This window comes from Mastigoproctus giganteus, chromosome 3 (assembly GCF_048544385.1).
Source record: "Mastigoproctus giganteus isolate SK-2022 chromosome 3, ASM4854438v1, whole genome shotgun sequence".
Lineage (NCBI taxonomy): Eukaryota > Metazoa > Arthropoda > Arachnida > Uropygi > Thelyphonidae > Mastigoproctus > Mastigoproctus giganteus.
The window spans coordinates 194,432,211-194,576,389 of record NC_143577.1 but is presented as its reverse complement, the minus strand read 5'-3'; the positions used below and the strand labels follow the sequence as shown (position 1 = coordinate 194,576,389).

Genomic DNA, 144,179 nt, shown 5'->3' with positions numbered 1-144,179 from the left:
GTTAAGGTAAGATAATCCAATCCCACTCTTCAGAATACAAAGTATATTTATAAATATCAATAATGACTGCGAATGCTATTCAAATAGGGTGATATAATTTTGATTACAGTGAGAGGGTGACCCGGAAGTATGCTGGGATTAATATCGACATGTGCTGTCCAACGCGATTGCCTCTGTTATTCAACTTGCGATACACAAACACATGATCAATTCTGATCGGATGTCTATTTGAATAACTGGAATATTTGATGCTGAATGGTAAGCATTTAGTTATGTTTCTGGAATCAACATTGTGCCTTGTAAAGGGTATTATTAGATATCCTTTGGTGTTTGATCGCAGAATTAGAAGCGCTCGCCTCTTCACGTTGTATAAGACGAATTATACTTTCCTCAAATTGAAAAGAAATAATTGCTCAGCTCCGCGGAAAAATTTAAAACCTACCTGTATAATTTTAAATTATTGCAAATTTTAATTCAGGTATGTTCCATTCCAACGGCGAAGAAATTTATAATTATGACAGAGCACGAATGCTATTCAAGAGGGCGAAAAATCCTGAAACCAACCAAGTGAAGATATCAATTATCTCGAGTGCTTACTCGTATTTGTGAGTGTATCAAATGCTTACTTCTATAAAACTTCTAACCTGTTTCCCCAAAAAGAGACACTTGAATTTCCTCTGTTGGTGAGACATTCAGTATCATGCAATATACTTTGTCTAGGATTTTGTTTAGCTTTCAAGAAATTTGAACTGTTATGTGCTTTTCATCCAGAAAAATTATGTAAATCATAAGAGTTTCATGAAATTTACAGAAAAAAATATTGGCACGCCATGGTCTTAGTTGCCTCGGCGCAAACTCAAATCAACTAATTTATTTATGGAATGAAAAACCCTATCAATTTAGGTTTTTCACTCAATAAAACACAGGAAATGGGCCATAGAATACTGACGCCTTATGGGCTTATTTGTTAGATAAAAAGTCCTGAACTAGCTGTCCCAATGTATGACTGTATGAAATGTATCAATTTAATTTGTTCATGAAGTTATAATCAAAACGTAGACTGGATGGCAAAAGAGAAATTGGTTAAGATCAAAAAGTAATTTTAAGATGTACTGGTAAAATATTCCAGGACAAGGCTCATTCTATCTTCCACCAATATTCTACTCCCCTAGTTTCAATGTATGCGCATATTTGCTTTAAAATCTATTTAGCACCTCGTTTAGATTCAAACTGAAATTCTATTAGCGCATCTAAGCCCCATTAATCCTTTATAAGTGAGCGTGTACAATTAATGACCGAAGACCCTTTAGTTTATAATTTTCTTACAGGAGAACTTTACGCTTCTTAGGTCAATTATTTTTCAAATTAGCGCTTCACAGTAGCTGCATAAATTTTGCTAATTAAAATTCACCTATCTGATGGATCACTTTCTCTTTTATTTGCAAATAAAGATGACAGATGGCGCCACAACGTAATTGAATTACTCGCTTGTGTGTTATAAATCATTTTCCAAAAATTCTCTGATAAAATGAGCTGCTAAACCATGAATGCAAATTACTTTTTTTGCTACAAGTTTTAACCTTCAAGAAGAGTGAAGGCCATACAAAATGTGACCCGTGACTCTATTCTCGTGCGTAAGATTCTGAAGAAAAAGTTAACAAAATAATTATACTGAATATTTAATATTATTCAAAATGTTTTTTTTTTTTTTTTGTGTGTATATTCTATTCTTTTTAATCGATACTGTCATTAATTGAAATGTTATAAATGTTTGATTCACGTTCTGCTATAAAATATTTGGCAGGATTTACTTTTTCATACAGGATTTACTTTTTCTAGCTATGATCATTAATCCATCGCGACCTTTATCTTTTGTTGTGGCGTATAGTGCTCAAGGGTATATGTATCAACATGAAAGTTTTTTCCCTACTGTAAAAATACCTCTGAGAAGGGCAGGATTTGGCTACTCCTTGCTTTCTCTATCCATGGCATCCTTAGACCATATGGAGTACTTAATCTATTACTATAGCCTGTTTTATGTGAGTTTCTCTGATTCATTAGATGAGCTTTTACTCGTATTCACGAGTCACACGTACATTTTATGGTTTAATAGTTCTTCATAATTAACTGAACTTCATAGTTAAGTGCCAAATAATGTGACATATGTTCAGTTTCTCACTGGTAATTTTTCTAAGAACTGGAAAGCCGAACTAGGAATACAAGATTTTTACCATTCCACAACTAGAAATCTGGAGCTAGTATAGATTTGGTGAAACTCGCAATTTATTTTAATGATCAGGTTTGAGGTTTTACTTTATTTTTAAATTGTCTCATTTGTACGTTGGTCTAATTAAATTAATGAATAAATTTACTTTTTAATTTATAGTTTTATTTGCGTATAAGAGATGCTCCAACAACAAAATAGGTAATGTTGTTTAGCATAAAAAAGATAACGAGTAAATAGGAAACTTGGGAAACCGTAAATTATTTAAATGAATAATCATAACCGAATGTTAAGAATAACCAAAACCCAATTTCTATCGCAGATTACTCAAAAATTCTTGTCCATGTTGTGAATTCATTTGATGTAAATCTGGTCATTTTCTACGGTATGTTTCTTCCACTGCTAGAAAACTTAAAATTTCCATTTCCTTATATGTAGGGCGATTCGACCAATTCTTTATCTTTTTCACCAGTTGGTGTTACTCATTATGAATTCCCGCACTTCTTTGGACTTCGATTTCTATTTGTGACGCCTCCGGCATTTGTCTTTATCGTAAACGTGCCGAACCGTGAATCTACCTGGGAGACAAGACGAATACAATTCTAACTCCATTCTCTACATGCACTTCTTTTATTGTTTATCTGAAGCACACAGTACCGCTGGTTTCAGAGTCTCTTGGGAAATTAGCAGCCGGTGCAGGTCCACTTATTTATCTACGGACTCGGTACAAGCCGTCGGCCAAGATGTGATGTGACCACAAGGAGTTCAGCTGAATAACGACAGCTGTTCCAATAGTGGAAAAAATAAACAAACTTGAAGAAAGTTGCGCAATTCTTTATACACACACACAAGTATACAGTTACACTAAAATCTGAATCTTAGAGATCAAAACATGGTTAGTTTCACAGCAATCTGCTATATGGCACACAATATCCTGTGATAACATTACAGGGTATTGTGTTTCACATTCTCAAGTGACTTCTAAACGTTTTGCTACACTTAATTTGGATACCGGACAAAAAATTAGTCACCTCTGGTATGTGGGGCATATAACATATTGAACATCTGTATCTTCTACGCTTGGCTGTTTGCAACACTGAAATTTGAGTATAATGTTAACCCATTTCCGCTGTTAACAGTTAACTTGAAAGTTAAACTATTATATTAGGGTCGCCTGGAATGCTAATTCACCTACCCATGTGTAGTTGCATGTGTTCTCTGGTCCATTTGCTGCTCTGCTGGACGAAAAACCCCAGTATTCCAGGGGGAGAACCTTGCTGTCTACTCCTGAGACCGAATAATTCAGCCACGGAGTGAAAAAAGCCCATAAAACGTACTCGCTCATCGACGGGGATTCAAACCCGGGGCTTTTTCCACTCAGTGTTGGGGAGGACATAACGAAATCACTGTGCTACCCCCGCAGACTATATTAACAGTTGACAATGCTTTCGAGATGTTGAAGTGTGCGGCCACACATTTATATTAAAAGTTATAGCATCTATAGCTGAAGAAATAAGGGTCTCCACCACAAAAGATGGGACATAGATCCGGCAGTGCTATGTCCCATCTTTTCTGGTGCACAGTTTAGTATAATCGCCGTTCTTCCCAAATCGGGTGGAAAAGCTCTGAATTCAAATCATTCAATGACGCGAGGAATTTTTATTGGCTTAGTTAGTCTGTGTCATGTGTGGGTAGCATGGTTTTTCTCCCGGAAACCGGGTGTTTCTTCCATAAAACAGCAAATTTAGGCAAGGTGCCAACACAAGGTAAATTATCAGATGAGGTGTAAAGAGAAAGGAATTTTAGAACACACGCAGTTTAAAACAACTTACATACGGCACAATATGGCTTAAGTTACTGATGCGCCTAAAACCCTACAACAACCAACCGATGGAGTGCAGAAAAGATGCTAGTGAGCGCCAAACAGGAATGATAGTAATTGGCAGGTCTAAAGGACATCGCAGTAAAGAAGTAGCCGGATTTTATGGTGTGTCAGAAAGAACAGGAATAAGAGGTTTTAAGGAATGGTGTAAGTCGAAATCAATCAAAAAACAGCGGCAGAATTGTGATCGATAGTCTTTGCTGAGTAATCATGATCGGCAACGAATATCACATCTAGTAAATGAAAAACGATTTCAAACAAGACAAAAACTGCTGAAAACAGTTGACTAACGACCTCAGCAGCCAATTTCCGAGAGCACACCCTGAAGAGAATTGCATGACATTGATATCTGGAGAAGGCTCCCTTCTGCACAGAAATAGACCAAATTTAAAATTTTTATGTATTTTTCTTATTTTATTGGAAAAATTTACATAAAATTTGAATACTGGCATTTAAAAAATGGAGAAGTGTGATATGGTCTGACGAATCCAAATTTTACCTATACTCTAGTGATGCAAGGCACCAAGTTCATAAGAGAAGCTATAAGGCATTTCATTCAGACTGTGTTCAAGGATACATGCTGTTCGTGGGTTAGGGATGTATTGGGGATGTTTTAACTATTATGAACTGGTTTTCCTGCTTGAAATACCAGCTGTGATTTCTATACTCCTGTATTCCAGTGTAGCAGTTGCCCAGTTCACAGGGCCTCTACTGTTTTAAATTACCAAGTGGACATCCTGTAGAAGGATGTCCTAGTGATAATTTAAAACAACAGATCATTATGACCATGAGGAAATGGAAATGCATTTAAATTAGTCAGCAAAGTTACACATTTAAATCATATAGAGAACGTATAGAACCATCTTCCATACGTAAAGTGAAAACACAATAATAACAGCAGCAACCACGAAATCTGATTGAATTATGGTCTCAATTGTTTTAAAAATGACATAATATTGTTCTAAAGTATTTAAGAGGTGTAGTTGAATCCTTTCCAATGAGAATTCATGAAGTGATTCTTTATTAATTGAAAAATTACACAGGTGACTAATTATCTGTCTGGAGTGCTTACGTAATCAGTGGCACCTATTGCCTATTTTTATGGTATTTAAAAAGAAGATTATCGCTGGCCTGTACACAATGGGTGTAGGGGGAAATGTTTCATCTTTAACGATCGGATTGATATGAAATTGTGTAATTCAAATAAAAGGTAAATAAAATTAATAAATGCCGACTTTCAATTTTTGTGATCCCTACAATTTTGGGATCATAAAAATTTAAAGTCGGCAAAATGATATTTAATAAATAGTTTTTGGTCCTCGGTTGTAAATAGCTCTATGCACAATAAATACTATCGAACTTGAACCTCCATCCATATACACATTCTCACAGCACGTGTAAATTGACTTGTGAGGCAATCCACTGATAATGCGTGTACTTGTGCATAAAACAGTGATAGAGTTACAATACTATAAAATACCGTCATGGAAATTTGAAGTAATGCTACTATGGAAGTCAGCGTGTCAAGAACTGAGTTTACTGTGTTAAAAGCTCCGAGATGGAAAAGGAAGCTGTCTCCAGAACTAGGTACACAAAGATGGTCTGCAGACTGGGTCCCTTTAAGTATCTTTAAACAGTCTGATGTACATCAAATATTTGTCCGAATCATTTTTCAATATTTACAAAGAATGAGAAAAAAGCACCCCCGAACTTTTCAGTGTAGTTGAACTCTTCAAGAAATGATTACTGGTGTTAAGACGTGGGTAAGCCATTTTTAAATCGAAACAGAGTGACAGTGAATAGAAGAGGCATCACGGTTTAAGAATGAATTAATCAAATGATAGCAGTCCCGGTGTATAAAGAGAAAATTTATTTTATTTAATACGTTTATTTTTGTAATCACGCTGGTAAAAGTTAACCTGCTTTGCGTGCAAAAAAGGGAGAGGACTAATGGAGAAGTGAATTGAAATGGAGTGGCTACGGTTAAAAACATTCCTCGTGTTAAGAATTATTTGTAAATTTTTGTTTCATTCACCATCAGGAATATTATTTGTGATGCTCACGATTGCATGAATTGGAGAATTGTTATTGTGAAGGAAGAAAAACACCGGAAGAATATATTAAAAGAAAGGAACGAAACTCTTTTAACCTACGCGAGATACAGATATTCGTTTTCTTCCAGCTGTAAATTATATACAGATGGAAACCAGATGTTTTGTGGTATGTATCGTCACTTCATCAGTGACTACACGATACAATGTTTTCTTGACAGACAAAGTCATCAGAGGGAATCGCTATGAACCAGTTAATGGGACAAGCAAGCTGGGTATCAGTGATGAATCTATTTACATCATCATCCACAGCAGATCAGTACAAACTCAAATTATTATTTTAACGGCGCCAGAACGATGCTTATATCCGCTTCGTGTACTTATCTGTTCCCGGACCGATGTGAATGTTTTGAGGCCTGATAAAGACGGAATAACTGGGGCGGAGGGGGGGGGAATCCTACTCTGTTCGCCTGAGATCGACTAATTGCAGTCTCGAGTGAAGAGTAATTTAGAAATTCATGCAGTCGTCGGCGAGAATGGAACCCAGACCTCTCCAAACTAACGGCATGGCACTCAGCGATGTATCGTGCCTACTAAGCTGAAACGGAGGGTTTCAGATTTAATTACAGGATGGTCTGCACGAAGTAGTTTCCCAAGGATCTCAAAGATGGGGGAAATTTTGAGAATGGGATTGAGTTTGCAATGCCTAACGCGATATGAATTGTTTCTTTCAATCTATCTGTCTTCGCGGGTAGTGGAGCAGTCATAATTACCAAACTCCCTACTCCCGTTGGAAATACCCAGATTTGAATCCCGTCAGCGAGGCAAGGAACCTTAATTTTTCTTTTTTTTTTACTCTGTTTGGCTTGAGGCAAGGATAGCAGAGTTCTCTTTCTTCCCTTCCCTGGAAACCCGGATTTTTTGTCCACCAAAACAGGCATGTCGACTAGAGAACACACGCAATTTATGGACATAATCTACACTCGTACATGAGATAATTCTCGGATGGTCCTAATATGACAGTTTCTTTCAATTTAAACGCAATGTATGGTAAATTGAGCAGATCTGAAATTTCTGCGTATTTTGTGTCCTCTGGCAACAAATTTTAAAAAGTGGAGAAACGGAAAGAAATGACTTCCTGGACCGCAGAGCAACTCTGAAGGAGACGTGGTGCAGGCACTTTCAATCAGAGAACAAGCAACGCAGCATGCAGTGAAGCATCAATCATCCGTGGCTGAAGAACTTCAAGACTTTTGAAAGCACTGGGAAAGTTATGCTGGTCTTCGACTCACATTGGGCTGCTGCGCCATTTCATGTGTAGAGATGAAAAAAAAAAAAAAAAACTATTATGGTAGGACCATCCGAGAATTACCTCATCTAATTATGTCTGTAAATTGCGTGTTTTTTCTGGTCGGGATTCGAAGATGGGCTTTTTCCACTCTGTGTGGATCATAACCACTGTAATATCCGCGAAGACTGTAGAGATGGAACAGTCAACTTACAAAATTACGCGCAGGTGCTTAGTTTACGTACGACGTGCAGATGAACGTGACAATGTTTTGTTTCACGACAATGCGCGACCACACAACACGGTAACTATCTGAAAATCGTACAGAGAAATGATTGAAAATACTTCATGCAGCTGGACTTGTCGTCACCTTATGATTTTCACGTTCATACAAGGGGAGTATCAAAAAGTTCGTACCCTTACCTAGAAATAATAGCCCTAGAAAGGTGAAACTTCACAGGAACCTTAATCCTTTCTGTGCACTCTCCATGTATAGTAACACATTTCTCCAATTTATGGATCAGTTGTTTAATGCCTTGATCATAGCAGTCCGCACTTTCTGCCTGAAACCACGATTCCATTCCATTGATGACTTCCTGAGACGAACCACAGCGGGGTCCACACAATGGTTCTTCATTGCACACACCCAGCATTCGTCATTTGTCACTAACCGATCAAAAAAGTTCTCAATATCCGCATTACATAAATCCAACAGTTGGCAAGAACAATGCATTCGACAATCTTGGAATCCATCGTGCGGAGACCTTAGACATGTGCAGATGGTCATGTAAAATGCTGTGGGCAGACCAATAACTAATTCCCACTGCATTTGCGATGAAATGAATTGTCACACGTCTGTCACTCAGCAGCAGTTGCTCAACCTTGGCAACCGTCTCGCTGTATGTGGATGTTGATGGCCTTTCTTCTCTTGGCTGGTCGAAGACACTTCTATGACCGCACTGGAACTCCTGTTTCTACTTTTTATAGTCATAGGATGGACAATTCTGCTCATACAGAGCTTTAATTTCTTCGTCAATTTCCTGAGCTTTCTTGCCCTGCAAATGCAGGAACTTGATCTGCTCGATACTCCACTTTGTCAATCATGGCATCCTTCCTCAGATTCCGGGCTCCACCTCTGGTGTACGATCACGTACGGGAATGAAATTTCACATGTTAGTTACTGAATATGTAGACAACTTATATTAAAAACGGCATCTTCTTACCAATGTTTCACTTGGTCAGGGTACGAATTTTTTGATACCCCCCCCTCTTAGAAGATTAAAAAATTATCTGGCAGGACTTCGATTCCCTTCATATGATTAAGTGACAGTACCGATAAGGAGCAGAGCCAACAACAACCAAAATGCTTTTATGATAAGGATATAAAAAGTAGGGTACAGATGGAATAAGTGCGTAAACTGTGGTGGAGATTTGTTTGAAGAATAAGTTCCAGCCATTGGTAAAAAAAAAATTTCGTTTTCATTTGACTTGCCCTTGTACTTTTCTGCTCCGTACAAGAAGAAATTTAAGCCCAATACTGAAAAGGAAATTACAGAAGAATCCCGAAAAATCACGTAAAATCAAATTCAACTGAAATGAATGTTTTCAGAAATTTTTAAGGGATGTTTTAAACTTCGTGGTATAACACCAGCTTACATTAACCCCTCCCCCTCCCTCCTCCATATTTACTCATTGTTCACTACATTCCCTTAAATTCCAACTGAAACTCATTTAGTATTTAATAAAAAAATCATGGAATGTACTTCGGATTCATATTGTGGGGGATTCTTTTGTTTTTGCTTTTTTAATTTTCTTGTTTGATGGATTTGATTGGGATTTTGACCTCCACCTTACTGAAGTCTCAAACAGCCCACAAAACGTAAATCTAACTGCAATTCACAGAAAATTCTAGATCCAGGGTGTGTAAAGCGGGCGTTACCATCTTAGTCATCCCTCTTTACTCATGAGGTTCCTGTTTTAATAAAATTCCTTTCTCTTTACACCTCTCTGATAATTTATCTTGTGTTGGCACCTTGCCTGAATTAATGATATAGGTTAGCATATCCTTACAGTGCTCCCCCTATAAATATAATTTCTTTACTGTTACTTTCCCTTTATTTACCCCTGTATCCCTCTTTCGTTACCCATGAGCAATAACATTTATTACCATTTATCTTAACTTCAGTAACTTCTGTTGCCTAATACAATAGGAACGTTCTTTTTTAAAAGGACTATCATTGAATTCCTTACAGAGCTAGATAATGAATCTTTGAGTTCAGGATTTCAGAAAAATAAAAAGAAGGAACAGACACGTTCCGGATTTGCTGCCATTTCCACATTCCTTGTGCTTGGATTCCTTCGGGCAGACAAGCTTTCTTCCATTTCTTGGGCACTCTGGTTTTTCTTCGAGGCTGATGGGCATAGTTCACTTCTGGAGGAATTGACATGACTCACCTTCCTGTGAATATATATTCACAGGTGTAGATATTTGGCTCATTCTCTGCGGTCAGAACTAGAACCCATGAGCAGTTCCTTCGCGAATTTCCCTTCAGACTCTTTACAAGGGCCTACATTACTAAGCTCTCCTATCTAACTCTGCCCCCCCTCACTAAAAAACCACAATCCACTCTCTCCCAGGTATCTTCAAGAACCCTCTCTCCCACACACACTTAACTTTCCTTTTCGAACCTTTTCTTCTCTGAAGTTTGGAACGCCTCCTCAGGACTCGCAACCAATCCTCTTACTCTGCTTAATTTTCCATTCCTTTCTATTTGCTAAAACATCGGACCACAGCCGTCTCCCTAGCGCACAAATCAACCTGCTCTAGAAATTTCTTATTTTTTTCACACGGCAGTATGGCCCTTTCATGTGTGCCAGTCAAAACTCCAAAGCACCCAGTTTCGTGTTCACGCCTTCTCTGCTAAATATGCCTAACTTACCAAAATATCAGCCACCCTGTCGCCGTTTTCTTTTTACGCGAACACTGGACGTCCACTCATTTCCTGTTTACTTCCTAACGATGGCTTAGACCAAAAGAGACGCTTCATAATCCAGTTGCACGGTCCTATTGTTCTTTCCCTCAGCAACCCTTTTCTCGCCTGTTCGCAAATGGCACCCCCTCCCTATTCCTGGCTCCTGTATTTGAAATTACTTGTTTCCATTTAGCCCCAATTTTAACATGTACGTCTATAACTTTCCCATCCCGAAATCCAATATTTCTTCAAACATTAACCTTATTTACATTAAAACTAAATATCAAATCTTAATAGTTACTATCTTTAAATGAATGCTCCCTTTCCATTGTCCTTCCTGGATTTATTTTAGCAAAACAAATATTTCTATTTTATTTGTAAGATTTAGGTCTTACAATATTTTATGAAAGTTTGCGTCACTAAACTCTTATTTGATACTAATTACCCTAACCTTTCAACGCCTTTTTGTGATCTATTCAAACGCACGTGTCTTTATTTCGCTCTTTCTTTTCGTTCTATTATGGGCCTGTCTTAATTTCCCTCTCTTTTGTGTCGCGCAGTGTTCCGTTTACCTTTGATACGTCGACTACATTCACTCACGACAAGCAACATTCACAAAGTGTGACGTAATGTACACGGAGTAGTCATCGAACCACAATGCCACTCCGCTTCTGCTTCCGAAAATGCAACGACAGAGGCGGAGTAGAAGAAAAAGAAGTCGGCGAGCAATAGGCTTCCTTCTTCTCCTCTCGGCCTGAAGGAGAATTAACGCAGGGCGGAGGTTACTGATGTGCTCCAAAAGAAATCTCGCTCCACTCGTAGCTCGGCACATTATTCCGCACCCAGAGAGTCGACTTTGAAATGACGCTTCTTTTGTGTTACGACCCGTGCTGTCGATATGTACCCGACACCCCACTGAGCATGAATGGAGTGGAGGCAAGAGTGCTTTAGGATGTGGTTTCGGGTGATTGATGATGTTGGCTTTGGACAGACGTGTTTCTCTTATACTGCGTCTACCAGAATGGCTTTTAACTTCAGTCAATGTTTGTTCTCTGAGAGAGAAAAACAAAAAGGGAAAATTTTCCACACCATCTTGCTATGGTCGAAGGAGACAGCATAATGTGGAGAATTGCACAAACGCTCTGTCTCTCGTCCACCTCGTGAGTGTCCAAATGATACGATTGGATCGAGGATCTGGCCTTACAGGAAACATATTTGAAATGTTTCCTTAAACATATTTTTAATGCCAGTTTTACCATTTCCAGAAGTAAAAAAATACTTGATGTGAAGGACATGTCAGTGTACTAAACGAGAAACCCGAGTTTCTGGGAGATGCAACCCTCGCCTGAGACCACTAACTCAGTCACGTTGTGAAGAAAGCCTATAAGAATTTCTAGCGTCATTGAAAGGATTCGAATGTTTCCACTTGGTGAATAATGAAATGACCCCATCGAAGGTTATCACTAAATGCTATTAAGACTAAATGTACAAATTTCAAACGCTAAGATGAATTCTGCAAATGGTCTCTCTCTTCCACTCCAATAAACAACTTTTCACGTGTTCAAACTTTCACTTATTGTAAAAATTCCAAGCTGATGTAAGTTAACATTGGAGATATGTGATAAATAAACCAATAAACCAATTACATAAACGTGTTGTTTGTTTATAAAATAACTATATGAAAAGTGCAATGTACCTTAAGTTGAAATACATTTTAAAAACAATCGAAAGTTTGCCTTTCTTTGTTATATTGGGGTTCTGTTCATATTCCAAAATTTAAATTAAAACACTTATTTAGAAAAATGTTTCTTCTGGCTTCCCAACCCCTCAACCAAACCATGTTACTAAAATAGCATGTGGCTTCACAACTTTCACAGTGATCATCTTAATTTCATTTCCTTTCTTCTGTGCCCATTATCTTCTTCAACTTCTCAATCCTCAACCAATCCATGCTGTTAGAAACAACTGTTTAACTATTCAAACTAAAGGGGGAAGAACTATAGACCGATACGCCATTATTATTTCGTATATGACTCAGCGTTAAGGAGGATAATGGAAAAAATTCATTGACAGTAAAATTGGATCCAAAATTAAACAAAATCTTCAAATAATATCCACGCGCACAGGAAAGGGAAAACCTCTATTGGAGTTGTGCCTCTAAACCACTGTGCTGTTTGGTAAATGGTCTGGTCTATTATCAGTTCAACTAGTGAGAAACTCTGACACGATCTCTAAGAATTTTTTTTTAAAATTCCATCAGCTTCCTGCTTATCTCTGGGTAGTTTCAGAAAGGAAGTTCCAAGGATACAAGAGATTGAATAAGAGCGACTGCTGGTGACATTCCATTTTCGTTTACATCAGTGGCCTGTATGAGGATGTATTTCCCTGACAGGAAGGATGTATTTAGATGTAATGTGTGTCGTGCACGCCCCTTATAGACTGCACACTGTCCGAATACTGAAAAAAGAAAAAAAAACCTGGAGATGAAAGAGGATTTCACGCACAGAAGAACCGATTGCCTGGTGACAGGTGAGATGGCCTTATCGGAAGTAAGATACGAAGAAAGATTACGGAGTCGCACGTGCTGCTACGAAGACAAGTCAGAACGCTGTTTGAATATTAACGTGTGATTCGACTGGTGGTGCTTTGGACTCTGCGAATTTTGGCACAACGAACGAATGATAATAGCTGCACTGCAGAAACAGTAAGAACAAAGAAGCCGGAGGAGAGAAACAAAGAAGGTGAGACTGGAAAATGGGAGAGTTGAAACAGATCAGCGAACTATAGTAGAGCAATAGAATATTAAAGAAGATTCAAGATAACAACTTGCGTCTTCTCATCTCGAACTTCTCTAGAAACTGATGGGTAGAAATAAATGTATGTACTACTGGTCAAAAGAAGAGAAGGATGAATAGAAAATACGGCTCTGTCTATCAATATTAACATGCCATCGTCAAGAACGAATGCAATCACTACCATTCTGAGGAGACCCGCAGTGTTCTTTTAGGACTCATCGTAAAATAAAATGAAAAAACAAAAAATAAAATATATGTCGCGGAGAATTTTTTTGTTTAATGTTTAACCTGTTTTTAATGTCTTCCTTTTATTTTACGAGAGTCTTTGGGTATATTCGTGTCTCCTCTCGAGAATAGTGATCGTACTCTCCTTAATCTTCGTCTGGTTTTTAAATAAAATTTTATTTCCTATTTTTAAGTTTTTATACTATCGTTAATCTTGTGGTCTTATTAGTATTAACTAAAAGACAGCCCTTTCTTTTTCTTTAAAGTGCCTCTAATTAATATTTATTTTCGAAGATAGGTATTTCGGATTTCCAAAGGGAAAAAATTATCATTATTTATAGGGTTATTATTATTATTTTTTTGTTTGTATTCTGGGACGACCACTAACATCAGAAGAGTTCAAGATAGAGAGAGAGAACACGAGAACATCGCCGCATTTAGTAGTGAAGCGGCTTGGATCACGGTCATTCAAGCGCGTGGGCGTCTATCTTCGCGTTTTACCACTTGAAGGTACTGACGCGCACGCTATTGAGAGATCGTGGTTCAAGCACGCTTAACTGCTAAATGCACTGTTCTTGTATTCTCTGTATCTTGTGAACTCGTTTGAACTTATGTGATGGTTGATGAATTTACAGAAAACGAAGATATTCCAAAAATTTAGTGATATGCCCGATCTGCAGACCTGTACCCTAGACCATGCTGCTTTTAGGGAGGCAAATTTCAATCACTGTCTTCATCCAAGAACCCTAGTGAACTAAAATCTGCCCTCAAAGAGGATTATATTTTCTTACCTCTTCAATAACATTGTTGGCAGCATGAAGATTCAGAGTGAGAGTTGCGCAGTAGTGCACGGTGATCAGCATCCTTATGTAACCTTTACTTATGACATGAAATGTTCATAACTTTCTTGAGTTGATGACTATTCTTCCATGATAGGCACGTTCATTGTATTTTTAGTGAGGTTTATGGGCAATTCATAGATGACTACACGTTTCTTTAAATATCGACAGGTAGTAAAAAGATATTTCTAAATGTACGTGACTTCTTTGACTTTTAGCTGCTTTCGCGGATAGCACAGCGGTTATAATCAATGTCCTTCCACACCAGGTGGAAAGGGCTTGAGTTTGAATCCGGTCAGTAGCACGAGCAATTTTAATGGATTTTTTTCGCAACGTAATTGAGTTAGTCGATTTCAAGCGAGATTTGCGTGGATGTTTTCTCCAAGAAATTTGTTTTTCGTCCAGCAAACCGAAAGAATGCACACAGTACAGACAAAGTATGCTGGCGCCTCATAGCCTTAGTTACTTTGATTCACACCTGACTGACTAACTGTAACTTTTGCGTATGAACGTACTTTAGCAAGGTGAACCCACCTATTTGCGAAATTTTCCACCAGTAGTTGGTATTCTTGGTTTCAGCTTACAAAGCATTACTTGTAATTTTACACGATACATTTGTAAATTTTAAAGGCAGCAAAAGGAATACTTGAGCGCTACTGGTGTTCGTTTCTTTCAAATAATTTGCCATTATATTGATATACCGTTTCAAGCATTGTTGAGGGACATTGAAACATAGTGGGGAACATTCGTCTTTAGCTTTGTTACGGCCGTTTGAGTTTGCTTAAATTCAGCAACCATCTTCATTACTCCTTTGTGCAATGCTTTAAAAAAGTTCTGAGAAGACAAATCCGAAGGAAAAGAGGATATAACAAAACGGTGATCCACTTTTCTCTGTAAAAAGAACTCTTCGTTGGACACTGGTGTCCAACGAAGAGTGATACTATGGCGCGTTATTATGCATGAGAGACTTTCCCGGTTGCACATTGGTTTATAAACATTTTCCTGACATCGGGTGATAAAGACCCGCGTCCGAATCCCATCAATGACGAGAGGAACTTTTATGAGCTTTTGTAATAAAATACCATCGCATTGGTTGTCGGATACATGTGCTATTGTCAACTATTTTTCAACCGAAGGAAAATAAATATGTATTTTCTAAAACGCCAGCTGGGAACGTCATGAATTTTTCATCAAACTGAAGGTCATGCAATGTACTGCGAATAAACAGGTAACATTTATTATTATGGTTGTAAAAATGCTTTTTTTATGTAAGGTAAAAATGAACAAGATAGTGGATGGATGAAATGGAGATACTCTACCTGTTAGCCATGTACGCCATATGATTTAAGACAACACATTGGAGTACTCCCTCCATCGGAAGATACTAGTGTGCTGTCTTGAATCCCATGGTGGACATGAAAATGAAGGTCAAGATGTGAGTAGCTATTTCTTGGTCTGAAACAGAACAATAGACAAGAAAGGATGTATAGAAGTTTCTTTTATAAGAAATTTTTCGAAGAATTGCTCTATTGGAGACCACTGAAATGAGTCGATCGTGAGGGATAATATTATTTTATTGGTTGTAGTCAGTAACACAACAAAGGAGATAGAACGACATAAAATCTTTATTGAATTCAATCTGTTTTATGATTCATTACTCAGAACGTTTCATTAAATTAGAAGGATTGAAAGGATCTGAAATTGCCAATTGTAACTTGTCTACGATATATATTTTTCTTATTCTTATATTGCCGAAATTCTTCTGTGGTCTAATCGCGATAGTCATCTCCTTTTTTGATCTCCTTCCAACTCTTTTTGCCCCGTTCTTTCATTTTATTCTAGCAAATATTGAGCCTACAAAATATGACAGAAAATAGAAACGCTACAAAGGAGAGTAAAAGAATGATTTAAAGAATGATATCCCGAGATCTGCTGTAAGAGAACGAATGTTACAAACACCTGGCGCCTCTATTATAGGAAATTATGTTTTGTTTGTTTTGATACTTTCCCTCCCAAACATTCTTTTTATATGCTGTACAGTGGATTACCACTGGAAGCTTTGCCGTTTTCCCTGTCTTGGAACACATTATTTCTGAATTACTAGTAAATCAAGCTGAGAAGATGGATTTTTTTGTGCTCTCACTATCATTGAAGTACGAAAATAGGAAGTCTAGATTAAACATCGCAAGGTCACCTTTAAACGTCTTATGCAGAGAAGGAGTTGTTAGAATCATAAAGCATCATTGTAGTCCAGCTGTAATTTGCATATATCTGTAACAGTAATTCTTGTTTTACTAGAAATAAATACAATAAGGCTATGTTCAACCTTTGTGCATTATAAATACGACTTAAGGTTTAAAAGATCTAAAGAAATAACCTGTTTTAGGAAAGAAAGAGAAGGCGCCATCGCCATCTTACGGAGAAAAAAAAAAGATCTGCAGTCGTTAAGCTAATTATGAATAAACTTAAAGATTGTTTTATTTCAAATTATTTATTTAAATAGTTCAACTAATAAGAAGAAACTTATTCAAACACCTTTTTGATTTTTTAGATACAACTGCAAGCAGTGCTGTAACTATTTTAGGTTCATCAGTTTTACTAAATGACAGCTATGTACGAGACACAGATGTTGAAAACGGGATAGCGCCATTTTCTCTCCTGTCTTCCTTGGGAGACTGTCTCCGACTTTTAGAACCGACCCCTCTGCCTGAACGCGAATGACTTTATCCTGCATCACACGCAATGTAGTGCGTTCATTATTTTTCTGCAACATCTGCGGAGATGGACAATTTTAGCTTCGGCTTTGCGTCCAGTGGTGGGTGTTAGTTCTTGGGAGCGATACCAAGTGGTGCCACTCTCTACCACAGCCGTAACTTCGACCTTGGGGAGGTAGTGTGTGCATAGTGTTGGGGGAAAGGCGCCTCCGGTGGTTTCCCCACATCTGCGCCATATAAACTCTGTGGAGACAAACAGTATCACTGTGAAAGCCAGAAAGTGTTGTGTTGTAAATGAAGTATTGTGCTGGGTTCTATTTTGTGTCCTGGCTTTTGGCCGCAGGGCCCCGTTGCCCGCACACACACCACTAGGAGGTAGCCAGTCTGCCCATAATTCTCTGGCTAGTCTCCTCCAGGTCTCCTGAGCTTCCTGGAAAGAGACCAAGTAAAAAAAAAAAAAAAAAGATATAGAGTAAGGGAGTACAGGATGTACCGGAGAGAATAAAGGAAAGGAGGTATAGACAGAGCGACGGAGGATGTAAGGGACGGCATCTTCTGCAAGTTGGGTGGGATTTTTCCCACCTAAGCGGAAAGTGGAAGAAGAGGGCCCTCGAGAGGGTAGGAAGACAGTCACGTATCAAGAGAGACATGGATGAAACAATTCAAGCGACCTGACGTCAAGTCCAGTAGGTAGAAGTGGTCACAATCTAGGTGAAGTGTTCACAGTCCGGTTAAGACAGTCGAATCTGGACGAATCTGAGTTGGAGATGCTCAGTGTGTGACAAAAGGGTGTCGATCAATGTACATAGTTCCAGGACTCTGTACTAGCGATCTTCTTCTGGTGAAGAGATCATGGGCGAAGGCAGAGAAAGAGTGGTACTTGTCTTCCTCATTGATCAGAAAATATTCATTTCCTCGAGGCAAGGCATGTATTTTTGTTACGAGCAAAACATAGAATAGGTGATCGTTTTCACCAAAAAGACAGCGAGGGTTATCCACGATGTTCATGGAGGCAAGTTTTGTGATTTATGGATCCATGGCCTGTAATTAGGAAAGTGGTGTATAAACCTGGGCTGTACCATGCTGGAGTTTTAGGGTAGATCTGGTCTATTTGAGGTAAGAATTTTTTAGTGATGGAGCCTTTGGGGGTGGTATTCCATCTGTTTTGCCAGGCGTTAAGAAGGTGGACTGCAAAGCACTTTTTTTCTTCTTTGATGGTGTTTGCTGGGCTTGTAGTGAAATCCAGGATGGTGGTAGGAGTCCCTTTGCGAGTCGATAATGCACGCCTTTGCGAATTACCTGTAGGTCTAGAGGGAGAACTCCTGCCAAGACTTGGAGCGCTGGGTTGTTTACCGTGCAGCAGGCACGGGTGATAGTGAGAAGGATATTACGCTGAATGGAGGTGAGCTTCCTTTGGTTATGAACAATGAGTGCACGATGATACCAGACACCTGCAGAGTAGGTTACAGTGGGAATAAATACAGTTTTGTATAGCATTTGCAGTGAGCGCCGATTTAGGCCCCAGTCAGACCTGCTGATCCTCGCTACCATTGCAGTGTAGTTCCTGGCTTTGCGATGAAAGTAGTCTAGATGCGAGTAAAATGTGAGCTTGGGGTCGAGAATTACCCCAAGGTACTTCATCTCAGCTGCCAGTTTGATGGTTCTACCAGTAATTTTAATCTAATTGTAACATTTCTCTTGTGCAGATAGTCCTGTATGCAGCTGAAAAGATTTGCTGGAACGCTAGCTTCTCTGAGTCTTCGTAGTATACTTGGCCACCAGAGCAAGTCAAAGGCCCCGGCGAAATCCACCGATATTACTAAGAAGTATTTGGTGGCGGAATTTTTCACAGAATCCATGAACTGTCGAAGGGCTTCTTCTGCTGAACGGCCTGGCCGAAAGCCGAACTGGTTTGGGGACTGGAGATTTGCATTTTCATAGTGTTTTTCCAATCTGGATAACAGAAGACGTTCAAATATTTTGTTAAAACGGGAGGGAGTGCTGTGGGTCTGTATGACCTTGGCTGCACCGGTGGCTTACTTGGGTTCTTCAAAATGAGGCGTAGATTAGCCCCTTTCCAGTCATCCGGGAAAAGTCCAACTTCCAGGCAATGATTGTACAGAAGGAGATTGCTGAGAAGGAGATTCGATGAAGCGACCGATGAAGCGACTTTTGCGATTTTATTATTGTTATATTATTATTATGCCGGTCTCCCAGCGTGGTGGACACACGTTCGCTCTCGCCAAGGTGGGATTCGAACGCAATTACATCAAGCAGGCAGTCCAGTGTCGTAACACTTGGCTATCGTGCTCCTTTCTTCTTATTTGTAAAGCTAGCACGTCCACAACCACAATATCTAGAGAGATTTTACTGTTCTTATTAACAAAATAAGAGTATTCCAATCTCTTCATTGCGGTGCAAGGAATGTACAGTATTACTTTCTAAATATTTATAAAACCTCTAAGATGACAGAAAATTTAATTTCACTTATAAACCACAAATTCACTTCTCAATGTTTTGCCAATCATGGGAAATATTCGAGAAACATTCAGAATCATTAATAAATCAACTAACAGTTCTTAAAAATACTTTTTATTAGGAATATAATAAAATTTTCATATTCTATTAGACAAATAAGGATGGCATACCTTTGCATGTCTAGAACCCATACCGCAATATTTCGTTTTTCCCTACTCGCACTGACATACGAAATGCTTTCATAATGCGGTTGCAATTCCCTGTAGTCCCTTAGGTACAGAAAAGGTCATTGCGAATATCTTTTATACATTTGATGCGCTTCCTTGTTTTATTTAAGTACTTATGTATTTATAATATTCATTGAAAAACGGTGGTATCTCGAAAAATGCACCTGCCTTGGAACGAAGTCTTAAGATGTGCTTTTGATTTCCAAAATAAAAATGTTTCTTCTACTTAGCTGAGCAGATAAACACGCACTTTTAACAGGAATTATCCTAAGAGTGATTAGGAGCACATTATTTACTCTACATGTAATTTTAAGAAGTTTGTTCTTTCTTAATGTTTGGGAGCTAAAAACAAAAGTGTAATCATCATTAAAGTTCGATAATGTGTTGCTTGCAAATATCCAGTGGGGTTTATTAGAAGCACTCGGATAGTTTTAGAGCCGTTCATTTTTATGGGCGTAATGGTGGTCGAAAGACATTGCAAAATCTGTAGATGGACTTTATTTCTTTCACCTGAATAAAGTAAGCGAAAAGTCTTTTCGATTTCTTATGGTTTTTGCATAAATTCATGTTGTTCGGAATTCATGCACGATTGCATTTCGGGACTATAAGAAAGGAACATTATCGCTTGGGTATTGTACTCAACTTCCGTGACTATAAGGTGCATAGTGTGCAAGGGCCTGAAATGGAAGCCCTCATAAGAAAATATTAAAGATCGTCTAGAGAAACGGCGTAAACTCTTCAAATATAGAAAATGGCTGCAATCCTTCAAATACAGAAGGGCTGTAAACAACTAAAACAGCAGGAAATACAATTCTGTTTTATTTACCTAAGAAAATTGAAAACGTTTTCTTATTATGAAATATTTACTTCGCTGGTAGGATACTGGGGATCGCTTTTCTTTAATGTTTTTCATTTCTACGAAAGTCAGATATGATGTTAGTGATGGAAATTCATAACACTTTAAGCAACCATAGTAAATGTTGTTAATAACACCAATAATGTAGTCACTGTGGTTTTGTATAAATAAAGCAGTAGCTGCATCTGGATTATTCTTAATCCTGGACAGTTACTGGGAGGATTATTTAGAGTTTGGGCTCATGCAGCTAATGCCGAGAGACATCAAGATGTCTCGTCTGCAAATTGAGTGCGTTTTATGGTCGATTTTCTCTGTTACGGGATGAAAAACCGGACTTTCCACAAGGGAAAAACAATGCAATCTTTGTCTAGCATTAGCTGCTGTACATCGCAGTAGTTATTCAGACATTAGTAGCATTTTGGCCCCAACCTTTTAACCGTAATAGCTGCTTCAAGGCTTTCTACTAATTTCTGCTAAAAAGCTGTTGGTATCATGCTCCATTACTTCAAAAATGGAATGAGTCATTAGATGCAACATAGTAGATGCTGGATCCAATGATTTTCGTTCCTTGAATTGCAAGGAAAATTTTCTTATCGGAGCAAACGCAACGTGGTTTAGTTGTGAGAAGTAGAGGTATGCAGAAACAATTTATTTTTTTAATGGGCTTATTCATTAATGAAAGCCTTTGTGGAAGGCTTTCTACCTATTTCTGATAGACAGTCGTTGGTGTCGTGCTTCCTTCTTTAAAGCGTATTTCCAACCGTCTCTTTTTGGAGTAGTAATTTTGTTACCTGGTTTTGAATAATCCTCTTAAAATTCCATCATCTGTTGCATCCTTAAGATTCGAGTTTAAGAATTTGCATCTTTCTTTCAGAGGGCGCCTAATTCACATTTGTCAGTTGCCTTTCCCACAAATATAGTTTAAATTTTAAAGCCTGCATATGGGCAAACATGATTTACTGAATGATTTTTACAATGCAGTTGCAATTTAAATTTGCCCGTTTGCCTTGTCATATAAAATCTAAAACTCAGACCTTCCTGTACCTGTCATGTGTAAGGTAAACGCTCGGGGAAAAGCAACAGCGAAATTTATTTATCGGGGGTCCAGAGCACATAATAAAAACTAGCCCATAAATGTTAAAAAATTCTCCCAGAGCGTATATAACAACCCAGCATAACCTTGTCCCATCTTGGCATTTTCGTTTTTACCCTTCCTTGAGTCACATACAAGAAACCTAACTATTAATCACTTACGTTGATGAGTGGAAGAGTTTTACGAAAAGAACCTAACTGTGCGATAAGAAAAAACTCGACACTTTAATGATACTCTTTACAACTTTACCCAATACTTAACTGTTCGAAATAACTTTCACTCTTAAACAAATCGACAATTGGAAAATAAAAAAGAGTGAACCACTTCGGTGATCTAAGCTAACGTGCTCCCAAAAACTAATGTTTAAAGTACATCCAGTTTACAAATCACAGTAATCAAAAGGCTTTGTAATTACAGAAAGATATTTGAAAAATGGATATCTTACATTAGTCCTGCTTTGCTCTATGGTTCCTCGAGATGAGTCACAATGGCACCTATCTAGGAGGTAATCCTTCTAATTGGGAGGGATGGGGACGAGTTAGATTCTATAAATCATGAATCATCAACAATTTTGGATATTTTAGCATAAAATCGCATGCAGCAAGATCTCTCCACAATTATCTACAAATTCAAATTATTATTTAAAGTCAGTACAGCTTGTCTTTGGAAAGAAATTTTCTGCAGAATTTGTCTATAGAAGTGTGTGACAAGGACCGATTTGCATTTTGTGCGGATTAAAGAAAAAAAAAGGAAAAACTCAGAAAAATTTATACTCCTTTTTTTCCTATTTTGTCAGCTCTTTTTTAGTCACAAAGTTTTTTTTTTTTTTTTTGCAATTTATTTATTCAAAACATCAGTATTAAGATCCACAGCTACATCTAATACATTAGCTTATTTGAAGGTCTTTGAAAGTTCAACTGTCTGTTCTGTAATATTGGTTCCATACGATGTTTGAGTCTGCTTCTGCTCTACACTACTCGAGAAAATTAACAGAACAAAGTGTTTTTCGTATTGTGAACAGTGTCGCCGAAGGCGAATATTTGATATAATAGGCTCCTGGCATACTAATCCCGAGTATCCAATAGAAATCGATCTACCACCTTACAGAGCCGCACATCATGCAAATTATTCATGCCTATTAAAACACGGGTTGGCGGGCCGTTGGGCGACTTGAAGCCAGGCAGTCGCAGGCGGAAGTGGCACGTTCGCTTAATGTGTCACGCAGTGTCGTCTCGCCACTATGGACACAGTTTCAGGAGACAGGAACCATTACAAGAAGAGCTGGTCAAAGTCGCCTGATTGCTACGTCAACCACAACAGATAGCTATGTGGCTCTAACAGCGTGACGGAACACTACGATATCCTGTCATCAACTGTTTCTTGAGGTTGCTGCAGCCCCAGGTGAAAACACTTCCAACCGGACTGTGTTAAGAAGGCTGAATTCAAATGGACTCTATGAAAGAAAGCCAGTGGTTTGTATTCCATTAACCCCAAACCCCGCAGAGCTCGTCGAAACTAATGCCATGAACATGTGACTTTGAGCCCTGACAAATGGGGAACGGTTCTGATCTCTGATTAGTCCCATTTTAGCCTATAAAGAGATCGCAGATGTTATTTCATCGGGAGACAAGGAGGAATGTGGCACCTTTCCTCCAACGTCAGAGAGAGGGACACTTACGGTGGAGGCAGTATTCTCATGCGGGGCGGAATAGTGATCAATCGCTACACCCCTCTTCATGTTTTTGATAGGGGTACTGTAATTGCGCAGAGGTACCGATAACTGATCTTCGAACCCTATATGCAACTTTTAGGGATGCGGTTGGCCCATATTTTCTTTTCATGTACGACAATGCCACTGCACATAGAGCTGAAGCGGTGGAAGAATATCTTGAAACTGAAGGTATCCAACGACTTGTGGCCAGCACAATCACCAGACTTAAATCCGATTGAACATGCGTGTGACGCCCTTGGGCTTCGCATTGCACGCCGACAGATAACTCCTCGGTCACTTGGTGAGCCGAGGACTGCGCTGCAAAAAGAATGGTATTTGTTGCCACAGAATCTTATAGATACCTTTATATGGAGATTTGTTCTCGGCTGTCAGGCTTGTTTAGCGGTTGGAGGGGGATCATACCCGTACTGATATCATATGACCATATTTTCGAGCACCTTTTTTGGTAATTCTTATACAACCTATAAATGTCCTTTATAAATATCCGAAGTTTCTCGCTGTCCCCTCATTTCATCGTTATTCTTTAGTACACCCCATACCAAATTTTGTCCAGCTTCATCACAAGCTTCACGAGTTATACCACGTTTTCTTCTTGTTCTGTTAATTTTGTCGAGCAGTGTAGTTTTATTACCCTTTACGATATCTTAATATCTTATTTCTCAATGCTTTCATTCCCCTTCCCCCCAAAAAAAGAATCATTTCGGCATTAACTTTTCCAATGAAGCATTATCTACAGTTTTAGTTTTAATTTCCCAAAAGACCTGACCTGAGACAGTTTATTACAGAATAAATATAATAAATATTGTTATTATTTATAAACTACAAATTGCATATTGAGTTTCATTAAAAAGTTAAAATTAGTGGTATGATTGCTAAAGAAGTTAATTAACATAACCCTGTCAGTTTTTATTACGCCCTTAGGTCGTGGTAGTTGCAATCTTAGTCAAAATAAAAATCAAAAAAGCAAGAATATTTCGCAGTAAATGACATCCATTTAATATAATGGTTATAGCGACATTTATAATGCAAAACCGTGTTTATTCATTTAACAAATGACCAGTTGGATAGAAATATTAAATCTTAGTGCATTAATATGTACACTCTCCTATTAGAAGTTTCTCTAGCATTAAATTGCAGCTGGATTCATAATCTTAAACGTCATTCTACTCTTACTGTGCAATGCCCAGAAGACAAAAGTAGAAGGTTAAAAGAGAAAATGGCACTTAGAACAATTAATATTATTTCTTATTTTGTTTCCTGGCTGGAAGCCAAGCGAGTCACGTGTCTATAATGAGCGCACTTGGTGGATGCAGAATTCGACATAAAATCTACTGTAACCTTTTTCAACAACAACCATTTCTTTGGTGCATTGTCCGGGATCATTAAAAGTTGATCTCTGAAAGTCGAAAGCAAATAATTTAGGTTATCTGATACAGATGTTTTCGAGTAGCCTCGATTTAATTGGTGCTTTCTCTAGTTGGAAATAGGTGAGCACAAAAAGATATTTCAAACTCCCTAAAATGAACGTAATTTATTTTTAAGATTACAGCAGACTATAAACGCAGTATATAGATAAAAGCACACTGGTATTTTATCTACTATGACTATACTGTATTTTCTTTAATAGTTTGAATTGGAAAAAAATTTGGAGAGTTTTGTTGATGCCGTTCGTATTGGTATCAACGATATCATTGAAGTGGCATTAGCTAAGGTAACTGATCATATACGAGTACATTGCGTGGAGAAGACTATCCTTTCAGGAATGCGCGGCTTTCATAAATATCCCGGCAACAGTGAATTTCGCTTGTCCATCACAGCGAAATTCCTAGCGTTGTTACAAGCTAGCAACTGGTATCAGGGTTTTAGATAGGCGAGGCTCATTTTATCTCCATAAACAGGACAACAATTGAGTAGCTGCAAAGCTATTCTGTGACCCATAAACTGCACTTCGTGTAATAGCTAACGTTGTAACGTTAAGTGGACATACACTGTGCTGCCACTTTATTAGGTACACCCCTGCTGTGCACAAATACGGCTTGTTCCACAACGTTGCAAGTCACATCGCCACAATTGTGGATATGAATGCAGCAGAACAACCTTTCTGGTATCAGTAAGCGTACAATCCGTAGCAAGAATGGGGAAAAAGAGTGATCTAACGGACTTCGAACGTGGCATGGTTGGAGATGCAAGACGTGCTGGACAAAGCATCTCTGAAAGGGCAGTTCTCCTGAACTTTTCACGTACCCCAGTTTCATGGGTGTATCGGGAATGGTGCAACGAACAGAAAACATCCTCTCAACGGCACTTCTGTGGAAGAAAATCGCTTGTTGATGAGAGAGGTCAGAGGAGGATGGCTAGAACTGTGCAAGCAAACAGACGGGACACAATGTTGCACATCACGTCAGAATACAACCTTGGTGCGCAGAACAAAATATCGCAACGGATCACTAGTCGCACTTTGTCGCGAATGGGCTACAACATCTGCCAACAGTTTTCTTGGCAGATGTTGAGTCCATTGATACCCATAGATTCACGTCTGAATGCTACATTGTACCTAAACATCGTTGCTGACAAAGTGTATTCGTTCATGTTGACAGTTTATCCTCAGTCAGACGGTTACTTCCAGCAGGATAATGCGCCTGGCGCCTCCGTAGCCAGGTGGGCAGGAGCAGCAGTGCGTAGCACACGCTTCTTGTTTAGACCGGGATTCCAGCCCGTGACCACCAAATACGGAGGATGCGGAAAGGTCAGGGAATGACCACCGCATATCCCCGGAGCAATATGGCCTTAGTTGCTAATGCTCCTAAAAACCTAAATAACAAATAACAACAGCACAATGCTCCGGTACACAAAGCCCGAATCACTATAGAATGGTTCCAGGAACATGACAATGACTTTTCTTTGCCGCAGTGGCCTGCTCAGTCCAGGGATCTCAATCCTATTGAATATCTTTGGGATGAGCTGGAAAGGGCTGTTCGCTGCAGGCCTACACCTCCGTCGGATCTCAAGGAAGTGCGTGACACACTCATGTCTGCATGGTACTCCATTCCTGCACAACGTTTTCAACATCTTGTTCAATCCATGCCTAGACGAATTCAGGCTGTTTTGAAAGCTAAAGGAGGCTACACGCGCTATAGGTAGGTGTACCTAATAAAGTGGCAGCACAGTGTACAGTCCTTAATGGGTCTCCAATGTTATAGCGAAATAATGTTAAAATAAAAAACTTTAAACGAGAACTGATTGTACACAGCCTTTGAGTTTTTGTTATAATCTTATACATCTTCATGTGGCTTATTAATTGAAATCGTAACGCTTCTGCATGCTTCTTTCAGAAGCATGCAGATTTCGACAAATCCCAACTTAGACCAGCAGCAATCACCTTGTTGGTAATTTTTCACTAAATATTTAAACTTAAAAATTAAAATATCTATAAAAGTGAATTTCAGTGAAAAGTTTTGTATTTCTTCATTATGGGTTTGACTTTCGACTTGCATTACTGATTGTATTAGAAATGAAGTGTGGCAATAATAAAATCAATCTTTTCCCATTGGTGAACAAAATTCACCAATTGACCGCTGGTGAATCACATTGGTTCTTGTAAATCATTGTGGTCAATTATCCATTGCAAGCCAACGCATGCTTGCAATGGATAACATGATGCTTTCTATTCGCTTAGGTATTTTTGGAAGGTAATTTGATTTAAATAAATAAATTCAGGAGTGGATATAACATTCAGCGAGGGTTGGAAAACGTTTTAAGACGTTTTTGTTAAAAGAAAATACTGAAATGCGAAATTAAATCTTACGAATAGTGAGGTCATCAACCCCTAACATATTTTGTTTATGTTTTTCGATAGTGACCCCTGTCCTTTAGGGGATTTAATGTCGTATAGGTCACCACCAATGAGATTGCTGTTTTTATAGCGTCCCAAGTGTGTACTTTCGGAAACTCATAATGTTTCCATGGATACAAATCCCATCACGAAGACATTATACGCCTAGTTTTACGTTTGCAAGTCTTTCACTTTAGGAGACGTTGCTGAAGAGTATCAAGTAACTTTTCGGCAGCATATGCATCCAACAACTACAGATACTACTGTCACCGTTGTTAAATGAAGGGTGAAGTCTTCCACTCCCCAAGGTACATACTGACTTTCTTAATGAAAGAAAAAAAGAAAAGGAAAGCCATCCACTTTCTTCATTACCAGAAGACAAATCGATTCGCATCTGCCTCAGCAGATGTATCCTAAAATCTCTTTTCTTACAAAAATAGAAACTCTAATTTAAGAGTGTTGCTTTACGGCATCGCAAGGAAGGCGTGGAGAACATCGAAAAGAAAATGTTCTAAAGAAAAGATGCTTTGTGAGGTGCTTTTATAACTGCAGTAAGCCCATTACGGCCTGATATGAAATTATATCCATCACGCAATGTATTTATCCATCGAAAGTTTTTATAGGATATCTTTAAAAACAAAAGAAAATGTTGAAGAATATTTAAGTAGGGAAGAAGATCCTAAAATATACTTTTAATTACTGAAACTACGTTCAGAGTGGCTGAAATCGATTATACATCTTTTATGTTAATGCTGCTAAAAGGCTTTGAGGCTTCCTTGGTATTTTTCATGTTAAAAATATCGAAATGATTGTTTTCGTATAAAGGCTAATAAATTCAATTCTTTAAATGTTTCGTACAGAGGCTATTGATTCCAATAATATTCATTTGCATATTTAAAATGCATTAATGTTCCACAAGTGTATACTTTTTCTCCTAAATTAAGCATTTCATAGCGAAACTTTCATCTACTCACTCATGCTCAGTTTTTACGCAATAATATGGCATCACCTGATAAGAAATTCATAGGGAAATTTTGGTTTAATTTCAACTTTGGGCGTTGAAAGTTCTGGGAAGGATTTCAACCGAATTTCAGCTCTGAAAGTTACCCAACTTCATGTAATTTAAATGATCAAATTTCCTAAATTTGTGGATGATGCTGTGCTCTTTAAGGGAAAACAATTGAGAAAAACAATCTCCAGAATGACTTAATACGCAAGCTTTATAGTGTTTATATATCCAAGTGTACCCAGAGGAACACTTAATGGTACATACAGTAAATGAACACAGAACCATAATCTCGAAAGAACTTTAGGTTGGGTATTTAGAAAAAAAAAAACGTTTCAAATAAAGTTGCTTCTTTCATCCATCATTTTGGCATACCAGAATTAAGCTAACTTTGAATTATGACTTATTTTTGCTGCCATCATAGCGATTTATTTATCGTTTACAAAGGCAAACAAATTCAGACACATTTTATGTTTTATGATCCTCTGGGATTTTGTTTAAAAAACTGTAATGGTAGTGCAAAATTCGCTTAGTGAATTAGAACTGGTGATGGATAGAATTTTAAATACTAGTAGTAAGATTTTACGTGATTTAAAGCGTTCATGGTCTTATCATCTTCTCACAAGAAGAATCAGTACTGATAACAGAATTCAAACAATAGGTGTAATCCTTGAAAATATCTTAGACCAGAAAAGAAAGAAAGTATGATTGAAGTAGATAAATAATTAAAAGTCAATAAGGACCGTTTTTATTTTTTATCATCATAAATACGTGTAAGAAACTGAGAGAGAGAGAGAGTCCATTTGGGATCGATCATAGGAGAGATTTTCTCCACCATTTGCTGCATTCTTCCATGAGCATGTACACAATAATTAGCACTGCGATGCACGAGAATTCCATCTTATTGCAGCCTCAGAGCCACACTAAGTTGAACTAACAGAACAGATTGCGTTCATAAAAACACTCGTTAACTATTTGAAAATGAAATCTGTCCAATTAGTTGGAAAAGAAAAGAAATAATTAGCAGTCCTGTTTAAGATCGATATATCAATAGGCGTGATCTTTTGGAACGAAATCGAAGAACTTTGCTGATTGTCTTTGTAGCATTTGTTTCTTCCTACGTGGGTTTCTTATTTACATCTTTGTTTAATACCGTCAGCTTTATAATTGCACGTTCAATCATAGTAACTTTGAGTTTTTCGTGGTAGCAAATAAATTATTAATTATTTAATATTTTAGAAGTTAAATGAAAATAAAAGACAGTGTTACACCACTTGAAACTTTGTTTTAAGATTGAAGTGTCTGCAACAATTTTCACTTAATACAGGTTGACTACGTTTCAAGTTTCTGATTAACCCCATCTTGAGACCAACAAACAGTTATGGGCTGTTGGCACTGGAACTGGCAACAAAGTTAATATTTTAAGTTTTCGGTTCGACCGTGGTCCAATGGTTAGGGTGCATCGCCAGGAGTAGAGAGCGCTGTCACGAAAAATGCACTGCCCATTGTTGTTGTTGTTGTTGTTGTAGGGTTTTAGGAGCATCAGCGACTAAGGTCATATACTGTGTATGTTGTCTGGAAATTGCGTGTATTGAGTTTCCGGGAGAAAAAACCCTTGCTAACCATCCTGAGAACGACTAACTCAGCTACGTTGTGAAAAAGGCCCATAAAAATTCTTCACATCATCCATGGGATTCGAACTCCGGTTTTTTCTCTCCTGTGTGAAGGGGATACGGCCCATCCTATATCTAAATACATTAAATCAAACTAAAATAAAACTAGAATATTGGCCTAGCATAAAGCTGCCCTCCCCGGAGGGTGTTTTTTTTGGACTAGCCCATGAAGGCTGAAATGATATATTTAGAAAATTATATATAATGGCTCTGTCTTGATGTTTAAGATTTGTTATCACTCTTTACGGCCCTCTTCTTTTGTTGTTTAACAAAAGAACTATAACATATTATAAATACTCTGGGACCTAAATTGCTAATTCTTTTTTACACCGATACAGCTCAACTTGACGGTTACTCCCTTCCGTCTACCTTCCCGACATCTGCTTGGAACCGCAGTAAGTTGTCTTTCTTTGTCTTGGTCCTTCATTCTAAATTCCTCTCGTTTAAATTTCAATATTTTCTTTTCTTTCCTTTTTTTCTTTTTCGGCCTCTGTCGAAATATATGGCAACTTCTTACTTACTGTCACATTTTATTTGGCTTCCGCACGCGCTTTTTCAACATGGTTTCATTATTTTAACCAAGGGCTACGTATATTTCATATCAGAAACAGAGGCCTTATTTTTACTATATTTCTTTTGTTTTTGGTTGCTGACCCTTGATGAAGAAGTTAAAATAATCGGATACATAGCATTAAGTACTACTGGTAATGTATTACTTTTATTTTTCAGGTACCTAATGATTTATTCCATTGTTACTACTTCCGATCTATGAGAGAGAGAGAGAGAGAGAGAGAGAGAGAGAGAGAAATAAAATGGCCATGAAAGTCTAAGCAAGATGGAAGTACTATCTTAAAGATTTATTTCTTTCCTCCTTCTTGTAGTCTGCTTGGATTTACAAAGGTAAAGTCCTTCACAAAAGCCCCCCCCCCTCACGATAAAGCAGAATTCTTAGTATTTTAAAAGTTCTTTTTTCCCAGGAGACCAAAGTAATCGTGCCGATATCGATTTTTTGGCTGAGTTACACTCTCCGAAATGGCAGCTGGATGCTGTCTCATTTCTCATTCATCAAATGATGAAGGCAACAGTCAAGAAAAAAAAGTTTTGCTTTTGTTAGCACGAATCTGAATGGACGCCTCTCATCTTCAATTCATCGATACGTTTTTCAAACGTTTGATAACATTCGATGTTATAATTTGCAGCGTCCCTGTTGCCGAGAAACCTAACCCGCGCGCGCACAAACACACACGCACATACACTCCAATAAAAGGAACGCTGGAAGCGCTTACGAGATTACTGCAATTTGATACCGCCGCAATATTTCCATTTCCAATGCGCGTGCACTTTCTTATAACCTTCTTCAAACTGCTTCGGTGAACTTTCTTGCCTCGCCGTATTTTCATTCGAAAAGAAAATCAATTTAATGAGCGCAGATTGTGCCTGCGCAGTAACTTTTCTAACCTTGCCATAAGGAGGTGGAATTAAAGAGAAAAATATTTATCTCTCTCTTAACCGTAATCGCTCCTTTTGCCCGTGGTAACCCGGAAGATATTGATTGACGGCAAGCGTCCCGGAGACATATCGTGCCGATATCGGTCGCTTCCTTCGCTCGGTTTCCTCCCACCCCACCCCACAAAATTACGCCCGAATGGTCTTGCGTGAAATTCGATTTTCCGCCCACTACAGGCTCGCTTCTCGTGTGATCGGATCCGTGCATGATGAGCGTGTTGGAGAGGCACGAGACCACTGCGGGTGGGCTCGGGGAATACGGAAACAAGATAGGAGTCTGGCGATTAATTTATACGCGATCTAAGAAGGTTATATTCGATGGATTCCTTCGCCAACCCTTCAATAACGAAAATGATGCATTTTAGATCAATATTTATTTACTTTAAGAAATCATTTTCAGCCTAAATCGTGCAATATAAGACAGAATCTCATCCCCCATAACCTAAAGTGAATTCACGAAATGAACTTTAAATTGTAATTAAAATTTAGTGAGAAGAACTGTTTTCAGAAATGAGCTTTTTGGGTTATTTCTGTACGAAGGATGGAGCATCGTTTCTTCAGCTGGAGAAAAGGTCCATGGCAAACAGATTAAGAATTCATGGCTTGCCGATGTTAGCTGAAATGTGCTCTAAAATAGTCTCAATGGTCTTAATTCTCAAAGAATTAAGACCATTGAGACTATTTTGACTATATTGAGATCATGAAGACTATTCTCAAAGAATTAAGACCACAGCAGAAAAAAAGAAACTTGCAAACAAGTTTCCTTGTATTGCGCTACTTTCAAACAGATGACCTCGCTAAAAGGTTATTTAGTCATTTGTTTAAAAGATGATAACTACTATGACAGCCTGTTTCAGGACTGACTGGTCTCTCATTAGATAGCTGATGGTTTCCAGTGACAACGTGGACAGAAATAGTTGCAAAGTAACTGTTTGATGGGAGCTGCCATGAAATCATTTTTCAAAATTGCAATATAGCGAAAGTTATCTGTTGAGAATTGTACAATATCGGGGCAACTCTTTGCAAAGGCAATTTTTTTCTGGTGTGGTGTTAATTCTGTGAAAATTAAGATTGGTAAGACCACAAAAACAGATTACACAGTGAAGTTTGTTCTGCTGTGAGAATTAAGATCATTGCATTATTAATGCAGTCTGTAAATAAGTTCAGTTCTTTGTACTTTGTATTTTTTGAAATGTGCTCTAAAACTCTCAACTACTAGGTGTACCTCTGTAAAATCCAGTACCACCAATTAATCTTCGAGGGCGCCCCAGTTTAAAGAGTTTAACTGCTGAGAAACTGTCCTCGTTTATTTGCTGATACGTGAGCTCTTTGAATATGAATTGTTTTCAAGAAAAAAACTAATAATATCTGCAAGAATGTGTGATTAGTTTTATGCACAAAGTGATCCAATTAGTCCATATTTATGGACTCAACCTCTCGCGTCTTCTTAGTCTTTATTCATTAAATTAGGGGAAGGGATAATTATTATAAAAACGGCGTTGATCTGTTTGTTTCCCAAACGTAAAGCTGGAAGAATTTTCTGGAGGAAAACCATGCATTCATCCACTGAAACCGACTAACTCGGCCACGTTGCAAAACAAGTCCATAAAAATTCGTCAAATCATTGTCGGGATTCGATCTCCGGTATTTTCAGCCTGATATGGAAAGGGCGGTGATTATAACCGCTGTAATAGTACCGCGAGGGCAAGAAACTGTGGCACTTGTCTTTTAGGATTAAAAAGTTTCTCTCCAGTCCTGCAGATGATGAAATTTCTCACAAAACTTAAACCGAAGATAAACAATAAGAAGCCTCAATTATATCCTAAAATAAGAGATACCATTTCGGACCCTGAATTAAAATTTTCTACTCTAATTTTTTTGGCTGATTTGAGAGGATTGCTGAATAGAAACTGAATAATGAAATATTATTTCTAATAATCACTTTATTGGCTTTTTTCTCTTTCTCTCTCTCTCTCTCATTTCTTTCTCTAGAGAGGAGGGCACTCTAACGAAATAAATTATCTTTATTGCTACTAAGTAAGATACAAGACTAGGAACAATAATACTCATCACGGCGACATGGCCAGGAGCTTTACTTTAAGGTAGAAAACGATACATGTGATTAAAATTGGGAAAAGGAAAACGTTACAGAAGAAATTATGTTACACAAAAATGAAAAAATCACATAAAAATAGGAAGCACAAAGAGAAAAAATATGAACATCGCAGCACATAACAACTGTAAAACAGTGACAGGGAAGGTGAATAAAGATCAAACTATTGGATTTGACCAAACAAACAACAGTTGAGAAACCGCTTTTGTTGCTGGCACAGTTAAAGCCAAAAATGGGGAAGGATTTATTTCATTTGAAGCGATCCATTCTAGGGGAATGCGATATTATGTGCAATCGGTAGCCATTTTCTGAAGGTTAATTCCAACAAGCAGCAGTGCCTGTATTTTAGGGACTACCTGGACAGGTAGCAAACGATTACAAAGTTTCAGACGATTGCATTTCAGGATTAGTGTGGGGTCAGACCTTGAGGATGACGGAGGGTTGTGCCACTGGCAGAAATCCCAAATGTTCCGAGCGTTTAAATGTCTGAGGTCAATTAACTTTGGGAGCTTGGTTACATTTAGCTGTTCAGCCATGCCAGTGGTTCTCAACTGAGAGGGTTGGCGATGCTTATTTGTAGCACATGCTAAAACCGGTTTTTGTAGTTAGGGCGAAGCGGATTCCCAAATTTCAGCAGCGTATAAAATAACCGGATAAACTGTGGTTTGTAAATATCTGATAGTGGTTGCAGCATCTGTGATATGGAGTAAGTGTTGTTTCGCTCTCCAGCGTAAGGTGGTAAATCGCTTCAGGAGGTATTCTGCGTGAGAATCAAATGTCAGCTTCGGATCAAATTAGACGCCGAAGTCCTCGTGGCTGGTGACCACTGCGATGAGAGTGCCACAAACTGATGGTTGAATTACTCTTGATCGATGTTTGAGTAATAAATCATTATTGCAGATTTAGAAGGGTTAAGGTTTAACCCAAAAATCTGCAAGTAAGTTGGAAGAGCGGTCGAGCTCTCTGTGATTGAAGAAACTATAACCATTGGATTTGCTGACGGTGGGACTAAGGTAAGCAACTTTATATCTTCGGCATATAGTAAAGCATCGTCACAGGAACACATAAAAGGCATAAAAATGGTTGAGAATAGGAGGCCAGAAAGGGCTCCACCTTGTGGGGCTTCTGCAGTGATCTTCCGGGTAAAGTAGGACTCCATCGTGAGATAGACACTTCTATTACTCAATAAAGCAGCTAGCGGATTACCATTAATCCTGAAGGACTGCAGAAGACTGAGAAGGGTCTAGGCTGTCAAAAGCAGCTTCAATGTCAGCATACACAATAGCTAATTCGTATTTAGTTTCGAAAGCCTGAAGGATGAATCTCTCTGCTGCTATGAGGTTTTTATAGCTGATCTATTTGCGCCTGCGAAGTGGAACCGCTTCGGTTACTGTGGCATGAGCTCTTGGCTTAATGCTGGAAGAAGTACCTTTTCGAGAAGTTTGAGAAGGGCGGAAGAAGTTCAGATTGGTCTGAAATCTTTTGGACTTGTTGGCACTTGAACTTTAGGCAATGGGGTCACAGAATATTCATTCCATTGGGCCGGGAATACTCGTGTGGAGAGGAGTGAGATGTTGGAACTAAGGCACTTAATGATGAAATGAGGTATCTTATCTCGGCCTCCTGTACTTGATGGACGCAACGAGTTTATAGCATTTATAAGTTGCTGTCTGGCGATAGAAACGATGGAGAGGTAGTTCTGCAGGACCGGAATTGGCTTTGAAGCTGGTGTGGTCCATCCAGTTATCTGGATCAAGATTTTATGATTCTATGTTTGGAAGAGTATTAATGATTCTATGTCTGGAAGAGTATTTTTCCCTTAGACAAGGTAGTACTGTGTAAATCTTTATGGCTGATGCTTTGAGTCGGTTGAAAAAAAGCTCTTTCTTTGGGATACAGGATCAGATCTTGGGTTGTGCCAAAGATTTTTCATTGCCTGTGAATGGACTGCTTATTGTCAAAACTGCGCTAAAAATCTTTGGTTCGCCAAGCTCTAGTCCTTGGGGAACGGTTTGGCCGACGCATAGAGGGTGATTGTATTTATCCATCTTCCTATTAGTTCAAACGCGAAGATTGGGTCACATCCTTCAAGCACGTGCCATAGCATATGATGTTACACTGTACTGCCCGGAAGGCACTTATTGGGAAAAGTTGGAGAAAATATGACCTTCTTCTAAACAGTATTATGACAATTGAAGTTAGGCATAGGCAGTATAAGAAGTAACGCATTTGTGAGTGATGATCTGATTTTAGGAGGTTTCTTGTGGAATGTTGGCTGTACAAACACCCGAACACAGAATCAGGTCGAGACGATTCCTCTAGTTGGCTTATCATTGGCAATCGTAAAATTTAACGGAAAGGGACTGTTCATTAGTCGCTGTAGGAGAAGGTTCAGATGCGGTGGAAGGTTAAAATCGCCGCAGAGAAGAGAAGATGAGCAGAAGAGGGATGTAATGTCCTCATTATTCAGCCGGTAGTATCAGCCACTGTTGCAATATCTGGAACTGGGGGAATGTACATTTCGGCCAAATTGATTACACAGAAATTGAATTTCACTGTCACGAGTAATGCTTCATAGAATAAGGAGTAACTAGACGTGGCGCGAACAAATTTCAGGTTGGGAACTTTGATGAAGATGGCAACTCCGCCGTCTCTGGAAATGAGATCTTAATGTGAAGAACGATGAAATTCTTGCAGTAGGAGCACAGGCTATTGACACTTGGTCAAGTTCGATCCAAGTTTCTGATAGGAAAATGACATCTCCTTTTTGAACAAAAGGAATTATTCCAGGGTCTTAAGCTTATTTAGGAGGCTCCGGACATTTTTCTGGAAATTCTAAGGATGGTCTGAAAGGGAATTTTGACAAGTGTTGATCTATCTGTTGATGATTTTGGATACTTCGGTAGGCCTGATGGAAATTATACGCTGAATTGGTAGTTCTTGAAAAGCAGAGTTATGATGTGTCACACAAGGGTTATTAAGCAGTAATTTGGGGCAGGAAAGCGATTGCAGTTGGACGTGTGGTTTCCGAAACTCGACAGACGCTTGTGCAGTAGTCATGTAGGGGTGAGGTATAATCCGTTGGTTTTGTTCACAAGGTGAAGTTGAAGTGACAGGTTTTGTTCATAAAATGTCCAACTGGCCATTTTATGAACAAAATCAGAATCAAGTTGTTTAGTTGATTTTGTTGTTATGTCCAGGAAGTTAAAGGTGTTGCCTGACAAAGTGGTTTCATACGGCAGCACAGATAGTAAAATTGAAGTCGATTTTGGAGGTAGGTTGCTAATGTGGTGGACCACCACTTGTGGATCGCGCGTCTGTTCAGGAGCATGATTGGGACTTCGCTCTTTGATAAATTAGGAAAATAAGATTCATCTGTAAGGTGATTGACTCCCTGAGTATTTAGACAACATTCAAATTCAACGGGATTGTGATAGATCAAAGTACCTAGCTCTACTGATTGGGCAGTGAATTGAATCTTGGTTCTGTTAACTAGATCGATTAGTTTGGAAGGCTAATGAGTCTTGAAACGTCCGGCTTTGATTTCAATATTAGCATACAGATTAGTCTGCGCGGTAGCACAGTGGTATCGTTACCGTCCTCTCCATACCGATTGGAAAAGGCCCGGGTTCGAATTCCGTCAATGATGCAAGGAACTTTAATAGGCTTTTTTCACTCTGTGGCTGAGTTAATTGTTCTCAGGCGTAGATAGCAAGGTTTTTCCCCAGAAACTATGGTGTTTTGTCCAGCTAATCAGGCAAATCGACCAGAGAACACACGCAATTTACAGACACAATACCATGAGTGAACGTAATAAATTAGATGACCTTAATAACATTCTGTGTGACCCTAATAAATAGTTTTTTTTAGTAGTTAGCATACAGATTACTAAAAGCACAAGTCAGGTTATCAATTAACACAGATAATGATTTGCTTTGCAACTTATCTGCAACAGTCTTAATTATTAGCTCATTCAGGATTTACGGCTTTGTTTTGTCCTTCATGGACAGAGTGCCCACCGGGCTAGCCAGGTGGGTAAAAAGCCTGCCTGGCAACCCAAAGGTCGCGGGTTCGGATCAGAGTAAAAATGCAAAACCTTGGGCATTATGGCCACAGAAGCCGATGCGCCAACAACTAACAAAAAAAAAAAAAAAAAAAAATGGACAGAGTGGCTGTTGAAAATATTTTTGGCAACGTGCTATCAGTTTGGATTACAGCGTTATTAGTGATCCGGGATCTAACTAGTTTGTCGTTGGTACATGACGGTAACAACAAACATTGAGAAGAAAAAATTATCTCACTCCCGGAGTAGTAGTAGTTTTTGTAGTAGGAATTTTAGGGGCAATATCAACTTAGGCCATATTGCTCCTGTATATTATCTGTAAATTGGGTGCGTTCTGAGTCGAGTTTATTGCATACAAACGCACATGCCGTACACAATACCCTTCATGGCTAAAAGCCAGGGGTTAGTTTCTGTTTGATCGACGAAAAATCCAGTTTCCGGGAGAAAAACCATGCTACACTTTCCGGAGACCGACTAACGCAGCCACAGTCAAAAAATCCTCCCATAAAAATACCTCCTATCAAGTATGGTACTTGAACTCAGGTTTCTTCCACCGTCTAGGATCAAACCCGGTGGAAGAAACCCTGAGAAACCCGGGTAGAATCGCCGTCCTCCGGTGGGAGGAGGGCAATCCTACCAACTGTGTACTGATTTGTGTTGCTTCGATTTATTAAAGATTTCTGAAAAACTATCTTATTAACTAATTGCAGAGTACGCTTGGTGTCTTGTACGTTGACTTTGGTGCAAGGATTTCCATCTCTGATTTCTATAGAGGTACTTAAAAGAAACTTTGTTATCACAGAAATCATCAGTAATCTTTGAGAGCGCTTCTTTTTGTTTTTCTTCTGATTTTTTACCGGTTCGGTTTATCTCTGTTATGGTGCATTCTGCACACATGCGTTCATCTTTATCTTGTTTCAATTTCTTAAATATTTTCTGTGATACTGTAACACATTTGTGACAATATTCCATTTTGCATTTTATACAGAATAACGTATTTTTTATCTGTTTTTGCATCTCTGGCATGTTTCTGTTCTCTTCATCTTAGGTTTTAAGTAAGTCTTACATTTTTGAAAGATTCTAACACTGTTGGATTCAATTACGTTATATTTGACAGTTATGGAATGCTTGCAATATTCATCGCAAATCTTATATGTATTTTTGAGAAAGGAAAAAAAGTTAAATTGTTGCAAATAAGCCGAAGGCATTCTACCCTCAACCCACACTTGTGCTTCTAGTAGTTTTTCGTATGATGTAGCATAGGTGTATTTTTTTGTGGGTAGTAAGTGAGTTTGGTTGCTCGCCACATTGATTCTCCGATTATCTGAAGGCAGTAGAGAGAGAGAGAGAGAGAGAGAGAGAGAGAGAGAGAGAGAGAGAGGAGGCAGTATTGAATATGTGCGCGCATGCGTACGTACTCACACACACATAAGTGGCTGCAGCACCACAGGAAAACCTTTTCAGTGTCGTCTATTTCCTTTTACATTCCCCTTTTGTGCTATTTCCAATGTATTGCATTGACAGGATTGAATAGAACGGATATCTGGACATGCTAAGAGAATGCAATTCCTTTTTCAAAAGCATCACAATAGTCCTTAAGAAATCCATGTTGTTAGAGCATTACGAAAAGTTATATTTTTTCATATGGTTAAGCTGACTGACGTGGAACCCGGTTCTTTGTGCCACCTCGCCCCTCTCCAAACTCCACTAAGAACAACCGCTGTAGAGTTCTTAAAATCAATTTATTCAATCTATTTTCAGACACTGACAGGCAATTGGGCTGTGTGTGTGTGTGTGTCCAAAAAGTACCTTTGTGGCTGAAAGAAAAGCCTTGGGATCGAGCGAGCAGTGATATAAACGAACAGAGGAGCGTGTCGGGTTACCATGGCAATATGGGTTGGTTGAGTGGTGAGTGATTGGTAGTCAAGGAAGAAGCCAAGCAGAAGATGCTTTTGGTTATCCTATGCAGGTTTTGAAAGCAGATTTTAGAAAACATGAGTATGGAATTTTTCTTTTAGAAATTATGACGCAGAAGAAACAGTCCTTGTCTTGCAATATAAGTCTCAAAACTATAGCCTGAGGGAAGAGCACAGTTCGAGACTTTCTTTCTACTTAATCGCGAAAGATTTTAAAAAAGTTGATAAGCTTAAAACTAACTGCTTTTATTCGATTCATCTATTTATTCTGATATATAACATATGTATTATTATAATTTATATCATATTTAATTCATATTTTCAACAAAATCCATATTGTCAACAAAATTCTAGAAAGTGGAAAGACCCCAGAGATCTGCAACACGTGCTGTCGGTCCATTTTTCTAATGCAGAGACTCCAATCGGCCACAAGATTTTAGACCTATTGTCATTAGCGGTGGGTTCCTGAAAATATTTGAAAAAGCAATTCAGCCCTCCATTGCAGGCCATTGTTTGAATCACAGGCCCCGCATCTCCATACGGTGATTAAGGGGAGATCTTAATAGCAACCTCATGGACACCCTTATAAGAATCCAGAAAGCCCTCAACGACAGGACACACAAATTGATGTTATATTATTTGATAAAAGCAGCCTATGACTCTGAGTATAAATCATCAATCCTGGAGCCTAGACATCTCATCATCTCATATCGCAGCTTTCGGAAAACATGCATTACAAAGGGGTGTTCCACACGGGGAAGAGTCCTGTCCTCAACCCTATTTGCCGCAGCTCTTAGAGCTGGGGCAAATAGGGTTGCTCCTGGCATCCCAAACTGACTTCCAGTCATACATGATGACCTGAAACTTTACGTCACATCTTCTGACTAAAATCAGGTTCTTAGCACTAATGTGCAATACTACTCTGCAAGCAAATAAAAAGATCCACCAACTTGAACAATATCTGGCCTCAATGGGATCACAGCTTAACCAAGTAAAGACAGATCAACTGTCTTTCACCTGGAAGAAGTCATGCAATGGTACCAATGTTACCGTCAATGGATCACCCATTCAAAAATTAAAACGCACAAGGATCTGGGAGATGAGGGGGGCTGACATTCCAGGCTCACCTCCTGAACACAAAAACAAAAATGTATTCTGCTATGTGGGCGATCCGTCAGGAATTAACGGGGATTGACAATGCCGAAATGGTCAAGAAATACGTCCTCCAAAGTTTCTATCCCATACCTCTTTATGCAGAAACTATTTGGTCCTCTGCCCCTACAACACATTTAAGCAAGTTCCTCAGCCTCGAATAATGGCTTCGGAAATAGTTCAACTGGCGGACTGGCCACCAGTGCACTATTTCTACGGTCCAACACCTCGAACTTTGAGACTCAGTCTCGAAGTCACCCCTGGAAACGACAGATCGTAGCAGCACTGACCAGACTATTCACTGGACGCCTCAACGCCTCTGATATCACAGACCTGATTAAAACTTCTAGAATTGCTGGAAGAAGTCAAGTAGACCCTAGGCTCCAGCTCAGAATCAGTTTCGACAACTTCAAAGGCCTGAGACGCATATTTTCAGGAAACACAGTAGATTTGATTAACAATCTGGTCATCGATCTTGATAAATTCTGCCAGCAGGAAGCATACAGATGTCGGAAACTAATCTACACGTACAAAAGTCTATTGTTATGACTTTCAAGAACACTACCGGAAGGAAAACGACATGCCACGACAATACTCTCCATGACAGGACAAATATAAAATAAAATAAAATGAAGCCGTTACTGATTTCCTTCCTTCCTCCCTTGGTATTTATTACATTAAAAGACTACTGGCAGAGAATGCTGTGATAGACAAAAGATGAGATACCACGGACATTGTCAATCTCCGTTTACCTCTGATGATAAAAATCCTTTGTACAGAACATTTTTGATAAAATAATATCAAAATAATATAAAATACAAGGTACTTCACAAAATTGCTCAAAATGCTTGTTTGCAGACTTTCCGACGTACCCTTTATGAGTTGAGCTGACTTTAGGCGTATTTAAAAGAAACTCAGCCAACTGTTATTCTAAAGGAGGTTCTCCAATCACCAACAAGACTCTTCATTTGCCAATTTAAACTTTGATAAACCATGGTGATCCTACATGATCACTTCAAAATAAACATGCAATATCTTTCTACTTCAGTTATAACCTAAACCTCATTTTTCTAATCACAGCTAAGCATCTAATCACAGCTAAGTATCACATGGACCCACAAGTCATGAGGACGTCACTCTCACTGCTACAATCTATGCCCAATATTATATAATTAGCTGACGATTTAAATTACTTCAACTTCCAGCCCAGAAGTAACAACAGAAGCGCAGTATATCTAGTTTTTGATCATTAAAAAGGCCACACGATTTACAGATTTTCTGTTTGCTGGAAAACCCCCCGAGTTTCCGGGAGAAAAACCATACTGCCCTCTCCTGAGACTGACTAACTCAGCCACGTTATGAAAAAGAACAATAAAAATTCCTCCCGTCATCGATGGAACTCGAACTCAGGTCTTTTCCAAACGGTGTGGGAGGACAGCGATCCAACCAACTGTGCTACCCACGAGAGTAACGAATGAAGTGATGTAGGTGTTTTAATCGTTAACTTACCATTAATTCGTGTCGTTATTATTATTCCAACGTATTTTGTGATGTAATGTCATGTCGACAATGTGCAACATCTCTAGAAATCTCTAGAAAGATCAAGACAAATCATGGGCTCATGGTGAACCAATGGTGTGGCGTGGCCACAGAGACCACTCATCGGGTCGAACTTTTTGACGGACAATAATTCAGGATACAGAGCAAAGAATAAAGCTACAATGCGATATTTAAAGGTGCCATCGGCTATTCTGATACCAATTCCAGATAAACCTCAGAGTTTTGATACTTCCAGCAGAAACCCTTATTCTGTTTGTTCCCAAGTAAGCATAGTGAATTTCAAAGTACTAGTGAAGTTGAAGCCACATTAAAGAGGGTAGAACAGGTTACGCAAGCTGAACCTGGATCCATCGAAAAATTTAGCCCAGATCTTAAGCTCTAGGTTGGCTCCTGGTACATCACTTGATACAAAGAAAAATAATTCATTCCTTTCTATCCAAATACTATTTACCAGATACCGTGGTAAATGGTTTAATCAATGCATTGAGTATTAAATATTATCCATTAAATGGAGATTCTTCATTAAGAGGGCAGTAGCAAGCTTAGGAATTCTGTTAAACAATTTAGAACTTGTTATCTCATTTCTGATAGCCTATTCCGCATATTTAAAGGAAACTTATCACCATCCCAAATTCTTGCTAGAAAAGGTGAAATATTGTGATCATGAGTGGTCGTGATGCGATCTGAAAGCATTAACCATACTTCTTGAACAGCTGGTGAGACATAGTCGAAAAGGAATAATCTCACTTCTGGAAGCAAAAATGTTATTAGTGAGCCTCTGCCACTCCTATGCTAAAACTGGGCTGTCTGACTGGACTTGATCTAAACTAATGGAACTGTTTATAAATGTCATAAATAAAATGGAGAACTGTATCCGGTGTATCCTTTAAAATATTTCTATGACAATTGATGCTAAATTCCACGCTGGTATTTTAAACCGACCTCAGATCAAAGAGCTGGGAATCGAACATTACAAGAGATAATAATTTTACATCTTCTATATCTCGGAGAGAAGTGGAGGCGTGGTTAGAATTCAAGAGTTTCACTCCACACTAAATGCCAGAAGTGAAAATCACTTTAGGCATTTAGCGTGGAGGTTAAGTCGAAGTACGTTTCGTCTTCTAAATCCATCATAATTTATATAAGAATCAAACGATTCCGAAAAGATCGTGAACACGTTTACTAGTTTGAAAAAAAAGTAGGTTATAACATGAATATTAAGGATATTAAGTTTCTGGAAAAATGATGAGAGGATAGATGGAATGAGGCAATTATAGCAGACTATTGTTGATGTTCTAAAAGGGATTACGTAATGAGGACAAAAATTTGAAAAAAATAGCGAAAATTCATCCATGCAAAACAAGAACTGTGTCGACTCACCAAATAAAGTATGATTTAGTGAATTATTGAGTACCTGCGTGTATTACCATTTCTTTTTAATATTTTGCGCTGAAGACTTACTCCTGGATGTCCCAAAAATAAGTATTCGTATATTTATTAGTACTTTTTATTTTCATTTTGTGCAAAGAGAGGTTTAGGTGACAGAGCAAAATCAATCGCACATTTGGAATCATCTTAAATTAGACACAAGCTTACTTATTTGGATTAAAAAAGCAAAAATATAAACTGGACATTTCTCAAGGATTCGTGTCGTAACATGTCGCAAAATAAGTGGAGGTTTTCATAAATGTTGTGTGGAAATAAATGACATTTTTATTTGATTAATCCTCTTAAAGAAGTTTCATACTGTAACCACCACCACATCGCGTGCTCTACTTAGAAATAGAGAAAGTAAACGTTAAGATTCTTCTGTTAAGTACCAAGAATGTTTTCTTAATCTAACGCTTTCATTTCACGTCAGTGAGACCTTGTTTTCGTGAGGCAGTCTTGTGGAGCCCGTTATCATTACCCGTATTTTATCTGCCAGCAATCTTTGCAGGGATTCTCTAAATATAAATGACCTCTTTAGAATTCCAGGTAGCGCTGCCATGACACTCGGAATTCTAATCAGACCTGAGCGATATCTCTGTTGGATGGTCGTGGAATATCATTCTTCATGTAAATTGCTTGGACTCTTCTGCTCTCAGGTATTTGATCCCTTTATCTTCTTGTTCTCTCTCTCTCTCTCTCTCTCTCTCTCTCTCTCTTTCTTTCTAAGGATAACATAATTTAGCTTATAGTAATGGGATGCCTCCATCTGTATCTGGGATACTATGTTTGTGGGTTATAATTGTCCATTATAATTAAGACCGTAATCTATAATTATAGACGATCTATAATTAGACAATCTCGGTCGGAGGGTATAAGATTTTCCCTGTGAGTTGTTCCGGATTTTTCAGCCCACAAGACATGCAAATCGTTCTTTGAACACAAATATACACGCACACAAGAGAAAAAAAATAAAAGTCTTTGCTTTATGAGAAACTTGTTTTTGTTATCATTTTACCAAATATGTCTTCTATTCACCTAGTTGCATTTCCTCTGTTGACTTGTGTGCTGCCAAGAGTTTCAACTTAGATTATATTCTGATCCTCTGCTCTACTTGTTCAACTCCAGCCTCTCTCATAGAGTTTTTCCTGCATCCTGGAGCAAATACGCTCTCGCCCACTACCTAAAGTTCAACTACCAAGCCAACCGATGTACTATAGACCGATATCCACTGTATCCACGCTCCTAAAGCTACTGGAAACAGTACTTCTTCCGCATATAACACGCCATCTTCTTCCACAACCATCAAAGAAACTCCATTATGTTCTCCCTAATAGATCAACTGTCTCCAACCGTTTGGCAGTCCAAACGGCAATTCTAAATGCATTTGAGACCAGATCAGAAATGGCGGTTGTTTATGCCGATACCGAAGCTGCTTTCGATAGCCTCAACATCACAGCCCTTCTGAATCTCCTAACCAATTTCTTTCAGATCAAAGTTTTGTTTTTGCTTTTCTGCACTCACTCCTCTGGAATAGAACAGTGTACCTCACTCATCGCAACCTCTGCTATACCCGATCCATCAATGCAGGTGTGCCGCAAGGTGGCGTTTTATCGGGGCTACTTTTTACCGCCCTCCTTATTCCGTTTGTGTGCAACAGAGATGATGATGTTATTACCTACCGACGATATAAAGTTCCTAACGGAAATACCACCATCAGCCGCCAGAGGAGTGATTACATCGGAAATCTGTAATAAGATCACAGCATTCTCTAGCCATCTCAACCATTTCGGCCTTAAACTGAACCCCCAAAAATCCGTTATTATGATTTTCTCTCTGAAGAAGTGTCCCACATTCATACAAACCTCACTGGAGGGTGCAGTTATTCCAAGTGCAACTAAACACAAAGATCTCGGTGTAACCTTCGACTTAAACCTTAGGTTCAACTGTCACATCGAATGTGTTCTACGCAAGATCAGCCGAATGCGCTGGACTGCCCGTCAACATCTTCTTCATAACACAGACGCAAGAACCACAATCAGATATCTGGAAACCGTTCTGTATCCTACCTTTCTGTATGCCTCTGAAATATGGGCCTCCGCGGTACCTTCTCTCGTGAGAAGGTACGCTTCGGATCGCAATTATAGGCGCTCGTTGGCCGAACTTGTTCCCCTTTTGTTTGGCCCCTGATGTCGCCTCATACCGATATCTCCACCTGCTATCCTATGAGGCGCAGAAGGCACGTTGCAGGGACATCGACGAATTGATTCACAAGAAAATGCGAAACCGTATATCGAACAACTTAATGCACGCCTGTGAAATGTTCTGACTTCTGTGAATATTCTGAAATATGTGCTTTGTACATATGAACGTGTACATACCTTTGGTGTACTGTCTGCCTCACAACTACGTACTCATATCTATTGAATGGTTAATGCTACGTTTTTAAGTTAATTTCATGTTACGTTATCTTTTTGTTATACTGTATATATTTTTATATTACCCTATATCATTGTCAAGCCCCTGGCCTCCTGGCTGTGGCGGGCACATTATTGTACCTTTACTGTACAATAAAGATTTCTTTTATATATTTGATGGTCTGCTGATGATGGGTGGCCTTTATTTGGTTTTTCTGGACTTGCTGCTAACAGTGTTTACAGTCTGCCAAGATGTACCTCATGTGGAGACCACATGTTTGATGAACTTCTTTTGGACTTCATTGAACTAAGTCAGCTAACGTGGATTCTTCTTTCTGGTGGCATCTTCGTCTGTGCACTTTTTATAATTGATGGACTGATGGCGTTTTAGGAAGCTTCCTATTTAATGAGGTTATAGTTCTTGAGTGTCTTTTGCTGGACTGGACTGGACTAACTGTATCTGTGTTTTAAATATATGTATTTATGCACAGTATATTGTATACGTGGATTCATGTATCTGTGTCTTTAAGTACGATACTGTATGATATGGTGGGTATGTCAGTTTTTGGCAGGGAACATCTGCCATCCGATGTACTGCCGTGGAGGATCTAATCACCGTCTTCCCCATACCGGGTGGTTAAAGTCTGGGTTCGAATTCCTTTAATGAAGCCAAGAATTTTTATGGGCTTTTTTTCACAATGGCAGAGTTAGAAGGTCTCCGGCGTGGATAAAAAGTAACAAAGTTCCCCCCCCCCCAAGTTTTTCTTTCAGAAAATGGGCAAATCGACCACAGAATACGCAATTTATAGACATAATATACTGTTGCTTAATAGCCATAAGTTGCTTTGATGGTTAACACACGCACGCGCTCGACTTGTTTGTTATTTGTGATACAAGTGGATTTCAGACAGCTTCTGGAGGTTGGTTATAAACGTCGAAAATAAGGTTCCAATTTAATGTCCAGTGGTTAGATTATTTAAAATTAATTTCTCGAGATCATGCTTTTTTATTTATGTATATCATTTATCTCACCTTCAATTTTTCTATCAAGAGAATTAAGGAATTAATAAAAAAAGGCCCATGTTTGGATTTAGAAGCCCATGGTAATCAGGGTACTAGAAGCCCATGTCTGGGCTTCTAATATTCTGATCTATAATGTCAGTTAATGATTTCCACAAACCTAACTATTACTTAATTTCGTAACTAATATTTTAAAAATTCTGGTTAACATCATGCTATCGAGGCAATGCTAGGTGGGTCGAACAACTGTTAACTTCGGGGGAAGGGTGGATTCACAGACTAATAGATTAACAGGAGCTGCAGGCAGAGGTGGAAATGATTCTTGCACTGCTTCTATGAATGAGCAGCAGCCCGGAAACCAGTTTCTTGGGATTTCAGGAACTGCTCGGTTCATAAAACAAGTAAATACATGGGTTGTGTTAGAATAGCTAAGAGTAAGAACAGGTAGGGAGGAGGGGTTATGCTGTTATCCAGTTGACATTGGTGGACAGTGCAATGTTGAGTCAGTTTGGTGTGACATAAGCACTGGGAAAGCAAAAATTAGAGCAGGAGTTTGTTATAGGCCTAATCACTCTGATGAGCTCTGATTATACAGAGAAATAGAGTGGGCCAGTAAATCAGAATGTCATATAATGGGGGATTTTCTGGAGGTTGGTTAACTTTCCAGATATAGACTGGAACTGGTGGGTTAGTCACTGGCACACTAGCAAGACTTTTGTGGATTTATTAGATGATTGTTTTCTACAGGAGCATGTTATAGAGGCAATAAGAAGTAACACACTTGATCTGATTATAAGCTGTGATTACTCATGCATTAAAATGTATACAGATAAAGGAACTACTAGGTGGTAGTGATCACTGTGTACTGACGTGGAATTTTTAAACATAAGAAAAGCGCATGCGGTAGATGGGATCTATCCAGTTATATTAAAGGGAAGCAAAGGAAGTAAGGAAACCCTTAGCATGATTATGAGTGCATCCTTGGACTCAGGGGAGGTCCCCACGGACCGGAAAAGTGCAAATGTGTCCCCAATTCACAAAGGGGGATCAAAGGGTGAAACGAGTAATTACAGACCAGTTAGTTTGACATCTGTTCTGGGGAAAATAATGGCGTCACTGGTTAAAGAAACATTGCAGGAACATCTAGACAAGACAGTAGCAATATTTCAGACAGAGCATGGATTTGTCAAGGGGGAAGTCGCGTTCTGACCAATTTGATTGGATACTATGATATGGTCACAAAAGAACTGGATGCAAAGAACAATTTTGATATCATATATTTGGATTTCAGGAAAGCTTTTGATACTGTTGCGCATGGAAGACTGCTGTACAAATTGGAGAGGTATGGCATTAACAGTATTGTTGCTACAATGGATAAAGGGATGGTTGAGTGGGAGAAGACAAAGAGTGGTAATCAGCGGACCCTGCTCTTCATGGATGAATGTCATTAGTGGAGTTCCCCAGGGTTCGGTGTTGGGTCCATTGTTGTATTGTACAGGGTGATTCACTACCAGTGCTACAAACTTGCAGGAGGTGTAGGGGGTACAAAGACGAATCGGAATCACATAGCATTGCAGGGTCCGAAATGCCTTCGTCATGCAGTAGAGGACGTTGAACGGGAGGTCGCGTGAACAGCGATCCCGCTGTTCACGCGACCTCCGGCAATCTGCTGGAGGTCGCGTGACTTCGGGAACCGGTTCCCGAAGTAGTAGGATGGACGAGTATTCAAACGTTGAACTTGCCCGACATGCACCTCACGTATGGAGCTGCGGACTGTAACGGGCGCGCCGCTCTGCGCTTGTACCAGGAACGTGTCCCGCACAAGCGTGCTCCTCATCATACGATTTTCGCATGTGTGCACAGAAGGTTACATGAGACTGGTTGTTTCACAAAAGGTACCATGAATCGAGAGCGAACGACGAGGACGCCAGACAATGAGGAGAATGTCCTACGTCTTGCAGAAGGCAATCCGAGTACGAGTACTCGAGCGATAGGCCAACGATCGGGTATTTCCCAATCCACTGTATGGAGGATACTGTCAACAAACCAAATGAGTTCATACCATCTGCAACGCGTCCAATCATTGGAGCCTGCGGATTATCCATTCTAGAGGACTTTTGCTACTTGGTTTCTTCAACAGAAACGGTTCGCAAATGCCAGACTTCCAGCGGGATCGCTGTTCACGCGACATCCCATTCAACGTCCTCTACCGCATGACGAAGGCATTTCGGACCCTGCAATGCTATGTGATTCCGATTCGTCTTTGTGCCCCCCCACACCTCCTGCAAGTTTGTCGCACTGGTAGTGAATCACCCTGTATATTTATCAATGATATTGATGAGGGTATATCAAATATATTGTCAAAGTTTGCAGATGATACAAAGGTTGACAGGGTTGTGAATAACAGTAATGACATTTACTGCTGCAACAGGATCTGGAAAAGTTGGGTAGATGGGCTGAAAAGTGGCAACTGAAGTTTAACATTGACAAATGCAAAGTACTGGCATGGGTAGCAGTAACTCCAGAGAAATGTACCAACTATGTGGTGTTACACTCAGGGTAGTGGAGAATGAAACGGACCTGGGGTAATTTTGCAGTCTGATATGAAATTTTTCTGAGCAGTGCAGACAGGCTGCCAGAGTAGGTCATGGGGTCTTGTGAATGATATACAGGAATTTTGCGAGCAGGGGTAAGGAGGTGATTATCCCCTTGTATAAGGCAATGGTCAGGCCAAACTTCAGTACTGCATACAGGTCTAGAAGCCTCATTTTAGGAAGGATGTAGAGTTGCTATAACGAGTACAGATAAGAGCAATAAGACTGGAAGGGAACAAAGGGGTGCTCTTATGAAGAAAGGCTTAAGTTCTGCAAATTGCAGCTTCTTTCGGCTAGGCACCTGCGAGGGCGATCTGATTGATGTGTATAAGGCCTTGAATGGATTGAGCAGGCTCAATGCTGATGGGATTCTTCCACTTGTTCAGATTACAAACCTGATGGGGCATAAATTCAAACTGACGAAAGTCAGTTGTAGAATAGATCTGCGGAAGTTTGCCTTTAGCCAGTGGGTAGTTGATTGCTGGATGGAACAAACTTCCTTCTGTTGTTGTGGAAGTTGATAGCTTAAATAAATTCAAGGCAGAACTAGACAAACATTTGGAATGAATGGATGGGTGAAATGGGAAGGTTTTCTTTTGTTTTTTGTGGATGATGCTGTATAAGCTTGTTTTCTTGCATTATGTGCCTGTACTAATGCTAATGTTAATGCGATTCCTGGTTGATAACTTTCATTGATATAGATTTATCGTCGTAGATGCACAACTCGAAGTCAATATCGCGAACTAACACATTCAAGAACAGTTTTCGTATTGAATAAAAGATTGTTATTAAAATCCAGGAGGAAATCTTAACAAAAATGTTACTGCGTACTACAATGAAAGTGTCAGTCCCTACAGGAATAGTCGAATCATTTGCTGATTATTTCAACTTTCTTCACTACAGCACATTTGTGCCCTCGTGGGTAACACCGTTGGTGAAATCGCCGTTCTACAGCCACGGGATGAAAAGACCTGAGTTCGAATCCCTTCAATTTTCCTCTTTTTTTGAATAACGCGGTTAACCAAAATATTATTTACCAGGGTCATCGAAGAGAAAGCAATTTGGAGTAGAATTCATGTATCAAGTGATTCAAGTTCTCATCAAATTCTAGTTAATGTCATAAACTCGATTCCTGGTTGAGACTTTTGATTGATATAGATTTATCGTTGTAGATGCAGAACTCGAAGTCAGTATTGCCTTTGTTTTTGAAACAAATTTCAGAAGAATTCGATTAATTTAATTTTATGTTTATTATTCCTTTCTAAATACACATGGGTTTTATATTCTCCATAGCTAAATCAGTAAAATATGCAGTGAAATGAAACCAATTATTTATAGTTAATTAATTGTTAAGAGATAATTATTTATTTCCCACTTCTCTTAATCGCAGAAAAAATTCAATCGAGGATTAAAATTCGAACAGTCCTGAAATGTAACGCTCTGCATGCATTAATCGAATTGCTTCGAAAATGAAATGCTGACAGCTGATGGTCCACTCTGCAATCCAAGCGAAATTATTCTCATCAGAAAGATCACAGATATCCAAGGATGAAACGGCTTCTTTCGTAATGTAAATGGACAACGCAATTATTAAAATTTTTCCCTTACCTCTGTCTATCTATTATGAGAAAATTATTCCATTTCTGCAAGGAGATAAGCTCAGTAGCGAAATCAAGGATTCATGACAGCTGTTTTGATTCCACTGGGAATTCATTCCTTTTTGATGTAGATGACTGTTTACGGTCATCTACACAAGAAATGGGTCCAATGAATACTCAACGAATTGCATACACAATTTCATTGGAAGAAATAGCTAATACAGTAAGAAGGGATTATAAGGAACATCTGGAATAAAGAGGTACTTTCAAACTCCACCCAATTACATATTCACAGATAAATAGCGATCAGAACACTTTTGAATCTTGATTTGCAGTCATAATGGTTTAAAGTTTTTCCATCATAAGGGTTTAATGATAACTGGGACTTCATGTATGAGTATACTCGAGGGAGAAAACTGCAATCAGTGAACTTAGTTTCATTGTACACTTATACCACGCGACTATGAACGATGCCATATCTTGTTGGACTAGGATGAACCAAGTTTTAATCTTCAGTAAGTTGATATGCTTGTGCATGAATGTTTGTTGTCCGCCTAATGATATAAGGAAAGTTTGTACCTTATTTTTAAAGATTTCCTTTGCAGGATGCTGTGCTAGCGCATGCAGTGATATCCATACAACAGATGGTAAAAAAAAAGTATTGTTTTCACTTCACTACAAATACCTCACAACGTAATATTCTCTCAACTTTTTTGTAATACTTTTCCCTCCTGGATTTTCTTTGCAAACATTGAAACGCAACGCGTATTCGTGGATTATGTGATTTAATAAAAAAAAAAGTAAATAGAAACGCACACCTCTGAACGTAATATGCTGTCAACATTTTTATAATGCACTTTACTTATTTCTTCCTAGATTTTAATAACTATTTAAATATAAAAAATGCACGTTTATGCAGTGATTAATATAATAAGCAAACAGGAATAATTCGTGATTTATATATTTAGTAAACTGATAAAAAATCGAGCTTGAACCGAGAACATTTCACTCCGTTCTTCTGCCAATCAGGACATGTCAACAAACACTGCTTCAGCTATATATGAATAGCCTATGTGAGATATATGAAAGAAATAAATAGTATTTGCCCGGATTTCTATTTGTGCTATTTTATATTTGTGGGTGGGGGAGGGGGGATTGTGAAATCTTTCTAAAAGAGCAAAATATAAAATGTCATGAAAATCTATCCACTGGGAATCGAGTTACTAGATGCGGACGGACGAACGGACAAATTGAAGAAGAAGGCGCTTTATAGATACGCCTACTCGCCTAAAAAAAACTAAATTGGTTTTTGAAATGATAGATCACAGCCACGCAGACATTCAAGTCTTTCGAATGGTCGTGACAGAGCTGATGATTGAGCAATCCAGAAAGGGTTTCCAGCGTTGTTTTAATGACCTTCAGCAACGCTGGTAATAATGTACTAATGCACGAGAGCGAGAGAGAGAGGGGGGCGGGGAATGCAGTTCCAATACTGAAAGATTATTTTATGAAAGTATATACTCTAAAATTCACTCTCATAAAAAAAAAAAAATCATTAATAATTAAAGAGTGTAGGAAAGATAAAACAATGCTAAAGGTTAGAACTTTTGAGCCACAAGTGAAGAATTATATCGGATAAAAGGCGCATGCCCATGTACATCATGATTTAATTCTGTTAGTTGTTGATTAATATCCGGAGTGGTAACTCATTTCCCAGTCACTTGATGCAGCCATGATCAAAGGCTATTAACTGTCTTTTTGAAAAATCCAATGATTTTGAATAAACTATTATAAGTGTATGTGTATGTCAGGGGAAAAAAATCAGACGACTACGTTTTCTATTGAAAGCTTGACTTCATTGATCGTCCAACAAAATGGCCACGCGAAACATCCAACATAGTCCAGCGGATAGCACGAGAAGAACGCTGTACAAAGGAACTTAGAACGGAGGATATGGGCGGGTGCACGAGCTACTAAATGTATCGTAAAGGCGGCAGTGTAAGAGGACAGTCGGTGTATGTACAGCTACCCTAGCTGAGGTAGATCCCACAGGGGTCATAATTGGGTCTCCACATTCAGGGGCTCCTCTTCTTCGCTCAACGACCTCTGCTGGTGCTCTTGGGACGGGAGGCGCCGGGGGATGTCTCTGTCCGTCACCGACCGGCGGAGAGGAAGAAACAACGGTCGACTGAGGCGGAGAGCATCTTCATAAGTCGGAGGTGGAGGTGGTGGAGCAGGATTTTCTGGATCTCGGGTGTCTTCCCGCACTACGGGATTTCTGCGAACGCTTCCGTCGTCGGGAGGGAGGGGAGACACGTAATACACCACACGGCCATTCTGGAGGGAGGAGCGGCTGATGGAGACAGGGATTCCAGTGCGAGGGATGGAGTATCTCCTGCTGGTGCCGGCCCAGGAACATCGGTTAGTGCAGCGTCTCTCCGGCCAAGAAGATTCGGCAGCGTTCTCTCCAGAGTGGGTGTCACGCGTTAGGTTGTAGTCTGCGGGACATATCCCGTTGGGAATGTTTCCATTGGAGTCTGCTCGGAACAGAGCCCTTCCCGTGGGGTCAAGCAGGAGGGCCTCGGAATAGCTGGGAGCGATGGTGTTGTTATTGGTGATGTGCCGTTCGAATTCCGAGCTGTCAATGGTGCTTCCTCGGGACATGCGTCCTACGGCAAAAGTTCCACTAGAGGGCGTCATATAGTTGACTCCAAATAGCTTGTTGACTTTGTAGTGCACGTAGGCAGTCCGAAACTGGATCATAACTCGCAAAGGCCACGACAGCAGCACTACGGAGAAGAGCCAAAAGACGAAATGCGACACGTACCACGGCAGACGTTCGTGGTCTGCGAAGGCCACCATGTGTTCCTGGAAGTTGACTCCGAGCAGATCGAGACCTTCGCACATTTCCATGTAGTCGTCGAGGCGCTCGTTTTCGTGGAAGAATCGCCGTCTTTGTTCGTCAAACTCGTTCGCTGCTTCGAGGTTTGCGAAGGCGAATCCTTTGCTGAAGCGAATTTTCGTTGCCGGATGGTTCTCCAGGTCCAGAAGCTTCTTGGATATGTCCTTCACCCCACAGTGGCTGTATACGAAGCTCGTGCCCGCAGCGTGCGAATTAATCCTCTCGTAGTACACCTGAGTCGTGGTGTACGCGTCGCCATTGCGATACCTGGTCACATGACGAGTCCGTCTGACGTAGTGGTAGCAGATCGCTTTCCACCAGATCACCGGTTGGGCTTCGCGCATTTCGCGGATGTGTTCGTAAACCGCGTTGGCGTCCACTTTGTACGAGAGCTCGAGCCGCGTGCTGCAGTGCCAGCACTCCACCAGGTATACCAGGTACAGCATGGCCATGAACGCCACAGGGATGTACACGTAGCCTTCATCGCACGGACTTACGCGCCTCCTGGTGGTGATGGGGAAACTTTGAAAATTCACTACCAACCTCGTGACCTCTGCACAGTGACACCAGATGATGACCGCCAGACAGCCCAAGATGAGGATGGTGAGGACGAGGCACTTCACGTGAGCGTCTCGTCGGAGGCTTTGACACAACGTCTGCTTCTGTGGGCGTTGCTGAAAGAAAAGAAGAAAACAGAAATTAGTGGAAAGATCAATAGTCTTGTAGAAAGAAAATTAACCACTTTTAGTTAGTGGACAATATGTACATACATAATAAGATTATTAGAAGGATTACAAATCTGCATTGTACTCATCACATAGAACCATTCCACTTTCTGTGGAATAGTTCTTTAGGCACAAAATGCTTTCATTTGTGTCCATCCAACACTTCTTTTCTTACATGATATAGGAATTAAATTGGGAACGAGTAGTAAGGATTCAGGCTTAACCAAAGTACAAATCCCCAGGGTCAAAGAAAAAAAAATATGGAAAATGGGGCTGTTCAACATGTAAAGAAAGAGGTGGGGCAAACATACAGAAATATATCTTTGAGTAAAAAAAATTGGAAAGAAAGAAAACAAAATTACGAGTGATGGAGGAGGGAGAAGATTTTATCGTATCAGCCTTTCACCGAGACAGCCGATAACCCTTTGTCGCTGTTTTATAAGTGATCGAAGAAGCCTTCCGAACCTGTCGTATCTTCATGTTCCGTAGCGTTCTTTAAAAGCATTTTCTTATCTTCCGCTGTCAACGAATCTCCAAAGGAAACGCTCTGTGCTCGATTAGGCACAATTTACTGAGAGGGTATCGACAGCGGAATGAAAGCACATCGCAGTCGTCTGCAACCCTTCGCATAAAAAAGAAGAACCGAACTTGTGCGTCCAAGAAAAAGCGGATCTGGAAAACAACACTTGGACTTGAGCGAATAACAAATCTCAGCTGAAAGGAGACAACTGGAACTGTTAGCATAATCCACCCTCTGCAGAAAAAGTACCCATTTCAAAATTTGGTAGCGCCATACGACAGTGTGAGTACTAAAGGGCGGTTTGTCTGTGCCCTACTACTTTCAACACATTCATTTCACAGTCATCCTAACACTGTCTATACGCCCTCCAACTAGGTGGCGCCCTCATCTGGTACAATTTTTTTGTTAAATCACTATCAAAGCTTTTCCACATAAAATTAGAAACTCCCCAAACTTAAGAACGCGTAGTCTTTTGTATAAGCGCTTCAATCTCTGTTGCTCGCAGTACATTATTTATGCAAATGAACGTTGAAACTCACGTTGAGCAAAGTGGTGAGAATATGGTTGGGGTGTTTCAGCTGTACTTCTGTAAAGCACATTTTGTCTTAGATTTGTTATCCTTCAAGAAAATGCACGCGTTCCTCAAACACGAAATGAAAATTCCGTGCGTTGTACTACTTTATAATACTCCTATAACTCTCTAAGCAACCTCTGGTACGTGGGAAGTGCACACGTGTGATAGCCATTGACGGTCTTCGTGAGAGGAGTTTGGTCCATGTGAATTAACTTAACGCGCAGTGTGGGAATAAAAATAAAGGATGAAAATCACAGGGGCAAAAGGAAAACTTGTAATTCTGCTACTCAAGTATAGCAAAAATGCGAGTATCGTATTTTGTACACGTTTCCATTGAACTTTTCTATCGTGGACGAAATCTTGGAGATTGATGACGTCATTAGAAAATGGAACTCCAACAAACTGCCGATTGCAGTGAATTAGTCTGGAAACAAAACGAAGAAGGCTGCACAAATGACATTATCAGGCATCTGAAAGGGGCAGTCAATTGGACTCGGACACTACCATGGTCTTGAAGGGAATTAAGAAAGTCTTAACAGCTTCCAGTAAGTAACGACATAAGGCACAGTTGTAGTATCTAATTTGGTCGATGCAGGGTGCACCTAATGGTGACCTTTGCAAAGAGCGACAATACTGGTGTCGAGGAAAGGGAAGTGTCTGTCTAGTGAAAGATCTAATAAAGGTGTTATTAGTGCTACACACACGGGTGTTGCACATCTACGAATGCACTGGCAGTCATAAAATTTGTAATGACGGCGAGGATGCTTTCCATATGGCAATAGTGATGTTATTGATGTTAAAACGCTTGCCATACAGTAAAGGCAGCTTTATACTATTACATATTTCTGAACAGCCACTATATGAGATTGTCAATGTATCTGTGGACGAAAAATAGGTTAAATTATTACAGTGCTTCCAAAAATCATAACATCTTATGAAAAATTGGCTAAACCACAACATTAAAGAAGTTGCCGTCAAACGGATCTTGCCGTTAAACCATGTTTCCATCTTAAAATACTCAAAATCAAAACAGGGCAGAAACATGGGCGCAAAAGAAGCTATTTTCAAATAGCAGGATTCTTTGAATCCTGGTATTCAAAGAATCATCCACAGGATTCAAAATTCTTTGAATCCTCTTACCTAGGCTTCATACAGTTAAATACAGAACTGAATCCTGTTATCTCCATGAAAATTCAAAGGGTTTAAAATTATTTGACCTTACTACTCAATGCCAACCTAAGTATAAACGAATTTAGAAACTAAGCGCAGAATCAAGAATTAATACTCCTGAACGAATTAATTAATGAAAAAAAGATCAGACAGGCTGATAATGGATTTTCATTAATTATGCAATAACTCACTAACGTTTATCAAAAGTTAAATGGTCGAGCCGAGCACTGCAATTTTACTTTCAAGTGTTCAGGGCACCAGTGCACGTAATCAACAGGTACATAAACCATTCCTTCATTGAAAAACAATGAAAATCTTATGAAACCAATCTTATCCCAAATACAGGTCACATTTCAGAAAAAAATCTGGGCGACGCAATAATCAGAATTCAAAAAGAATTCTGAATAATAGAGAATTTTTTTTAAAAAAAGAGATTTATTAACATATATTTGACGTTAAGTTCCCTTAAGATAATCTCTGGTTTCTATTACACCTCAATCCCCGACTATTAGCTGCCTGGATTTGTTAAACAGCGATGAGAGAACTTGTGTTACATCTTGTGTTGCCTCTTTCATCTTGTCATGGGGAGGATGCTCATGGATTTCCCATTTCTACAGCTGCAAAAACGCCTTCACAACACCATCCACATGATAATTTGCAATCGAATGCCCACTGTAAATCCCTGTGCGATCAATTTATATCCCATACTGGTGATCGTGCTTCGTCAACGCAGCTAAGAGCACCTGCAGTACGCACTTACACTTTTCCATCCAGCGACACAACTCTCCAATTCAAGTGCACTGACGAAACTGTCGTTGCTGCTATACAAATGTAGCTCCTTTTATAATGGATGTACACGATAGTGCTGCCAATACTTTTTGAACAGCCCTCCAGAATATTAGACTGATATTACTCGCAAATTAAATAAATAATAATAAAAAAAACCCTGTAAAATATAAAACTACTTCTGTGAGTAATAAGAAATTATCTACAACCACCTACAGCTTATCTCGGATCCGAATCAACCAAAAATACCTTTCCTATCCTTCCTCGAATGGCCGGACATCCAGAAAAGATGTCTCTTTGCAATCTCGGAATCACCTATCCATAAATAGCCTACAGACAAAAGCAATGGAGTTCCGTTTCAAAGAAAGTTGCATCGTTATAGTTGAAAATCTAATTATGAATTCACTGAACTCAGCTACCACGGAAGAGCAAGTCTGGTGAAAGGCGAACTAATCACCATAATCTCAACCAGAGAACTAATCCTACTAAGCTGCATTGAATGAACAGATTTTCCAGACTCTAACCTAATAACTTTAGATAATATACAGATGCAAATATAGAGTTGCAAAATGTACAGTAATTTGCATAACACTACTAAAGAAAAAGCCAAATATTTTCATTAGGATGGACACAATCAAGCCGAACATTGCAGTTTTGCGTTCAAATATTCAGACACATCCATTGTATTAGCTAGCTTATTTCTGAATTCAGTTTTTAATTACTTTTTGCGAATAAATCGTTATAATACCTTGCTTCATATGCGTTTTTATTTATTATTAATATCATCAAGACTTTCACTCTACAGTAAATAAGGTTCCTATTCTTGTTTTGTTTGTTGGCTGAAGAAAAGGCCACGAGGTATTGATGTATAATATCTGTGAAAACCCGAGCTGCCTAGGGGGTATGCAGCCCCATCTCCCGACATGGTCATAGTGTGAAAAGATCAACGTTTTTTTATTTAAATGCTCTCGAATGTGATTTATTATTGAGCTTCTTCAGAGCTCTTAAGAAATTGCTTCATTCGACATTCCTATTAATAAGTTTACTACTATATCTCTTACTATTAGATCAAGGATGTCATGGGCTTGCATCCAAATAAAAAAACAAAAATAGAAACAATTTCAGTATATATTCGTTCATTCAATATATACTGAAAATCTACATACATTTATCGAATACAGTTATTTTCTGTGCAGACTAAATTTAAAAAAAATCTTTTTTATTTTATGTTCTCGTTAGAAAAGAGGCTGAGTCAGCAGTTGTTGCATGCTCTAGCGAAGGAGAGAAAGAAGAAATAAAAATGCTTCTCTAGAATCTCCAGGATGGGTGGTTTATCATTTCTCTTATATCCTCCTCATCTACGTTTTCCATCTTCGATTTATTAGCTTCCTTGAACGTTTACTCTGGATGAACGTTCGCAGGGTTTTAAATCAAACATTAATTCCCACGCCTTCACATCCTGCACGTCTTATTTTTCGCGTGCTGGTTCACCCTCTTGCAATATGTCATACCGTTCTGCCGCTTGGTAATCCGTCACTAGCGCAAAATTGGGGAATGGAATGAGAGAGAGAATAAGCAGCTGGAGTTAGTGTCTATGCAAGTGAGTTATGAAGGTACCTTCTTCCTCTCAAATTACCCGGAGGAGAATTCGCATAATGAAAACTGATGGCGCCTTTCGCTATAGGCACAGAAACATGAACTCCAAAAGTGGAAGTTTTTTTATCGCATCATTAGACACGTTTTGTGATATTAAAAACGTCTGACTTATCTTTCTATATTGGAAGGTCCCGCAGGAGTAACAGCACAGCAACAGGAGCGCTAATTACTTAAGTGTTTGTCTATTTAATGGATGTAGTCACCTCTCCAAACAGCCGAGGTGCCTCTTAAAACAGCGCGATTTTTAATGCATTAATTATTGGTTGCTCTCCCTGTAACTCCCTCCGGAAAATGATCGTGTTACCTTGTCGAGGACACCAGCGAAATTTCCTTGGAGGAAGTCAACATAACTTCATTCTGTTAAAAATTGATTATTTTGGAGGAAGCAGCTTAGTTTAGAATTGGGGATTATCACAATGGAAAAAAATCTTTAAAGAAGATTATTTGACATCATACTGATCTAATGGAGTGACTATTTAAGCAGAGAGCGGAACCAGAACAGATAATCCATTATTTATTTTTTCCATAACCTTCGTTAATTTTTAATAAGATAGCTAATTTTAATTACGGAGCATGCGTGCCAGCTTTGAAATGAAAAATCAAGTTTCTTTTTATTAATCCTACAATCCACTCTAATAAGCACACCTTAGGATATTGTCGTTGTAACTAATATGCAAAAATATTACTTGAGATAACAAGGTCCTCGTACACTTATATAAACAAAAGGCAGTAAGATAAGAGCTAGAGGCCATTATTGTTTTTTTTTCTCATTCTCCCCACCCCCAACATCCATTTTTAGCAACCAATTACGTTGTTGCCACCATCTGTTGCTGTCAGCATTAATTTTGCAAGCGGAATTTTTTGCAAAGAGTAAAAAGATAATGGAATGAAACCATGGAAGGCGGTAAAATGCCCAACTCACGGGGTTCCTTGTGAACATCAGAAAGGAAAATTGGTAAATGGTATAACCAATTTTAAGTATAAGTTGAAAACAAAAATGATTCATAAAGTTATTTTAGCATCTACATAGCAAATCATAAGTGTTCATGTTTCACTGAGGAAGAGTGATATCAGGAATTTATTTTTTAAACATTTGCAGCTAAAATTAATCATTCCAACCGATTCTGCCAGCTGGAGTTAAACCCTGCAGAGGATGCTTTTCTGCATTACAGAAATGTATTGCGCAACATGAAATTATTCGCCGCCCCTGTAAAAGATATTTTTCGGCAATGCAAGCCTGGATTGCAGTGTGGTATTATTTTAACTTTTGACAATTGTACTACACTATTTAGGCATGCGTCAATTAGTATTGCAATTACTAAATGTGCAAGGATGTGGGATTTTATTACATCCACCAAAAATCATTCTGCCTTTCCCGTCCCAGAAAGTGTCTATCCCATATTGCTTTGAACTTTATAAAAAACTACCAACCTCGATCACTGGTACAGTCAATTCATTCCAGAGATCCACAGTTGCCTACTCGAAAATAACCTTAGAAATGTGTATCTGTGTCCTCTGGTTCTTCTTCCTCTTGCCAGTGATATCTAGTTTCCAAGGTTTTTAGTCCACACTTTCTAAGCCTTTCTTCATATGTACATCAAAAAGCACTCCTTGCTAATCTGGTTGCTCTTTTATGTACCTGTACCTGTACCTTTTCTAGACTAGAAGTTTTATGACTTTCTTCAAATGTGGCTGGCCTCCAGACCTGAATAAAATATTTTAATTGCAATCTCACCATCGACTAATACAAAGGGATAATGATGCCATCTTCTCTACTTTCGAAGGTCTTATATATCATAGACAAGATAACATTAATCCAAGTCTCTTTCATCCTGGACCACTTTTAATTTCACTCCATTTTAGCTTGTAACTCCCGCATTTCTGTTTCCATATTTTAAGACCGTTTTTGCTAATGATTTAAGTCACTTTGAAGCAAAATAGCCTGATTCTGGTCATTAGCTACCCATCCTACCTATAAATCATTAGCAAACTTTGAAATTTTCCCCTGCACCCCCTCATCAATGTCATTGAGAAAAATGAGAAACAGCAATGATCTTTGAGGGATTCCACTTGCCACATTGGTGGACCCTGAGATATGTTCATTATCCCAATTTGCTCCAGTTTATATGATAGCCTTTCATGGGAAAACCTTATCAAAAGTTTTACTGAAGCTTTTGATACTGCTTCCTGACTTTACTGAAGTCGACGTTGTTTCTTGCACCCAACTTTTCTATAACTTCGTCATAATAAATAACTAGATTGGTCAGGCAGGACTTCCCATTCATGAGCAAGTGCTGTGATCCATTAAGGATACCACTCCTATGGAGATAGTCGTGTACTGTATCTTTAATCAGAGCCTCCACGATCGTACCCACCATTGAAGCCAAACTCACTGATTAACTCTCATCTTTTTCATCTTCTTTATGTACTGGAGAGACATTAGCGCTTCTCCAGTCAAGGGGAAATCCCACGGAGGCTGACGATGATCTCATTAGTATTCTCAAAGGGGTTGTTGATGCACTCCTATGCAGTCTTTTTTTTATTATAACAGGATGTGTGTCGTCTACTTCTTGAGCCTTACCTTTCTCTCAACTTCAGTAGGTTCCCATATATACTCTCCTTCGACTCCGATATACCACTTAATTTACAGCAGTCTAATTCCTTGTCGCTGATCCCTCGTTTCTAATGGTCTTTCAGCTGTAAAGTTTGTTGCAAAAATAACTTTCATCTGCCACTTTTGCTGGGCTTTCTGTGACTTTTTCAGTTCGATCAAATAAGGAACTCTCTGATTCACTTTCTTCTTTTTTGTATTCACGCAAGAAAAGACCTCTCTGTCTATTTTTAGGACTTTTTGTTAGTGATTTCTCATACTCAGTTTTCTCTTTTCTTACTCCATCAGTGGTTCTGTTACATTTATCCTTATAATTGTCATATAAATCAACATCTCAATTTTAATATAATTTAACTCAATTAAACGCTTAAACTCTCTGCTCATCCACGTAGGCAGCATCCTTTTTTTACGAAACTTCTATTTAATAGAAATGTAAAAGTCACAGAAAGCTCTGAAACAAATGCATTGGTAGCTTCCATGATAAATCCCTTGAATATTTCCCATAATGAACTCGCCTACAACAACTTAGTTGTAGTAGGACCTAAGAACCTTCAATAGAACCTAAGAAATATCTCAATCCATTACAGTCCCCCTCTATTGAAATTGAAGCCCTCCACTTTCTCTTGACCACAGAAATCTCTTTGGACACTACTCATTTTATGACAGTGTGGCTATTACCTACTAGTGGTTCCTGTACTGTTACATTTTGGATGCAGTTTGGTTGGATCCTTGGTGAGAATCAAGTCGAGGATATTAGAGTCATTTATACTTTCTCTGACATGTTAGAATAAATTAAATGGTTTAACTCCAAAGCTACTAAGGTTGAGAATAAAAACTGTCATGTTAGGACCACTCGAGAATTACCTCATCTACCTCAATAAATACGTTTGTATTACGTTGTTAAACTGCGTGTATTGTTTTCCGGTTAGTTTGCCTATTCTGTTGGACGAAGACTCTGATTTTCCGAGGGGGGGGGGGTTATTGTCTGCGCTTGAGACCGACTAACTCAGTAAGGGAGGGAAAAAAGCCCACAAATGTTCTTCGCGTCATTGAGAGAATTCGATCCTGGTTATTTCCCCCGGTTGTATGGGGAGGACAGTGATTATAACACTGTGCACTTGCAGGAGATCGTATTTTACTGATAAAACTTTACCATTCCCTCAACTGTTTGAATTTTATTTGAAGATAATAAAGCAATCAAACTTACGTTCGTTTAATTATGTTCTTTTTTGATTTTGGAAATATGTACATAATGGAATCAAACATTTCGTGGTATTTTCTTACCACTTCTTCAGTGATAGCTGTCTTTGTAATGTCACCATCACAAAAGGTCACTTAAGTCACAAGAATTATTGAAATATTGCAAAGATAGCTCTCACTAAAGAAGTGGTAAGAAAATACCAATAAACGTTTGACTCTATTCCATATATATAAGAAAATATTTAAATTTTAAGATAAACAAGATACTGGTGTATTTAACAATGAATTAAATCAACGTATTATGTGCGTTAGAATTTACTAAGAAACCCAAGTTGAAACAAGTTAAAAGACGAAGAGTATTGTCCATTAAAAAAGGAAAATTGAAAGAAATACCTTCGTGAAAGAAGAAGAAAAAATAGAAAGAGATTATATCTTTAAGTGGACTTTGTACTCGGCAATAAGTACTGCATTACCACGACAAACAAAATTTAAAAAAATATATATCAATTTAATTACCAAGTATCTCAAGCAGATGCAGGTAGTAGAAAATCAAGCCTACAGAAGAAACGAATGAAAAAAAATAAGAGTTAATGATGTTAGACTAGGGAGAGGAGGAAAAAAAAGAGAAACGGATTACGATGTTAAAGGATTATGCGGTCAAGGAAGAAAAGAAAGAGCAGTTGGGAGAGAGAGAAGCAGTAATCGATAATTCATTACTGAGGGCGGATAAAAGAATAGTAATCAGACGAAAAGAACCGGGAGCAAATGAACAGGAGCAGCTAATACTCGGAAAGAAATTACGAAGGACTACACTGGAAGAAAACAAGATTCAAAAGACGGAAACATGAAATATGGAGAGAGAGAAAGAAAGATTCAATTCCAGGAATTTATTGTATAAGACTACTTGCTATATTCGACCTCAATGTGAGAGATATTTTCAGTATTTTTGATCTCATTCAGTCAATGCATCAATTAATCTTTGTCCTCGCGGACAGAGAATTGGTTAGGACAATTGCCCCTTCATATCGTATGGAAAAGGCACAAGTTTGGGTCATTATCTTGAGAGAAGAATAGACTTCATTTCACATGGTGGCCTAGTTAGCCGGGATTGAGTGGGAGTCGCATGTTCGTTTAATCCCTAAAATTCTGGATTTTCATCCAGTGAAACCAGAAAATAGACCTTAAAATATCCTGTTTTCTCGTAGCCTTAGTTTCCTCTACGTAAATCAAATCACACCCAACTCAACTAAACCTGAAAATCCATGGAAGCTCCACCCCTCCAGTAACCAAGCACAGAGATCTCGGGGTCAACTTTGACCCTAAACTCAGCTTTAAACACCATGTCGCAGATATTCACAACAAGGTCTGCAGATCCGAATGGCTTGCCAAACAACACCTCCTTCATGTCATAGAGTTTCAGTACACTTTTCAATATATTTACCAGTTTCTTCAGCCAGTCATTACCTACGGATCTGAAATCTGGGCTTCGGCAGCGAAAATCACGCTAAAAACCATCTCATCCGATGAGTACTGGCTTCTTCGGTAAGTGCTCTTCAAGCACAAACTTCCACACCTCACTCACACATTTCAGAAATGATCAATCAAACTTCTAAACTACAGAAAAGTCTCAGAACGGATCTTCACCCTCCGCTTACTCGTCACCATTAAAATGATGGGGGGTGAAATCAATGCGCCAAGTTTTTGGCAGATGTGTAATTAGAGAATCCCTCCGAAACCCTTAAGGGCCCTCCCTTCTTTATAGTTCGTGGCGTGGAGGCTCAGGAAGAGCGACAGCTTCCTGCCAATGGAAATGCTCCAAAACGTCCAAGACATGGATGCTGATTACAAGAAATTCATTGAGGGCAAAGCCTACAGAAGACGCATCATCAGGGAGCAGCTCTCATCTTCAACCGAGTGACTGTCATTGTTTTTCCTTGACCGGTTTGTTGCTATTGTGAGAAAAAAACTGTTTACAACTTGTTTTAGTTCATTTTTATTGAATGTTGTTGACAGAAAATGTAAGCCTGAATTCCCCCTAGCCTGAATTCTATACGTAAGTTTCGCGATGCCTCATTCAATTCGCTTTGATGTCTCTTGAAGCACGAAAGCGAATGTTCGTCTTTACAATTCGAAATTAGAAAAATTTCTCTTTTTTTTTACTTTATTTGGACGAAGAGGATTCACTTTTCTGTATCAAAGCCAACTTAGGTAAACGTGCTGCCCATTAGAAATAAAAATAACAATATAAACGTAATATATCACGGGAAAAGTCTACGAGTAAATACGGTAATGGCCAATTTTATTGCCATATTTGCGTTAAATGTTTTCTTCGCTTTATTAATTACGAGTTTACTTAAGGGAATACCCGATTTAGGCTGAGCAGAAGGGTCTAATTCGCATTAATGTAACTGCAGTTCCTTGCCATAAAACACGATGAATTGTAATGGCATCAAATGATCATCTCTGCTCATTTGTTTCGCATTATTATCCAAAAGAAGAAACGCCGTTTAAGGTCACTCAGTAATGACAGCAGCCAGCGGACGAACTTTAAACTTACGAAGGTCTGCATCAATATCCCTCTCGTGCCAAGTTGGAAAGGTCTTTTCGTAGTGAGTGCAGAGGAGTAGAATCGTCTCAAAAATAGCGCGAGCATATGCCAACTTTTCTGTTTGAATGAAAGGAGATGCACGTGACCTTTTTTTTTTTTTTTCATTCTACCGAAATCAAGTTTTAAAAATTTTGGCCGTTCACCTTCTGAAGAGCTCGTTTTTCGCCGACGTAGCCATTCATGAATTAATAAGCGCGAGGCAATTACCCTCCTAGTAATCAGCGGCTCAGTAGCCATAATTACAGAGGATAACGTAATTAAGAAGTCATTTCTGTCTTTCTTTCTGGTTAATAGCGTGGTTTCTTAAGCGTAAAGGTATAGTCATAATCGATGATGAACACGGGCTTCCGTTGAGCATCCGTGCAAGGCTAAGTGAAGATGGAGGAAGAGAAAAGGAGAGAGAGAGAAGGAAAAGAGATAGAAGAAAGAGAGAAGGTAAAGATAGGAAGAGGAAGAAAGAGGAGGAGTAATAATGGAGAGAGAAAAAAGATGGAGGGAGGGAAACAAAAGATAAAAATAAGTGGAGGAAGAGAGGAAGAGAGGGAGAGAAGCTGGAAAGAGAAATGTTGACAGAAGAACAGTAAGAAAAAAAAATGGAGAAAGAAATAAAATAAAGAGAGAGAGAGAGAGAGAGAGAGAGGGGGAACAGAGAGTGAAAGAAAGAGGAAGAGAAAGAAAAAGAACCGAATAAATAAAAGAGGAAAAAAGAGAAGGCAATAAAAGAAAAAAGAGAGAAGGAATACAGATAAGGGAAGCCAAAAAAAGGATGGAGAGAGTGGGGAAGAAATTAGAAAAAACAAATGGAATAAATAAAGGAGAAAAAAGAAAGAAAACAATGCAGATTAGAGAAAATGCAATTAAGAAGAATGGAAAGATAAGTAAAGAATGAAGAATATGAAGGAATAATTGAAGAAATTAATGAGAAAACAAAGGAAAGAAAAAAAGAGAAGGAAATGCGTATGGGGGAATACAAGCGAAAAACGATGAAGAGAGAGAGAGAGAGAGAGAGAGAGAGAGAGAGAGAGAGAGAGAGAGAGAGAGACGGAAGAAATAAAAAACATAAAAGAAAAGAAAGAAAGAAAAGAGAGACAGAAAGAAGGAAATAAAAGAGGAGAAGGAAATAGAGATGTGACAGTGCAACAGAAAAGGATGGAGTGAGAGTGAATGAGGGAGAGAGGGAAAGAAATGAATAAATAAAAGAGAAAAAAGGAGATAAATGAGAAAAAGAAGTAAGAAAGAAATGGAAAGAAAATAAATAAAACATAAAAAGAAAGAAAAAAGAGAAGAGGAAAAGAAATGAGGAAATAAAATACAAAACAGAGAAGGAAACAGAGATGTGGGAGCGCAAGAGTAGAGAGAGAGAGAGAGAAAGAGAAAGAGAGAGAGAGAGAGAGAGAGAGAGAGAGAGAGAGAGAGAGAGAGAGAGAGAGAGAGAGAGAAAGAGAACTTAATGCTAAAAGTTTAGGTTCATCCTTTAGATAATCGTTTTTCACCTTGCTGGGATCCTTCATGTTCGGACAGCAACGTTTCCATTTGAAAGTTTCGTGGATGCAATCAATCCTCTTACAAAGAACGCTTCCTCGCCGCCTGCCTTTTATTGGCGTCTGTTTATCATTCGGGGCCACACTTTTAGCGTCATTTGCGGTGGCAGTGTTTCCATCCCGATCACCCACTCCGAACAACACTGACCAAAATCGAGCGTGCGGGGCATTGAAACCACTCAACTTCGCTCATTAAAAACGAGTCGTGATTTATGGAAGGAGCCATCTCGGTTGTGGCCTCCTTCCATAAATCCAAAACCGGCCCTCTTTATAACCAGGCAGCGACACAACGAAGACGCCGTGTTCTCGGTTCATTATGAAGACATCCGCATGCAGGGGCCGAATTACGCTCGCGATTTTCGTGACGGTTTTATTTCTCGAAAAGCAGTTTTCCGCGGGAGCGGTTTTAACCCGTCCTTGACCCAGTTCGGCCTCTATTATGCGCCGGCCCATATCAGTTCATCTCGGTGGCCGCGTTTGTCCTCGTTATCGGTACGGCTTACGGTAACCATACACGGCAGCTTAAGCTATTTAGTTACCCGGCTGCGGACGCTAAACCCAAGTTACGTGCGCCGTAAGGGAAATTGTTCCGACTTCGAATTTATGTTTGGCGTTAGGCGAGTGCTGAGCCCTACGTCATTCGCACTCTCTAACAAACTGCATCGCTAAGCTGCCCGTTCATCCCCTCGTCAATGTTTTTTCTCCATCTCTCATTAACCAAAAGATGCGGATAAATCAATGGAATATTTACGTCTTCAGCAATACATCACTGTCAGCGATTGTATTTATTTATATCTGTGTTTGTTTGTTTACTTGTTTTTGCTTAATGGCGATGCTTTTCTTTTTTGTTTATCAAATTAACACTCAAATGCGAAAATGAAACGAATTAAAAAATATAAAATTACGATTTTTTTATCGATTTTGCATCGAACTATTTGATGGGAGTGTAACCTTCCGCAAGATACAAAGCGTACGTAGACGTTGTAACCACGAAGTTTTGCTACCTTTGGTTTTTGTAATTGGGAAGAAAATCGTGAACTCCCGGGTTCAGCGATATACTGCCTAACTGAACACTGAACATTCAATATTCAAACTTTGTATTGAAAATAAAATGACCTGTTCATTCAATGCAGCATTATACACTACATTGCATTAAAATTAGAAGGAATATTTTGTCGAATCCATTTCATCCCTATAGTCAGAGGATAACGAATTCCTAATATAAAGTACAGTAAAATATAATAAAAACATATAAGGCAAAATTTCGTCCTCCAGTGATTCATCTCATCAGAAACTAAAGTACGTTCTAAAAAGTATACGGGTACCTCAGTTTTCATAAGCCATCGGACCTTCTGTCGGATGATCAAATGAATCAGACCGCATTTCACTGCATCGATGTCCATTCTCTCTTTCAGGTGTGTGAGGAAGCGTACCAGATCAAAGGTGATATTCTTGAATTCTCGAAATCGCACTTAACAGCTAGGTTTCTTATCCACCTGACTGTGGATAAGAAATCCTCCACATGGGCAGTTAATGTAGGTGTTCCACTAGGCGGAGTTCTATCTGGGCTCTTCTTTACTGCTGCAATATATTCATTCCTGTGCCAGAAAACGGGTTTTATTTGCTACGCTGATGATCTGAAGCTCCTCTACCCGATACCCTAGAGCGACAGACCAGATATTACATCCGACTCAATCATCAACAGCCTACAGAATCTAATATCACACCTCTCGCAGTTCTCCTTAAAAATAAATCCAACGAAATCTAGACTAATGATATTCTGTCTAATAACACATTCAACTCAGCTTAACCTGGAAATCCTTGGAATACTCATCACAACAGTCGCCAAGCACAGTTATCTCGGGGTCATTTTTGACTCTAAACTCAGCTTCAAACACCATGTTCCAGATATCCATAACAAGGTTTGCAGATTCGGATGGCTTGCCAAACAACACCTTCTTCATGTCACCAAGTATAAGAACACACTTCAGTATATATACCGGTTTGTTCAGCTCGTCATCACCTATAGGGTTAAAATTTGGGCGTCGACAACGAAAAACACGCTGAAAATGATCTATTCTGCTTCGTTGGATCCTGTACACACACACATAAAGGCCGCCCCTCGCACGCGCCTCACAAATAACGGAACTACTAAACTTTAGAAAAGTTTGAGATCGAATTTTCACCCTTAGCTTACTCGCAACGATAAAAATGACAGCGGCCAAATAAACACGCCCAGTTTCTGGCAGCTGTCTCAATGGACAATCCAAGCATCATCTTTAAGAGCCCTCCCATCTCTTCAGTCTGTGGAATGGAAGCTCAGGAAAGTTGACAGGTTCCTGCCCATGGAAATGCTCCAAAACGTTCAAAAGACTGATGCCGATTTCAAGAAGTTTATTGAGGACAAAACCTATAGAAGACGTGTCATCAGGGAATAGTTCTAATCCAAAGTGAGTTGTTGCCTATGTAGTTCCAAGAGCAGTGATCCGGCAAGCAAATACTGATGACCATCGTGGTTATAAAAACGTGTAAATAACTATTCTTTGTAAATAACTTTGTTTTTAATTATTTTTCAGTATAATATGTTAAACCCCTAGCATTTTTGCTGTTATGGATATTGCTTCAGTCTTCTACGCAATCAGAATGAAAGTCGAGGCTCTGCGCAGCCTAATGAAGCTGTTTCACGTCCATGTTTTCAGATTAAGTCACTACAAGCTGTGCACTTGGTGTATTGTGATGCTGAAACAGAAAAGAGCCCTCCCCATACTTCTGCCAGTATAGAAAGAGCTCAGTAGTGTAGATGCCAATGTTCCTCGTGGCATTAATTGCTCTAGAAATGATAATCAATGATCCAAGCCTAAGCCACGAAACAGAACTCAAGTCAGGGACGACATCTTTTCCAAACTAACGCCTTAAGACAAATTTCCAATTTTCCAAATAAAAATTACGATGGGTTGGGCATCAAGCAAATCAACGCAGTGCATTGCGAGCAGTGATATTTGTTTTTTGTGCAGTACAATGCACTCTATCTATCGTCTTTGTACTAATAGCAATTCCTGTGGGCTCTCTGAACCCCTGGTTGAGGGAAGCCACTGGAACGCCATATCAACAATCAACCTGTTCGATAAGCACTGATAGGATTTTACATACCACTATTTTGAGCGACGTCAGGCAATCCGCTTCCATCAATTTCTGTGGTCTACCAAAACGTTTCCTGGATGTAGTAACACCATGACTTTTTTATTTGGTAGTACCTCAGGGATGCTTCGGTAAAAAGTCTGGCAAGAGTATTGGAGTGTTTGTGATAAAGAGCAGATTACATAAAAATTTTTCCCAGATTTAAGAAATGCAGCCTCGATGAAATTCAAATGGTTTGCCCCAAACTTACAAGCTATGTTCTTATTAACTGGTCATGGTTCGATTAATGCAAAGTTGCATGATTTAGGAATTACTGAAAGATCTAGTTGCCATTGTGGCGAAACAGAATCATGGGAACATATGTACAACTGTGAGGAGTACAGCGATCTACGAATTGAATTGGTATCTCAGGTTAGTAATCTCAATCCTATGGTAGAAGGCTGAGAGACAATTCTAGTTGATAAACAGGAGAATTTCTTGGCTTTCCAAGCCTTTGAAACTGCAATATTTCTTAGGCGGAAGGCTCTTCTGCATCTGGAAGCCTTGCATTTGTAATGCGGCATGGTGCATAGTTCTGTGAACTCGTTCTTAAAAGTTTTGCTTTGGTGGAGGCATGAGTCTGCTATATCCACTGCAACTCCAGCTCCTTGTGCTGGCATTTCTGTTCTTGGCAGCTCCTTGCACCGCTGGCTTTCCAACAGACTGTGAACAGATTCAGCTCTTTTCCAATGAAGTCTGGACTTTGTCTGAAATTTAATTATATGTATATATTTTTTTATGTAATTTGATTATTTTCAGTTTGTTCCTATCAATCTTTTTTGGTCATGGCAGGTTTTTCCCCTCCCTGTACTTGGGCAAACAGGAGAGGGAGTATATAAGAGTACTGTTAAATTATGTGTAATCGACAGCGGGGTTGCCATTGGTTGGCTGGGACCGCTTTAATTAATAAATAAATAAAAAAAATACAGTTTATATATATTCTGATTACAGCATCAAATTGCAGTAAAACTTTTCGCTTATGGGCAAATGCACAAGTGGACGTCTCCATAAGTTCATTCCTTTCAGGGTTATTTTAATCATCTGAAAGGTATGAACTAACACGCAGACAGTTAATTGATAAAATATTTAAGAGAGGGCGCTTCCATCATTAAGCTAAAAATTTAATTTGCATCCGTTAACTGATTACGAGTAATGCTGATGATTTGATTGGCCACAACTTTGCATTCGCTGGGATAGATACGGAACGCGTAAAATCATTTGAAATAGCAAATGAACCTGGAAAAGACGTCACGATTTAATCTAACGCACGCAGAATTTGCAGCAAATACCCGGTAGTCATGGAAACAATGACTCACAGACAAACGTCTATTTATCCCGCTTGCAGAGCAGGTGGAATCATTAACTTCAGCCACAGTGGACAGTTGGCTCACAGGAACAAACATTCCTGCCGCAATCTTTCTTGCATTTATAAAGATTGCTATTATTTGACACCGGTGGGTAGAGCGGAGATTACAAACGGAGGCAGAAACACTGAGCAGAACAGCTACTATGGCAACAGCCACGGAGGTCAAGCGAACAACGTTCATTATCTACGAGACTCCGCTTTAGACAGCGGCCTGGAATTTAACATCTGTTTAGGAATTGGCACTTTCGGATGAGGTTAATGAAAACGAACATTTAGAATCCTTTAATATTGAATTCTACAACTTCAACAATACATAATCAATGTAGTTAATACCTGGAAGATTCAATTATTAATTTCCTTCTTTTCTTTTTTTTTTTTTTTTTTTTTTTCAGTGTGTACTTCGGGACCGCCATGAACCACTGAAACTAATACAGAATTATATTCTGTATAGTTCGTTAAATTAGAACACTTAATAAAAGTTTGTAGTTTTATCTTCACTAAGCTTAGCTGTTCAGTATAATTGCAACTATATAATATTTATTACTCTTCTCCCCTACACTTTTATATCTCGAGTTCACGAGTCTTGCATAATAATACTGCATTAAAGCTACAAATTGTGAATTCGTTTATATATAAATCGTACAGGAAACAGAAATAATAAATGTTGCGTTTCTATTTGACCGATTTTAGTGAAGGGCTTAGAATATATTTTTAGGAATGGCTTAGCATATATTTTTAAAAGGCCAAAATATAAAATTTCATGAAAATTCTTCCATTAGGAGTCTAGTTGTTACATGCGGACGGACAGATATGCTAATATTTGTTTTCTGCATTAGCATACTTGTATTATTTTTAATGTATATTTGACTATAAAAGTTACCAAACTTTTGTACATGTGAGCAATATTTAGAGCGATTAATAGAACAGTCGGCATTAATCAAACAAAAATTAAGGTAGTAGTTGAAGTAACTGTAGACTTTTTTTACAGTTATCAATTTCCCAAATATGCTGTTAGAACTGAGCCTTTATTGGCTTAATTAACGGACTGTAAACTTAACTCAGCTACTTAACTTAACGGACTGTAAACTTAACTCAGCTACTTAACTTAACGGACTTAACTCAGCTACTATAAACCAAAGGGTTTATAGTAGCTGAGTTAAGCTGAGCTAGACTTGCACAACATAAGCTTGCAGATCAGCGATGTTAATTCTTGATATCTCTGAACGAGTCTAGATATATTCAGTGTTAAGGTCTGCAATATAAAACCAAATTACGATTACTTTAACCCTGGAATTTGCAATATCTTACGCTGAGTGGTGTGCCCAACCACTAACAGCTAAACTTTACATTGACCTCCACAGTTATTTGAAGAACCATCAGGCGAAAGTACCTTCTGAATGAAGAAAACCAGCCAAAAAAAAAAAAAAAAAAACCCTTCCCATTTCACCCATCCATTCACTCCAAATGTTTGTCTAGTTCTGTTTGAATTTATTTAAGCTGTGAACTTTCACAACAGGGGATGGAAGTTTGTTCCAACTAACAACCACCCGCTGGCTAAAGGCAAACATCCGCACATCTATTCTACAACTGTCTTTCCTGAATTTGAATTTATGTCCTTTCAGGCGATTGATCTGGGATAGAGGAAAAATCCCAGAAGAATCCCATCAGCATTGAGCTCGCTCAAACCATTCAAGGCCTTATACACCTCAATCAGATCACCTGGCAGATGCTCCAGACACTGCAATTTGCAGAACACTTAAGCCTTTCTTGGTAAGAGAAACCCTTGTTCCATTCGCCCTTCTCTGTACTCGTTCCAACAGCACCACATCCATCCTAAAATAAGGCCTCCAGACCTGTATACAGTACTCAAGATGTGGCCTGACTATTGCCTTATACAAGGGGATAATCACCTCCTTATCCCTGCTAGAAAAATTCCTGTATATCATTGACAAGACACCATGAGCTTCTCTTGCAGACTGTCTGCACTGCTCAGAAAACTTCATATCTGCCTGCACAACTACCCCCAGGTCTTTTTCATTTTCTACTACCTTAAGTGTAGTACCACACAGTTGATACGTTACTCTGGGGTTACTGCTTCCCATATGTAGTACTTTACATTTGTCAATGTTAAACTTTAGTTGCTACCTCTCAACCCATCTGCTCAACTTTTCTAGATCCTGTTGCAGTAGCGTACTGTCATTAATGTCATACAACTCTGCTAACCTTCGTAACGTCTGCAAAATTAGACGTTAAGCCTGATATATCTTCATCAATATCATTTATAAATACAGAAAACAACAATGGACTCAGCACCGAACATTGGGGGATTCCACTTAGAACATTAATCTACGAAGAGCAGCGTCCATTGATTACCACTCTCTGTCTTCTCCCACTCAACCATGTCTTTAGCCACAGCAACAATTTGCCCTTAAAACCACACTGCTCAAAATTGTGCGGTAGTCTTGGAGCAGTGTGGCATTAAGGGTAAATTGTTGCTATGGCTTTATCTGGTAATGTTTTTCCTAAAAGAAAACTAACACCATTAGCAAAGAGTTAATACAACTGAAGCACGCAGGAAAAGAGCAGTACACCACATTAGGGCAGGAGAGTGAGGAGAGTGTAGCCCGGGTCGCCTGAGAACCGACTCATCATTTGAAAACATAAAACACCTCACGGTAAATTGGAAGGATTGGAAAGATAGATGCGTTAGTACTAATTTCAGCTGCTCATCTGCAATTCGGATGTCACTTCCCAAATTTATGCTATCTGCTAATACTTAACTCTTATTTATTTAGTTTTGAAAGAGATCCAAGTGCTTTAAAAGACAGCTTTATTCGTATGTATGGATATCTCTCTCTTTCCGATTTTTTTTTGCCTCTTTGCATGATAATGTTGGCCTTTCGTTTCCTTTTCTACGCCGATAATTTCTTGTTGCGAAACCTGACTGCAAACATCAACAACACCCTTTCTAAACATTTGACTTTAACTTCCTTCCTCGTGCAGCGCATTTTAGTTTAACAGTGGCAATTAGAACCCGCCCATTTCTTTTGAAAACACCACTCTTGACAGCGTCATAAATATTCTAAGTTGCGTGTTTGTGTAGACATCACTACCACTGACCTGACCTACATATACTGCACATACATATTTACTCTCAACCCCGATAGGTTTTTGTAGCACCAACTCCTCTTTGGAACCATCAGAATGATTTCCTGAACTTCAACTTCAAAAAAAGCACTTCCGACTTTGATATTTGGTACTCTTAGCGTAACTTTGTGGCCAAATTCCATTAGTATTAATTATTCACATCTTAATGGGTTTCATTCCGTGGGCTGCCAGAGTACCCCTTTTAAATCTAAGGTTTACAATCGGAAAGTTGAACTTACAATTTCGGTATCCCGTCGCACGCACTTTGATTTCCGCTAACGGTGGAGGCCACGTGAGTATTTCCAAGAGAATTCGCTTTTAAAAATTTATGAAGGCCGTTTCGGAATGAAAAAGAGTCCATCGTTTACTGAAGTGTGAAATGCTACTTAAATTATTGAAGTCAAGTAATTTAGGCAGCAACCAACACTTGGGAGGCTGTTGGAGGCATTCGACTGGCTCGTATCCATGGATACGACTCTACGATTTCAATTTGTAACCAATGGTATTCGCAAATAGAATTTCTCAAATTTTAAACTCAAATTTCTTTCCTTTACAGACGCTAAACGTGTTTAATGCTATAAGGTGGCCTGGTAGCTAGAATATTTGCCAATTTCGAACTTGATATTATCAGAAAGATCATTCCAGTCCACGTGGATACTATCTCGCAAAAAGTATGGGATACTTCTCTATTGACCGTTATGTTTAGTATTCGTCGACCTGGTCCTCGGCTATTTCTGGGATTGAAATTAAGCAGACCATGGCAACAAGATAACCTCGCAATACACAAATCGCCAAACAGCGGCCTTGGCAACAAGGCATTGGAGCATTGTACTATTTGAGGATGGAATTTGGTTGTTTGCCAAAATCGCTTTCTCAAGGTTAGACTGTTTTCCATTTTTTCATTACTTTGAATTTGTAATGAAGCTTTGGACGGTAAAGCATGTAGTTATTTATAAGTCGTCTGCCTTTTTATAATCAATAATCGTCTGCTTGGTATAGTTAAGGCAGAAGGAAATAACAAAGAAAAGGAGAAAGACAGACGGCCAGCAGACAGTGTTACAAAAACAGAGAAAGGAGTGAGATTGTTTAGATTAATGCTTAGAAACTGGGAATGATACAGTTGAGAAAATATGTGTTCTATAGGTCGGCTTGTCTACGCTGGGGTAAAACGAATTTCCCAGTAGGAAAACCGTATCTCTCTCTCTCCCTGAAATTGGTTAGTTCTTTTGTGTATAGTGAAAAACCTCGTCGAAAAGATTCGAACCCAAACCATTTCACTTGGAAGAGAAAGTTATTTCTAAGTTTTGGAGGGCTATGAGAGAGAGAGAGAGAGCTGTTTCTAATCCATATAAACAACTGTCTAGCCACTAAAGATTCCTTCGGGGCTGGTCAATCCCAAATAAATTAGTCCCAAACCTAAAACCATTGTTATTGTGAATAATAATTTTCCATAATACTGTACTCTACAATAATCAAAATCATGATGAAACATTCACACTTCATTATACTTACCACTGAAGGAAAGAATTGTCAGATTACAACAAGATTATTGAAAAAAAAAAATAAAAATAAACAATTCAACAGAAGATAACACTACTGATTTTAAAAAAATCGATGATGTTTTCTCAGAAAAGGGTGTTTCTGAATCATTTTCTAATGCTGATTTCAAAAATGACTTCCCTTTATTTCCAACACGTCAGATTTCTTCAAAAATCACGAAATAAAATTTAGATTGTTCCAAAATTTTCATTAATTTTTATAGAATCCGTGCTCTGAAATTATAACAAAATGCTACTTTTACGAGACTTTTATATTTAAATACATTGAAAACACCATTAAAAAGGACCGCGCGGTAAAAATTTTTAAAAACTGATCTACGATGGATCAAATTTTCGTGTTTTGATTTTCTTGCAGATCATTCTACTTTACAGTCCGTCTTCAGCGTCCAGCAATAGTCAGCCCTCACGCTAACATTCCGCTTCCTCTGGTACCTTATCTCCTTGTCTTTAATGTCCTGGTGAAACCTCTGTTCTTCACTAACACTTCCTAGATTTTCTGGGAAGTAGTCGATGTGGGAGTGTAAAATGTGTACCTTGACATTCATGTTATAGCGAGCTTCTTGAAGTTTGCCAACATATTTTCAACTATATTCTTGTAGTCTGGATCCATGTTGTTCCCTGAGAAGTTCTCAACAACAGGCCTGTCTATTTTTCTCTTTTATTCATAGTTCCCTCAAAATCTCGGTGCTTCATCAGTTTGGGAATTTGGGGTCCAACAAAAATACCTTGTTTTAGTTTCTCTTAGGTGATCAATGGGGATTTAATACAAAGGTAGTTCACTGAGTTAAAGCTTTCACAAACTGTTTCATCGAACCCAGTTTTTATGCAAGGGTGGAAGGAGGACAGTTTTGAGGTCTACTAGTGGTTTATGAATTATGTTCTTTGTCCCGGCGACAAACTGTCCATCTTTGGACAGATCTTGATATCCCAGTGTTTATTTCTTGCCCGACTGTCCCACTCACACAAAAGCAAGGCATTTTTGTGTAGCCAGATTTCTCTCCAAGTAACATGCATGTCACTTTAAAGTTAGTACAGACTAACCAACCATGTTCTTCATACTTAATATTTGTCAAAAACCGTCTTCAAGTTCTCATGTTTCTTTCAAATGCACAGAGTGAGCTACTAGAATGGATCCATATTTATTTCCATTGTGGAGTAACGCACTTTTGAGACTCCTCTTTGATGAATCAATAAAAAAAACACTCTGCAGGTTTGTAACCAATTCCTAAATAGTTCATTAAGTCATTTATATTACTGCACAAAACCATAGAATCGTCCTCAGAAAAGAAGGGAACCAGTTCTCGTTCTCTGTGTCTGTACCACGAGATAAATGTCCCATGTGGTAGAAGATATTTTGACTTAAGCCTAGAACAAAGGAGTTCTGCAGATTTCTTTGGCAAATTAAAATCTCTTACCAGATCATTGATTTCATGCGGCGAAAATAGCTGAGGTCTGGACTCAACGTCTTCTGGTGTGTAGATCAGTTTCATCTTTAGAACTTTCTGCTGCTACATTCTTTCAGAACTTTCTGCTGCTACATTCCCCAGATGAAATATTAGGATAAACGATGCGCTTCTTTACTCTTTATAATGTATCCCTAATTAAGCAAAAGTAACGGCCATCACAGTGTTTTGTAGGCTCCCCCCGAATCATGGCAATTACAAATGGCATAGCCTTCTTATTACCATTTTTCTACAATCTCAATGCTCCACACAACACACGTTCGGCAAACTTTATATTGAGCCCATTGTTTATCTTGATCATTGAGTTTCACTCCAAAATAAGCGCAATACACATTTTGTTTTTACAAATTCTGAAATATCTTGTCCTTGCTTGAGAACTCATAACTTCCACAATGTACAGCGCTTTTTCTCTTGGTGGACCTTTACAGAACTAATGTGTTTTCGTGTGATTCTTTTCTGTTCTTTTCTGCATTGCCTGACTGCTTATCTCTATTCAGCTGTATGTGATGAACTGTTTCCTTTCTACAACCGTTCGAAACGATTCAGTTTAATTATAAAAGCACTCTCCATTTTTAAATAATGTTCTCCTTTTTTTGAAACAACCGTTTTATCTAATTTTTTGAACAACCTTCCTATATTAATATCCAGAATAAATAAACTTAGTTAATTTGAGTTTGAGAGAGAGAGAGAGAGAGAGATGGACAGAATAATTATTCTGTCAAGCTTTCAAACGAAAGCAAAGCATTCTATCTGAAACTGCAACGAGGAAAACATTCCTTTATAGAAATTCGGAAGTTTTGCGAGCTGGAATAATTTGATGATGTTGCACGTCCATTAGCGCAGAGCGAGGAAAGTGTCACGGCCCATAATGGTGATTGTGGTAACGGGTAAAGGGTTCTGTACAAGTGATGATGTAATTGTAGGTAATTAGAAAGTGAACATGAGCAGGAGCAGCGAATGAAGCGTATAATTCAGTTGGGTGCAGATATTGCATTAGCAATAATTAAATAGTGCAACTTTCACTTCTGTGTTGGACGCATTCGTCGGCTGCAATACGGGTATCTGTCCCCCCCCCCTTCCACAACTAGCGCACAGATATTACGTTTAGATTGCAAAGGAAACACTAAAGGTACTTTACAAGCCCGGGTTCGAACATCAGTTACCCCAAGATCGAGATTTGTTTTCTTCCTACTTTCTTGTTGTTGTTGTTATTGGGTTTTAGGAGCATCGGCAACTAAAGCCGTGTTGGTTCGTGTATATTGTCTTTAAATTGCGTGTGTTCTGAGGTCGAATTTCTGTTTGCTGGACGAAAAACCCGAGTTTCTGGGAGGAAAAAACCATGCCATTCTCACCTGAAACCGACTAACTCAACCACGTTGTGAAAAAACCCATAAAAATTCCTCCCGTCATCAATATAATTCGTGGGGGAGGACGGCGATCCTACGAACTGTGGTATCCACGATGGCTTCTACTTTGTACTTCCTGCTTTCTTTGCTAAGAAGGAAAATTAAAATCCAAATTTCTTTTTGAAATCCGTAGAAAACTTCTTTCCCAAATGTGCAGTCAAACCACATAGGTCTAACTGACACATACAACAGGTAGATCTGTTTATTATCTAGGATATTAAACAGCGATGTCTGGTGCAACTTCCTCTGAGAATTAGATCCTTTTAAATACTGAAATATTACGTATTAGGAATATTTATCTTCCTCTTATTAAGATTCATAAATTACAAAAGTTTGCTGGACTCCAAGAACTTTTCTTGAATATTACGTGCCAGTCATCTCAGAATTTCCACAAAAATAAATAGATTTCAAGGGTTTCTGGTGCTCTCCAAGTTCTCCAAGAGTTTCTCTAGTACTAGTAGCTTCTTGTATTCTATATAATGTTGGAAAAAAATCACTATACATCGAATCTCTGCAAAAAGACTTCTGTGCTGGTAGGCTCTAGCTACATGTTTTCTAAACTAATGTAAGATGATGAAGAAACAACAAAGTTCTTCCACCCTCCCTTCTGTGACTCTCTATTCTGGGTTCTTCTGATGTTATCTGTAAATCTAGCTCAAAGCAACTTGAATGTGCTACAGTTTCTTTCCAGGAGGAACAATGCTGTAGTTTCTTACTCTTTGTATTCTTCAGACCTGTTGGACGTGCTTTAAATCTGAAGGATTACTTTAGGGTTGGCCCATAAAATGCCCAGTGTCTATTTTTATGTCATACGCAAAGTTGATATGCTTTGTTAAATAACTCGGGGGAGGGTTCGTTCGAAAATCTTGCGGTAGAGAAAAAAATTGTAGAAAACCACCAGGATGGTCCAACTGCAAACTATAGTTATCAAGTTATAAAGTTATCAAAGAAAAATAACTTTTTTACCTGTATTTATTGATGATCAAATCTTAACTTGTCCATCATTTTCTAATAAGCAATCAAGACGGGATTTTGCGTGTGTTATACAGTTGCCTTAAAAATTTCAGACGGAATGTTCAATACCTGCTGATGGATCCTTTCTGTGTCAACCTTTCTATATTAACACGAAAAACGATGGAAGAATGAATTATCAGTTGCCATTTTCCAGCGGCGTGGAAAATGGCGACTGATGTCAATTTTCCAGCATTTTTCATACGAGCTGTTTGACTTCATTGTCAGTATGGGAAGTATCACCAGACTGCATAAAAATTATGCTTCTATATAAACCGCATTCATTAATTTCTAAGATAATTTTGATCGAATATAATGGGCTAGTGTACGGTTTCGAAGGAAAAGGTCTCAATAATAGTGGTAAATCTACACCATATCTATAATGTGTGCAGCGTTTCCTCAACATGCACAGTTGGTAGAATGGCCGTCCTCCAGACACCGGGTGGAAATGACCTGGTCCGAGATGATGGGAGGAATTTTTATGGGTCTTTTTCACAACGTGGCTCAGTTTAGTCAGTTTCAGGCGAGGGTACATGGTTTTTTTCTTCTCCCAGAAACTCGGGTTTTTCGTCCAGCAAACAGAAAACTGACCTCAGAATACACGCAAAACTAATGTAAGATCAGCTACATTGTGGGGAAAAAACCGATGAAAATACCGGGAGGAATTGACAGGGTTTGGATTTGGGCGTTTTCCACCCTGTTCCATGAAGAAGATAAAAACAAATTAGCTTTTGTTTGCATTGGGTTTTAGGAGCATTAGTGACTAAGGCCATATTTACAGACAGCGTACACGGAGCAATATGGCCTTAGTCACTAATGCTCCTAAAACCCAATGCAAACAAAAGCTAATTTGTTTAATGGAATGAATAAATCACTTCGCCCCTTGTGGTCACATTTCGAACTATTTTTTATTCTTTAAAAATTTCCAACCTATAGCTTCCGAATTATTAACGTTTCAAAGTGAGAAAGGACTTTATAACCAGCGCCTATTTCTTTTAATAAGAACCAAAGCTTTGTAATTGTTTGAAAACAACTCATTATTTAAGTCTGATGCATACATTCTCTTTGGGGGAAGACCAACTAACTTCTGTCTCCTGAGCCTCTTCAATCTGTCCCTTCTTAAAGGTATTTATTTCAAACAGATAAACACCATGCATATTTTCAAGGAAGGTTCTACACATTTTGTCTGCAATTACAGACCAATATTTATGGCCAAAAAACAGAATGGCGCCCTAACTGTCAGGTCCATATCCATCAACCCTGTCCACTACTGGCAGTATATGTCTGATTCCCTACATCTGAAGGACATTTGACAAAGTTCCTCATAACCTTATCACAAAACTCAAAGTCTATGGAATGCAGAATTCAATTCTACACTGGCTACAAAATTACTTCTTCCAACGAATCCACACCGTCACCACAGATCAGACATGTTATAAATTCATCATACCAACCAGCGGGATTCCTCAGAGACCTGATCTAGGGCCACTGATATTCGTCGATCACAGATATTCCGTCTTCTTCTACAAAGCAATCGTATTTCTCATTCTCGAAATTGGTTCAGTCATCTGGAATCCTTAAAAAAAGGAATACTTCAACAAATTCGAAGCTGTTGCGGAAAAACTTTATCCTCTATTTTTCGTTCAACAACCCTCTTTATTATCATACATACCTCTATAGATCACTACAAATGACTAGTTCAACCTGGAGCTACTCAGCACACAAAGGACTCAAACGACTATTAAATTATTGTCGAATATCTATTCCTATTACTCTTCAGAAATCCTTTAAGGCATCCACTTTCATATCCTTTCCAGGAACATTCGTCACCATTTTACTTTCCACATACAACCTTCTAAGAGTGACATTAAAAAGTACGATTCTGTGGCTAATAAACTCAATATCGACAAATTCGACGACTCTTTGGAAGTGAATCAAGATATGAGTAACTTTGTAGCAGTCCATAGCCTGTCAGATGAATAGAACAGACTCTTGTATCATTTATCCATCCATTATTCTTCTATTTTTCATTATTATCACTTTTTAATATAATTTTCAATTTAAAATTAACATTTATTGTTTTAAATGTCCTGCCCCCCTCTTTCCGAGAAGTCCTGTTATCTGTAGAGCTAACATTTTGCTTCTTTATTGTTGCCTGTTGTGATTTTACAACAACAACGACAACAGAAACCTTCGAAATAAGAATGCAAAATAAATGAAAATAAAACTGTGACATTCTCTTAATTCTAGAGAATGATTTCATTCTCTTGAATTACATTAAGAGTAACAAATAGCCAGAGAATCAATTTATGTAAATTAGTCAAAAACAAGGTATATAAAACAAGATATAAAAAGAAAATACTGAGCCATATCTCGTATAAACTACAACTTCAGTCAATTCAGTGGTGGCTATCTGTACAATGATGCTCTAACAAGTACGAAGAACCAGGCTTTGACAAATCTCTCCGATATCAGGATCCAAGGAAAGAGAAGAAAATAGGCAGATAGCAATCCATCATTCAACGTCGAAGAATTTCTCTTTTTGATATTCTTAAAATATTAAAGAATGTAGTGACATAAAATAGAGAAGTTCAGTAAAATGTCAACTGATCAAACTACATTTAAAATATTTATCTACAACCAATAAAAAATTAATTCGGCATGAAATTATGTAATAATAAATTAAAACCGAAGGCAAAATTCCCTTCCTGAACAAAATCTGCAATGTTTTCTTCTAATTCTAAGAATGTACAGCTTCGTCAGAGTATTAGTTTAGTTAGATAACCTCGCAAATATCTTATATTCTGAAAACACAAAATACCTTTATATTATATTTATTTAAAAACCAATTTTTGAGAGGAAAAACCGTGCAACCCAATCCTGATATGCCCAGAATTGGGTTGCATAAGGCACAATATGGCCTAAAACTCTACGACAACAACAACAACAATTCTGAGACCGACTAACTCAGCCACATTGTGGGAAAAAAACCGATGAAAATACCTGGCGGAATTGACAGGGTTTGGATTTGGGCGTTTTCCACCCTGTGCTATGAGGAAGATGATTATATCTACTGTGCTACACTCAAAGGGGGAGATCTTAGCAACATTAAATATTAGGGATCTTAATATCGTCATGGCAACATTAGAAGATGGGAAATATAAACCAGTGAATATAACTGGACTCGTTGTTTAGGGTCAAATGAAAATTATGGCTGAAGGTGTCTCTTCTGTCTTTGTTTTTCTTTTAAAGACAGCGCCTTTCGAAAAACGTGATGACACGAGTTTTATCTCCAGTATGAGAGTATATTAACTTTGAAAAATGTTTCCCCGGAGTTCAGTTGATTAAAATCGAGTATGAGGCAGTGTTTTCGTAGAGTTGATTAAGGGTTTCTGCTTCGATAAGCATTGCGGTGCAGTCAGGCGGGATCGTAAAGAAAAATGACAATTTCTGGTATTAACATCGGTATACTCGGCTTCGTTTTTCTCTAAAGGGAGAGATGGAGTTTGAAAGTAAAATAAAATAAATTTCCTGTTTATATTCCTCGAAAACCAACACAAGGCCAGTTCTTGTTGTAGTAGGGCTTTGGGGGCATTAGCGACTAAGGTCATATTGCTCCGTTTATACCGTCTATAAATTGCGTGTGTTCTGTGGTTGATTTTCTGTTTGCTGGAAGAAAAACCCGAGTTTGGAGAGAAGAAACCATGCTACCTTCGCTTAACACGAACCTATGGGCATTGGTTTTTCCCTATAGACTTTGATGCTAAATGGGAGGTTTGGATTATGCAACAGCCATTCCCTATTGGATGGTCAATACCATATTTGAAATTGGTTTCTTTCTCTATAAACAATTTCTCAGTATGGAAGTGTGTTTTATAAAATAAATTGGCAATCGCGAAAATTTACTTTCTGAGAACTCGAAAAGTAACTCCCGAAACGTAACTCCAAAAAATTCCACTCTCTTTTAATGAAGAAAAAAAAAAAGAATGACTGCCTGATGAAGATAAACAAACTCTTTGGTTTTAAAAGGTGCATGCAACAATATATAATAATCTATCCTTAATTCTAGCCTTTATTTCAAACTTAGGATTTAATACTCGGTGTATAAGTCGATCTTGAAATTTTAAACGACGTTTTAGTACTTCAAAGGTCAACTTATACGTCGAAATATACAGTACCAACCTGAAATTTCGGATAAATTCGATTTAGTACCTGTACTATAACAATTCTGTCAAGAATAAACCATGCGCTTTGAATCACAAACTGAGGCTTCTATGTTTGTGATTGGATTGGGTTCTGGGCTTGTGAATCACACTTAGTTCAAGGAGATTAACTTTACCAAATACGTTTGAAAGACCTGACCTAAATCACGTGGAACATCTGAATATCTTCTGCAACTCAGATGCAGAATCATACGGCCATCTTACTCCTCTTCTACTCTGAATCTGAAGCGTGCTTTAAAGGAGTTCTAGCAGTGACAACTTTTAAAACTCTATAAGAGACTTGGCTTAATTTTCACAAGAATATTTTACGTAAAATAAGTGCTTATAAAAATTAAGTGGAATCTGTCTTCAGAACTGTATCTGTGGTGGTGAACATAAAGTGTATAAAAATGTTGGGCAACTGCATTGACTGATGGAAAGAATAAAGTTGATTATGACCAGGACTGTTTATATGAACACAATTCTTCAAATTTTTATTGCTTTAGTTGACGTTTATAAAGTTTCTCTGTTAGTCCCCTTCCTATAGCTTCTTCAAATTAATTAACTAATTACCAAGGAAATAAACTTCATTGTTTTTATATTTATATTAACTGTTATTTTCCAGAATTGGAATGATTACGCATCTGCCATAGTTCTAATTTCTTCTACCACTAAACACAGTTTTCATTTATCGAAATTTCCTCAGAGTCACGAAGAAAACTCGAAAGAGAGAGAGAGAGATGATGATGATGATGAACGACATTTAATAACATCCGAGCGCAGATTAGCTCTTAACTGTTGTAGCTGGATCAATATCTAGTAGCAGAGCTTATGTAGTCTGTGATTAATTACTGTTTAATTGGCTTAAATTACATCGTAGTAATAAGACTTCCTGCCCGTTATAACAGGCGATGCATAATCGCAAAAAAAAAAAAAAAAAAAAAGATTATTCTGCGGAAAAAACTAAAAACACTTTAAACGTCTAGTTCTGAAATTATTAGCTTAATAGTTCTACTTGTTGCACTATTAGATTAGGGTTATAGTCTAGCTATATACTGCATATAGCCAAAAGTATCCAGACACTACTGAGAAAGTAAGTACAGTAGATCAAAGAAATATAGTAAATGGGTAGAGGCGTTGAGGATACCGACTTCCACCATATTAGGAGTTAATCTGTATTCAGCAGGAACAGATTTACTAACAGATTGATTGATTAAGCAGAGTGGCTGATACAATCACAAAGTAGAAACGCCATGATGCTACTACAGCCGAAAAAGATTTGGGAAGACCGAAAACATTGAAGGAAAGACACAGAGCACTCAGAGGAATGGTAAATCCCATCAGTCCTCATTGAATACTGCCATCCAAGAGTTCATAGGCCACAGCAGCTGATATTAGTACAAGGAAGATACGTAGAGTAGCATATATCGAATTTTGCCGAAAAGCAGCAGCACACCAAGTAAACGTCTGGGTACTCAATGCACAGCGTCGATGTCTGCTACCCTAGCTGTTTTAGTGTCGCCGGAGATTTATATCAGAGGTGTTTAACCATTTGATATTAAGTTCCTCACCTAGCTAAAATGCCCATTATCAGGACACTGAAAATTACTGATGGCAATGCTATGCTACTATCTTTTAAACACACAACCTTTCCTGCAAATGATAACATTTTACGATGGAAATGCAACAAAATATCTGGACTTTGAATCTGACCTATATCACATTATGGGATGGATTAAGTCATTTTAACTAGTACTAGTAGAGGCATATGATGCACAAGGAAGCAAGTATGTCTAATATTTCCTTAAAATTACTCTATTTATCCATTTTGACTGCAGCACATAGTCCGACGATCAATTAGTCTCCAAATGAAAGCAAAGTTTTGTACATCTATCCTGAAATAAATCTTTTTCAATTTTAATTTAAGCCTTTTTGTGTGCTGTCCGAGAAAGAGTAAGAATACCATCATCATTAAGTTTACTCAATCCATTAAAGCCTTAAACACTTCGATTAAATCTCCTCGAAGGTGTCTAATTTCGAAGCACTATAATTTTCAAATTTAAAGTTTTTATAGTAAGAGTACTCTTTTGTGGCGATGACTAATCTTGTTTTTCCTCTCTGCACCAGTTCCAACTTACTGTATAAGGGTCGGGAAGCCTCACATCCTTCCCATCTCTACTAGCAAAGTCCTTGTATATCATCGAGAGAACTTCATATGCTAAGCTGTCTTAGCAGCTCGCTCGTGTATCATTGAGAGAACCTCATAAGCTGTCTTAGCAGCTCGTGGGGGTTCATCAATGATACAGGAAAACTGTTTGCACTGCTCAGGGAACTTCGTGACTGACTGTACAATTACCACTAGTTTCCTCTCGCTCTCCACTATCTCGACTGTGGTACTACCCAACTGGTACTTAAAACCTATCCAAAACACAGCATCTTGCATTCGCCAATATTAAACTTCAACTGCCACCTCTGTCTAATTTTTCCAGGTCTTGTTGTAGGATTATACCGCGATTCCTGTTATTAATTACGCCGCTGACTTTTGGATTATCAGCAAAATTTACCACACTAAATTTGATTTGATTTCATGATTTTTTTAATAACCATTGCTAATAACTAACTATTGCTAATTAACCATTGTTAATAAACCATTGTTAATAACTATTGCTCACTTTCTCATAATTCTACACGTCTCCAACTTGTACTGCAGCCTTTCATGGAGAACATTATCAAAAGATATACTGAAATTTAATTAGGTGATGACAAAATTATTTTCTGGCATCCAGTTCCTTTGCTGCGTGTTGTGGTTATTCTATAAATAGATTTCTGTCAAGAAGATCCTAACCGTTATTTTTTTTGGAGCAGATGCCAAGCATACAGTCTGTAATTACTCACTTCACCCTGTTATCTTTCTTTGTGAATTGGAGAGACATTTGCACATCTTCAATCTGATTTCGTGTATTCTATGGTTGATTTTCTATTTGCTGGACGAAAAACCCGAGTTTCCGGGCGAAAAAACCATGCTACCTTCGCCTGAGACCGAGTAACTTAGCCAAAAGGTCCATAAAAATTTGTCATGTCATCGACGAGACTCGAACTTGGGTCTTCACCACCTGGTGTGCGGGAACGAAAATTCTACCAACTGTACTTGACTCTTTTTTTTTGGAATAAAAACTAAGAGAAAAAAATCTACAAACCCGAGATTGTTTAAGTCGGTTATGCCATAAAAGCTCACAAACTTTCTTCGTATTGATAAGAATTACATCTCAACTCCTGCCCCGAATGAAACAGACCCTAGTCTTCTCTGCACGGTGTAAGATATTTAAGAGAGAGAGAAATTAATTCGTTGGTCCAACTGTTCAAAAGTCTTCAAATATCCTGTCTCAAACTTTGTTGGACAGTAATCAAACCGAGAAGAATCTCTCAGTGAACGCAAGTGTCTTCGCACTGATTGCATAAAATCTACATTACTAGAGGTGGATTACTACATCTCAGCTTCTTGAAACTCGTTAAGCTGAGACTTTTAGTAATTCAGCTTCTGGGTTTGCGTCTTGTTTATGCAAATCAATAAAGGCACTATCTTGGTTCATCTTCACGTTGAATTTATTGGCTGCATTCTCTGTCGGCGTCAGAATGCGTGACAATTTTAAGAACTGTTCATCGTTGTCCCATTCGTCATGTTCAGTTACCTTTCGCAAGATTCTACGAAACTTCTCGACTGATTAAGGGACGGCGCTGTAACTTGATTCTCTATCCACTATCATTCACTCTGACTCATAGCAAGTTTTCCTTCGTGATCACCATCAACCAGATGTTTTAAAATCAGTGATATCAAGTGCTTATGAAATTTTACAGACTGATCTTGTGAAATTATCTAGGGCGAGTCAACAACTTTCTGTAAAAAACATTAAAAAAACGTATCCGCAACAAGCGAGAACTATTTTCTTTCTCAGTTGAACTCAGTTGAAATAGTAAATAAAATGTTGCAAGGGAAGCTGTTATTTTAAAAAGTAAACCGCCCTAATTCTGCAGAAAATTCTAATTGCAAATAACAGGTAGGGATTCGAATTTTTAAAGCATTCCTGGAAGATAAATGATTACACAAATGAATACTCGCAACCCCCTAACGATCTTCACAAACATACCTATTTCTATAAAATACTTGCAGATCTCCCTTCAGTGAGTTTTAATTCTCATTTCGGATCTCCTGTCAATAACTGAGTGCTAGCTTGCAACCTAATCAGGAGTGAATCAACACTCAGTCCATCTTTCAATTCTCCTCTGCTAGCAAGTATACCAGTGTAAGTTCCAAATGGTGACCCCCACAGCTATTAAAGTGAGCAGTCATATCGCCTCAGTCCCCATAACCGTATCATGCAGGATTTGGTATTGTAGATCGAAAAATAGGTATCTTCAAATCCACGTCCATCAGGAGTCTGTGCATATACTCACCAATGTGGCACTGACATCTCTAGCCACTTGTCATCTTGCTCCAAGTTAATCCAGACAGTACCAACTCAGTCCGACAATTTAATGAGTTTTTCTTCTGATGGCCTGTTTAATAATTCTAAATCCAAGAGTGTCCTATACTATCATAACCAACCTAATGTAACCAATGGCAGTTCGTGCCAATTCAATGGATCTCTCCTCAAAGATATTTTATGCTACGTTGCATCTATAGTGAATGAGACTGTCGAGGAAGTGAAAAATTCTGTCGCAGCCTCATAATGGATCCCACTTCTCTAACTACAGGCCTTCAAACACAGCCAAAGTTAACTGCTATAGGCTTAAGTTGTGCACTCCTTTCACACTCCCGGCACCCATGTACTGAATCTGTACTACCCGCCTCTTTGAATCTGCACTTTTCTTAAAAGGAAAGGATTCACTGGTTCATGAGGCCAGACAGCGATAGCCACCAGGGTCAAGCAAATTTGAGACATACCAATAGCCTTGACATGATAAGTCATTCAGATAGGGCCAAAATTGTTAAGCTACCAGGGTCAAAACCTGCTTGTCTGGCACTGCTTAAATGTCCCACAAAGATATTCTCATCTCCAATCATTCCATTAGGTGCCCTAATACTCTCAAACACCTAGTAGATATTGTCCCTGAGAATGCTCTCTCCTCTTTTGCTTCAGCAAACCGTGTGCTTCAGCAGTGATCATCCAATGTCTAATGATCCACATAGGCAGTCACACACACATACTCCCCTGATTCGTTCTCGTTTGTGTCTCGCACTATATGCCACCAAGACTAACCTCCCCATGACAACGTGCTTGCTCCTCTATCAACTGGACCTTACTCCAATAAAGGGCAAACTACAGATGATCGCCTATCCTCTCGTAGGCGCTCATGTAACAAAAGCGTCCTCTTTATGGACTTTTTGCTTTAAGACTGGTCCCTCAACCACACCATATTTTTGGTCAAGTCCCGGAAAAGGGAAATCTCCGATGTGTATCATTTGAGTGTGAGAGATACCTGAATGACCTTATTGGCAAGAAATCTATAGCCCTAGTGGGTAGCATAGTTGGCAGAATCGCTGCCCTTTTTCACAACGTGGTTGAGTTAGTCGGTCTCAGGCGGGGATGGCAAGGTTTTTTTCTCTCGGAAACACGGGTTTTTCGACAGTATACAGGGAGCAATATGTCCTTAGTTGTTGATGCTCCTAGAATCCTATTAAAACAACAACAACAAAACCTATATGGCTTATAGCACAATTATTGCGCCTTTCTATGATGAATCACATCAGACAAATCCTCGTCCCGCTAGTTCTCATGAGGCTGAAACCAGTCATCGTCATCATCGTAGCTAACCTGGTCCAGAACTTGCTTCTACAGTGAAAATGCAACCTGCACTAAACAACGTCTGTCACCATGAAAGCAGCCCTTCAATATACCCAGCATACGTCATCTGCAACAACCAGATCTCCCGTCATAAGGGTGATATATTAAAAATATTTCATATTAGGGTTACTCGAGAGAATAAAGCTCATCCACCCATATATATAATGGGTAGATGAGTCGGCTATCCGTTACTTGCAGTATGACTCGTGTTGAGCTCTCCAGTGAGTCCCCTGAAAAGGGCTATATAAAGAGTTGGACTTGGGTCCATGGTTTATTGTCATTTTTTACTAAAGTTGCAAATCGCTAGCGTTCCATAGCCCTGAAGATATTTTGTAAATATCTAGTTGAAGCATAAAAATAGAGAGTATTTATTTATTCATTCTATTGTAGCGCTTTCCAGATATTAAGCAACTGCAGTTCTTTCTAAATAGTTTATGATCTTTTATGACGTTTTCTCTAAAGTGATATGCATGTTAATATGACTTCATTAGTGACAATTAGTACGTGGTTTAAACGAAGTATTTTTCAAAATTGGCATGCCTGGGGAAGTTGAAAAATTCTATTTAATTTTCATTATTGGCTGATGATTTGCATCGTCAATAAATAATTTATATTTATGCTCTTTTATCAGAGTCTGTAAATAGAAAACTTAACAGAATTACTGGCAGATGTGAGCAAGAATCTCATCCAGTTTTTCGAGCATTGTGAATGAAACAAGGGACGTTCTACTCAGAGAAAAACCCTTTAATCAATCTTTCCTTTTCTCGAATGATTCGTCTCGTGGGAGTATTATCGTCACATGATACACTTCCATGTCTATAATCCTTGCTTTTTAGTATTATTGTAAAAATTAAATGCAGAAAAAGTAAAAGATTCTGAGTCTATGAATTAAATGGAAGTGGAAAACTGTGACAAATCTATTTTTCCATGTAATATTGATAAAGATGGGATTAAATGTATTTAGAACACTGAAACACATTAACAAATGTAATGATGACACTAACAGCGTGCAGAATGCTTTATTACATAGATTACATCTGTCCTCTTCAATGCATGAGGTGATTCAAAGACAATTGCTCTCAAACCCAGATGCCATTAACATAAGCGACTCTATCTTTATTTAACACATCATAAAATACACCAAGTAGTTATAACACCTATTAAGGGAAAGGGTAAGAGGATGAACACGCTCTCTTTTGGTGTAATTGGAGATCTAAATCGAAATCTGAGGTTGCTCCAGAAGTGCACCAAAGTGTGACATCTCTTTTAGCTGTCCGTGAACTTTTTAATATTCGATATCGATTTTGCACCACCTTTCTATTCAGTCCGCTAATCAATCACACTTTTTCTGCGACACACGAGACATTTATTCTAACACTGGGTGTTAGATTTTATCGACAACAGAATTCCTTTCATAGTACCTCACGAAATCAATCAGAGAACTAGCTGATGTAAGTATAAAGAAGTCGATATTGCTAGGAAAGATTTGGTTGATTGAAAATGTCACGCCTTGATAAAATAAAGGTGGACATCCTTGCTGAGAAACTGAATATGAATTGGCGTTATGAAGTTAGAAAATAAAGTGGGCTCACCTTAAATCGGAATCATGATGCTAGAAGAAAAATGGGTTGACCTTGAATGATTATGGTCAATCAGCAAAATTTATCTATTGCATTTTCTCCATTGCATTCAAGAAAATTGTGAATTATGAACATTATAAGTATTGCGTACTTATTGAATCTATAAGATTCAATAAGTACGCAATACTTATAATGTTCATAATTCATTGCGTACTTATTGAATCTAAAAGATTCAATAAGTACGCAATCTGTCTGAATGTGAGAACCGACTGTATAAAAAGAATACAGACAGGAACTGCTAGCTTCTGTTTCCTTAAGAATATTCCATGCTCTGATTCGCCCATGAAATACCCATCGTCAGTTCCGCTACTGCTGTTTGGATAGCTTCAATTTCTTGTAGTGATGACCTTCTCTCGGTCACATGAGCTATCAGGACAGATGTCGTAGACACTTCCACCAGCAGATCTTTGTTTTTATTCCAAAATGGGGCTGACCATCAAGGTTGTTAAGTGAGAAAATATTCTACACTGCTCGACAGAATTAACAGAACATGTAGAAAACGTGGTGCAACTCGTGCAGGTTGTAATGAAGCGGGACAGAATTTGGTATTGTGGTGTACCATAGACTGTAAAGTATTTAAGGGCAAAGGCCTCATGCCACAAGGTAGAATGCGTACCATAGAATAATGAAGAAGTGAGGAGACAGTGAGAACTTCGGACAGGTATTAGGGACATTTAGAGGAGTTGTATAAGAATTATCAAAAGTGTCACATTACAGAAGTCGATGCAAGATGCTCGAAAATATAGACACATGCCATACGTACGGCAATTATCCTCTCCAACAAATAAATTGGCCTGACAGCGCTGAACAATGCTCGATATAAGGGTGTCTATAAGATTCCGTGGCAATAAATCTCATTCTTCCACCAGTGCAGATCTTAGCTCACCAATTGATGGAGGAGTTGGCTGTCGGCGTGCAATGCGACGCTCAAAGACGTCCGAGATATGTTCGTTTGGATTTAAGTGTGGTGATCGTGATGGCCACGGCAGTCGTTGGATACCTTCAGTTTCATACATGGGGGCATCTCCTGTATGAGTGCCCTGCTTAAGATGATTGTAGGCTCAAATTTTTTACTGAAATCCAGGATAACCCTCGTAACCATGAAACATACCTGCTTCAGAATGAAACAACATACAAAGCTTTAACGAGTTACGCACAAGCTGTCTTTACCATCAGATGGGCAAAGTTTGCTGAACTTAGAGCTGCTCAGAACAACGACCTTCAAGTGCAAACACAAACTGGGGTCGGATAGCATTTTCCCAACTGATAAAAAGAGTAAGACTGAAGATTAAAATACTATGCTGGCATTATGGTTGGCACTCCTTGAAAAGCTGACTCCCAGAGAGTGCTTGGCCTTTGGCACTCGCACAGTGGCACCTGCCCCTGTGACTTTTGATCCCTCTACCCATCCCCTATTTCTCCTTACTAGGGTGGACTGCCTTCTCTATCTGTCCACTTTAGCTTGTTCCTCACATTCAGACCCCCTTCCTCTTGTTCCCCAGGCCTTTTCTTTTCTTTTTCTTTATTTGGTCTTTGTCCAGGACGCTCAGGCTACCCTGGCGGAGACCAGCCAGAGAATAAAGGGCAGCCTGGCTACCTCCTAGCGGTGTGTGCGGGCAACGTGAGGTCCCACCAGGGGGCCTCGCGGCCAAATGCCAGGACACCCAACAGAACCTAACGCAATATGTCATATAGAACAGACAACACTTTTCTGGCATTTACAGTAGTTCTGTATTTCTTCACAGCGTACATATGGCGCAGATGTGAGAAATCACAGGTGGCGCCTGACCCTAACACTATGCACCTTCAGTTTCAAGATATTCCTCTACCACTTGAGCTCTGTATGCAGCGGCGTTGTCGTGCATGAAAGGAAAATCTGGGTCAACCGCACCCCTAAAAAGTCACACCTTTCTATCCTGAGTACTGGATGACTGTTGGGCAATACAGAACTTCAGTTGTGGATGAATTTCTGTGGCACTCTGTGTGGCTATACCACTGAGCAAGCCAAAGACGGGAATGAAGTGATGTGGTCGAAAGCAGTGTTTTTATTGGCTTGAATAATTTGCATAATGTGCAGCTCTCTAAGATGATGGATCGATTTCTATTGGATACTCGGAATTTGCATGCCAGGTGTGAACAGTAATTTGCATTACTGTTCACACTAAAATAATCATGAAAAACAACTTGTTCTGTTAATTTTATCGAGTACTCTCCCTGCAAATATGGTTTTAAAATCGAAAACGATAAAATTATCTTCACTTTTGACAGCTGAGAGTAAAGCTTTTCTTAGAGAAGGTTTAGCTTATCTCTCTCTCTATTCTACCTTTCATTGATCGCTTATGAGTTTCATTTGGACTTTAACTTGGCTTGGAGAAATATTTAATGTTCACTCCTTGCTCGTCCATTCTCGCACATCGACTGCCCATGAGAGGGTCAGGCGCTCTCACAAACGCTTATCTCCCCTAAGAGACAGAAATTATCTAATCACGCAGGAGCATTTTACAGCGCTAAAACGGTAAGGATAAACATTAAAATATTGATTATAAAACAGGAAATAATCATGGAAGGAAAATTGTTTACAGTAAAAATAAAGAAACGAGTGCTTTGTTTTTGATGAATGAATTCATTTGAAGTTTGGCAGTTAAATACAGCTCTAAACTTTTAAGATATTTGTAGATTTTATTAGAAAAGCAATGAGTTTTATGTGTCTCTTTGCATTTCGAGCCAGACTAACTCCAAATGTTAAAGATTCAACTCGTTTCCTGTTTACAAATCTCACGGAGCTTTTATTAGCGGTGAGCAGCGAACATTAGCGTTCCGTGTACGCGAAGTCATTTGCATGTTGCCTCGAGCGAAGAAGAAATTATCAACAACCAGAAGTGATGCCACGATCCAATCTACTTCTTGTGTAAACAGTGAGGATAGATGGCTCCACGCGGCCTCCTCTTATGCTTATAATTACTGGAATATCCGCAGCGGTTGTAACCATGGCAAAGAAACATCTCGGATGCCATTAGGGGGGGGGGGCATTAAAGTGTGGGAAAACACAAATGACGCTGCACTTGTTTCCTGAAATTCATAAGCAGAACTTTCGCTGTTATGAAATGGCACGTGAGATCATTTTAGTTCACTGATGATGACCTGGCGATGCAGCAACCAATACTCGAAGAGAGAAGACAACAGAAATAATCTTCCACTGCATTCACGAATTTTCCTTTTGGTTACTATTTTACTTTAAAAGGGCATTTCTGGTTGCACGTTTTGTGATTTTATATCCGGAGAAAATATTCAGATGAGCACAATAAGCAAATTGAAGCTTGCTGTAACTACAAATTCGCAAAGATGGTAGGTTTTCTAAAGTGGTAACAGTAGAATAACGCAGTACAGATTATTGTGCTCCTTTCAGAAATTCAAGTTATCTATTGGGGACGATTTGAAATATTTTTTTTTCCATGAAGCTCGGGTTTTTCCTCCAGCAAAACAAACAAACCAATCATAGAATACATAGATATGAAGCAATGAAGATTCAATTGGTCCATCGCGTTTATTACTTTAGGTCAATTTGAAAAGTTCGTGGCCTGATAATGAAGGGTTATTTGAGAAGTCTGGTAACCAGTTATTTTTCAACGTATTCTCCTTTGGAGTTAATACACATTTTCCACTGATGCTACAATACGCTGAATCCGGTTGCGAAGAAAGTTTTCTCTTGGACCACCAGGAATGCATCCACTGCACCAGTGACATCATTGTCGATGTGATAATGGTCTACCAGTCAGGTATTTTTTCCAATTAAGAAATAGGGGGAAAGTCCGATGGTGCTATGTCTGGTGAATATGGGTCCAGTCCAAGATTTCCAAGCTGCACTGCATGGCTGTGGTAGACTCGTGAGCAGGGGCGTTGTTTTGGTGGAACAAGACTCGTTTATTGAGTTTTCTTCGGCGTTTGTCTTTGATCTTCTCATGCAAATGCACCACGATGTTTGTAATATGCCACAGTGGTATCGTCACCATCCTCCCCACATTGGTGGAAAAGGCCCTCGTTCGAATCCCGTCGATGACCACAATTTTTTAGCGCTGTTCCACTACCCTTTCATACTCAGGCCACGAACTTTTCAAACTCCCCTCGTCTTTAAGCGTAGATTGAAAACGCGTCAGTGATGATATGACCTAGAAATTCAATGACTTAAATTGGTGCAAACCCAAAAACAACCCGAACTCTTAACTCTTTAATGGGAAAATTTTTTCAAGGTCAAAATATTGACCTTTAAAAAGTAGCACGAACATCACTTGATACAAAAGTGAGTCAAAATGTTTCAGGTCGTCTGACAAATGTATATGTGCCTGTGACTACTTCGGGGAAACTGGAATTTGAATAAACCACAGAAATCAGCCTTCGTTAATTTTGGAAAAAATTTAATTTTTTAGTTTTGTTATTTATATTTATATTTTCGCCACAGCAACTAAAGCCATGGAGGTGAGCACGTTATGTCTATAAATTCGGTGTTATATGGTCGGGGTTCCTGATTTGAGGGATAAAAAACCAAGGAAACCTTGCTCAAGACTGACTAATATTGTGAATAAAAAAATGCCCACGAGTTCATCCCGTCTAGACAGGACTCGAACCCAGGCCTTTTCATATGATATAGAAAGAAAATTATCGACATGACCAAATCGAACTGTAAAGATTCATAGCCATCACTGACTGAATCTTGACACGGATCTACTCAGTGCTTGTCAAACCACAAGTGGCGTGTTTTTCAGATACTCATTCAACACTTGCCAACTGTTTGGATGGCTGGCTGGATTGCTGTGGATTTTTTGGAGCATCTACCATATTGGTTCTATAGCGCCAGTTCACATGATACTCCAGTTCATATAGTGTTTTGAGTATTATACCTATACAAGCGGACCTCAGTAGGTAGTGCAAGCGGTAGAATCGTTGTTCTCCACGAACCGGGTGGAAAGCATGTTTTTTTTTATTTTTCTCCCGAAAACTCTGGTTTTTCGTCCAGCACACTATAAATCGAACACAGAACAGACGCAATTTACAGACATAATATGTACTGTGCAATATGGCCAAAGTTGCTGATGTGCCCAAAAAATCCTACAAAAACAACAACCTATACACTGATACCTGGTTCCTAGACAACGCAACGCTGTCACCCCTCTCGCTAGTGAACGAACCCACCGCTTGGTAGGTATATAGGTACACTGCTTTCATGTAGATAGTAATTCGATGTCAGTATGGATAAACATCGTGAGTTAACCGACTTTGAAAGAGGGATGATAGTGGGTGCCCGACGCATGGGTCAATCTATCGCGGAGGTGGTACAGAAATTGCACTATCCCCGTTCCACAGTATCGAGAAAACGCTATTTCCAGAATAACATTTCATCGTGGACAGCGCTATGGGCGAAGAAAGATGGTGGATAAACGTGGCCGTCGACGTCTGTCTCGGATTGTTTCAGCCAACCGGAATGAGACAGTGGCACAAATAATAGAATTAGGGACAGGCGCCACCTGTGGTTTCTCACATCAGCGCAGTGGCACAAATCACTTTCAACTTCAACGAGGGAGGTGCCAGAAACTCCCCAACAAGACCATCAGGCGATCATCAGCCGCAATAGGCTATGGAAACCGCCGACTCACCAGAGTCCCATTGCTAACACCACGACATAGGTTTCTATGCCTCAACTGGACAAAAGAACATCGGCACTGGACCTTGGATCCCCTAGTCCGATGAGTCCCGTTTCCAGTTATTTCGAGCGGACGGGAATGTGCGTATCTGGCGGAAACCACACGAAGCTATGCACCCGTCATGTTAACAAGGAACTGTTCAGCTAGGTGGATGGTCCGTAATGATCTGGGGGTGTGTGCTCAGCTGGCACAGGTTAGGACCTCTGGTACGTCTAGATGCATCTCTGAACGGTCCAGGTTACGTATCTATCCTTGAAAACCATTTGTATCCCTTCATGGTCAACGTGCACCCTGAAGACAACGAACTATTTCAGCAGGACAACGCGCCTCCTCTAAACACAATAGATTATTTCGTGAACGAAATAATTTGTGTTTAGTTTTTTCAATCTTGTTCCAATCGAAAATCACACTGGCCCATCCATGGAAAAACAGCCTCACCAAATATGATTGCCCCCTCCAATCCCTTTTTCTACTGGAGATCAGGACCCCGAGAGAGCTGCCCCCACCCCTTGTTATTGTTGTTGACCCTGGATGACTGTTGGGTCATACAGAACTTCAGTTGTGGATGAATTTCTGTGGCTTTAGTCTCTTTGGCACTCTGTAGAATCCCAAAAATGCACGCAATTCATTTGTCCGCGTTTTTTCATGAAGGATAACCATTTTGTAGGACAGCTCCTGGATATTAGTTCAACCCGACAAAGAAAGTCATTTTGATTAATGTCAACAAAGCGTACAAAGTTCTGTAACAAAAAAAAAGAAAAAAATTCGATAAGCAGATTCGATTCATACGCAATTTCATTATCAGGAAATGGCATGGTATTTTCCTCAAAATATCGGTTACCTTACTTTTCAAACAGCCCTCGTACTGTTTATAACAGATGGTACTTCTGCTTATATATTAAATGTATTCTCTATATTACGTAATGCATAATAGTCTCTGCTATGTACAAGAAAATTTATTATTATTATTATTGTAATGCGTATACTATAAATATGTATGTACGAGAATATTTAAATTACACAGATTACTACAGAAGGATAATTTCAAATTTAGAACCCACACATGTCTGACATTTGTGGAATTCTAGGAAAAACAAGTGATTTAACTTTAATCTAAATAATTCAGTCGAAGGCAATCGATGAAAAGCCCTGAACTTTTCTGAACACAAAATAAGCAGAAAATTACTTCTTCCATTTCAATTATACTTCTGAAAACATCTCCCGATTTGAATTTTAGTCAATCCAACAGTTATAAGGAACCCAACGCTGCGTCTAATAATCTAATGGAACTTATAGTTTCGTGGATGTTCATCTCCGAAGGCACTTTTCCCTAATGCAGCATCCACCCCCACACAGATAAATACTGGATACCCAAAACTGCTACCAGACGGCTTCTAAATGGAACTGTTCTCTCAGCGGGCCACGTGAAAGATTAAACACGATCTACGATGCGCTTCAGACGCAAAAAAAACAACAAAAATACTTCGCCCGATCCACGCAAGGGGTCCTCAGCCAGCGCGTGAGAATTGCAGATGAGGTGTACGCAGGAAGCGTTTGAAAAGTTAATGGAGGGTGGAATGCCATTGGTTCTCTGTTTTCTCTGAGCGATGCCAACTACCCCGTATTCGTGAGGTTTACACTTTGTCCCCGGTGGGTTGAATCATTTATGGAGAGCGTACAGCTCGACTGCACGTGCCTGGAGATAGCCTGCGGGCACGTTTATTTTGTAACAAAGGGGGAAAACATCGATGCAGAAGACGCCATTCCTCTTTGCAAGTTCATTAGACAAATTGAATAAACCATCGCGCACCTCGAGACATTCAGAATTCATGAAAGACGTTTACATGCCATTGATCACTTCAAACCCAAGTTATGGACGTGGTTAAATCTTCGCCCCCTACGTATTCCAGGCTGTGTGGTCATTAAAACGGCGTTTTCATTGCGCATGTTTTTAATGGTCACTTTCGAAAATAGACGTTGTCAATCATCATAAGGTTTAACCATGCTCATATCATGTGTTTATCGACACGCGTGGAATAGGTAATCCATGCATGAAACCCACCCCCAATCCATTGTCTGAAACAGCTATAAGAATGGTCAAACACTGCTGCGCTGCAAACCCAAAATTCGTTTTTATGGATGTGAATATAAATTACAACAGAAGACAGGAAGTAGGGTGAACGAGCTTAGTATTCAGACAACATGAACCTAAGATGCAGCGTTTTCTAAGTGGCCTTGGTGGTTTCTGGACGTGCATTGCGTGTTTGTTTACTCGGCTCACAAGTGTTTGTCCTGGCTGTTTGCATTCATGTCGTGTTTACTCCATATTACTGTAAACAGCCATCTCTTTACTTTCGTATCGGCCTCCAGGTAAAATGATCTGTTCAAATTAATTTCTGTAGACAACCGAACGATACCTGAATCCTGCTCAGCTGCCTCCTCCTCACTTCCTTCCAATGTCCGGGTTCGCCCACTGCATTTAACCTCTGGCGACAGCACTGCCTGATGAAAGGAAGTACAGAGGAGGTAACTTGAGGTTAGGTTACAAGGTAGCGCTCTCTCTCTCTCTCTCTCTCTCTCTCTCTCTGTAATTCTGCATAAACAGCCGCCCTTCTTTGGAGAAAATGGTTGCCTCACCTTCGGTACTTAGAACGATAGCTAACATGCGCTGGAAAATATGCAATTCGTTGTTTTATCAGATGGTTTATGGTTAAGGTGCTGGGCATTTCCTTAATTTTGTTTTCTTTTTCTTTTTATTTTTTTGCCAATGTCCTTTAGACGAAGGACATTGACAAAACAAGAAATGAAGAAGAGTCCTTTAGACTCTGAATGTTTAATATTTCTTTAGCCAAATGCCGTCCCCGCGTTTGCACAGGGTTATAGCCAACACCTTCCCTACAACGAGCGGAAAAATAAGACCCAGGTTCGGATCCTATTAATGAACTTTGATGGCCTTTTTCACTCCTTGGCTAAGTTATTCGGTTTAAGGAGTGGAAGCAAGTTTTCCTCCCGAAACTCGGATTTTTCATCCAGCAAAGAAATCGACTACAGAACACACGTAATTTAGGGACACAATACACATACATAGGCAGATGAGTTGATCTAGAGTGGCGCTAATATGACTTTTTTTAATCCAAACGCTAGAGCGAGTGTGTGTATATTATTAAGTTCATATACACTGTGCTGCCACTTTATTAGGTACACCCGTGCTGTGACAATGGTTTGTCCCACAACATTGCCAATCACGTGACCACAGTTGTGGAAAGAAATGCAGCAGAACAACCTTTCTAGTATCAGTTAAGCGTACAAACCGTAGCAAGAATGGGGAAAAGGAGTGATCTAACGGACTTCGAACGTTGCATGGTAGTAGGTGCAAGACGTGCTGGACAAACCACAGTTTCAAGGGTGTATCCAGAATGGTGCAACGAACAGAAAACATCCTCTCAACGGCACTCCTGTGGAAGAAAATCGCTTGTTGATGAGAGAGGTCAAAGGAGGATGGTTAGAATTGTGCAAGCAAACAGACGGGCCACAATGTCGCACACCACGTCAGAATACAACCTTGGTGCCGACTGGGCTAGTCGGGTAGGTAAAGTGCCTGCCCGGCAACCCAAAGGTCGCGGGTTCGATTCCCGCCTCGGGCTGGATATCACGATGGTGCCGAACCAACCGGTTGGTTGGATATCCTGGCCACGATACACGAAGGAAGCAATAAAAAACTGGTTCCTTCGTGTATTGATCACATCATACGAAATAAATAAATAAACAACCTTGGTGAGCAGAACAAAATATCGCAACGGACCACTAGTCGCACTTTGTCCCGAATGAGCTACAACAGCCGACGGCCACATCCGTACCTCTGTTATCAGTGAAGAACAAGAGAGCATGCCTCTTGGTTTGGTTTGGTTTTTTTTTTTTTTTTTTTAGGAGCATTAGCAACTAAGGCCATATTCCTCCGCATGCTTCCTGTGGGCACAGCAACACCAGCACTGACCTATTGAGGATTGGAAAACAGTTGCTTGGTCTGACGAATCTGACCAGGCAACTGTTTTCAATAAGTCCCTGGTGCATCATGTTGATGAAAGGCTCAGAATTTGGCGAAAACAACGTGAATGCATGGGCCCATCATGTCTGACGACTACTGTGCAGGATGGTGGGGGGCAGTGTTATGGTGTGGGAAATGTTTTCTTGGCACACGTTGGGTCCATTGATACCCATAGATTCACGTCTGAATGCCACGTCATTGCTGACCAACTGCATCCGTTCATGTTGACAGTTTATCCTCAGTCAGATGGTACTTCCAGCAGGATAATGCGCCGGTGCACAAAGCCCGAATCACTATGGATTGATTCCAGGAACATGAGCATGACTTTTCTTTGCCGCAGTGGCCCGCTGAGTATCTGGATCTCAATCCTATTGAATATTTTTAGGATGAGCTGGAAAAGGCTGTTCGCTGCAAGCCTACACCTTCGTCGAATCTCAAGGAACTAAGTGACACACTCATGTCTGCACGATACTCCATTCCTGCCCAACGTTTTCAGCATCTTCAATCCATGCCTAGACGAATTCAGGCTGTTTTGAAGGCTAAAGGAGGCTCAACACGCTACTAGGTAGATGTACCTAATAAAGTGGCAGCACAGTGTAATTCTTAATTGAAACTATGCTAGAGTACTGCTTTTTGCATGGTGATAATCGGCTAGACAGTGTATACGGCTATTAAGTTTCTTTATTGTTTTTATATAAACCTATTATTCTGATTTGGGTTGTTAATTCAACAACATCCCCAAAGAGAAACCCTAACCATCTTTGCCGATGTCTTGGTTTTATTTTCTATGAACTTTGCGCTAAAGAGCCCTCTAAACAGGGTGGTCTGTATCCTGATCCTATAAATGGGTTACGAAACAAATGTATTTCTTGTTTATATTCTGACCGAGAGGATCAAACTTTCTTGTCCTGAGCACCTGGTTCGGTTCGTAATTTTATTAGAGTTACATTTATAGAGACCGTATAAATTCTATAAATTACATTTGCTGCACATGCGAGTAGAATAATCTTGTAGTATTAGTAAAGTTCAGAGATAAGAAGCTAGACTTTTACTGCATTGACTTTTACCAAAACCATCTTTACAACATTACGAATACTCACATGTAACTGCGTATAAAACAAATTTAATAATATGATACAAGAATATAAGAATGTTTTAATCAAATTTTAAGCGAGCGTGTTAAGAGTCAAAGTAACTAAGGCTATTAAGCGTCAGTATACTGTCTGTAATTGCGTGTATTCTTCAGTTATCTTGTTGGATGAAAAATCATGCCCCCTCACCTGAGACCGACTAACTCAGCCACGTTGCGAAAAAGTCCATAAAAATTCTTCGAGTTTTTGATGGAGATTCGAACTGAGGCATTTTCTGCCCGTGTGGAAGATTATAAGTATCGTACTACCTTCCGAGCCGTCCCAATTCAAATTTCTTATAAAGGAATTTGATTGTCCTTAAAATTAGCATCTTCTCTTTTCAGCCCTCTTCTTGGTACTCATTCTACAGTTCTCAAAGCAGTTCCTTTTAAGAGAGATGCCTACTCAAATAACACGCAGTTCCTTCTGTCCTTATATATAAGACTGGTGTTCTGCTGAGGTGGCGGCACACAAATCAATACTCGGGAGAAATGCCACAATATCGGCGGAGAGCATACTAAGAAATAGAAGTTGCTGTAACAGCCGTAATGAACTCCTTTCCTAAACTTGCCTCAAGTGATGCCTCGTGTATCACTGAGTCACTCGCTTCTTTGTTATCTCGTGTTTGTTTCCAGAGTGAAACATTCTTCCATTCAATTTCCTCCAGCAATTTTTTTTCCTCCACCTATTTGGCTATCTTAGCCATTTGTACTGTTTAGATAGTGAGAGAGGAGGCACGAGGCTGTGAATCGTTTTTCAGAGCTCAACAGAAATAAAATGCTAAGGTGATAAATATAAACAAACCGTTTCTTACAGATAAGCAAAACTATAAACAACTATTAAAATAAACTACCAAGAATAAAAAAAAAATTGCCAAGAATACATAACTATAAACAATAAACAAAGTACACAATTAGCAAAACAAACTATAAACAATAAACAAAGTACACAATTAGCAAAACAAACTATAAACAATAAACAAAGTAAACAATTAGCGAAACAAACTGTAAATAATAAACAAAATAAACAATAAACAAAGTAAACAATTAGTGAAACCAATTGTAAACAATAAACAAAGTAAACAATTAGTGAAACAAACTGTAAACAATAAACAAAACAAACTAAACAAAGTAAACAATTAGCGAAACAAACAAACAAAAATAAACAATAAACAAAACAAACTATAAACAAAGTAAACAATTAGCAAAACAAACTGCAAAACAAAGTATAAAAAATAAACAAAGCAAAACATTGGGGCCCTCGCAGGATACAGTGGATATAAGCACCGTTTCCCAGACACCAACTTGAAGAGGTGTGGGTTCGAATCCCATCAATGAAGCGAGGAATTTCTGCACGTTTTTCCGCAACATGTTTTTTAACCTGTATAAAAATAATAGATGGGAAATGAAAATTTCCCATCTATTATTTTTATTTCTGTTAGTTGTATCTATTATTTTTATTTATTTCTAACTGGCAAAGTAAACTGTAAACGAAGTAAACAAAACAAACTATGAACGATTTAAAAAATGTATAAACAAAATAAACAAAGCATGCAGTTAGTGCTCTCGCGGTAGCGCAGTGCGTATAATCAGTCTTCCTCACACTAAGTGGAAAAGACCTGAGTTCGAATCTCATGAACGACGCGAGGAGTTTTTATGGGCTGAGTTAGTCGGTCTCAGGCATTTTTAAAGTAAAAACTCAGATTCTGCACACACACACATTTCTCTATCAGCACTATATTTTTTTTCTCCCATATGCTTGGTCTTCCTGCTATAAAATTACTTCTATAGCGAGTGGGCCACTCGCTGTAGAAGTAATTCGCTTGTATCATGCAGTTTGCTGCTTGGAATTGCGTGTATTCTTCAGTCAGTCTGTTCGATGAAAAATAATGCAACCCTCGCCTGAGACCGACTAACTCAGCCACGTTGTGAAAAAAGTTATATTGGTTTGTAATGGTCGCCTGGTTATCTAATAAGATCAGTATATTGAGTCTGTAATTAAACGTATGATAGTTTTATTTTAAATTTTCTTTAGTTAATTAGACATATAGCAGTTTACATTTCCAATATTTTTAAAGAAAAGAAAAAAGTACCACCATTTGTTTTTCTGTTACCTGGAAGAGGTTCATGACTACGAATGAATACTTTAATATCGGCTCAACAGCGTGACCATTTCTTATTCACACGCATCGTGAAGAATTGTCCTAAAGGTCATGAGGTCATTCTTCCTCTATTATCTTAAGTGAACAAATTGGCTCATCTCTGGATAGAGACGAGAGGACTTATCTGCACGCGAACCAGCAGTCACGCAAGAGTGTTCTTTGTGGAGATTTCTTTGTCTCTTTTTTCGTTCCTGGAAGTGACTTCCTATGCTTTTCTTGTGCAACATGTCGAAATAATTTCTTCCTTCCGTCTTGCAAAATTTCTATTTCCTTATAGGATCAAATTCACCCACTGGTTTAGATGTAGCATATTCATGAATACCAAGATGGTTGCAAAGGATTTTCTTTAAAGTATTCCCTGCTGCAGCTTTAAAGAAAAACTCCCTCCCGAGAAAGTGAGCATCCTCTTCAAAACCTTGACGTCTTAATTTTAAAATGAATGCCAAATTCCTGTTGGCCAGTCATCTGCTTCCTGGTCTTCGACAACCCTATTCCAAAGAGGTGATTCCGTTGGTTCAAGTTCATCATGCAGTTTAGCGTAATAAATAAGTTATGTGCACGAGTGCAATTTACGCGCTGTGTGTATGTGCACGTGCGTGAAAAATTCTCCCTTTCATTGACATCGCGGACATTTTTTTGTAATCAAATATTTTCCTATCGACTGCATCTACAAAGCCGATAACTCCTCCCCTTTCTAAATTGTCCAATATTTCATTGGTTCATAGCTTCGACTACCAAGCTCCTTCATCTTGAAGAAGATTTATTAAAGCATTTTTTACCCACGCATATTCCATTTGACAGATCGTTTACTTCTCTTCAACAAGCGCAGCAGGCACCCCATCTATTTCACGGCGAATTTTAATTAAAGAATAAAAATGTTAAGCTGTCTTAATACTCCACAAGCAATGTCACTGGAAAGGTTATAAGTCCTTACATTTATCATGTACGAAACAGAAAATTCTGGTTAATATCAATCTGGAAAATAGGTGTTTACTGATTTTCATTGAATAAATATATTTTATGTTTAGTTGAGTTTCTTTTTTCCTTGGACTACAACGTTTTATAAACGAAATAATCGATTATGACCTCTCCGCTAAATGTTACTTCCCAGCTGAAGAATAATTTTTCTGTCGATGTTCTACTAATTGAGATAAACAGGAGTCCAAGTAGCGTGATGTAGGTGGGAGAGATATGGCCTTTTTGAAAAATTATCCACTTTTTTACTGCGTGTTACCTTCCACCCGAATTTTATCCCATTTGCACCAATGCATTATGAACAGTCAAACCAATGGAACAAAACTAATACATACCACAGAAGACCTCCTGCCTATAGAAAATATTAGAAGGCTCTTGAGTAATCTTGTTGCGAAGAATCTAGTTCCTACCAGCATAGATACCTGTTCTTATGTTGTTGTTGGGTTTAGTCACACAAGGGCTATTGAGGCCAAATTGTGTTTTCTCAGTTTATTTGCATGACTTGTTCTTAAAATCTGTACTACAAAATTAGCGCCCACTTTGTGCTGCTTTTTAGCATTCTTTTATTTCACAGGTGTTTTCCAATTACTATGCAGGGTGACAAATCTTTGCCCTTCAGAAATTTTTCCAAAGGAATAAAAGAAAACCCCGACTATAAATTCTTACCTTTTTGAAATTTTCCATGTTATTAATCATTGCCAATATAGATTGCGTCATTGTCCATCCACATTTTATCTTGTTCTTTCTCCCATCAGTGGGTAAATTCCATAGAAAAGGTTGGAGAAACTCAAATAGTTGATGTAGATATTTCTAAGGGTTTTCGCTTGATTTGTAGCATAAAGGCCTTCTAAGCAGGCTACCATCTGCTTTCCAATTTTTGCAAATGGGTAGCCAGTGTCCACTATGGCCGTTTGATGACATGTAATTGTAGATTAACTTCCAACTGATCAACTAATGCCACAAAGCCTCAACTTTTGCATTTTTCTTTTTATCTATTCTTTTCCTTCTGTATACTAATGACCTTCTTCCATTAACTAGGAATCCTGTCCATATTTTTGCCGATGATAGTACATTCCGTTTTCTTCGATAAGCGCTTCTCTGCACAAACAGCCAGAACTTCTCTAATGTCCGCTTAAGTTCTTTAAATGCTGATCTCCAAGTAATTATCAGCGAGTCAGCAATTATCACTGAGTGAAAGAGAATTTAATTAACTCCAACTACCTTCTAAAACCAAATCTTATCTTATTTTTCGAAGAAAGAACTCTTTCTGTTTCCATGCTTATCTTCACCAACACTCGTTTATTTACTGGGGTGATTCCCCAAAATGGAAGGCAATAAAGTTAATTAATGACACTTCTTACAAACTCATTCCATCCCCTCATACATCGTACAAGAACCCCTCCATTCATCATACGAGAACCGAGTTTCTGCTATATGCCTCATCTACATTTCCATGGGACTGTTCTGAATTAGCATCTATGATTCTACTTCTTTTTCCGAAACCAGATGGACACATACCTCATCTACTCAACATCCAATCACAGTTCTGCTCCTAAATCACCGAAATAATGTTCCCTTTCTTCACTGTATCACTTCTTCTTTCGTTGCTTGGAACAATCGTCTAACCCTTAAGCCTACACACGTACTATTGGTTCGATAACTTTTCGTATTTATAGGATATCATAAAAATATACGCAGCTTTATTTTCTAGTTAGATTTTTGCAATTATTTCTTTAATTAAAAATGTCTACTTCAAGAGCAGCAAGATACTTTGAAACAGAAACTTTCATTTCATCCATTCACTATTCATTATAATCTTTTTTGACTTTACCATCTATTCAACATGGAGTAGCTGTCTTATTAACGTAATTAAGAACTTTAAGAACTTTAAGAAGCTCTAAAAATAGTTAGATATTTGCCTATACAGTTAAAATAAACATAATTATTTTACAGAATTTTATTACGTAAGCCAAGAACTAATATGAAGCCTCAGTTATCCCCATATGAATATTTTGGATTCATTTTCTTTAGAAGTAAACTTTGGCAATTGAACCAACTAACGTATTCTTTTTAGATTCTTCACCCGAGGTAATACCCTCCTAAATGTAGTTCGTTTTGATCGTCTGTAAATCGTTACCGATCCACAGAACTCTCCACCCTCGTTCAAAGTGGGTGACCTTCATGAAGCAAGCAAAAATAGCTCCCCGTCTCCAGTCCACCACCACTTAACACTTCCGTGCTACTGGCATACGAAAGGAATCGATGGGAACATGCATGCAGCTCCCGATGTCTGAGCTGGCAGGAAATGTCTAGATACGTCTGGTCACGGACAGATCATCGGAACACACCCAGACGTCAGTTTTAAACAAGTGTGAAATTTCCTGGATGGCACAAATCGCTTACTGTGGTAGAAGAAGTATTAAGCACGGAAATTAATGTCTTTGTCATTCGTCTTCGTTAGAGGTTTTCTAGGAAGGGTACGCATTGTGTCATTTCCTTCTTCAGGAAATGGCATTTTTACAAATACGAAGCTATTTTGAGTGTTAAGTCATTTCCGTTTATATGAAGTGACGTATTGCTTTCTACTCGCGTGAAAGAATGAAGTTGGAATGGCCTTGAGTTTCTGTCTTTATAGGGGGCGAAGGGGCAGAGGGAGAGGCTTTTCCCACAGTCGCAGTATGGAATACCATGAGCCATCTGTGAAAAATTTTAGTTTCTAAAGTATAAAAACAAACTACCCAAGCAGAAGTTAATTGAACGTGATATATTTTGAATTGTTATAATGAGGATAAGAATCTTAGAAGAGTTTTTTAGGGAGTTAATAGATGATGGGGGCTCTCGTTTTAGGAGAATACAAGGAGTGACGATATAAGGATAGCCCCATAGCATGAGGATATGCTATGGGACTCACAGTGGGGTGACACCCTCAGAAATTGTGGTCTTTTGGGTTAACTTTACACCACAATACCAAGGTTCTCTCTTTGTTAAAACTTTTGAGGGAGTTGCATGAATATTCTGTCATAAGAGGGTTGGAGTATCGAAACAAATATTGATAAAGATTAACTGAGCACACTTTCTTTCGTACAGGGTGGTCGTAAAGTCTTTTATCACTAAAAATCTCGAAAACTATTGACCGCCTCCAATGAATGTTCTTTGTTTCTTTGCGTTGTTATCAATACGCTTGGTGATTTTTAAGACAAAAAAGTTGTTCAAAATGGCCAATAGGTAGCTACGAAAGAGCAAGCTTGATGAAAATTAAAACAATATTTAATGATAATTCACTATGTAATAATAAATGTTTAAATTTAACTGATTCTTATAGTGTGCTGAATCCAACAGTGTCATCCATTTTTCTCTAGCGTCAATATTTTGGCACAAATTGAAGGTTTTATGTTTTTGTGACATTTACTTGTATTTCAAAAGTGCGTACCAACTCTGTGATATAAATCTCTTCAAAAAGTATCTGGTCGATATAGTGACAATAAGATACTTACAGGGTGGACGATCCTTTAAGTGTCCTCTCAATCGACGAACTGAGCTAGCGAATTTCTCGCTCTTCGAAGCACCTCTGGAAAGGCGATTTTGAAATCACTGAAAGTTGAGATGCATTACCGTTTATTGTTTGTACGTCATGAGATCAATAGTGCCAGGAACTAGATACTGCCATCACAATGACTTGCTGATTTTGACGTCCTTTCATGGAATTTTTCAGTTTAAGAAACAAAAAATATCACATAGAATCATATCTGGTAAATGTAGGGGTTGTTGGAGCTGAGCGATTCCAATTTGGCCAAACATTTCTGTTCAAGTAGCGGTGAATGTAATGGCCCATTTTCGTGAAAGCAACCAGTCTTTGCACTTTTGTTGTGTTTCTTCGAACCACATCATGAAGGCAACTCCCAACTTCAACATAGAATTATTGTTTGTCCTTCTGAGATTATTTTTAGTGGAAAATAAAGATGGCACGTGGTTTCCTGTCAGTAAGACCTTCGAAAAAAGGGAGGGAGATCATTGTCTATCTATATAAGACGATGGTGAAACTGCATTTGAATATTGTGTTAAGGTGTGGGTGAATGATAGAGAATTCTTCCCCCTTTTTTGACAGATGTAGAAAAGCTCAGCTTTCTTGCATAATTTTATCATTATAATACTATTAACACTCTCGCAGTTCAAAAAATGCTGGCAACATAGGCTTCATTTTAGGTAGGGAGGAAGGGGTTTTCCACAGGTATGATCCCAAAACCAGACAGCTACTGTCTCGTTTTGGGATCATACGTGAACCAGCGTTGATAGTTCTGATCGAAATACCTGATAGTCGTTTCGCTTTGTAGAGAATGGCTTTCTTGGTAAGATTAAGAGTGAAAATTACAAAGAAACAGTTGACTGAAAATTATTACGAAACAGACCTAAATTCATAAAGAAACACCAAGAACTGTAGATAAAGAAAAATGTTTGCAAATTTGTTTACATCACTTTACAATTTACAAAAGGTTACATTACAGTTTTAGCAATTAGTTCTCTGTGTTCCTCCTAATAATCGATTCAGTCTGGTAGGTAGGCTAGTATGCTTATGACTCACGATTAATTGTCTGCCTTAAATCTTCCATGGAAGTTGCGAAATCTCTGTAGACCCGATATTTCAAATAACTTCATAACAAATCGTCCGCAGGGATTGTACACAAAAGATGTATACTGATAATGAGTTCTTCGCCGAATGCTGCCCGTAGAAAGATCTTCATATGGGTAGAATGTTATGTCAGCAAGAAAAACACGTTCGCTTAATAGAGGAATAATTTTAGTGTGTGCCCAGAACCGCTTAGCTAGCGGTTCTGGGCTTCGATGCTTGTGTAAGGATTTTCTCCGGTGCAGTGAGTTCAGTTCACCATAGAAACCATTAAAGTTTCATCCATCCACAGGATGATCTGTAACCAATCTTCTCTTTAAGAAAATTGGTCAATTATCAGTGCATTATCACAAAAGATGCGTCTACCAGGAACTAGACAGTGACATTACAACAACTTGCTGATTTTGTACCACTTCGATTCTCTGAACCACGTTGTGTGCAATCAGTGGACCACTTCCAGGATAAGAAGGCCATATATTTTTCAAAATTCTTAACTATTCAAAACAGTTCAATTATCCTGCAATTATCCCCATTATTTTTGGGAAAAAAAACTGTTATAAATCAAAATGACCAAAATCAGCAGACAGCACTAATATGAATGCAAAAAAAAGTATTCTTTGAAGGGGCGTATAGTTTTAGAGTTCAATATATTTTTTAAAGTGAGAGACTTTATGCATTCTGTACATAACATATATTCTATATCTCAATACTTTTTAAATTAATGCGTAATTTGTTATTTAAAAACGGTTCTTACATAATTCTGGACTGTATTCTTTGTATTCGAAATTAAAAAAAAAAATAAAAACTCTGTTTTTAACCATGCTTTTCAAAAAATCCTATATGATTAAGTAGCTGACAGTTATGTTCACTCCTTTACTTTCCCCACTGCTATTTGGGGAATTCTTACAAACCCCTGAACTATCATTATTCGTCCTTGCTTAAAGCTAAGCCATCATTTGATCGAAGTCGCTTTCTCGCGAAATAGTGCTGTAATATTCCCCGATTCCAGCAGCGCCTCAAAACCCAGCTACAGTGTCCTCAAATATTCCATCTTCTTGACGATCGAAGGCATTTCGCACGTTCATGAGTTATGTAGTAACCGCTCTTCTTACGAGCGAAAATGAAATATTCAAAAATAAATCAGCGAATAAATATGTAGCGGATGATATTTCAAATAAACAATAACCGAATTCTTGATTAATAAGGAATGTTTGATATATTTAAACTTGATTAAAAAAGGTACAAAACGTTGTACCTTTAAACTGTTAACAAATGGCTCTAGGACAGCCGCAAACTCAAGCGTCCATAGCCTTAAATGTATAAAATTAATAAAGGCAAGAAACAGAAAACTGTCTCGAAGGCAAGTATAAGGGTGATGAGAGTAGCGAGAAACAACACTGTCAAAGAAAATTGGATACAGAATTGTTTACAGTTGATAAACGGACAACGTACTTCAATAAACAGTAATTTGAAATTAAGAAACCTTTATATAAATTAAAGGACTTACCGCTCTTGTTTTTCCAAAGTAGTGTTAAAATTAACACACACACAGTTAAAAATCTTACGATATGAATTTCAATTCTCTTAGAAGCATATTACATCCGTGGTTTGAAATACAAGTGGGAACCAAACTGTAATACAAATTAGAACCACCAGAAGGCAAGTCGATAACATAAAATCTATCGCTCAGCCGAAATCGGACCAGACTTTTCCATAATGCATCGTTCTCTAGGATTGGTTAACTTGGTGAATGCTGAGGGAAACTTTAAGTAGGTTATGGTGCATCAAGTGAAGGACTGTCGTGCATGCTTTCACCTGACTAAACGCTTTTAATTAAATATGGATTTCAGTTTTCAAGATTGGAATAATTGGTATATCCTTAACTTATCAAAAGTAAATGTGTGATTTAAAGTAAGCGGTCATATACGAAAATAAAAACAACAACAAAAAAAAACGGAATGCTTCAAGAAAGCGGAAAACCTTGATATGTTCTCGTTTGGAGAGAAAATGTTATGAATCATTTTTAAGAACATATCTGTCCGCAATCATTTAGAGAGGAATGATGCCTCTCCACATATCATGATGGTCGGAGAGGCATTGTGATTGAACAGCAGCACAAATTTCTGCATCTTTGAGGGAGGAACCATGATGTGGGCGAAACCTTTGAACCCTCTGTAATGCTGTCCAGAGGTGCCATAATGTCTGAATTCATCTTCCTGAACCAAATCTCTTCTACAAAGGGTGAAACTAATCGATTGAATTTTTGTCTTGGGCTATGATCCAAATCAAAATGGTGAATCTTTAGCTGTAAATACATTTCCACTTCTCTAATCCTTTTCACCTTTTGCTAAATTACATAAAACTTGTCTGCACCCATAATATTTCTGTGTGAGGCCACTTAATTACAACTCGCGTAACACATTTTGAACCATATAAATGCGCGTGTTTTACATTGCGTTTCCCCATATACCTGTCGAAGCAGCTGATATCTCCATGCATGCACTAATGGCTGTGTTAGACATCACAAACACCACACATGCTGTACCACAACGTGCTCCCCACTTCAATTTTTGCTCCTCAATATCTGTTGCTAATTAACCCACGTGGAATTTAATTAAAGGTAAATCTTCCATCCAAGATAAATTAATTTCCTACCAGTTAATAATTTGAAATATTCTTAGACAGAAAAACGTTCACGCTGAAAAGTATAAAAATTAATTCATCCTTTACAATTTCATCGAAATGTGCTAGACATAATGATTAAAATTAGCTACTCGATTTCAGATGAACTACGTGGAAGAAAATTAATTAATTTAGGTTATTTAGAAAATCCGAAAGTTTCCATCTTTAATTACCAGTGTAATTAAAACGAGTGTGTTCGAATGCAGTGCAGTTACTTTTTACTTCTCAGGAGGACACACAAAAGAAGCTGGAATTAGTGCTCGGTTTAAGCTAAAAGATAATGGAATATTAAAAGGATTTTCGTGACTATGCAGACGTCCCACAGTTTATATTATATATGCAAATAATTCTACTTAGTCAATATATGATTTAAATAATTATCGGGAAAGAAGAATAATCGAATCTGGTTCCATTCCGTGCTAGCCTTTGGAAACCGATATTTGTGTACAGTAAATGCTGCCCAGTTCATTCCTTTCTACATTATCCTGGGGTTTTCACCTGATATCGACTGCCTATTAATAGCCATAGAATAGATAAAAGAACAACTTCAAACCACCCCTTTTAAAACTTTCGCTGAGCATTCACAGTTTGAAGATAAGCTGTGCGTGTTTCAATGCCACACAAGTTATTAAATGACAATATTGATAAATTTAACATTCTTCTTGCTCTGGTTTCTGTTCTACCGGCTGCCTAGAAACAGCCATACGTCCACATCGATCTGTGCTATTTGCCTTTACCTCCATTGGCTATGCTGACATAAGAAATACCCTCCGTGAGATAATAATTCATGAACCACTGCCCCTTTTTTTTTTAGTTATAAGGCCTTCGATAAGTGCAGTGCTGTATTTTCCCCGCACCAATGAGTTTCTAGTAACGATTTTCCTTTTTCGTATGGTGATATAAAATTTTCTCTCATCTATATTCCCAGTATAATATCAATAAGTAAAAATAATCTCAAATAATAATCGATACAATGAATAGAAATAGAAATGACAAATCAGCATCTCATTTGAAATATCTGACACGTTTCATTTTTGAAGTTAATTCTACTAGCTTCAAATAAACAGTATCAGGTTTAAATCAATATTAATAATACCTCTATTTAATGTCATCAAAATAAGGTTTAACCAAAGAAAAAGTCTAATGAATGCGAACTATCAAAACGTACAAAAATTAAATGTGCATCATGCCTGATGCACATTAATTTCCTCACGAAACATTGACTAGGGGAGTTCATATACTAAAAGCGTTCAACTGTGTTCAATTTTCAAACATCCAAGTTACCAGAAATGTTTAAGGTGTAAATAAACAAACCAGGGTCGTTTTCTCTTCTGATATTAGAACGCATAAAAATAGAGGGAGTAGTTTAATCTGCCTTTTCCCAGAGGAAGAGAGAGTCGTTCGCTCGCTGTGCTAATTAAGCTTTACATCAGCAGCTGAAAACTATTTTACTTACATCTCGAAAGTGCATTGGGCAATTAAGGTTTGCAGCTGTCTTTAGCTAATCGTTAATTGGATGCCAGTCCAATTGTCCTTTTACTTTTATTCTTTCAGAAACTCCATTTTAAATTCGGAACTCGAGAGAATAAATATTCGCTTAGATATTGTATAAACGTACTTGTTTTTAATCTGTAAACAGCGGATTTAAACTTCGCAGTCATTAAAGTAATTTACATAAAAACTAAATTTGTGCCTGGAGAATGTATTGTCATTCTAATTAGACATTAAAAGTTTTGTCAATACACTAATCTCTACAGAAAATGCAAGAGAACCATTTAGCAAAAATTCCGCCAAATAATGGAAACTTGTCCAAATAGCTGTTTATTTTCTTCATTTTTACTTTTTCTTCTCTGTAGTCTTCTCTTTTAAATATATACCATATTCCAAAATGTATCACGGGCTTTAACAGCATCAATGTCCTTCTGGAGGGAGGACTTTCTTTGAGTGTTTGGTATCTGGTGAATGTAATCTTTCTCCACCCTTCTTGTAAGACGGTGGTAATTTCTCTAGTTGAAGTGAAACATCACATCTGGTTCTCAGTTGTTCCAAACATGTTGAATTTAATTTAGATCTGGTCTCTAGGCTGGAAATCGCAAGTTCACCACATCATTCTCCTCGAACCATTGCTGTGCTGCCGCGCTTTAAATGCAATGTATTGCCATTGAGATAGAGAGATTGCGATAGAGAGCTGATTCATTGTTTTATCCATGATAACTAGAAGACCAAGCTAAAAGCATGTAAAACAGTTTCTTTCTTTGGGTATATGTCCCAAATGCGTCCATCTGATGCCTGGACAGTGTAATTCCCCACTTCACATCACATTTGCCACTGCTCTAATATCCAATGCTTTCATCTCGCTCTCGTGGATACCACAGTTGGTAGAATCGCCTCTCTCCCCACGCCAGTTGGCAAAGACCTGAGTCTGATCTCCGTCGATGACGTGAGGAATTTTTATGGGCCGTTTTCACAACGTGGCTGAATTAGTCGGTCTGAGGTGAGGGTAGTATGTTTTTTTTCTCCAGGAAAGTCAGATTCAGCAAATAGAGAATCGACCACAGAACACGCGCAATTTGCAGATATTATATATGAGCAATATAGCCTTAGTCGCCGATGATATTAAAACTCTACGACTGCTACTGCTTCCATCTCCTGCTCCAGAATAAGCAGTGATGCATTGCTGGGAGGCAGCCTCGGCTTATAAGTAGCTTCATGACCATGGTGATCCATTCTCTGTGAGGCACTTTTTTTTTAGTTGTTCTAACTTACAGTTTTTCTGGTTCTGCCAATTGTCTCTTCAGTTCTTCCGCATATCATTAGTGGTAGTCTGCTTGGCTATGAATGTCGCATTCATCCTTCATCCTCTGTTTTCCACTGGCGACCGATATTTCATTGGTCAGAACCCAGATCCTTCCCTTTCCTTGTCTCATTCTGTCCTACCTACGATTATTGACAGTGCGTGCCTTTTATGCCCTAAATTGATACTGGTTTTGCTATATACAGGCCATGTGACCTCTACAATTAACAATTTCTTCTCAGGGAAGAGAAGTTCTATGTTGGAGAACACGCATTTGTTTTCTTTTCAATTAAAAACGTCTCTCTTTCTCCAACTTCTTCTGCAGTATTGTCTCCAAAAAAGAGAAGAAGTCGGAGAAAAGATATGTGTAGATTAACCAATTGCATTGAAAAACGGGTCCATAGTGAATGAATGAGCCACCAAATAGTTTTTCATTTATTTTTTAATCCATAAGGGTAAGAACACCAAATTGACAGAAGAAATAGAAAAAAAAAAAAGAAATGTAAAATATAAAAATTATAAAATTATTACTAATTAATTGGATAAGATCACGTAAAATTCTAGAATGAAAAATATAAAAAACGGTTGTTTTGACTTTAATAGAGATTTATATATACAGGGTTATATCAAAATAATGTACACGGAGCATGTGCGAGTTGATGGTTCATGCCATAATATTGATTGTAACATTAGTTGGAGGTTAGCTTTATTGGTTCTGTAAGCTATAAAGTTTCGAAATGGAGGAAGAAAATGTCTTCTTTCGAATAGCACATAAACATCAGCGGTTGTACATTAAAATTGGAACGCTACTACTCAGAACATTACGAAAATCAATAATACCTCGGAGGAGAACTTTGATCTTTTTGTAAAGGTGAGGGAATCGCTTCTTGAAGAGTATTTCAGAAGCGTTACGAAATTTTCTGCTAAAGTTAGCTTTCAAAACCTAAACAAAAATGGCCGACTAACTGGGATTAAGAACCTAACAAGAATATTGAGTGGCGATTATTTGGAAATGAAGATTACTGAAGGGCTGTAATTTTGTAAAATAAATAGTTAATATCCACTTAGCAGTGGGCAATGCAATGGTCGTAAACGTTTGGATTAATTTGCAACTAACAGCGCTTATATGAATAGACTTCCACAATATGCTCTGCAAACAGCTTGGTGTAGTAAGCCAAATCTTTCACGATGTCATGTCACCGTAATCAAGGCTGGGGAAGATTGGTTTGCTTCTAGAGAGTAAGAAAACTAGATGTAGAAGAAAATGAACTTATAAACGCTTACTTAGGCACAAGAGATACGAGAAAAGTGAGGGTCATAGAGTTATTTCATAACCAAAAAAATAAACAAAAGCAGGGAATGCTGCAACAAAGAATTCGACTGTGCCTTGAAAGGAATTGAGTAGTGGAATTAAGTATGTGTGTGTGTGTGTGCGTGCTAAGTGTCAACGAAATTAGGTTGCGTCAGTATATTCTGTCTGTAATTTTACATATTCTTCGGGAAAACCCCCGGTTCCTGGAGGAAAATCAACTTTTCCCAATACTGACTGACTTTGTACCTCTTCTGAGACCGACTAACTCTGCCACGTTGTTGTGAAAAAAAAAAAAAAAATCCCATGAGAATTCCTCGCGTCATTGACGGGATTCAAACTCGAGTCTTTTCCACTCGTGTGGAAATACGGTGATTATAATTGCTGCGGACGATTAGGCAAGGTCAATTTGGTTTTAATATTCTAAACTAGCCTTTTGCCTTCTTAATTCCTTCATCTCTTCTGAATCCACTAGAAAGCATGCAGCAATCAGCCAACCATATTTGACTTCAGTTTAAGCCCACAGAAACAATTTTCACCACGATCGTATCATTCATTCCTTCGACTTCTGTACGTTCAGATAATGTTCTTCCAGTTGTCTTACATAAAATTTCAAATCCATTTTCAAAAACATTTTATTCGGTTTTCATAATCCTCAATCCCTTCACGGTGCAGTGATTTTTATGCTCCCCAATGACCGTATAATATTAGGAAATTTTTCAGGATTTTTTTAATCTGGTACTAAGAGAAATGTCACAATAGCTGGAAAGTTACCAACTTGAATGAGACATTCTTTAAAGACTTTCATCTCGTTTCAGTTCAGCTAGGATGACTATCAAGATCCAATCTACCATAATGATTCAAAACCCTCCCATAAGAGTTGAACGATAAAAAAAGTTATTTAAACATCATATTCACGAAACACTCGATCGCAGTCTCTTTAAGAACTGTTGGAAAATTAATAATACAGTGTCAGTAGAGGCCAAGAACATGCTTCGTATACAAGGACCTAAAGAGGAAACGCGAATAAGTAAAGGAAAGGAAAATAATAACAATGGGAGATTGTCGGTGCCCAGCGACTTTTGTGATGAAAAAGTGGAGAGTTTGAGATAGACGAGAATCCCGTAGAAGATTGTTATCATGAGCAGTGTATTGAGGTTAAAAGTGGAAAATTACAGTTAACTTCTTTGAATTCCAGAAAATATATCTTTTTAGTTAAAGAAAACTAAAATGTCAAGTGTTTCAATTATTATGCTTTTGATAAATGAAAACTAAAACTTGTAAAATATGTTTGGTTGTCTTATTCTGTTAATGTCAATTAGAAAAAGGAAAATAAATATTTTTCTCTGCATTCCTTGGAAGAGCATCTTATGACAACCCCAAACACGAAAAGAATTAGAATCTCTAGTACTCAATACCGTGCATTAGTTGAAGGCTGAGAAGATAGATGACACTTGTTGGCATTAGACTTTGATTTCTGTAGATTTGCTTTCGTAAAATATACGTAAAGGAGTGAGACCAGAACTAGAAGGAAGGGATAAATGAGTAAAAGCAAAAGTTGGTTTCTTTGAGGCTGCAGTTGGACAGTGAATGAATGCTGAGTGGATAAAGAGAGGGAAAATTACAGATTCAGATACAGAATACAAAGCCCATGGAAGTATCAGTATCCACAGAAAAGCCTTCAGCAGAAACTAAACGTCTGTGAAAAAGAGGGGAGAGACTTTGTAAGAAATGTGTCATTAATTAACCTGGATGTCTTTCTTTTAAATACAGTGTAGAAGAGTAAGAGAGACTTTGGTATCACCATTCTACATGTGGGAACAATGTTCCATGGTAGGACAGATTTGAAATATGTACAAAGTGAGTAGTTGTTTAGAAGAAATGTAACGCCGAGAGCGAAAGGGAAAACTCCATTTTTTTTTTATATGCAGAGGAAGAAATATTTGTGATATGATAAACAAAGGAGCAGTATACGTTTTGTGAGAATTAAGACAGGACTGAGTTTTAAAAGTTGAAATTAACTGTATCTTTGCCCGATTGGAGTCTTACCTGGAGATCATCATAAGGAATTGATGGTGGATATTCGAAAAGTTGAAGCTGTTTGTTTAGGTTAAGGTTTCTTAAACTGGAAGGTGAAATATGCTATAATCAGAAAAACTAACAGGATTTCCACTTGGTGGAAGGTCATTGATATACAAGATGAAAGAGTTGGAAAAAGAACTGAACCTTGGGGAACGCCAGCATTAGTTAGAAGACAGAGAGCCATCTACCATCACCCAGGGAGAAAGTGGTCAGAGAGAAAACTGGATACCAAGTTATATAATCGGCAATCCATATGAGGGATACTTTTAAGACCTTTATGGCAAACACGATCCTTAAGGAGTGAAACTCAATAAGGGAATAACTGGTAAAGTTTCACCGAACTTTTCCACTGAATTTATCCAAAGATGTCTAACATAAGCCAATATATCACCAGTAAATCGGCACTGATGGAATCCATATTGGCAATCATTGATCAGATGAAAGTTTCGAGATAGTTTAGGAGTTGGTGATTAATGGATTTCTGCAATATTTTGGAAAGAATAAAGTGCAATGAGATGATAATTGGAAGAGAGGAATTTATTAACGTTTTAGGAACTAACTAGATTTTAGAAAATTTTCAAGTGGAAGGATAACCACCAGTCGAATGAAAAAGCATAAAAAGGTGACATTCAAAAGGAGCAAGCTCAAAGATACAGATTCCGATTAAAAATGGATAATCAAGATTTTTCATTCTTCTTCTGACATCTTTTTGTCTGACCTTCCCGAAAGGCATTAAGTATAGTAGGAGGCGATTTGCCAAATCGCCAATACAAGAGTTAGAAGAGAACTAGGATGCTAGTAAGTAGACTCGGGATGAAATAGAACCATCAGGTTGTAACAGAGGTGGAAGTATTGATGGACAAAAGTTGCGGTCAACAGCTTTGGCATGAAACGAGAATGCTCGACTGTCATTTGGACAAGAAGCAAATTTATTACTCTTAGCAGAAATCGAGTTTCGATTGATTAATAACAGTGTTACCATTATTGCGATCTTTAGTATATCGAGAAAATGAAGCTGGAGATTTGGATTCAAGCCAATTGCAATAAGATACATTCATATCTTGAACAGCCTTAGCGCATTTATTAGAATACTAAGGTCTACGAAGAACGAGGTTTTAGGGCGGAATTCAGAATAAAGGATTTCTTCCCTACAAGAATGATTTCACTGACATGATCTGAGCTAAAATGAGTAAGTGAGTGAGAGAGAGAGGCGTTATTGGAAAAGAGACCATCATCAAGTCGTGATCTGAAGCACCTAGAGAACCACTATTATTGATCGTGACTTTGAAGAGTTATTGGTGAGAAAAAGATCGAGTGTTGGGTGTTTGCTTATGATTGTGTGGTATACTGGCAGGTAAATGAATAAGCCATGTAAGATCATTAGTAATCCAGAAAGCGTCAGCATATCGACCAGATGGGTCCGTGTAACTAGAAAAGTGACGCCAGCCAACGATGTGAACATTAAAATCACAACTCCAAGGAAAATTACCTCACTGTTAGCAAAGTTAGAGTGGAGAAAGTCGAGTTTCAAAGAAAGGAAGTCAAAGAGTTCTGAGTGATTGGCAAGGTTATTAAAAGAACTATAGAGGTAACAGACTATTGTCACAGATTGCGGTAAACAGATTTATGCCAGAGGATATTTCAGATTAAGAAAGTCTGACAAGAAATAGAGCAGGCATACGCACAAGTACCACCTCCTGAAGATAAAGAAATCAAAGGAAATGAACAAGTACCACTAATTGAAGTGAAATAGAGAATAATTAGGACAACTGAGATGAGTAGTGGTTGAGGAAACCGATTATCGAGATTCTTTCAGAAAGAGTAATTGGCGCTTGGGCAGATGGAAATGGAGATCATTAAGATGGGAAATGAATCCACGTAAAGGTGCGAAATCAATGAGAATGTTTTTGCGAAGATTAGAACTTACACTGATAAGTCTAAACTTTCTTAATAGATAGTTTTAGTGACGCTCTTACATTACCAACTGATAATATGAGGCACGATGACAGTAATCTATTTTTATCGTCAACGAGCTAATTTTCTATCAGTATATCTCACATTGCTGATGGAAACAGCCAAAAGATCCAGCTAAACGTATCGCTTATCTTCACTCTCCTTCTTAAATAAGCCTGATTTTAAACATCTTTTATATTTATTCCAGTTTCCCTACGCATAATACTGACCCTTGCGTTTCGACTTACTTTTCCTGGATGAAAACTCTCATGGCTAGAACAATGATTGCTATCAGGTTCTTATATTCGTGGAAACGGATTGGATCCTTCTATTTGCGGAAAAGGATTGGATTTTAATCTCATCGAGATCACAGGAAGTTTATGATTATTTTCACATATCGTGGCTGAGTTAATCTCTGGTGTGATTGCATGGATTGTTTCAGATTTTTAATCCCGCTAAACAGAAAGTCTATCGAGAATACGCTTAAATACTAAACAGACACCACTGATTCAAGTTTCACGTTTATTCGCATTAAATAACGTATTAAACCAGTGTCGTCTCTATTCTTTTATTTTTATTTAAACGTTAGATAAAACATTTTTTCTCAAAAAGTAATATTTTTTTCCCAATGTCATTTATAAAGACAGAGCAAAGTTCTTGGTGTACACATCGATGGGAAATATCTATTAAAATGAAAGGGTGTTCTAGAAAAATGCTTAACCCATAGCACTTCAAAACAAGACATCTAAAGATGGCTGCTCTCCTCTGCTCATTGTCATATATTGAAACTCCTCTTCGTCTTAATCCCTTAAAAGAATTGTCACAGTTAAAAGAAATGGATATTCATGCAGTTCTATAATGGTACACCGGACTATAGAAGTATATGCATATTTCGAGTCAAGTATTTAACTATACTTAGCCAGAAATAACTATCTTAACTCAGTTAAGGTATCAGCAGTGCTGTTAAGCCAATTGTCCCACATATGAAACTACTGATGGTACATTAAGGTACACCAAGGTACACCAAGGTACACTGATGGTTTCCCATTGCAACCAATGATTGCAATGGGAAACATCAGTGTACCTTAGTGACAAATGAACCTAAAACAGATGGAATCTTCTGATTACCATCCTTACACTCCAACCGCTATTCATAATTATTATTTGTTCTACCAACAAGTGTGGCTAAGTTCTTTACTCAGTGGGTCAGTCGACACGACCCTCGTTTTCACGACAAGACCGGATCCCGTTACATCAGACACTAGGTTGCCTGGGTAACGAATACACAACATACATTTCGACTTACCTCTTCTAGGTCCTCGTTGGCGGTAACACTCATGACGACAGAAGGCCTAGGCCTAAACTAGAAGTTGGCATTCTGAATCAACCCTTCGACACTCACTCACTGCCGTGTATCCATCGGATTATTAAAAAAAAAAAGAGGAGTAAATCAATAAATAAGAGGAAGACGACCCTCGTCCTGCTTGGAGCCTCACGACACCGCACAGCTTGACACCACGTCCGAGCCTTCACTAGCTACGCTCCGCTGCCTACTGTCGTCTGCCTGGCTGGATCGCGCTCTTGAGAGTTATGGAAGTGGCGATGAGTGGCAAGACGGACGCCGGAAGTTTTTATCCGCTTGGTCGTGTGGCAGCGAACTGTGCAGTCGGGTTTGGTTTTGGAGGTTTCGTCTGCCGATGGAAGGTTTGATCGTCGACACAACGATTTAAGAGGTACAGAAATGTGCAACAACCTTTGTCTTACACCGTTGCTGTTTTTCGTTGGCACCGTCTTCAATGAAATGACTAGTATTGCCACCTGGTGGGGGAACATGTGATGCGCGTTTCATACAAGATAGTGTTTCTCACATTAAAGACGTTACAGGTTCCCCCGAGGCTGAAAATGAATAGAATAATTGAGGAAATTATGACTGCAGAGAGGGGTATTCAATTTTTCGCACAAAGCTGAAGAAATTTCCGTTAGAATTGTAGTCACAGTTTACGATCAGTGGGACACAAGTCATAAAGACACTTTATTTCGGTTATTCTTTTAATATTTATAAACTTTTTAATATTTATTCGAATAATGCAGAAAATGACTGTTGAGAAAAGACTACAAATAATACAGCAGAATGGTAGAATCTGCTAGTCCAGTGACTTCCAATTCCAGTGTTTAAGAAAAAAAGTACAAACTTTTAATAATCAATTGTATCAAATTAAACACTAACGAAATCCCACTGTTAGGAGCCTTGATGGTTTCATGTTTTCGCGTGTTTTGGTTTTTAATACATGTAGTGTGGTAGATTTTCAAAGATTTGGCATTACCATGGGCAATCCTCGAAAATATTCTAACTTTGGAGAATATTCCAAAAAATAATATCACTTTTTTCGAAGTCTTGCTCTGTACTCATTGCGCTATAAAAGACCAAGAATAATTACCATTGGAGCTAATATTGGTAATTATTCACTACATGGCTGGGTTAGTCGGTCTGGCATGGTTTTTTCCTAGAAGCTCCAGTTTTTTGTCCAGCAAAAAGCAAACCAACCGAAGAGTACACAATTACAGACGCAATAATATTGACTCCTTATAGCTTTAGTTACCACCTTGGCGCTTAAGATCCGTTTAACTGGTCATTATTGTTAATTGGTACCCTGAAAACCCTCATTTTTGAATTAAAATAAAAATTTAACTCCTTTAGAGTAGACAGAGAGAGAAATATGTAACTCCCGAGAATATTCATTCAATTTGATGCTTCTAGGCGCGTTCGCATATACACCGATGAGCCAAAACATTATGACCACCTACCTAATATAATGTTGGTCCTCCATGTGTGTAGCCAAAACAGTCGTACCCGGCGAGGCATGGACACTACAAGATTTCTAAATGTGTCTTGTGGTATCTGGCAGCAACACGTAACCAGTAGATCCTTTAACTCCTGTAAGTCGCGTGATTGAGACGCCGCAGATCGGAGTTGCTATTCCAACACAAACGACAGATGCTCGATGGGATTGATGTCTGAGGAATATGCAGGCCAGGGCAATACCTGGAAGTCTTCCTCATGTTCCGCGAACCAGTCTCGAACAATCCGTGCAGTGTGGCATGGCACATTATCCAGCTAAAAGATGGCACTTCCAGAGAGGAAGACCGTTGCCATGAAAGGGTGTACCTGGTCAGCAATGATGTTTAGGTAGTTAGGTAGGTGGTAGACGTCAGAGTGCCCGGCATGTGGATAACTGGACCCAGGGTATCCCAGCAGGACATCGCCCAAAGCATGACACCGGCTTGTTTTCGTTCCACGGTTCATCCAGGCGCCATCACTTCCACAGGTAAACGATGCACATATACGAGGTAGTCCCACATGGTGAAATAGGAAACGTGGTCCAGTTTCGATGCTCGCGTGCCCATTTTAGGCGCTGTCGTTGGTGAACCGTGGTTAGCATGGGCCCTGGGAGCGGCCTGCGGCTACGCAGCCACATTTTCAGCAGTGGTCGATGTAGTGTGTATTGTGACATATTACTCCCATCACCAGCATTCCAATTATCGGCGAGTTGCGCCACAGTGGCCCTTCTGTTGCCACGTACCATTCGGGAGAGTCTTCGCTCACCTCGAGCATCGATGAGTCGTGATCGTCTAACACCTTGACAGCGGTTCGTGGTTTTCCCCCCTCGGACCACTTTCGGTACCACGGCTGACTGTGAGCATCCCACCAGCCGTGCCGTTTCGGATATGCTCTTACCCAGTCGTCCGGCCATTACAATTTGGCCTTTGTCAAACTCGCTTAAGTCCGCTGCCTTTCCCATCTGAAGTGAAGAATAAGAGTAACACTGATTAACGGAGCTCAGTATCAGATGTTTTTTTATTCCACGTCCCGACCGGCTCACGCGCCGTAGTATAATGTTTTGGCTCATCTGTATATATATACATAAGGGCCTATTGTCTTCATCATGTTCCATCAGTCTGTCTGTCCATCAGTCAGAACATAATAACTTCACTTCCAATGGAGGATTTTTATATTTGGGTCTTCTCGAAATATTTGTTGAATAATCCCAAACTTCATATTCCGATTACAGGAATGAATGGGTAATGGCGAATGAGCAGAAACGAAACTTTCTCACCTCGCGCATAAAAGTCATTGCTCTTTGAGAAGCTTATTATTTTGTTATCAGTTTACTAAATATATATGTGATTAATATTTGCTTATTATCGTAATCATAACAGGAACGTGAAATACATTTTATATTTCAATTCTTATTAAAATTCACGAAGAAATAATAGAGAATATTACAAATCGCAGTAACATACTATGATATGGGACACATTTATTATTTGTTTAATTAATAATATCACAGAGCGTGAAATATATGTTATTAAAAAGTTATAGAAAACGCTATAATACAAGTCTTATATTATAACATGTTAAAGCTATAAAGCTATATCATAGCATTATCTCTCCACAACTGCTATCTACAAAAAGGAAGTATTTCATGATTTGTGAATCGCATAGAAAAATATTATTTTACAAATTTCTGGGATTGTTTATCCCTGATCCTTCTCTTTGCGTATTCCTCTGTAAAGTTTTGATTTTAACAACCAAATGAACAAATAGAATTGTCGTACAGGACCAAAGAAAAGCCTCGAGTAATTCAAGAAATAAATATTTGCACTTTTTGTTACTATATGGTGTGCGTGTCTATCAATGATGAGGCTGTTATAGTGAATACAGAGAGTTGCTAAAGACTGGAACAGGTACTCCTTCCCTAAATTTGCAATAAAACAGTTTCTATGTGCCATGCCTGGCCCAACGAGATTGAATTCCTGTACACCTGTAATTCCTGTAATACAGTATATAGGCATCTATTGCCTTCATATTTCCGTCCGTCTGGTTCTCTGTCTGTCTGTCCGCTTATAATAGAGAAACTCCCAATGGACGAATTTTCATGAAATTTTATATCTAGTTCATACAGAAAGATTTGTCGAGCTATCCCAAATTTTATTAAAATCGAATTAATTAAAATGCGGCAAATATTATTTATTATTTTTTTTCATACAATTTGTATGGGAAAAAAATTCATAAACTGAATGTAGTTTTGATGCGGTATTGTTAGCTTTGAGTAGTTTGAATACGGCAAAGAGCAGTAAATATAATTGTAATTAAAATGAAGGCTAAGTTTCAAGAAGAAGAACTATAGAGTTATTAAGTGTCTATAAAGTTATAATCTTAGTAATTAATTGATTAGGAGGTAATCATATTTACTTTTCACTTAAGTTAATCACAGAAAATAAACAAAAATCGATTAATTTTAAGAAAAAAAAATTAGAATGTCCCTGAAATGTAACGCACTGTGCACATCATCTAACTTGTAATGGAAGTATGTTATCGGATGATTAGACATTACTTAATAAGAAAAAAAAGATCAATCGATATCACAGTTTCAGCGTATGTTTTGTTGGTTCCTGGAGAGAGAGAGAGAGAGAGAGAGAGAGAGAGAGAGAGAGAGAGAGAGAGAGAGAGAGAGAGAGAGAGAGAGAGAGACTAGGAGTCAGCTCAGAGGGAAAACGTAAGCACTAGGAAGGATAAAATAATAAACAAATAAGAAATAAAAACGTGAAAATAAGGAAGAAAAAAATTAAAAATAAGAAAAAAATGAAATAAAAATAAGTACAAAATGAGAAAAAGAAGAAGTAAAAATAATAAAACTAAAATAAAGTAAGAATATTATTTTTTTCTTGCTATAATCATGTGCTGTAATGTCAGTGTGGTAGCATCACTGTACATCTTCAGTGTATGGCAGTGAAGCGACATATCAGTTTTTTAAAAATTATTGTCTTTATTAAACAGGATCAGCAGTATCTTTATTTTAAACTTGTTTGTCTAAATCAATATAGCAATGATTCCTTACATAATGATAGTTCAGAGTATATTAGCTTCTTTTCCTCTGCACATGCGCAAGGTCTATTTCCTCATTGCACCAATAAAATATTCATTACCTAGCACAAGAAGCAATTGCATTTTGGAAGTTAACATAAAGAGGAGTAATACAAATTGTCATTTAGGTTCGAATGTGAGCTATAATTAGTAGCATATCAATGAACGGAAATTACTCAGCAAGCACCAGGGCAAACAAACTACTTTCTGCTTTCCTGTTCTAACGATACATTTATTGGTATTCATGGCAAGGGCGAGGGCCACGTAAAGATTTATTTCACGTTGCCAATTGATATCACGAAAGGGTAGCCGTCTGGCGATCACGGACTCTACTACTTGGCGTTAGCTTCTTAAATGCGGAAAAACGATGCTAGTCTCAGCCACATCACGGAATGCAAAACACCCTCTCAGAACCACTACTTTTCGAACAACGCCTAAGACTGAACACGAAAAAGTAATCCAATCATTTTAATGCATCTCATTCGCACACCGATGGCCTTAAGCTCTCTATGTTTACCCAAGTCACGTTGGTATTAAGCTGGGTAATAGCGGAACGTTGTGTCACGCAGCGGTTGTCGAGGTCACGTGATGTAAACGGAAATGAGAAGTGGCCTTCCTTAATTCCTTAGGGACAGAGATTAAGCGGGTCTCTTTTACAAAGGATCAAGTCAGTTTCTCGGGGTGAGTGTAATGGGTAGAACGTACTCGGAAGGCCAAAAACTATGATGCTAAGGCGCAAGAGTGCAGAGGAGTTGTAATTCGTCGTGACGCGACACAATCATAGAATCACAATAATATATGTTCATATGCTTGTAATTTTATTGTTATATTTTAAAAATGTACATCATCCTTCGATATATCACATGACTATTAGCACTTCCATAATTTAATTGATCCTAACTTCTCTTAAGTAACTCTCTTTTATCTTTACAGGATCAGCTTAGATTTTACATTCATATCTTCATTAATACAATCTGGCAATGAATTTACACCCTTAATATTTAAAATTATCTCAATACAGCTGAAATCTTCCCTTAAATTAGCATTTATCTTATTTCTCAAGCTTATGCTGACAACATAACTTCTGACCAGCCGTTATATCACATTCGAGAACATCATATATATAACATTCATTTTTTGAAACTTTCTTAATTACTTTGCCATTATTTCTCATCGACTACCGCCCAACTATAGGAAAACTTTCAAATTGCTCCATCTCTTCCCTGGCAGGTTCGCTTCACCATCCCCTCACTATATTATACTTAACTTTTGTTAAAACTTATTCATCTTTTGCTCATCTCGTTCTCCGGTGGACTTCTCTTTGGAACTATCTTTTTTTCCTTCGGACTTCTCGCTCCTTTTTTTTCTCGTGCGCTCTTCCCTTTTTGTTCTCCGACATTTCGTACTGCCCCTCTTTGCTGACCCCCTTCGCTCGGGACTTTAACCACTCTCTTCTCACTACTTAAGATTACATCCCGTGTTATTCGTTAGTATTAATTTCCCAATGCCGTCCCTTTTTTCGCTCGAGCCAACTTCCCTTTAGAATATCTGTGTTTTTCTTTCCCAAGCCACATCTTCTTTTGATGTAACTTGTAAGATTTTCATATCTTACAACTGGATCTTGAAGTTTGGGATACACGAATCCCTGCAATATATCAAAGTACTTGTTGGAATTCATAATCTGCTGCACAAAGAAGAGAAGACCAGTCACTCAGCCATGAAACAGACTGTACGAAAGTATATCCGAATGTTCAATACATGCACGCACACTTCGACTAGCAGAACCAGGATGGCCGGTGTTTTATCTTTGCACCTGGACTGGTGAATCTTGGATATGTCACTGACTTATTGGTATATTTCGCTAACACTATCCCCATACAAATGACAGTTAGTTGCCTGTGAGAAAAACTTGCTCATTCCTCTTGGATCAAGCATGTTTATGGAAATATTTTTGTATTATGAACGTTTATCTGAATATGAATTTTTAGATTGCCGACCCAAAACAGTTACATAGTATCTTGTGTACCGACGATGTAGAATTCATAACTGAGCGGATGATCCATAGAAGACTATGGGGAAGCATCACCTAGACATCTGTGGACCACAAACTTTACTTGTCATTAGAGAAAGGTAGGGTAAAGTAGATCAGTGAGCAAAGAGAAAAATCTATTTTTTTTTTGAGAAATTTACTACATATAGCAGATCAGTCTTAAGTATACAGTTACATCATAGTCAATCAAGTGGTAATTAATCATATTTTTGCGTATTCATTCTTAGTGTTGTTAATAATTGGCAATGGAATATTCCTGTGCATCTTTGGTAAATTTATAATAAGTTGCATAATCCAGATTTCTGTAATGACCACTATTATACCAAGTGAATATTAAGATAGTTTATTTAGCCATTAACTAAATCACTATACATTAAGGTTTTGGGAACCTCTCCGGAACCCATCTTCGGACATTCGGCAAGCGGGAGGCTGGCAACAGCCTATGTATGGTCTGAGGATGGATTCGGCAAGGTTTCAGAAACGTTACCTTAATGTATAATGATTTAGTTAATAGCCGAATAAACTCTTAATATTCCCGTGGTATAAGAGTGGTCATTATAGAAATTTAGAATCCATGGAATCCCCACGTAACGTCCTTCTCTAACTATATAAGTTACATAATGTTGAATAATTGAAAGCAGAATTCGAATATACAGTAATCACTTGGGCAATTTTAAAGTGTGAGTTTGTTCCTTTTATTATGAATTAATATTTTTCCATATTTGGAATTCGTTTGGTTACTTTATGCAATCATTTATACCAAAGAAGGAGAGTTATACTATATAGCGAGTTATAAAAGGTATGTCAGACCATAACCCATTCTAAAAGGTATGTCAGACCACGATGCTTTCCAATTAACTTTGTCCCAAACCTAATACACCTTCCTTCGATTGCGGAGTAAAGTGAATAATGTTTATTTACCAAACTATATATGTTTAGTAAATATGTGTTTATTTACTTAAGTTTATTTAAGTTATTGGTACAATCAGCAAACATCATGCGTTACTGCGAATTACACTGAGTGGACAGAAATCATGGGATATCTACCTAGTAACGGGTAGGCCCACCTTCCGCCCGGATAAGGGCAGTCACGCGACGAGCCATTGACGAGTCCACTAGTTTTCGAAAGCGTTCCACATGTATTTCCATCCACACTTGCTGCACCGCTGTCCATAAATCCATTGCATTCCTGGGTGGAAGATCCAAGCTCGAACGGACCTTTCCAAAAATGCTCCATAGGGTTCGTGTCCGATGAACGGGGAGGCCATTCAATGATGGCAAAATCTACGGAATGCTTTTCGAACCATGTTCTAGTCACGACGGCTCTGTGGGGAGGCGCATTGTCCTGTTGGAAGAGTCCATTGTCCTGTGGGTGCACGATGACCATGACGGGATCCAGATGATCTGCAAGGATGGATACGTAAACTGGACCGTTCAGAGGTGCGTCTACACGTACCAGAGGGCCCAAAGTGTGCCAGTTGAACACGCCCCAGGATATGGGGCGTGTTCAACTGGTCCACCTGCCTGAATAGTTCCTTGTTGACATGACGGGTGCATAGCTTTGTGCGGTTTCTTGATACTGTCGAACGGGGATAGCACAATTTCTGTACCACCTCCGCGATAGAATGACCCATGTGTCGGGCACCCATTATCATCCCTCTTTCAAAGTCGGTTAACTCACGACGTTTATCCATACTGACATCGAATTACTGTCTACATGAATGTAGTGATGTTGTGTACCTATATACACTGGTGTTCAAAGGAAGTACATCATCTAGGAAGTTCACATTTCTAACTCTTTTTCGCGATGGTATGTTACATTAATGACTAGAATCACAAATAGAAATATAAACAAAAGATATTTATTAATAGTTAAGGCAAAGCTATGTAATATTTGACAGGCGCTCTCAAAATATTCCAAAGTGAGCATTTGCAACCTTTATACAACAGTTTTGGTAAACACGACAATTATGGCTGAAATGTTATCAGAAGCCCTCAGTTTGTTTCAGTTTATCATTTTAAAAGGAAAACAAAATGAAAAGTTCAACAGGCGCAAACTAATATTTAGTTGAACCGCCTCTGGCCCTGATGACAGCATCACACCGTCGAGGCATTGACAAGATCAATTTCTGAAGATAATCAACTGATTGTTCGTGGTTCCAAACACGAATTATGAAGTTCACGAACGGTGTTTGGTTTCTTTCTGGAACTGCAGACTCCACACGATGCCAACAGTTCTCTATAGGATTCAGGTCCGGCCGGGCTGTTTCCTGGCCATCTAAAAGTTGTAAGACCGCTTTTCCAACGAGTTTTTCACCTGTAACAAATGTAAACACATTACTGTCGAACCTCTAATGCAGAAATGAAGCTAAAGTAACTACAGAAGTGCCTACTTACACTTTTCGCCCGATGACAAGGAGCAGAGTCGTCCTGCAAGATGCAATTACTTGGAAGGTTGAAATGGTCTCTAATGGTTGGCAACAGTTTGCCTTCCAATATAGCCAGGTATCCATTGGCATTTACGGAACCTTTTATAATCTGCAGGTAACCTACTCCGCGATACGAAATGCACCCCATATCATTTGCTTGGTAGGGAATTTCACTGTAGACACCATACAGTCTGGATGCCATTCTTCACCACGTCTACGGTGAATCGTTTGTCTTCCATCAGAGCCATGCAGCTTGAAGTTCTTCTCATTCGAGAAAATAACTGACTTCCACTGCTCGGGAGTCCATTTGACGCCTCTTCTTACACCATGGGGCCTTCTTCATTTTTTTATGTGAGGAGGGGCTTCTTCTCAGGACGACGGGCTACAAGTCCATTTTTGAAGAGGCGTCTTCTGACTGTTACTGCACTTGCTACCACTCCTGTATGTCCTTCCTATTCTCTTTTCAGCTCAGACGAAGAAGGTTTACGGTTTTCAAGTCATAAGCACTTCAAAACGCGGTCCTTTGGCGTAGAGACTCGTTTGCGTCCGGTTTATTTTTTTCTGTCAGCAGAACCAGTATTTTTGAGTTTGGAAAGAACTCAGCTCACTGTCGACTGATTACAAGACACTCTATAAGCAATATGATGGGAAGAACATCATTCCTCACGTAAACAACAATAGCACTCTTTCTTCGTGGCTTCAACTGCACGTAACTCACCATCCTGACACAAGCAAGGAATGACTGCAACTCTAGCAGAGCGTGCGTATATAGCTGAAAGTAATAGCTGATGCAATATTACGCCATCATCTGCGCGTGTCAATCTTATCTGATGAAATCTGTAAGAAATATTTCCATATACTTACGTTATTCGGACGACAATTAAAATTTGAAGGGGTGATGCATTTTCTTTAAACACGCAGTGTACCTGCCAAGCGGTGGGTTCGTCCACTAGCGAGAGGGATAACAGCGTCGTGTTGCCTCCAGGTATCCCATAAATTCTATCCTTTCAGTGTAATTCCTAAATCTAATAGCCTTGAGTTGGCAAAAAAGGAAGAAATCATGAATCATCCTTCAAAACAGAACCTGGAATAAAATATTCTTTTGGATTTCTTTCAAATACTATTCTATAAGTACAAACGTATTTCTGTTGAAATGAAATTGGATTTAGAACATTTCACCAGTTTTGGATCTTATAAGCGTGTCTTTGTTCAGTTTCGGTTGAAAATTTCATTTTAATCATTTACAATAATTCCGTCCTGGAGGACAAGTGGATGTTGTCGGTGTAACTCTTGTAGCTTCGAGAATGTGGCACGAAAGAGGAAAGAAGGTTCGTCACGGTGGGTAATGCATGAGCACGTTTCGCCAAAAGGACATCGCAGTCGTGTTTATTGCTTTAGCGTGCCTCTAGCTGTGTTGGCTCATTCGCGAGAAAATGCTGAAATATGGGTTAATGCAGTTTGCAATATGAAATAAAAAGTTTCAAAAGTGGGAAGAAGAGATTCTTTTGTATGTTACTTTTTCAGATGAGTTTTCAACACACGCACACATCTTATCACTTTTCATATACAAAGTACTTGTTGAAATGCTATTACTCTCATATAATGTATACCACTAATTTAGAAATACTTTTTTTGTCAGAACAGATATTTTTGTGCTTTGTGATTTTTCTCCATATCTAAAACAAATTAGCTTTAATTCTATGTTATGCACGTTTATGTGACCCAGAAAAGTTGGCAGGTAGCTAAATTTTCAAAATCTTAAAATATGTATTCTAAGAATTCGGCAATATTTTCAAATTTTATTATGTATATTTACTTATATACAGGGTGTAAGAAAAAAAACTGTCATATTTGGATTATCCTAGAACAACGTCAGACATCCATAAATTGCGTGTATTCTCTGATCCTGTTATTCTGAACGAAAAACTCGAGTTTCTGGAGAGTAAACTTGATGTCCACCCCTGAGACCAACTAACTCAGCCATGGAGTAACAAAATAGCCAATAAAAGTCCCTGGCATCACTGATGGGACTCAAGTCGGGCCTTTTACACTCGGTATGGGGAAGTCGGTGATTATGTCACAGTACGTCATCACTGGTGGGGAAATTTCCACTGAAAATTCACCTCTGTGAATTTTGGTGTTTTCTCCTTTATTCGCTGTAGCTGTATGCAGCGTTATCTTTGGCTGATGTTGATTATTTTTTGTCTGTTTTCACTCCGTGGCTGAGTTATTCGGTCTCAGGCGTAGATAGCAAGGTCTTCCTCCCCAGAAACTGGGGTTTATTCGTCCAAACAGGCAAATCGACCAGAGAACACACGGAATTTACAGACGAAATAAAACGGGGTAGATGTAATCATTTACAGGGGACCCTAATATCATAATTTGTTTTTTTGTAGGTGAAATTGAGTCTATGAGAACACGAGTTGATGCCCTAGAGAAAATTCGAACTGGAAACTCTACAGAGAATCATTCTATGCCTGATCATGCTGTCCCACCCGAATCAAGCCCCAGGACTGGATCATTCAGTGCAGAATGCTTTGGTTCCACAGGAGGTAGCCTTACCAAAGTTTCTATTGTAAGGGAACAGGAACTATTTATATATATTCTGTAATAAAGAGAGAGTAAACAGAACAAGAGTGATGTATATCAAGTGCAAAATTAGATGATGTGATGAACCGGCTTTCAGTTCTGGAGGATATTAAGTAGTGTACAATGATTCAAAACAAAGTAACTGATAATCTGTTCAAGAAATATAAGGTCGTGCTGGGAAAAGTTATCTCGAGAAGGGACAGCGTTCTTTTGTATCTGCATTTCTAGTACATGATAAAAGCTTTGAGGAATAGCTCTAAAGCTAGAGAGACTCTTTAAGGGTTACTGGGTAAAGTTATTCACAATATTGACTAGCGTACTTAATTGAATACATTTCATCATGCAATAGTAAGGGTTTTTCTACTGTTGTTGAGGACGCCTTAAGTGTTCAGGTAAACTGCTAATTTTGGGGAGTAGAGATATTGAAATGTTAATGTCTAGTCTGTTGTTACAGGATTTTAGGCGCATCAGCAACGTAGGCCATACTGCGCCGTACATAATACATCTGTAAGTTGCGTGTGTGTTCTGTGGTCGATTTTCTGTGTTCTTAACGAAAAATCCAAGTGTTCGGGAGAAAAACCATGCTACTTCACCTGAAACCCGCTAATTCAGCTACATTTTGAAAAAGGCCCATAAAAATTCCTCTTGTCATTGACGAGATTAGAACTGAAGTCCTTTCCACCAAGGGCGGGAAGGATAGTGATTATACCAACTGTGCTACCCACTAGGGTACCTGAGCAGTCATAAATTGAGAAGTTGGTGTTTTAAAAGCTGTCTGACAATTGGAAAATGAACCGGGTAAAGATTTACGCTATTAATCTGTGAAAAAGATATGCACTATTTTGCTATCAGGAATAAGGAGGTGATTATCCTCTTATATAAGGCAATGGTCGGGCCACATCTTGAGTACTGCATACAGGTTTGGAGGTCTCATTTTTAGGAAGGATGTAGAGCAGCTGGAACGAGTATAGAAGAGGGCAACGAGATTGGTGAGTGAAACAAAGGGTTTCTCTTACCAGTGTCTAGAGACTAGGTACCTACGAGGGATCTGATTGAGGTGTACAAGACCTTGAATGGTTTGAGCAAGCTCAATGCTGATGGGATTCTTCTCTTGCTCAGATTATGAACCCGAGGGGACATAAATTCAAATTGTAGAAAGACAGTTATAGAATAGATGTGCAGAAATTTGCTTTTAGCCAGTGGTGGTGGTTGATTGGTGGAACAAACTACCATCTGTAGTTGTGGAAGTTGACAGCTCAAACTGGATAAACGTTTGGAGTGAATGAAATGGGAAATTTTTTTGACTATTGCTGTATAAGCTTGCTTTCTTGCATCGTATGCCTATGCTAATTCTAATGACAAACTAATAATTAAGGAATTTCAGAACTCCATATGTGTATATGAGTGTGCGTTATACCATGATTGAGTAGTTTGTGTTAACTGCCAAGGCAACTGAGGCAATGAGGTATCAGTATAATGTGTAACAGCATATGTTCTTTGGTCGGTTTGCCTGTTTGCTGGAGTGTTCGAGACATAAAATCTTGCTATCCTTTCCTGAGAATGGTTGACTGAGTCACGGAGTGAAAATTGCTCATAAAAGTTCCTCGCATCATTTTCTGTCTGGTGTGGGAAGGACGCTGATTAAGTACTGTTTTGCCCACGAAACTCCCTCCTTTATACACGCTGATCATTTAATTTGCAGATGCAGCGCCACCGTATAACCATCCGATAGAGGTCCGAGAATATGTTGACACATCTGCTGACATTACTGTTTGTTACAAAGTTTGAGGAAAACTGCAATTTTCAAGCGGGGTGACATTAAATAAAGTCGAGATTCTGTGGCTAGCAACTTGGAGCCTGGACGACCAAGGACTTACACCACTCCAGAACAAATAGCAAAGGCCCAGGGGATTTTGGATGAAGACAGGAGCCTTTGTAACTTGCACAGATTTGCCTCATTTTAAGGTGCTGTTTAATAATCTCATATGGAGCGCTCGCACGATTGTTACAGAGCGCCTTAAAATATAAATCCCTGATCGCTGGATTTCATACTATTCCACCCCTAATTAGAAACAAATCTACATGATAGTATGTAGAAAAATCTACAGTAAAGAATTTTTAGTCACGTAGTGACTGGTGAATAGACATGGATCTGCAATTATGATCCAGAAACACCTCACAAAAGAGCACTTTGTAATTTCCAGAAAAAGTCAAAACTTGCAACACTTCTGCTATCTGCCAGCAGTTAGCTGAAGCTTGGCTAGAATTAAAGATCCTGCACTATCGTAGCACCATTTCACAACCAAAAGGGTATCTCCTCTTAGTTGTACGATGGTGCTGCCATTCCCCGAATTAAATACTCAGATAAAATTCCTACCTTCACAAGAGTAGCTGAGAGTTTATTCCAATGGTCAATCACTCTTTGACTAAACTTATATTTGTATCCACTGTGATAGACTAGTTGATTGGTTTGACTATTTGCCAGCCACTAAAACAAAGGAAACTTTTCAGACATGTATTATACAATTATCCTCAATTAATTTAAATTTATACTCCCCTTATGTATTATGGCTGGGTTTAAAAATTCCTTCGGCAATTTAAGTGTAAGTGTGTGTTGTTGTCATACGGCACCAGGGGTTCCCCCATTTCCACGTTGTTTTCATTGTAGGTCCAGTTCTCTGGGAAATGCCAGAGATTTAAAAGAATTGTTCATGTGTAGTGTCCTGAACCGTTGTTCATCTGGTCATTTAGCCGTTGGACCCCTATTAAGGCCCAACGTTGCCCCACTTACGCGCCGTGGAGACAGATCAGGAACCCAGTAGCTTTAGATTCACTCTGGCAGGTATTGCCGCTTTATTTCCCGAGATTTCGGCGGCTAGGACCTAAAAAAAAAAACTTTCGCTATCGTAGGGGTAATATCGCTTTGGCTTGCTAGGCCGAGTTTTAGGCGTAAGGTAATTTTATCATGTTCAGTTTTTGATGTGTCCTTCGGCAATTCTCACTCTCAGACAGAAAAGACAGAAAATTCGAAGGGTATTTTTCCGGGTACCCTAGGGACACAACGAATATAGGCCACCATTAGAGAGAATCAGCTTTTGTTGGGATGGGAAACTCCCTTACTGAGACCTAACTCTTTACATCTGCTCCTTTGACCTTCATAAATTTTTTTATGCACATCTGCACACGGCTCCTGTATTTCATATTGAATGAGGTGATCAAGATCAATTTTTTTACTAAAAATAGACAAAGTAAGTCCCTGAAGAATCTAGGGTCCCGTATGGCTCAACGTCTAATCCGACTCTTGGTGTCGTTTTTACAACAATCATTTCGCTTTTCTTCTTTTAGAGGCATTATAGTAATTATGTTCTGTTTATACTCCATTTATACCCTTTGACAATGAATACAATTATTACAATCGGTAACCATATTTAGTAGTCACGAGAGCTTGAATCTGGAAAACCACAAGAATCGGCAATTATGTTCTTAATTTGGTCATTCTCCAAATGAGAGCATCAGAGCTGTTTATGGTGGGGATTTAGCCTTAGAGTGGCGTTTTTACAGTGCTAGTTTGGTGAATGACGAACATTATATGCTCCTAAAATAAAAGTAAACAACGCACGCAATCGTTTCCTTTCCTCATTGCTTCCTTTCAAATCGCATACAACACCTCATTGTAGAGAAACGCACCGTACTGGGTATGATACTTTTAAAATAATTCACGATACTAATTTTACTTTAATTTGGAGTTATGACAAACTGAATCACTGAAATATAGTATTTTTTACATAATCAAAACACAAAATTTCAAATGAAAATATGCTAGGATAAAATCTCCAAAGTAGTATTTGAAAACAATTTCTTTAAATCAATAATTATGTCTTTAGCTCCATCTACTGACAGATAATTGAACTAACCAAATTGCTGATCATTTCACTGAAATATTCTGTTAAAAAAGGAGGATCGAAGGGCAGAGTGAGTAAGCTGGACTTCTGTTGCTGGAAAAATAATGAAGTCAGTGGTTAAAGAAGTTTTGCAAAATCATCTTGTCAGGAATGAGAGACGGAAATCGCAACATGGATTTGTTAAGGGGGTAGATCTTGTCTCACATTCTGATTAGCAACTACATAGGCCACTAACAAAGAAACTGGATGAAAAATAATTTCGGCATCATATACTTAGATATCAATAAAGCATTTGATACTATTCCACACGAAAAACTGTAGAAATTGGATTAGTGTGGCATTAGGGAAAAGTTATGGATAAAGGAATTAACTGCTATGGATAAAGGAATGGTCGCGTGGCAAAAGACAGTCAGAGGCTAGCAATAGGCACCGCTCGTCTTGAGTTAATGGTTTTAGTGGAATAGCATACAAATTAGGTGGTGCCACACTGAAGGTTGGGAAAAACGAAAGGGACTTAGGTGTAATTTTACAGTCCGATATGAAGTTCTCTGAGCAGTGCAGACAGGCTGCTAGGTTTCTGTCAATAACATTCAGTAAAATTCCGTTACAACGAATGCCTTTTGTTCCTTTTTGAACGAAAACATCAGTATAACGAATTATTTTAGAGTTTTAATTTCAAAGATGTATTTAACTAAAATAATCGGTAATTACTACATTAAGTATAAGAAAAAGCGCAGAAATCATTTGAACAAATAATGATTCTTTTATCTAATTCCAAAAGATTAGAACGAAATTCAGTACAACGTGATTTCTGCACCACCGAAAATTTCGCTGTAACTGGATTTTATTGTACAGGAATTTTTCCAGGAGGAAGTTGCGAAGTTTGAAAAACTTTAAGAAAGAATTAAGGAGTCAGGAGTGTCGAGAACAGCCGGGCTCTGTTGAAAACACCCACTTGGCCAGAGAGCTTTTCCATATAGGGAACTCGGACTACAATTCTAGCCCCTACACTGTCTGTAGTGAAACTTACCTGCCTACCCTTTAACCCAACCACGGTACTTGTTTACGACTAACTTCTTTCGATAAAAAACTGTAGCGCGGGTTGCAAACCGAACGTTAGAAGATGGGCATTACTCAACCGGCATCTATTAATGATCTCTGGAACAACTCTCCTCCCCCACCTCAACCGTATTTTCTAAAAAATGCAACTTAAAGAAATGAAAGTAAAATACGAACCAGTTTCTCTTGTATCCCAATCTTTGACCTGTTCGCGGCACTTTTTTTTAAAAAGGATCTCCTAAAAAAAAGTAGAAGGCATATTAAAAAAACGAAGGTGGATAGTACGCTCCATACAAAATATCAAGAATGATATCATCATTTACAGAATGGTACATTAAAAGTTTACATTTTCTGTCTTACTTTGCTTCTCTCAAAGAATTCATCGAATTGTCATAGCCACCAGTTGTCTTTCACCGAATTGTCGCATACATCGAACTGTCACGCACCGAATTGTCGCGTATAACGAATTTTCATACACTGAGGTCTTGTAGAATGAATTGTCTTTCAACGAATTGATGTATTTTTGTACAAAAGGATTCAGGGAAGCAAGTTTAGTAAGTATCAGTAAAAAAAATAAATATATTCCATTCTAATAAGTTTTCTAATTCTTTAAATTTAGTCAAATACCCATTTCTACGATACCAGATGGAACTTCATTCCAACGATCACTTTCTGTCTGAAAGCAAATTTTCGGCCATCTGTCCTGTGACTATCCAATTTAAAATTTAAATTTATGTTTATTTGTGAATTCCTCTTTTATCCATGAATTGCTCTTTTGCATACAATTAAAAGAGGAATTCATGGATTAAATGTAGTTTTAATGGGTAATTGGAAGCTTTTTTCTTCTCTTGAGAAGAAAGGTAAGCGATTTCAATACTTTCGCCAATTTGGAGGATGGTATCGTTTGTGAAGAGAGAAAGAAATGAGAAGAAAGTTAAAAAAGTATACCGGAGGAGAGTAATAAGTATTATATAGTTGTAATTAAACTGAACGGCTGAGTTTAGAGAACGTAACACTATACAGTTTATTAAATGTTCTATAAAGTTATAATCTTATTAATTGATTAAGAGGTAACTACATTTACTTTTCACTTCTATTAATCACAAATAAAGAAAAAAACATTCATTTAATTTTTAAAAAATTGAACGCTCCTGAAATGTAACGCACTGCGTACATTAACTAACTTGTTTTATTTATTAAAAGCAATGTTTTCATTGTAAGCTACTTATATTATTTATCTTTCTCAGAAGCATTTAGTACATGCAAAGCCATTAAAATTAATGGAATTTGCAGTGCAGAGTACAATTAATCATTTAATACTAAAATTAAGGTGAAGAAGGCTCTAGAATTGTAAAAAAAATAAAAATAAAAAACGATTACATTGTAGTGGAAGTTACTCTCATATTTATCCTATTGAGTATAAGTTTGTTCGTTCGTTCCAGGCTGAATATAGAGATGTTTCGTCTTTTCACCGCTGCAGTTGCTAGCGCTGATGTCTCAAGGCCTGAAAAATTGACAGCGATTTATTTTCTTATTTATAAAAAATATTTCTTTTTCTTTTTTTATGATGTGATGTAAAACTGTGAAGCGCATTGATTAAAGTTTGTAGTTGTTGATTTAGTTTTGCCAGTAACGAAAGATTAACTTAATGTTAAAACGAAATATAATTGGGAGGTTAAGTATCATGGACCTTCTAGACTTTCGTTAGTAGTTGTTAAAATACCCGATTAACCGAATATCGTTATGGTTAGAAATGCAAAGCCTTGGTTACATTTAAAGGGAAAATTTACAGATGTTCACAGCTTTCATTGAAATTTTAAAGGAGTTTATATATATATATTAATCAAGAAAACAAGATAAAGCGCGATTTCAATAGTGAATCAACTTAAAGGAGCAGAACCTGTACAATTTCCCGAAGAATTAAGCCCAGTAATCTTTGTTGGTGACCAACCTTGAAAAACGAAATTTGTTTAAATCTCAATGACAAATTCAAATTATTATATTAGGGCTGCCCGTAATCTCTTACATATACCCATATATGTATTATGACTGTAAATTGCGGGTGTTCACTGGTCGATTTGCCTTTTTTGTTGGACGAAAAAAAAACCCACTTTCTGGAGGGGAAAATCCTTGCTACCTTTCCCTCAGACCGACTAACTCAGTCACGGAGTAAAGAAAGCTCACTAAAGTTCCTCACATCATCGACGGGATTCGAACCCGGGTCTTTTCCACGTGGTGTATGGAGGACGGTGACGTTACCACTGTGTTACTTGCACAGACTAAATCAATAACATTCAAAGTTCAAGAATTGAGAAGAACACTTGGTTGTTATAAGGTTTTAAGCACATATAAAATTTGACCATATTGCGCCGTATATAATATTGTAAATTGCTCTTGTACTTCTGGCAAGAATTAATTGGTTTTTGAAATATTTTTTTTGCTAAACGAATTTTAAATGTCATTTAAAAATAAAGTAGTGACGAAAGACAATTCAAAGAACTTGATGAGAAATTACAATTTTTTTTTTTTTTTTTAATTAAGTAAAGGCAATACCACAACATATGAAACAGTTTGTTTCATTTGTTTCGTGCTAATACCGCTATTTAGTTTCTTACCTTCTTGCGGAGATTATTGGGTAGTGAATTTATAATAATCACCATCACCGTACTTCTCACACCAGGCGAAAAAGACCTGATGCATGTTTTTTTTTTTCTCTTTTTTTTTTTTTTTTTTTCACTCCCGAAAACTATGGTTCTTCGTCCAGCAAAGAGGCAAATCGACCAGAGAAAACACAAACACGTAATTCAATATTAGCATTAGTAGAGGCATAAGATACAAGAAAGCAAGCTTATACAGAATCAGCCAGAAAAAAATCTATTTCACCTATTCATTCTCTCCAAAAGTTTGTCTAGTTCTGCCTTGAATTTATTTAAGTTGTCTACTTCCACAACGATGGAAGTCTCATCCACACAGATGGAAGTGTCTTCCAGCAATCAACCACCTGCTAGCTAAAGGCAAATTTCCGCACATCTATTCTACAACTGTCTTTTCTCAATTTTAATTTATAATCCCTCAGGTACGTAATCTGAGCAAGAGGAAGGATTCCATCATCATTCAGCTTGCTCAATCCATTGCAGACCTTATACATCTCAATCAGATCACCTTGCTGGTGTATAGTCTCCAGACGTTGCAATTTACAGAACCTAAACCTTTCTTGGTAAGCGCAACCCTTTGTTCCTCTCATCAATCTCGTTGCCCTTTTCTGTACTCGTTCCACTAGCTCTACATCTTTCCTAAAATGAGGCCTCCAGACCTGTATGCAGTACTCAAAGTGTGATCTGACCACTGGAGATCTTATAAAAGGGTATAATCATCTCCTTATTGCTGATAGCAAAATTCCTGTATTTCATTGACAAGACCCCATGGGGTGCTCTGAGAGCATGTCTGAACTCCTAGGAAAACTTCAAATCTGACTGCGTAACTACCCCCAAGTATTTTTCCTTCTCCACTACCCTGAGTGAAGTGCTGCACAGTTGGTACGTTACTCTGGGTTTACTACCTCCCACACGAAGTACTTTGTATTTGTCAATATTAATCTTCAGTTTCCACCTCTCAGCCTATCTGCCCAGCTTTTTTAGAACAGTTGCAGTAGTGCACTGCTATTAATGCATTAACAACTCTGCCAACCTTCGTATCGTCTGCAAACTTGGACATTAGCAATGATATACCTTCATTGATAAATACCCGAAACAACAATGGGCCCAGTACCAAATCCTGGAGGACTCCACTAATAACATTTAGTCCACGTAGAGTAGGTTGAGTGGGAGACGCCACTCTCTGCCGTCTCCCACTCAACCCATACTTCTAACAATTGCAGCAACTTGCCTTTAATGCCATTCTGCTTCAATTTGTACAGTAGTCCTCCATGTGCAACAGTATTAAAAGCTTTCCTAAAATCCAAGTATATGATATCAGTATTATTTTTTGCATCCAGTTCCTTTGTGACCACACCATAGTATCCAATCAAATTGATCAGACAAGACTTCCACTGAACAAACTCATGTTATGTCTGAACTATAACTGCAGTCTTGTGGATGTGATCCTGTAATGCTTCTTTAACCAGTAACTCCATTATTTTCCACGGAAAATAAGTGTTCCGAGAAAAACAGAACTGTTAAACAAACTGAATATTACAGAACTGTAAAACTAACAGTTTTGTAATTACTTGTGTCATCCTTTTATCCCCTTTGTGAATTGGTGACACATCCCGTAATCATCCATTCACCCATCAGGAATTCTGTAAAGAAGTAGAAGCCAGAAGCCTTCGCTTCCCTACAGAATAATACTTTTATGAAATTATATACTTTGATACAGAATCCAATCAAATGATTGGATACTGTATCATAATGTCC

The 144,179-nt window shown here is 38.5% G+C and overlaps 1 protein-coding gene across 1 annotated transcript; it reads right to left on the bottom strand.

Annotated features, from left to right (window-relative positions):
• Positions 1–53,144: 53,144 nt before the first annotated feature.
• LOC150088541 (transmembrane protein 151B-like) lies at positions 53,145–123,236 on the bottom strand. Its single transcript, XM_090370793.1, has 2 exons — positions 123,119–123,236; positions 53,145–54,830 (listed from the first exon to the last, which is right to left on the bottom strand). The coding sequence occupies exons 1-2, from the start codon at positions 123,149–123,151 to the stop codon at positions 53,310–53,312; spliced, it is 1,554 nt and encodes a 517-aa protein (XP_090226919.1). The 5' UTR covers positions 123,152–123,236; the 3' UTR covers positions 53,145–53,309.
• Positions 123,237–144,179: the final 20,943 nt, after the last annotated feature.

What these genes read in the sequence shown, in the direction of transcription:
- LOC150088541 (XM_090370793.1), bottom strand. Translation starts at nt 123,151, where the DNA reads ATGAGTGTTACCGCCAACGAGGACCTAGAAGAG. An exon ending in CCAACGAGGACCTAGAAGAG is followed by an intron (nt 54,831 to 123,118) that starts GTAAGTCGAAAT and finishes CTTTTCTTTCAG; the next exon opens with CAACGCCCACAGAAGCAGAC.